The 144,179-nt window shown below is 52.3% G+C and overlaps 1 protein-coding gene across 2 annotated transcripts; it reads left to right on the top strand.

The window, feature by feature from the left end:
* The first annotated feature begins 39,699 nt into the window (after positions 1–39,699).
* LOC144935044 (heparan sulfate glucosamine 3-O-sulfotransferase 1-like) lies at positions 39,700–114,462 on the top strand. 2 transcript variants are annotated; one of them, XM_078861357.1, is made up of 6 exons: positions 39,700–40,088; positions 108,183–108,951; positions 109,876–110,066; positions 110,563–110,676; positions 111,146–111,266; positions 111,875–114,462. In XM_078861357.1, the coding sequence occupies exons 2-6, from the start codon at positions 108,468–108,470 to the stop codon at positions 112,204–112,206; spliced, it is 1,242 nt and encodes a 413-aa protein (XP_078717483.1). In that variant the 5' UTR covers positions 39,700–40,088; positions 108,183–108,467; the 3' UTR covers positions 112,207–114,462. The 2 variants fall into 2 exon arrangements, with proteins under 2 accessions (XP_078717483.1, XP_078717484.1); XM_078861358.1 differs by lacking the exon at positions 39,700–40,088 and adding an exon at positions 93,348–93,370.
* Positions 114,463–144,179: the final 29,717 nt, after the last annotated feature.

The following is a 144,179-nucleotide window of genomic DNA, read 5'->3' as shown; positions in this document are numbered from 1 at the left end:
TAGGGCTGAGCTGACTGAGCTAGCTGGGCCAGGTCATATGGGCTGGCTGGCTGAAGTGGCTCGCTCGCCATCTTGTCGACTTGGCTGACTGTAACATCGGTAGCTATTCTCGGTGCCTATACTGGCTTCCCTGGCTGTACTGGCGATGCTGGCAATACTGGATAGTGGGCTGTAGTGACTAGTGGGCTGTGTGTCTGGGCTGGGCTGTGTGTCTGGGCTGGGCTGTAGGGGCTGGCTGTGTGTCTGGGCTGTGTGTCTGGGCTGTAGTGATTGGCTGTGTGTCTGGGCTGGGCTGTGTGTCTGGGCTGGGCTGTAGTGACTGGGCTGGGCTGTAGTGACTGGGCTGTGTCTCTGGGCTGGCTGTGTCTCTGGGCTGGCTGTGTGTCTGGGCTGTAGTGACTGGCTATGTGTCCTGGGCTGGCTGTGCGTGAGTGACTGTGGGAGTTTGAAGAGGGCTGGCTTCTTGTTGCGGCTGCTCCCGCTCCTGTAATCAATGGGCACGCAAGGAGCGGCACCACCGCGTGTAGATCGCTTGGCACCGTGACCTCAGGAGTGGGTGGGGAGTGAGGGCGGTGAGGGGGGGGGGGGTGGTTGGTGGAACGTGGGAAGAGGAGATCAACGCGGTGGTCAGACCGAGTTTGTGAAAGTTGGGCGCATAGAAGTACAGTACAGCAGTGCTGTATGTTGTGCTGCACTGCCCTCTCTGTTGCTCAAAATGCAGCGTGCGCCGAGAGCCACTCGGTCTATCAGACAGACTGCGTCGTAGCATCCACGCCACCACGACCGCCACACCGCAAGTCACAAACCACGCACTCACCCACCCACTCACTCACCCACGCACTCACCCACCCACTCACTCACTCACCCACCCGCCCACCCACTCACCCACCCACTCACCCACTCACCCACTCACTCACCCACTCACCCATCCACTCACTCACCCACTTACTCACCCACTCACTCACCCACTCACCCACTCACTCACCCACTCACCCACCCACTCACTCACCCACTCACTCACCCACTCACCCATCCACTCACTCACCCACTCACTCACCCACTCACCCATCCACTCACTCACCCACTCACCCACCCACTCACTCACCCACTCACTCACCTACTCACCCACCCACCCACTCACCCACTCACTCACCCACTCACGCACTCACACCCACCCACTCACCTACCCACTCACTCACCCACTCACTCACCCACTCATCCACTCACTCACCCACTCACTCACCCACCCACCCACTCAACCACTCACTTTGTCTCCCTATAATGGCGATGTTTACACATCGTACCCGGTACTCATTTGAGGTTGAATCGACATGGGGAAAGCCAAGGGACCGGTTCAGATAATCGTCACTGGTGTTGGCCGTGAGCGGGAATAGAACTCGTGTTGCGAGCACCTTCCTTTTCAGAATAATACCAATACCGGCCATTCATCACCAAGTGACACAGACATCACCACGGTATCTGTGCCAGGCCAGGTGCACTTTGAGGCCACGTGAAGTGTCACGGGGCAAACCCAGGTACCATGGGTTGACTGACTGAGATGAGTGGCAGACGCAGCAGCTGTGCCAACTTGCTTCATTTTAGCGACTAGACGCTCCGCTCGTTGTTGTGAGCGTCGCTCATCTTGCCATCTGTTGTTGTTGGAGGGCGACTGCCTCCAACTGCCCAGTAGCAGCGCCCTTCACGAGCCTCCTCCACAGAGGCCGATCTTGACACACACACATAGACACTCGCCCACTCTACATACGTGACCTTTATAATCACGTGAGAGGCTAATTAGACAAAGGTCTTCTATTCCGAGGGGTGACGAACAAATGAACGCGTGGCGCCGGGAATATTTCGGTGCAAAAAAATCATAATAAAACGCAATCGTTGACATCAACAGAAACAAAAACGAAAAACTTGTCAGCAAAAACTACAAATCTCGTTTTGCAAGACCGAACAAGACGCCAAATTCAGTTCACGTAAATATTTCATACGTATCCTTTGCGAAAATCACTTCAAAAGTTCAGTCAAATCAAGTATTGAATGCGTGTGCGCGCACACACACACACGCGCGCACATCGCACGCATGCAAGTTATGCCACAGTTTCACATCACACATTCACGCATGCATAACATCACACATTCACACGTTCACGAAAAAAAGAAATCACTTTGTCGGCACCACCTGATGTGGCATCATTTCAGTGGCTCCAATTTCTTTTCGCAGCCAACAACAGTGAATGAAGAGACACCGGTGTGAACAGAGTGGTGCTGTGTGTTCAACTTCTTTCGCATCGTACGTAGCCAACCGTGCTAATAGGAGGTGCGGGAGAAGGACGGGAGAAGGACGAGATTTATTTATTTTTACCAGGTAATGCCCCCTGAGTTTTATCGCTCTTTATCAGAAGCGACCTGGCCACAAATTATATCTTAACAAAGTGGCTCATCATCGGGTCGAAATGTATAGCAGCCAAACAGTCTGAACGCGTGATTCTGAATGTGAATGGAAAAGCCGGAGGACCAGGAGAAAAATCCACGCGACCGCGGGGAGAGAGGCTTGCAAACTCCAAATATACAGCAGGCGTCAGGGTCGGGATCGAACCCACGACCTCCTGTATACACCGTGGCGCCACTCGTATTGGCCGTGTAAATAAATCATTACGCCGAGGGTTTTGCTACCTTGGATGGTACCGAGTGTTGCTTTGACCATTATACACAGTCGTAAGCGCGCTGCACAAAAAAAAACTCCCGAGCTCGACTCCAGGACACGACCAACACCGGTGTCTGGACGTCCTCACACTTCGATGTGCAACCAATCACAGCCACGCACTCCCACACACCCACGTGACCAGAAACCCACAGCCCCCGTCGCCTCTCTCACATCGATCTCTCAGAGTATGGGGAAACGATGCGCTCTTGACCTCTGCTCCAGTCTTGACCTTTAGGTCGTGGAGGAATCGGCGGATATTCAGCTGCTATAAAGAGTCACTCTACCCCCGCTCTTTCTCTCTCTCTCTCTTGACACTCTCCCAACTCTCCGTGCTCGCTACTCTGCTCGAATCTTCTCGCCCCTCCGCTCCCCTTCACACTCCCATTACCTTTCCCCCCAATCTCCTCCACTCTCATTGACACTCTCATTTACCCCCCCCACACCCACTCTCCTCCACTCGCCGTCGCACTCTCCTTACCTCTCCTCCACGCTCCTTCACACTCCCCTTACTCTCCCCTCCACTCCCCTTTCGCGAGAGATCTATAATCGGTCGATTATAACGATAACAGATTGCTTAGAGCGCTCTCGCTCTCTGGCGCGCGCGCGCGTGGGTGGGTGTGCGCGTGGGTGTGCGCGTGTGTGTGCGCGTGTGTGTGCGCGTGGGTGTGCGCGTGGGTGGGTGTGCGCGTGGGTGTGCGCGTGCGTGTGCGCATGGGGAGCGGCAAGTGCAGCGCTTTACGAACCCGGCGAGCCGAGTTCAATTCCCGGCCACGTCCAACGCCGGCGAATTTATGATGTTGTCCACGCGACTAGTGGTCGTAGCTACAGGGGTACTGCTACGACCACTGTCGCTACCGCTACCACTGCTGTTGTGATTGTAGCTCGTCCTGCTACAACTGTTGCTACTGCTGCTGCATCTACTGATTCTACCACAGCTGCTACCACTGTTGCCAGTACTGATATTGCTCCTGCTACTCCCGTTGCGATTGCTGCTGCTGAGTACCACTGTTGCTGCAACTGCCACCACTATTGCAATTGTTGCGACCAATGCTACTGCTGCAAGTTGGTCGTCTCGTATCCATCACGTGAGCGGCTGCGAATCACGTGGGGACCCCCCCCCCCCCAAATCACGCCTGGACCCCCCCCCGTGCCCCCCCCCGTGCCCCCCCTCCTCGTGCCCCCCCCCCCGTGCCCCCCCCCGCAAACTCCGCCCATGGTTGTTTGTATGTTGAACTTCTTTCGCACCCTACGTAGCCAACAATGCTAACCGGAGGTGCGGAGAGTGGTTAAACAACCCCAATGACCAACTGGAAGTGGGGCCGTCATCCAGCAATTGATTGGCAAAGAGTCGCAAATGATGATTATTATTATTCTTAGAAATATTTCGAGGAAAGCGTCACGGAGTCTGAAAACTCGTTCTCAAGAGGAGGAATCCGGAGGACCCGGAGAGAACCCACAGTGTGAGTGACCAACAAAAACAACAACAAGCGCCAAAGATCTGTTAAGGAGATTTCACTGGCCTACTTGCTGGCCAGCTCGCAGCACAGCGTCTTTGCGAGTTCCCCAACCTTGTCCCAACGTGGGCCCAACGTTACATGTTCATTGGGTAGTCACCATGCCCGAAGATTACACGAATGTCAGAATCAGAAGTTGATCTCCCGAGTAAAGCCCATTGAGCTCAGAAACATTTTTTTTCCAAGGGCGACTCGGCCGGCAGACGACATGAAAATATATATTTTAAAGATTATTCCCAACGAGCCGTGGCATTTATAATAATCATCAGCAGCAGCATCAGCTGCAGCGTCAGCTGCTGATGATGATTATTATAGCTGATGCTTGGTGGCGATGACCATGTTGTCGATGATGATGATGATGATGGAGAATAATTGACAGGTAAACACAATTATCCCGCAGAGACGGGATCGTGCGCGGTGGTATTGGAATCGTCTGTCCATCCAGGGTGCTGAGTCGGCACTGATTTCTGCTGTAAGGGGAGTTTTTTGTGCCATGGTCTTGGCCAATTAAGCTAATTAATCTGTAGAGACGCCACAGACATAGACACGCACACACGCACGAAACTCACACACACAAGGAAACAAACACACGCACAACCACATCCGCACACACATAACAAAACACCGGCGCAAAAATAACTACGAATGGCAATTCGCTACTAAAGCGACGGAGACGTCATCACAATGGATTGTGCCAGGCTAGGTGCACGTTGAGACCACGTGACGTGTGGGAGGCTCGCTGCTAACAAGAGGTGACGCGGCAGAGATCTAAACACACGTACAGACACATACAAATATCCCCCGTATAGCCTTTACATACTCTTGGGGCAAGTGCTGTTAGCGAGCACCTATGAAGTCCGACACAGCATACGATTGGGTGGGTGGCCAGCACCACGCCCGGCCGTCTTCGTCTCCCCAGTGGCAATGTTTACACCCCGCACCAGGTACTCATTTGAGACTGAGCCGACCTAGAGGAGGCCCACGATACACACGCACCCACTTCCATTCCGGCTTCCCGTCACGACTTAAGCTGTAACGGACCCGCACGGGCTCCCATTAACTCGTCTCTCCGTCTCTTCAGAAACACCTTTAAACCGTTCTCGGCAATTCGCTCGGAGTTGTGTGACTCCCACGTAGAATAGAATTGCTGAAAAGTCACGTGTTTACGTGCGGTATAAGTAACAGGTTTGTATTTGGCCTGAGAGTGACAGCGTGAGCGAGTTTATGCGGGGCGACTTACCGCGCACGTGTCTGTGTGTCTGTCTGTGTGCATGTGTGTCAGCTTATATTTTTGTTTGCCCGAACAGCTGCGCCGGTTAGAAACATTCAGGCGGGCATGCCTACGATCCATCCTGGGTTTAACCAGGCTGGATTGTGAGAGGAGCTCACAAATCTTTGAAAGAGCTGGACACATTCCCATCAGTGACCTCCTCCGGTAGGCAAGGCTACGTTGGCTGGGTCATGCTGCCCGCATGCCCAGCCACCACATGCCCAAGCAGCTTCTCTGTTTGGTCGCATAAAGGGGGCTAAACGGGCACGACATGGGCTGGAGAAGAGATGGACTGATGCGGTACGGGAGAATGTGGAGCTGAGTAGACTTGCCGACGACTGGAGCCAGTTGTGCTAAGATCGGCCTCTATGGAGGAGGCTCGTGAAGCTGCTACTGGGCAGTTGGAGGCAGTCGCCCTCCAGCCACAACGGAGGGCGGAGGAGCGACGCTCACAACAATGAGCGGAGCAGCAGGCGGATAAAATACAGCAAGTTGGCACAGTAGGGGGCACAGGTGGTGCCTCGACCAGCCATCTCAGTCAGTCGACCCATGGCACCTGGGTCTGTCCCGTGACCTCCTGTCAGCGAGCCTTCGACACTTCACGTGGCCTCAAAATGCACCTGGCCTGGCACATGTGCCGCGGCGACGTCACCGTCACTTAGTGACGAATGGCGGGTATTGGTACGTGTGTTTGTATGTGTCTGTGAGCATGTGCTGCGCTACGAAACCGACTGCGCGAGTTATATTGCCGCTCACGGCCAACACCAGTGATAACGATTATCTGAACCGGTCCTGGGCCTCGCTTAGGTCGACTCAGCTTCAAATGAGTACCCGGTGCGGTGTGTAAACATCGCCACTGGGGAGACAAAGGTGGCCGGTCGCGGTGCTAGCCTACCCACCCCATTGTGTGGCGTGTCGGCCTACATAGGTGCTCGCTCACGGCACTTGCTTCCACAGTCTGTAAAGGCTATACGGGGGATCTTTGTCTTTGTTTTCATGTTTTTTTGTATGCGTATCGAAAACACTCAGCTTTAAATGAGCACCTGGTGAGTGTGTGTGTGTATAGCTCAGAAATTAGGAGGCAGAGGTGGCCGAGCGTGGTGCTTAGCCCACCCCGACTTGCTCGTGCTCCGAGCTGGTCTCATTAATAGGTGCTCCTTAACAACAAGAACAACAACAACAAGAACAACAACAACAACAACAACACGTTTCTTTTTAACGGACTTTCCGGCCAAAGAGATGTATTTGCGCGTACCATTCCGTCATGTGAATGAAATGACAAATGTGCTTGTAGGCAGAATATTGGACCTTTGCGATACGCGTGTAAACAACAACAACAACAACGTCGCGCGCTAATACAATTCGGTGATTGTGCGAATTGTAATTGGCTCCCAGCGTGCATCATTAGGTTTAAAGTTTTCTGTGGGCGCGCAGATAAGCAGAGAGGGCCAAGCATTATTCCATCTCTGCCCGCGCGCCTCTCGCCGCCGAATATTTTACTCTGTTTTGCATAATCCTCGCCTCTTGGCTTCCAAGTCTCCGACCCGGGCATCGACACGTACGTGCGCAATGATTGCGGGGGCCACGCGAAACATTTTGTCCTTAAAATAATAATGTGAATAAATCACAAAAACACACACACACACACAGACGCAAACCTAAACACGCGGAAAAAATAATAACAAGAACGGCAAAACTATTTGGAGAGCGCGGAAAATTGGAGCGTGGAGAGAGAGAGAGAGATGCGTCCGCCGAATTGACACACAACAGAGATAAAGAGATAAACGGAAATCCGAAACGTCGTATTGAACGGAAAGGAAACTCCGTGGGATTGGGCAAGTCACGTCAACTCCACTCAGCGATGACGGTGGCCCGCGCTGACAATCTGGGTGACTGACTTTCAGCCAAATCGAAGACGGCTTCCGAGAACCACGACCGCGTCGGAGATGGAGCGATGAGAAAGATCAGCCGCATGTCTGGAATCTCTCGTTCCGGGGACAGAGTTAGATCAAGGGCTTTGCCTCCCACTCTCTCCAAGCACCTCTCCCTCTATGGCCTCTGGCAAGCCGGTGCTATGTGGTTTCTGCCAAGGCCATTCTGCTCACACTGACTTCCTGTGCGTGGTGAATGGCCTCCTTCTCTCTGCGATCAGTGGGTACTTCTCAATTTTATATTTCCTTGATATCCCTTCTGCTAAGGGCGCCATGGTGGCAAGATGTTAACTACCTCGCCTGGTATGCTGGAGGTTGTGGGTTCGATCCCGAACCTGACGTCTGTATATTTGAAGTTTGCATGCTTTCCCCGTGATTACGTAGACTTTTGTCCGGGCACTCTCCATATTTAGAATCAACGGCCTTTAGAGTAGTTGGCTGCTGTACATTTCCACGTGATAAGCCATTAGGTTGAGCTATCGTCTGTGATAGCCAGGTCGCGACTGTAAAAGAGCTGCATCGCTCAGTGAGCCTTAGCTGGTAACATAAACATCGTTTTTAAATAGTTTCATTTTTATTTGACGCCACAGACAACTCCACCAGAGACAACTCCAACTACACGACTGCCTCTTTATTCATATATATAATAGGCGAAACATCGCCTATTACAAATATGCTTCACGTTAAGGCAACAGTGTTGCTATTAACGAACGCAATGAGTTTCATGAGTGTCCGTAACGCGTCTTGGGACGCTTTGACGTTTATTCCTCTATACCGGTTGATAATAAAACAATAACTACGATTCGTATTGCATCGTATGGGCAGCAGTGAGATGAATTGGGACATCGGAGTCTAGCGACGATGCGGGGGACGCTTTCATCTAACAGGAGACAGACAAACCGTGACCGCTGACGACGATAACGACGATGATCTGCAGACCGGCATCTGAAATGTGCTGGGATCTTCGCGTCTCGATTGGAAATCGAGATGTGCACAAAACCCAACAAAACACCTCGGTTTCCCCTTCCCCCACCGCTGCGCTCGATTCAGAATCGGAATATTGTATTTAAACTCGAGGAATCCGATGAGCTATGAAGCTCTTTTTCGCAGCAGTCCAGTAGGGGCGGGTCAGAACGTTACAACAACAAATAATACAAAAACACGACAGGCGTGCAAAGCCATCGCGACGGTGGGGGAGGGATACATTTTAGACCGACGACGCTGCGGTGTGAACACCTCCAACGGCATCAACTTGTCCAGTAAAACCCAACCCACCATCAAGACAAGAGGAGATCGTGGGGTAGGTGGGTGGGTGGGGGGGGGATTCCTGCGATGTAAAGAACCAAGAACCTCATCGCCGAGCCAACAGCAGAGGTTCCGGGCTGCTGCTACGACGTCACTCCGACAACACTCGACCGACTCCACACAACGGGACACGGTGGTGTGGGGGGGGGGGGTGACGACACAGTGGCCACCTGCGTCACGGCTGTACGATGATCGACGCGCGGCTGTGGGCCATGGGGACACCACCACGGAGGGCATCGCATCGACCTGCACTGAGATGTGGGTGCGAGAGGCGCCTCATTTCTCCTCCGCTTAGCATCTCGGGAAAGCCACCGTGGTGAGCGGATTGCACGAAACGTAGACGTCCCGATGATGTCGGCGTTCTTCCCTCGTCAAACGACAGAAGATGAATAAATACGCGAAAGCGGCCTGGCGTGCACCGGCCGACTCGTGAGTGCGGAGGTACAAATTCTGCGAGGTCGCGTTTAAGAGAAAAAACCTTGTTCGTGTTTTGCTTTCATTATCACAGAACACGTTTCTCCCATCACCCCCACCACTCCCCGACCCTCCACTGGGTGTCTAAACAACGCAATTTGTGGCCCGAAACAATTTGCCCGCTTGTTTATGGAAAGCAGACTCCGGGTGCCTCTCGATGCGCGGGATTTGTCTGAGCACCCGGATTTTCTTGTTCATGTTGTTGTTGTTGTTGTTGATGTTGTTGTTGTTGTTGCCGCACGACGAACGAACGCAATCATCGGCTGCGCGCCAGGACGCGGGGGGGGGGGGGATGGTGGCGGAGCCGTTTCATCTCGGACGCTGCCCGCAAATAGAGAAGGCGCGAGATAAATATATACTATGCTGTATAGTATATATTTATGTTTTTATTCCGAGAGCAACGTCTCGCCTTGCATGACCGAGAATAAATTGGTTCCGCTGAACCAAACCGCGTCTCTGAATTAAACGCGCGCTCGCTCAGCGCACGTTGACAAACTCTTCGGCGTGAAGACAAAACCGCTCCCTTGGCTACTTTTTTTTTGCGATCCCAGATAACAAATAAATACGTGCACGCACGCGGAACGGACACGCGGTTCCCTGTTGCGTAACCAAATAAGCAACAGAAAGATAAAGACCCTCCCCCCACCGCTCCCCTTGCATTGCCTTAACAGGCTGTTGGGGCAAATGCCGTTAGCGAATAAGCAGCACTCATTGAAGCCGGTACGACAGTGTGGGTGGCCAGCACCACGCCCGATCGATGTTGTCTCCCCAGTGCTGATGTCTGCTACGCAGCGCGCCAGCTACTCATTTGCGGCTGTGTCGACCGAGGGGAGGTCCATGACCGATTCAGATATTTCGATGGTGGCCACAAGCGGCAATCGAACTCGGGTCGCCGGGTTCGTAGCGCAGCGCGCTAACCGCTACACGACCGCCCCACACCCGGTCCCATCTCCACCGCCACCACGTGCGCCGGGTTTTTAATGTCTTCTAATCCCGTTGGCCGCTGGCCTCTTGGCTACCCCTGCCATGCCCGTCTGGGTGACCTCATCACTCACACATTTCGTGTGCACGGAGGCGATGGCGTGGCTTGGCAATAATATTTGTTTGTCTTTCTAAAAAAACAACGTACGACCCCGAACGGAATATCACATTCCTTGCCCGGAGTAACGCTCGCGTAATATAAAAATTACAGATAGCCCCACAGTATCAGCTGCTGCGAAGTGCATTTGCAACGATAAACACGCAGCCTCGCGTGTTATAATTCAGTTTGGTGTCCTCCTCCTGTCTATCATCATCGTCGTAGCCTCCTTGTCAGTCTCTCTCCACTGCTGGATGGGTGCCTCCCCACGCCGCAACGATCCACGACAGCCGCATCTTGTTGACGCGAAACGCGAGCTCGTGCAGAGAGGGTGACGATGCTCCGTCAATTACAAGCCGAGGCAATTAGGCCAGTGGGCAATTTCACACTTGATGATGTCACTTCCAAACCACTCGTGTCTTCCAGGTAAACGCCACTCTCGCCTCCCACTCGTCCATTCACTCCCTCGGTCGTGACCGAGGTTGCTTACGTACAGAGCCAGGTCGAGTGCTGCTAGCGAGCACCTATTATCAAGGACGCAACAACGCACGCTCGCAGCTGCCTTTGTTTCTCTCGGTGCTGACGTTCGCACACCGCCACAGGTAACCGCAGCTATCCCTACCCTGGCACGGGTCCAGGCCAAGTTGATAACCACGTGTCACTGATGTTATCCGTGGCTAGAAATCCAACCCGGGTCGCCCGGTTCACAGCGTCGTGTGTGAAATACCACGCAACGACACGACTGAGATCTTATCTATAGCCTGCACATAGACTGTTGGAATTGATGGTGGGGTTGTTTTTGTGTTTATTTTGTTGTCCTTCCCCCCGCACCCACGATTATCACGGTCGGCTGCGTACGGTGCGAAGGAAGTTCAACATACGTACATTGTTTTGCGGATACGACGCACGATGAGGTTTGTGTCCTAGCGCCACGCCGATCCACTTTTGTCTCCCCCACGCTGATGTTTACATACCGCATCAATGACCGTGATCGTCTAAGGCCCAGTCGACCTAGAGCTCGAGAGGCGGAGAGGCCGGTGCGGATATCACTCAGTTTCAGTTCACTTTTCAGTTTCATTTATTTGGTATAGCCCTGTGAGCCATTCGGTTTCTTGAATCGGGTGCAACCGCAATAAACAAAAAACATGAACAAGAAAACATCTTCAAGTGACTATGCGCAAACAGAAAAATGCAGGAAAAAACTGCAAAGTCTTCCAGAAAAAAGCACCGTACACCAACTCGGCTCTGATGTCAGCCGTGGCCAGGATTCTGATTCTTCGTAGGCACACAGACACTGCACAAAGGCAAAGATGTCGCCGCCTCCCCGTATAGCCTGTGACATACTCCCAGGGCAAGTGCTGTTAGCCAGAAGTACGGCACACGAGTGGATGGGTAGCCACCACCACGCCCGGCCGCCATTGTCTTCCGAGTGGCGATGTTTATGCATGGCACACGGTGCTCACTTGAGGCTGAGTCAACCTAGGGGAAGCCCAGGATCCGAGTCAAATATTCACCACCGCTGTTGGTCGTGAGCGGGAATCGAACTCGGGTGGTCGGGTTCGTAGCGCAGCGCCCCTGTCCGTCGCGCCGCCGTCTACCCCGTGAGACGCGCAGACGAATCAAAGACAAACACCTCGCGCGCGCACTCGCCCATTATTATCTCGCGCGCGCAGATTCTCCTCCTCGCTACCCTCCCTCCCCCCCTCCCCCTCTCTCTCACATCGCCCGCGCGGCGGGGCCAGTGCCGCCTCCTCCTCCTCCTCTTCCCGTTATCAGCGGACTAGTTTACGACCGCCGCCGATGATGGCCATTGTTTCCCCTCATTGTTGTTCGCGTTGTTGTGTTGGTTTGTTCGTTTATTTATTCGTCCATTAATAACACGCCCATGTTTTGTGTCCGTGTTTCTGTCCGAGTCCGGAGTTTGTAAGAAACAAAAATATGAAGGCGCAGCCAGTGAAAATCCCTCAACACGCCGCTTGCACCCGTTCGAGCTCTGCAGAGGCACACACACACACGCACTCACTGCCGCAAAGTCAAAGTGAGCTCGTACGTGATAACGCACGCGTATCCGTACGCGCCGTGCGATTCACCTGTAAGAAGAGAGAGTACCCACACACCTCTACCCAGCCATACGTGAGCTGCCGATCGACTGCACTGCCCGTGTAGCAATTCGTGCTGCTGCTGTGGACAGAGGCGGGAGGGTGGGGTGGGGGGATCGACGAGAGGGGCTGACGGGGACGGAGGGGGTGGCAGCTTTAAGAAACTCTCCCGCAGTTTCAGATGCCGCACCGGGAGATCGAACCGGTGACCTCTGGATTGCAAGTCCAGGCTGCTAACCCGTGACGCCACAGTATGGGGTTGTTGTCCTTCCCCCCCCCCCACACACACACACTCCGATCAGCACGGTTGGCTGCGTACGGTGCGAAAAAGGTTCAACATACATACGTACAAACCTCACAACACCACTGCTAGGATCGAGTCAATCATCCACATGCCCGTGTTGTCGGCGAATGTTGCTGCTGTGTCCCGTTAGGGTTGGAAGCGTGCCCCACGTCTCCATCGCCAACATTACGGGGACCCTGATGGACAGTCGCCTCTCTGTTTCACTGCTGCCCGATTGGACGGAACGAAATTTCCACTTGTGATGAAACAAGAAGAAGAAGAAGAGGCTTTAAGATGTTTCAAACGCTAAATGGGCACATTGCAAGGGGATCACGTCTGTATGAACCACAAATGCTCGTGGTCAAACATGAAAACAACACGTGCTTTGATAATAATGCATCCGTCGGCTTTGAAACTGATTTGCCTCCACCAGGGACAGCCTCCGTTGTGGCCTTGTCTCATCACCGGTGTTAGACCGGAGAACAACAACAAGAACAACAACGACGCCAAAAGGCGAACAGCACAAAGGCGATGCAAATATCACTTCATTAATTAGCTCGGGTTGAGCAGCAATATCTGTATTATTTCAGGAATGGCTAAAGCCTGTTGGTTTTTCATCCCTTTCATACCGGGGTCCCATAGAGATATTTACAATTGTCCTTTGAGATGGCGGTGAGAAAACATTTTCTAATTTTAATTCTCTCAAGAGCCTTGTGACCTCTCAATTCGTATGTGACGAAGAAGGACCATGACCCGAAATGTCGCTTATATTGGTTTGTTTTTCTTTTAAAGGCAGTGTTATTGCCACAATACGTAGCGTTTTTTGTATTTTAAGATGGTGGCCGAGACCAGTGGTTATTCTCAACCATTTTCTTGCTACTGTTACCCCCCCCCCCACCCCCTTGTTAAATTTAATTTAAACCGAGTACCTCGCTTGCCTGACCCAATATAATTCTAACAATTACATGTATGAATAATGAACATCAACATTTTGTCTTCTTGGTTCTTTCGGTAAAGTTACGTAGAAGGGAAATAATAAAATAATAAAAGACAGGACGCTGACTTTCCGACAGACCTGTTCTTCACCTGAGGACGGCTGCTTGCGTTGTGGCCGAAACGTCGTGAGAATTGTATTATGTTTTATTTGTATTCTTTTATTATTTCCCTTCTACGTAACTTTACCGAAAGAACTAAAAGAGAAAAATATTGATTGATAATGATTTGCTTAACTTTCCTATACGTTGCACTCCTATCGTTGTTTTTGTTGCATTGTTTGTTGTTGTAACTTTCTGACCCGGCCCTACTGGACATGTGTGGCAAAAGCGCTTCATAGCTCATCGGATTTCTCCAGGATAAATACAGATTCTGATTCGCGATGCATCAATGCTTCATATGACTCACTGCAGCCACTACATTTACCGCAATGTTATACGAAGGGAAGGAAGGAACAAAACAATCAATCAACCAATTCCTGAATAGAGGCGCGAGTCTGAAACCGCGACAATTCGTGGAATTGCAGCGTGGGTTGTGCATTGTTCCACGTGTACGTTTCCATCACAGCGCCCCCCCCCTCCCCCCTCACCCTCGTCCCCCGCCCCACCAACCCCACTCGCCTCCATGCCCCTGACGTCCCTCACAAAGTCACCGCAGTCAATGCGATCCGTTATTATTTCAGCATGAATATGGCCCCGGTGGTCGTGGAGATGCCCCGTGCCGATGGCGGTTTCGAGGCGAGCTGAAAGGTTGGCCGCGTGGGAGATGCGCGCGCGGCTCCGCTCAATAACGACCTCAAGGCAACAACTTAAACGAGTAAACAAGCAAACAAGAACGAACATATCAGTGATTCATCTTCTTGGTTCTTTCGGTAAAGTCACGTAGAAGGGAAAAAATAAAATAATAATAAAACATAATAAAATCCAATTCTCACGACGTTTCGGCCACAACGCAAGCAGCTGAAACGTCGTGAGAATTGTATTTTATAATGTTTAAATTTTATTATTTTATTATTTCCCTTCTACGTGACTTTACCGAAAGAACCAAGAAGATGAATCCCTGCAGTCACGAAAGCTTTAAATCGAAATTTATATCAGTGATTGTGCAAAAAAGACAAACATCTCCCCCCCCCACAGCGTTATCAGACAGCTGGGGCAAGTGTAGTTAGCGAGCACCTATTAAGGGCGGAACGGCACACCAGGGGGTGGGTGGTCAGCACCACGCACGGCCGCCTTTGTCTCCTCAGTGGCGATGTTTACAAACCGTACCAGGTATTCATTTGAGGATGAGTCGCCGCTGATGTTGACCGTGGCCGGGAAATTAACTCAGGTCTCGAGCCACTGCTCCGAATGAATGATCTAACCCATGTGTGTCGTGGCTTCGACTGGAATCAATGTCTCGTGATTCTCTGCGGGAGATTGACAACGACATCTGCGTATGTATGTTGAAACTTCTTTCGCACCGTACGTAGCCAACCGTGCTAATCGGAAGTGCGGGGCAAGGACAACAAACTAAACACAAATAGCGATTCTCAAGACACGAGCTTTCAATCCGGATTCAAAAGTGCATAGCTCCTGTGGCTTCCTAATATCGGACGGAAGAGCGTTCCAGACGGCCGCAGAGAGTGTTTGGTTGAGGTTAGAGGCTGATTACCAGGTGTTATAGGCTGCGGGGCTATAGGTGGCGGGAAGCAGGGGTCAGTGCAGCACCTTCAACGACCCGCACTGGTGAAGTATGGTCAAATAACACCCCCCCACCACCATCCCCATTCCCTCGCCATCTCCCCTACACACAACCCGCACTGCGTGTAGATGAGTTCCAATGCCTCACCACGTGGGTCAGCGTGAGTGGGCGCAGGGGGAGGAAATCCCTAAACGTTTTTATCAATAAAACATTTTATCTGCGCGTGTAAAAAAAGACTAATGATGTTACCCGTGGCTGGGAATCGAACTGAGGTCGCCGGGTTCATAGCGCGGTGCCCGAGCCACTAGGCCACCGTTCCATCATCCCATTACGTGGACGTTAATGTCGATGTACGAGCGGGAGGTGGGGGGGGGAGAGGCAGTTGTGGGAGATGGGGGGGGGCCTTGGGGGAGATGGAGGGGGAGGGTAGGGGCGCGAATCGCCAGCTGTTGCCGATTACGCGAATGAGACCGCTTAGCCCACGCTTACACAAACATTATCCACACAGAATGTGTAATACAGCTCGCGTGCGTGCGTGCGATGTATAATGTGGGGAGCGGTAGGGTAGCGGTTAGCGCTACGCTGGCCCACGAACCCGCCGCCCCGAGTTCGAACCCCGCTTACGCCCAACGCCAGTGACGATTATCTAAACCGGCCCTGGGCCTCCCCTAGATCGACTCAGCCTCAAATGAGTAACCTGGTGCGGTGTGTAGAAACATCGGCACCGGGGAGACAAAGGCGTCCAGGCGTGGTGCTGGCCACCCACCCCCTCGTGAGCCGTGCCGGCCTCTATATAGGTGCTCGCTAACAGCACTTGCACCAGCAGTTTTCTAAGGCTACACGGGGGAAGTTTGTCTTTGTTCGTGTGTGAGGTCGCTCGTTCTTCTCCGCTCCTCTCCCTGCCAATAGCTTGGAGCTACTCGTCCTCCCGTTATCCGTGCTGTCGGCTCCCTGTGCACCACCAGACTCAAGACCTTAAATGAGTTGTGTTCCTCCTCTGCCTATGGCTGACTGCCTAAATCTCTCTCTCGCTAAATAAACAAAATAAACAGGTCACTGTTATCCGCATGTTTTCCTTGAGATAGATCGCATGTAAACGCGATGTAAACTCTATGTCCCATATGATGTTGTGCATTTACACACAGAGACCCATTAGACCCACACACAGACCAAAATACTCACGTAGTGACCCACTCACACGAGACCCATAGACTCACACAGAGACCCACATACTCACATAAAACTCATAGACTCAGACAACGACTCACAGACTCGTACAGAGACCCATAGACTCACACGAGACCCACAGACTCACATAGAGACCCATAGACTCACACGAGACCCACAGACTCACACGAGACCCACAGACTCACATAGAGACCCATAGACTCACACAGAGACCCATAGACTCACACGAGACCCATAGACTCACACGAGACCCACAGACTCACATAGAGACCCATAGACTCACACAGAGACCCATAGACTCACACGAGACCCATAGACTCACACGAGACCCATAAACTCACACGAGACCCATAGACTCACACAGAGACCCATAGACTCACACGAGACCCATAGACTCACACAGAGACCCATAGACTCACACATAGACCCAGAGACTCACACAGAGACTCAGAGTCTCACGCAGAGACTCAAAGACTCATACAGAGACCCATAGACTCACACAGAGACCCATAGACTCACACGAGACCCATAGACTCACACAGAGACCCACATACTCACATAAAACTCATAGACTCAGACAACGACTCACAGACTCGTACAGAGACCCAGATACTCACACAGAGACCCACAGACTCACACATAGACCCAGAGACTCACACAGAGACTCAGAGTCTCACGCAGAGACTCAAAGACTCACACAGAGACCCATAGACTCACACAGAGACCCATAGACTCACACGAGACCCATAGACTCACACAGAGGCCCACATACTCACATAAAACTCATAGACTCAGACAACGACTCACAGACTCGTACAGAGACCCAGATACTCACACAGAGACCCACAGACTCACACGAGACCCATAGACTCACACAGAGACCCAGAGACTCACACGAGACCCATAGACTCACACAGAGACCCAGAGACTCACACAGAGACCCATAGACTCACACGAGACCCACAGACTCACACGAGACCCATAGACTCACACAGAGACCCAGAGACTCACACGAGACCCATAGACTCATACAGAGACCCACAGACTCACACGAGACCCATAGACTCACACAGAGACCCATAGACTCACACGAGACCCACAGACTCACACGAGACCCATAGACTCACACAGAGACCCAGAGACTCACACGAGACCCATAGACTCACACAGAGACCCATAGACTCACACAGAGACCCAGAGACTCACACAGAGACCCACAGACTTCTTGCCCCCGTCCAAATCCAGGCTTCAGACCGTTATCCCCTCTCTTCCTTTGCCTCACTTCGCCCCCCCTCCCCTCTCTCTCTGTGTATAAAATAAATATTCCCACTTGTATCTATGCAGCAAAGTGAGATGCGGTCACATTTATACGCGATATAAATCCACGTTGCGTTGTGTAACACACGTGACCACACAAGTGTGGAGAAGCGTGACGGCGATACTTTTATCAGTTATTCCTCTCCGTTCGTGGCCTCGCTTGGTACACATAGCCACATATTTAGGCACATATATATATCCACACATAGCCACATTAACCACAAAAATAGCCACACCTAGCCACATATTTAGGCACATATATATATCCACACATAGCCACATTAACCACAGAAATAGCCACACCTAGCCACAGATTTAGGCACATATATATATCCACACATAGCACATTAACCACAGAAATAGCCACATCTAGCCACAGATTTAGGCACATATATATCCACACATAGCCACATTAACCACAGAAATAGCCACACCTAGCCACAGATTTAGGCACATATATATATCCACACATAGCCACATTAACCACAAAAATAGCCACATCTAGCCACAGATTTAGGCACATATATAGTCACGTATAGCCACATTAACCACAAAAATAGCCACACCTACCCACAGATTTAGGCACATATATAGTCACGTATAGCCAGGACCCGCAGTTTGACGCGCACAGGGGCAGGGGAAGGGGTAATTATTGGGGGTGCGGCGGGGGGGGGGTCCCTTCACCTTTGTCCACTGACCTTTATCCGCCCACTTTGTCTTCACGTGCACAAGGTCCTGGGCGTGCGAACGCTGCGGAATGTACTCCTCATACTCGCGCATCAGCACTCACCCACCCTCCCTCTCTCATACAGGTCCCACCACCACCTTGAACACCACTACCACCACCATGGCTACTCGAATTCTACCGTTCTACAACGCCACTATCACCAGTACCACTACCAACAAAATACAAAGATCCCCCGTATAGCCTGTAACATACTGTTCGGGCAAGTGCTGTTAGCGAGCAACTATGAAGGCCGTCACGGCACACGGGTGGGAGACCAGCACCACGCCCTGCCGCCTTTGTCTCCCTTGTGGCGAAGTTTACACACCGCACGAGGTGCTCATTTGATGCTGAGTCGACCTAGGGAAGGCCCACGACCGGTTCAGATAATCGTCACTGGTGCTGGCCGTGAGCGGGTATCGAACTCGGGTCGCCAGGTTCGTAGCGCAGCGCGCTAACCGCTACACCACCGCTCCCCACCTACAACACCACCATCGACAGTGCCGCAATACCACTACAAAAACCAACCCCACCATCACTACTACCACCACCTTCAACACCACCACCACCACCACCATCTGTACGATCAACACCGAAATTGTTATCACCACCACTGAAGCAGCAACATGAAAAAAAACATGCAGCGTCCGTCTCACCTCGAATCTCTCTAAATCAGCCCAAGCCTCCCGTAAACCACGTGACTTCGAGTGGCCACCACCACCACTCTGAATCTCTCCCCTCACCCGCCGATTTTCCCCATTCTTCCTCCGTCTCCCTTCCCTCCCTCGTGTTCTACTTCCCAGACATTGCATCCTTGACTCGATGCCCCTTCCCGCGGTGGCGCCACGGGTTCTAATATATTCTCCGAAACGGCGACGTGGTTCCCCGAGCACGATGCCAATGTCGAGGTCTTGCTGCTACTGCTGGCAACGACGAGAGGGCTTCAGCAGACACAGAGAGAGAGAGTTCGTGAAGTTTTGATATCGCTCTTCCTCCGCCGTCGGAGGAGCGCAGACGACAGAGGTTTCACTCTGTCCGTCCATAGTTGTGTTTGCATATACACAATCGCACTACTGTACTGTGGCTTGCCTTTAATGTATCTTATTAAATTTTATTTCTATTATTACTTTATTAATTTTAATTTTCTTTTTTACCTACGTGACTTTACCGAAAAAACCTAAGAGTATAGTTTAATGTATCTCTATGTATTCATATGAGTCTGTACGTATCTCTGTGCATGGGCCTCTACGTATCGCCGATGTATCTCTATCTGTCTCTATGGGTTTACGATCCGTAGTTTGGGTTGCATGGCTACTAATCGCACCGCTGTGGCTGGTGGCTGTAATTTTCCATTCGTGAAGGAGGGGATGTGGTCCAGCGTTGTTGTGCTGCTGTTGATGTTCTGATGATGCGGTCGTTGCCCGGTTCCACTGGTGTCTTCGATGAGGAGGGGGAGGAGGAAGGGGGGAGGAGGAGAGGGGGAGGGGGTGGAGTAGAAGGGGGGGGGATGTCAGCGCCAGGACGTGTGCGATATTTAGGTCTCGAATGAGGCGTTTATCCTGCACATCCCATTGGCACAACTGGCTCTCACGTACGGTTGCGAAATATGTTCAACCATATACACGTACACACATACATACACACACACACAGACACACATAAACACATACACACGCACGCACGTACACACATACACACGTACACACATGCACACATACACACGTGCACACATACACACAGACACACGTACACACATACACACAGACACACGTACACACAGACACACGTACACACATACACACAGACACACGTACACACGTACACACAGACACACGTACACACATACACACAGACACACGTACACACGTACACACGTACACACAGACACACGTACACACATACACACAGACACACGTACACACGTACACACGCACGCACTAGCCTGTGCGTGCCCCCCCCTCCCCCCCGGCTGCAAAGAGTCGCTGGTGGCCATCGGGATGGAAGTCTCCGTCGTCCCGTGCTGCCCCTTGTCGCAGATGCTGCTGCGGTTTGAGCGGCGCGCCACCATTGACTTGACGCTCCCTCGGGTCCGCACCATCACCACCACCGCCGCGTTTAAAATAATCTCGGCGCTTCTGGGTGGGTGTGAGTGGGGGGGCGGTGTGAAAGGAAATTAAACAACAGCAAAAAAAACCACCTCTCCTATAATCTCCCCAATACAAATTGTACCTCTCTCGATTCAAAGCTCATCGCGGGCCCACGCAACGCGTGGGGTGGTGGGGAGGAGTGACAGTGGGGGGCTGGGGGAGTAAAGGGGGGGGGGCAGGGGGGGGGGTAAGGGAGGTGTGGGTTGTTCGCTTTTAACTCGCGGCGATTAAACCCGTCGAAGCTTATTAATTACATCGCGATCCTTAACGAGCTGATAAACGCGAGCCCCGCTTTAGCGGAGCTCGTTACATTTCACGCGCGACGTCTGCGCCGCGTGGCCGAACGACGCGCGCGTGCGCGCTAAGGATAATGTGTGTGCGCGTGTGTGTCCACCTAGATCGATTCAAATGAGTAGTTGGTGCCGCGTGTAAAAAAACATCGCCGCGGGAGAGACAAAGGCGTCCGGGCGTGGTGCTGGCCACCCACCCCCTCGTGTGACGTGCCGAGCTTCATAGGTGCTGCTTAACGGGACTTGCCCCAACAGTATTTTGAGGCTATACGGGGGATCTTTGTTTGTGTGTGTGTGTATATATCTGGTGCGGTGTGTAGTAAATATTGCCACTGGGGAGGCAAAGGCGGCCGGGCGTGGTGCTGGCCACCCACCCCTCGTGTGCCGTGCCGGCCTTCGTAGGTCATCATTTGCCCCAAGATGTCGCTAATGGCGACACAGGAGATCCTCAGCCAAGATCAGTGACGAATGTTTGCAACGGTCCTGAGCCTTCCCGAGGTCGACTCACCCTTAAACGATCACCTTTGGAAACATCAACATTGGGGATACAAAGACGACCTGGCGTGGAGTTGGCCATCCATCCCCCTCGTGCCGACCTTAATAGGTGCTAACAACACTTGCCCCAAGAGCCTATTAAGGCTCTATGGGTGATCGTTGTGTTTGTGTATGCGTGTGCAACTTCTTGCACGCATGTGTGAGGGCGTGTATGTCTGTGCGTGCGTTCGCCAGCAGGCTTTTGAGATAGCGTGAGGGGGGCTGTTCGTAGATAAGGCAGACGCGCTGCGTGGCGGATGATAAATCACCTCCAGGTAGGAATAAAACTATAAATGAACACACACAAGAAATAGACAAAAATCTCCCGGATAGCCTTCAGAGACTTTTAAGGACAAGTGCTTTTAGCGAGCATTTATGAAGTCCGGAGCGGTACACGAGGGGCTGATGTGGCCACCACTGCGCCCGGCCGCCTTTGTCTCCCTAGTGGAGATGTCTATACACCGCACCAGACACTCATTTGAGGCTGAGTCTACCTAGGGGATGCCTATTGCCGGTTCAGATAATCGTCAGTGGTGTTGGCCGTGAATCGGGATCGAATCCCGGTCACCGAGTTCGAAGCGCAACTCGCAAACCACTACATTACCGCTCCCCACACGTTTACACACACACACACACGTATGCACACACACGTGTACACACATACACACACGTGTACACACAACAACAACAACAACAACCGCCATTCGCCACTAAGTGGCGATGACGTCACCACGACGCTTGTGCCAGGCCAAGTGCACCTTGAGGCCACGTGAAGTGTCGAACGCCCGCTGGCAGGAGGTCACGGGGCAGACCCAGCAGGTGCCACGGGTCGACTGACCGAAATGACCGAGATGACTGGCTGATGCACCACCTTTGCCCCCTACTGTACCAACTTGCTGTGCTTTAGCCACCCGGAGCTCCACTCGTTGTTGTGAGCGTCGCTCCTCCGCCCTCCGTTGTTGTTGGAGGGCGACTGCCTCCAACTGCCCAGTAGCGTCCTTCACGAGCCTCCTCCAATGAGGCCGATCTTGACACCGCTGGTACCAGTCATCGGCAAGTCCACTCAGCTCCACGTCCTCCTGTACCACATCACTCCATCTCTTCTCTAGCTCGTGCCGCGCCCGTTTAGCCCCCTCGATCCGGCCGAACAAAAGCTGTTTAGGCATGCGGTGGCTGGGCATGCGGGCTACATGACCTAGCCAACACAGCCTTGCCTGCCGGAGGAGCTCACCGATGGGACTTTGCCCAGATCTTTCAAGAATTTGTGAGCTCCTCACACAATCCAGCTTGGTTAAACCCAGGATGGATCGTAGCCAGGCCAGCCTAAATGTTTCCAACCGGCGAAGATGCTCCATTAGGGGGGTCCACGTACACACACACACGTGTACACACACACGTGTACACACACACACACACGTGTACACACACACGTGTACACACACACACGCACGTGTACACACACACTTGTACACACACACACACGTATACACACACACACGTGTACACACATACACACACGTGTACACACACACACGTGTACACACACACACGTGTACACACACACGTTGACACACACACACGTGTACACACACACACACACGTGTACACACACACGTGTACACACACACACGTGTACACACACACGTGTACACACACACACGTTTACACACACACACGTATACACACACGTGTACACACACACACGTGTACACACACACGTGTACACACACACACGTTTACACACACACTCGTTTACACACACACACGTGTACACACACAAACTCACACAACAACAGACACGGCCTGACCGAATTAGCAGACGAGCAAGCGAAAGAGAACATTGGTCAACGCAAATATAACAACAACAACAAACATCCCCCATCAGCATTCGGCAAAAGGCTCTCAAGATGATGATGGTGGTGGTGGTGGTGTGTTCTCACCAAATGGAATTTCTCCCTCAGCCCCCCCCCTGCCCCCCATTAACTGCCAAGGAGAAGCCACGCGGAGCGCGTGTTGGAGTTTGTTCCATGCCGGTAGACAACAGACCAGACAGAAGAGCGTTGTCACTTACGATCGTCCCAATCGTGTTCTAGAGAGATATTTGGGAACAAAAATTAGCGGATTCTTACGCTTGCAAATGTAAAAAAAATGCTTTGGTTTCTCACTCTTTTTGGGAACTCAACAGCTGCTTTTGCACTATGACCTCGCAGTCACTGCTTTGACGCCCGCCATATCAACGTGGAATTCCCATCACCGAGAATGATGAGGATGGTGGTGATGGTGGTGATGGTGGTGATGGTGGTGATGGTGATCTCAGTCGGCCAACGAGTTTGGGCGCGTGTGAGGGGCACGGTCTGCACGCAGCGGTGTCAAAGTGCCCAAAGCCTCGCAAAAACCGCTTACGCTATCGCGTCGCGGCATATGTAGCAACGCTCCCCCAAATAAGGGGACCCTATTCAACGTCCCTAATCTGGCGGCGAGGAGCAAATTATTTATCCGCCCAAAAAAATAAGAAAGCGAGATCTCGTGGTCCGGCTGCCGCTGGCTCGCCGTGGCGACGATAACGCGCGCGCCGCGTTCTTCCATCCCGCGTCTGAATGATGAATGCGCGTGCGCGTGTCTGTGTATCCATCTCCCGTGCGCGTGCGTGCGCGTGCGCGTGTGTATGTATGTGTGTATGTGTGCGAACGTGGTGCATAGTGTAGCGGTTAGCGCGCTGCGCTATGAACCCGGCGACACGGGTTCGATTCCCGCTCACGGCCAACACTAGTAACGATTATTTAAACCGGTCCCGGGCCTCCCCTAGGTCGACTCAGCCTCAAATGAGTACCTGGTGCGGTGTGTAAACATTGCCACTAGGGAGACAAAGGCGGTCGGGCGTGGTGCTGGCCACCCACCCCCTCGTGTACCGTTCCGGCCTTCATAGGTGCTCGCTAACAGCACTTGCCCCTACAGTCTGTTAAGGCTATACGGGGGATCTTTGTCTTTGAACGTGGTGCTGGTGGGGGAGCGGTAGTGTAGTTACGAACCCGGGGAATCGAGTTCGATTCGCGCTCATGGTCAACATCAGTGCCATTTATCTGAACCGATCCTGGGCCTCCCCTAGCCTGGTGAGATGTGTAAACTGGAGAGACAAAGGCGGGTTGACGTGGTACTGGCCACCCACATATGTGCTCGCGAACAGGACTTTCCCCAACAGGCTGTTAAGGCGATACGGGGGATCTCTGTCTGTTGAGAGCGGTGGAGCAGTGGTGTTGGTCGTCAGCAGGAATGGAACTCGAGTCGCCGGGTTCGTAGCGCAGCGCCATAACTTACGCCACCGCTCTGCACACAAAGACAAAGATCCCCCAGTAGAGCCTTCACAGACTGATCGGGTAATTGTTGTTTGCGAGCACCCACGAAGGCCGACACGGCGCACAAAGGGGTAGGTGGCCAGCACCACGCCCGGCCGCCTTTGTCTCCCTCGTGGCAATGTTTTTACACATCGCATTAGGTACTCAGTTGAGGCTGAGTCGACCTAGGAGAAGCCCACTACCGGTTCAGATAATTTACCGTCACTGCTGTTGGCCGTGAGCGCACACATACATACACACACTCACACAGACGCGAGTACACACACACACACGCGCGCATGCGTACTCACATACAAGTACACGACGTGCATACCCACGCACACCAACGCACTCATGTACACACTCGTAATTAGCATAAGCCGCAAGGCGGCTCTTCTATCCTGATTAAACGAAGCGACTTCCCTTTATTAAATCTCGCTATGAATGCATTGATATAGTTAATAATCATTTGAGGATAATTAAAAGCGTGCGGGTTTTGAACCAAAATGAAATGCCGATGATTACCATCACCACCATCAGCAGCAGCATTATCATCATCATCATCAAGAATAGAAGCAGCAACATCATCTGCATCATCGTGCGCGCCGTGTCGTCAGTGTGAACGAGTCAGTGGGCTTGAGCAGGAGACGTTGCCAGACGGGACCATGGCCGATGCGTTGAGCCTGGTGATGGAAGAGCAGCCCACGGAGTCAACGCGCCCCCCAAAAGAGGACGCTCACACCGCGGAGACGGAGCGATGTGTGCAAGATCTCGATGGATCATCTACCCAGCAGTGGGCAGACATCGACTGACGATGACGGCGTGGTTGGCTTTCATCAACAGATGGGCACACAATGGATGATGATGATGACGATGCCGGCGTGGGGAGGCCTTCATTCACCAGTAGATAGAAAATGACGACTGATGATAATATTAATTTCTCCGACGTCGATACCATTATCAAAATAGACTCAACGCTCGTACATTTTTCGAGCCCTCCTCTTAAAAAAAGGACATTAAGCAATGAATGGGACGGCCGTCGGATAGGGCGCATCAAACGAAGGAGATGGAGCGATGAGATCGATTCACGTGCAGGCGCTCGGTGGATTGTTATTGCGTCGCAAGACCGTGGAGATGTTGGGGCGGCTGCTTGGGGAACGCCTTCATTCAGCAGTGGACTAACCATGGCTCATGGTGACAATGAAAGGACGCCAGCATAACAATTTCTGAAACCCACGCGAGATTCTCACAATGCTGCTGTCCCACCCACCCCCCCCATTCCTCTCCCTTCCCGTCTCCCCCCGCTTCCCCTCCGTGCCCCGCCCCCTGACCCCGCTCTCCCATTGTGTACAGCACATCTCTCGCCGCCGCTTTACAAAGGGGGCTTTGTACGGCCTCGATCGGCGGCGCGTGTCGGCGCCAAGATGAATTCGGAGCAAAAAATTATTTGGTTCGATCAGTGTTTCCACTTTGCCTCCCTTCCATTTCACACGGCAGGGAGCAAACACTCAACAACCCCCACACCCCTCACCCACCCCCAGTCTCAGCCTCCATTCGCCTCTCAGCTACAAGCCAACAATACCTCCCTCACCTCCGCTACGACACTTCAACAACCCATCACCACCACCACCATTCCCTCCCACCGACGATATAAATATTCCACCACCACCACAACAACCTCGCTCCCGAGCTACAGCCCAACAAATGCAACCCTCCATCACCATCCCCACCATCAACACCACGAACACCACCCATCACACTCCTTCCTCAACTCTACCTACAACATCCTCCCGTTGTCCCATCACCGCCATTCCCAATACGATCACCATCAGCAGTAAAATGTCCCCTCCCACACGCAACCTCCAATGTCCCCGAACACCACCAACACCAACCTCCACCACCTCTACCACCTCCATCATCCACCACTTCCATCTCCTTCTTCATCCACCACCTCCTCCACCACCTCCACCTCCACCTCATTCTTCATCTGTCACCTGCTTCTTCATAAACCATCTCCACCACCACCTGCTTCTTTAACCACCACCACCAACACCAACCTCCACCACCTCTACCACCTGCATCATCCACCACTTCCATCTCCTTCTTCATTCACCACCTCTACCTGCTTCTTCATAAGCCATCTCCACCACCACGTCCACTACCACCTCCACCTCATTCTTCATCTGTTACCTCCTTCTTCATAAACCATCTCCACCACCGTCACCACCTCCTTCATCCACTACTACCTTCACCACCACCTCCACCTGCTTCTTCATAAGCCATCTCCACCACCACCTGCTTCTTTAACCACCACCAACACCAACCTCCACCACCTCTACCACATCCTCCTTCATCCACCATCACTTCATTTATCCACTGCACGGGCTTTGTCACCAAATGGAGGCGACAATGGAGATTCACCCGTGGTATAAATAATTAAGAATATTATAACGGGGTTGTTATTACTGCTAGCGCTATAGGGTGAACAATATTAGGGCTTCGGTTGAGGTCGTAAGCATGGCTTGGTGTTAGAATTAGAGTTGAGCTTGGAGCTAAAGGTTTACAGCCAGGGCTAGGGATTGGGGCTCGGGTTAGAATCCAGGACAGTGTTCCGGAGCTCGGCTTATGATCAAGGGTTATGAGTTCGCGGTTGGATTATGATTTGGGTTTCATCGGCAAAAGTTGTGGCTACGATTAAGGACAGTGGCAAGACCAGTGTTAGGGCCAGAGCTCGATTTTTTTTTTTGGGGGGGGGGGGCAGCCTGCGGGTTAAGGTTGGGGCACTGACCAGGGTCTATTATTTAATAGCTCCATTTCTACTGTCACCTTCCCTCCGCGTCGACTCATTTATTTTCTCCGTCAAGGCGAGCCCTGGGGCCGATTTGCGGATAATGACTCCCGACTCTCCCCTCCACTCACCTCGCTCTCCGCTCTCTCTCCACTCTCCCTGCTCTCCTCTCTTCACCACCCCCTCGAGTCGCTCGACTGTTCCCTCTCGCAGCTCTCCGCACTCTAATTGCTCTCCATTGCCCACTCTGCCCACTCTCCCCGCACTCTCACTATACTCTCCTCACTCACCAGGCACCGCGCGTTCTCTCCCACTTTTCCCTGCACTGCACAAGTGTGCGCGTATGCCGATGTTGTTTGCGAATGTTTGCGTGCGTACGTGGCCTCAAAGTGCACCTAGCATGGCACAAGCGCCGTGGTGATGTGACCGCCACTCAGTGGTGAACGGCGGATGTTGATGTTGTACGTGGGAGAGCGGTGGCGCGGCGGTTAGCACGCCGCGCTACCAAACCGGCGACCCGAGTTCGATTCCCGCTCGCGGCCAACACGAGTGACAATTATCCGAGTCGGCCTTGGACCTCCCCTAAGTCGACTCAGCCTCAAATGCGTACCTAGCTGTTTGGGGAGACAAATGCGGCCGGGCGTGGTGCTGAACACCCAACCCCTCGTGTGCCGTTACGGCCTTCATAGGTGCTCTCTAAAAACACTTGCCTCGACAGTCGCTTTGGACTACACGGGGGATCTTTGTCTGTGTGTGTGTGTAGGCCAGGCCGTGTGTATGAAGTGAGATGTTGACTCCCTGTCCTGTCACCGTGACGCCTTCCCTGTGACTGCCAACATGGCTTGTCACCGGGGCACGAATTCCTGTCACCTTGTCACCTGTCCGGCCACTAAGCCGGCCTTCATAGACGATCGACTAAGAAGAGCAACTTGCCCGCGACTATCTCGATGTCTATAAGAGGGGATGGTCTTTGCGTTATTTGTATTTGTGTGCGTGTGCTGTTGTGTATCTGCGTGTGGAACAAAGCACGTTCGTCTGTAGGTATGCGTGTTTGTTTGTCTGTTGGTGTTTGTTTGTCTGTTGTGTGGGTGTGTTTTCCGTTTGTGTATGCGTTTGTATGCCTGCGTGTGTGTGATTTTACACACAGGACGTGGAGCCGAGTGGACTTGCCGATGACTGGCCTCTGTGGAGGAGGCCAGTGAAGGACGCTGCTACTGGGCAGTTGGAGGCAGTCGCCCTCCAGCAACAACGGGGGGCAGAGGAGCGACGCTCACAACAACGAGCGGAACGCCGAGTGGATAAAACTCAGCAAGTTGGCACAGTAGGGGGCACAGGTGGTGCATTAGCCAGTCATCTCAGCCAGTCGACCCGTGGCACCTGGGTCTGCCCCGTGACCTCCTGCCAGCGGGCGTTCGACACTTCACGTGGCCTCAACGTGCACATAGCCTGGCACAAGGCACGTGGTGATGTCACCGCCACTTAGGGGCAAATGGCGGTTATTGCTGTTGTGTGATTTTACACTAAAGTGCTCGAATGGTTTGATGACGAAAATTATTTATCTCCACTGCCGAGTCAAGCAACGGGAACCAGTGGTCGTGATTGGGGGGGCGGGGTTAGGAGGGCAGCACAGCAACGAAGTTGAGAAGCCCTGCGATCGAGGCAATAATTCGCCTGTCCATCCACCCCCTGCCCCCCTCCACTGCCTTCCCTCCCCCGCTGCCGATGCAGGCAAGTTGTTTAATAATGCATCGCGCGCGCGGCGCTTATCTTGCTTAAGAATCTGAATAATTAGATCGCGTTCTTGAGAGGGAACAAAAACACATATTCCCGTTATCTCTGTAAAGCGGGGCGAGGCGGTGTTGACATTTCCCAATTAACCCGCGATTCATTTCAGCTCAAAGGTCGACAAGGACCCCCCGCGATGTCGGGGAAGTGGGTGGGGGTGATGGAGGTGGGGGGTTGGAGCAGTGCTGGTGAAGAGTTGACTCGTGGAGTTGTGTTGGAGTTCAGTCAGTCAGTGCGTGTATTGTTTTAAAAATCAACAATCACGTTAGAGCCCTCTTGCGGGGGAGCTCCGTGTTAAACAGACGCACGGTGGGGAAAGAGATCACGAAATGTTGGGGGTTGGTCATCGCTTCCCTCTCTGTCGTCCATCTCTCGCCCCCTCTCTCTCCCCACAACATCTCAAACTCTTCCTGACGCCTCCATCTGCACATCGTCTCCCGCATCCGCGAGTTCATTACCCCCAGCCTCCCCCCCAGCCACGGCAGCTACTGCTGATGAGATCCTAGTGGGTGCATTCCCCCAAACATCCCTGAACTTGAACTTCTTTCGCACCGTACGTAGCCAACCGCGCGAATCCCCAGACTTTGGCTATCGCGGCGACTTGCGGGACGCGTGTCAGTCGGGTTGCGTTCGCGTGTCGATGTGGTTTTGTGTGGTACAGTGTGCCTTGTCCATGTGCTTTGGTTGTTGTTGCGGGACTGTGCGGTGAGGTGTGTGTTGTGATGCTGTTGTATGTGTAGAGGTATTGCGTAACGGGGTGTAGCAAGCCGTTACGTTGGGGTGTCTACATCAACGTCCGTTACGTGGGGTGTCTACATAAACGTCCGCATACAGCCCCGCCCCTCGGGGGGGCAGTTGGGTATATAAGGCGGTGCGCGAGAGAGCTCGATGCAGTCGTTGGAGCAGAAGAGCCAGTGAAGACTGAAGACCAGCTAGCTAGCCCTGGGACTACCCTGACTCGCTGCTCTTATAAGAGCCGAGCAGGGCAAGCCAGGGGCGACCTCAGAGCAGCGAGGTCTGTGTCCTTGTGAGGGCCAGGCTCGTGTGGCTGAGGGTCGATCTGAGCTGAGGCGCTCTTCCCCTCCAAGCCAGCTTAAATAGACGCTCCAAGCCTGGAGTGTTTCATTCAGACTCTGTCTTCTCGACAGACCTGTTCTTCACCTGAGGACGGCTGCTTGCGTTGTGGCCGGAACGTCGTGAGAATTATTTTATTATGCTTTATTATTTTATTATTTCCATTCTACGTGACTTTACCGAAAGAACCAAGAAGATGAATCCCTGCAGTCACGAAAGCTTTAAACGGAAATTTAACCGCCGCTACGGGGTGGGATTCCACAAAACTTCAAGATCCTTCAACAAACTCCGGGATAAGAAGGCTCAGCTAATCGAGTCTCTCACCTTTCTGAAGAGATGCCGCGACTCTAAGGTAATTCCAATCGCATTTACACTAACCTCTGCTGCTGTAACTTCTTCTAATGCTAAACGAATTCTGTCTAGAACTAGCTTAGCGCTTATCTCAGAGAAGATCAGACTTACGCGTAGTATACTGATGATACTATGTAGTTTATACTTTAGTTGTTTACGTGGTGGTTTAGTTACTGCAGCTACATACTATTAACATTCCTTCCCTTTATTAATGCTACCCCTATCCCCTCCCTTTGATGCTGCTAATCCTGCATAATGCACGGGCATAATATGACTTTGAAACCCCCCGCCCACCTCCTACGCATTTCACAAGTAGTTCTAATCCCATATCTGCATTTCCCATAAATATGCTAAATTCCTCTTGATATGCTAATTTTTTTGTCAAGGCGCTCTTCCCCCTCCAACCCAGCTTAAATAGACGCTCCAAGCCTGGAGTGTTTCATTCAGACTCTGTCTACTCGACAGACCTGTTCTTCACCTGAAGACGGCTGCTTGCGTTGTGGCCAAAACGTCGTGAGAATTATTTTATTATGTTTTATTATTTCCATTCTACGTGACTTTACCGAAAGAACCAAGAACATGAATCCCTGCAGTCACGAAAACTTTTAATCGAAATTTTATTTGGGTTTTTCGGTAAAGCCACGTGGATAGGAAAAAATAATCAAAATAAGAACAATATCATATTGTTATTGTTTTCATTAATTTGAATATCATATTGTTATTATTTTGATTGTTTTTCTATCTACGTGGCTTTACCGAAAGTCCCGAAGAATATGAATTCCTGCAGTCACGAAAGCTTCAAGTCAAGATTTAAACAACTTTTGTTTATTTCACCAGGTAAGGCCCACTGTGCAATACAGCTCTTTTTTCAGAAGCTAACTGGCCACAGACGATAGCTCAACGACGTGACTTGTCACGCGGAAATGTACGGCAGCCAAACACTCTGAACGCGTGATGCTGATTCGAAATGTCGGTGGGGAAAACCCGGAGGACCCGGAGAAAAGTCCACGCGAACACGGGCAGAGAGACACGCAAACTCGAAATATGCAGCAGGTGTCAGGGTTGGGGTCGAACTCACGACTTCCTGTATACCAGGGGAGTTAGTTAACATATCGCCACCATGCCGCCCCTATGTATGTATGTAGAACTTCTTTCGCACCGTACGTAGACAACCGCGCTTAATCGGCGGTGAGTCACGGTGTGCTCCGGTGCAACCGGTTGGTGTTCCGTGGTTGCCAAACTGTTGTTGTTGTTGTGGTTGAGCTGACGTTGACCATAGTTGCTGTGGATGATTGTGCGTGCGTGATGCACCACCACCCACCACCTACCTACCCTTCGTGTGCCATGCCGGCACCTTCATAGGTTGCTGCTACCCGTTCAACGGCACTTGCCCCAAAAAGCCTGTCGAGCTACGCTCGGAGAGGGGGGCGGGGGGTGGAATCTTTGCATTGCTTCGCTGGCGGTGGATGACGCCCAGGTGATATTTGAGAGTAATTAGCAACTCAATTACGCGAAGAACCCCTCCCCGGGTCTCGCCCACCGCCTTGCGCGAGCCGAGCTTGCGCCAGCTCAGCTTGCCGCAGCGCGGGCTAAACGCTCAAGTCCCGAGCGATTACTTTTCGCTGCTCATTGCGGTGAATTCGTAACGACCATGACGTCATTGGGGTCTGCGGGGGGTGGGAGAGGGGAGGAGGAAGTGGGGGTGGGGGGAAGGGTTCCACGCTGCGAACTTGCTCGTTAATATGACCAATTAACTCGGTGCGCGCGCGCCCGCGAAATTAGGCGAATTGATGAGGGCGCCGTGGGTTCGGCGCTTCTCGCGACCCTTGAGTTGATCGTGGAAGCAGTGCAGATGTGGAATTAGCGAGAAGGGAGGGAGAGAAGGAGGGAGAGAGAGATACGTGCGGAGATGAGATGAGACGGAGGTGGAAGAACTACGAGTGGAGGGAGGTGGGGAGCCGTCGCGTACTTATCGAGAGTGCAGGCGGTGAAACTGCGCCGGAGTTCCATCAGATGGAGGGGGCTCAGGCGCCGGGCTACGAGGTGGGGAATGTGGGGGGCGAGTGGGGACATCGGGCAAGCCCCCCCCCCTTTTAATTCATCCCTTGCATCAGGGTTACGTGCCCAGCCCGAGACGCCACTGTAGGGAATACGGTGGAGAAAAATCTCGCCATAAATTCGAGATAATAAAGATAGCAGAGGGCTCGAAATACATAGATATGGATATGGAGGGAAAGATGTCTAGACATTTTCAGAGAGAAGAATCGTAGGCTATAAGAATCCGATGAGCTATGAAACTTGTTTTTTACACACATGTCCAGCAGAAGGGGGAGGGAGAGAGGAAAATATTCGGACGTGAAGGGAGGTCGGATTCTAAGCTGGCCAAACATATCTCTCGCCTCCACGAGGTGGACATTTTGAGGTCAAAATCGATTCTGCTCCCTGGCCAAGCGCGAGGCTTGATGACGCGAGATTGTTATTTGTAAACAAAGATTGTTATTTTTATTAGTATATATTTTGCATTCATGTTATTATCGCCCCGGGTTGTCATTAGCGGCACGTGCCCCTTTGTAAAGGTCCCCGTTAATTAAAGGCCCCGCGGCGTCATCATCGGCTCCAACGCCGCGCGGCCGCGGCCACGTGAAAAGTTCCACGTGACGAAACTACCAACAGCTCCAATAGTGCCAGCCACGACCACCACCAACGTAACTACACACTCACACTACCACCACCGCCATGACTACACACTGCCACCACCATCATCATTACACCCACAACAACAACAACCGCCATTCGCCACTGAATGGCGGTGATGTCACAACGGCGCTTGTGCCAGGCTATATGCACGTTAAGGCCACGTGAAGTGTCGAACGCCCACTGGCAGGAGGTCACGGGACAGACCCAGGTGCCATAGGTCGACTGACTGAGATGGCTGGCCGAGACGACTGGCTGATGCACCACCTGTGCCCCCTACTGTTGCAACTTGTTGGGCTTTAGCCACCCGGTGCTCCACTCGTTGTTGTGAGTGTCGCTCCTCTGCCCTCCGTTGTTGCTGGAGGGAGACTGCCTCCAACTGCCCAGTAGTGACCTTCACGAGCCTCCTCCACAGAGGCCGATCTTGACACCGCTGCTACCACATCCTCTTGTACCGCATCACTCCATCTCTTCTATAGCCCGTGCCACGCCCGTTTAGCCTCTATCCGGCCGAACAAAAGCTGTTTAGGCATGCGGTGGCTGGGCATACGGGCGACATGGCCCAGCCAACGCAGCCTTGCCTGCCAGAGGAGCTCACCGATGGGACTTTGTCCAGATCTTTCAATGATTTGTGAACTCCTCACACAATCCAGCCTGGTTAAACCCAGGATGGATCGTAGACATGCCGGCGAAGATGTTCCATTAGGGGGGGTCCACGTTTCGCAAGCATAGAGAAGGGAGGGCATGCCCGTGGCCGAGAAGACCCGAAGGTAACTTTCAAACAGTGTAACGCAGCCGATGAAAAAATAATGCCGCTTGACTGATTCGGAGTCAGACTTCTGCTGTTTAAGCGTAGCTGGTCATGAGCACACTGCCCAGGTATGAAAAACTCTCCACTCTCTCCACAACTGCCCCATCACCAATTGGGATTTGGGGTGGAGTTTTCTGATGGTACAAAATACCCAGTCAGATGCTTAGTTTCGGTGGGACTGATGGTCAGGCTCCAGATTCAGCAGCAGCTCCTCCAACTCCTCTGAGTGAGCAGCAATCACCAGATCATCAGCATACGTAACATGATTGACCAATACGGAGCCATCCCTTGACCGCACCTAGGAATCGATCAGCCTCCCATTGTATCTGTACCAGATGGAAATTCCTTCGGTACAGTCATCGAAGGCTTCACAAACTTCTTGGTCGACATAGATGTTAAATAATATAGGAGCCAGAGAACAACCCTGCCGCACCCCAAGGTGAACAGGGAATGGCTCAGACTCCCAGCCACATAGTTTTACCCGGGCCTGCTCACCATCATAAAAGTGCTTAATGATTGTGAGCAAAGAGTCAGGGACTCCGAAAGCACGAAGAACAACCCAGAACCCAGGCGTACTGATGGTATCATAGGCCTTGACCAGGTCAATAAAGCAGAGATGTAGGTCCTGTTGAAATTATATACACATCTGTTGTAGCAGATGAACAGAAAACATGGCTTCTGTGCAGGACCGCCCTTTCCTAAAACCACATTGTGGTTCCGCAAGCCTCTCCTCAGCGTGTCTAGTGTGGCGATGTTGAATAATCCTTGCCAGAACATTTCCCAGCACACTGAGGAGGGAGCTTCCCCAGTAGTTGTTACAGTCTGTGTGGTCCCCATTCTTAAAGAGGGGGACCACCAGGACATCCTTCCAATCCTGCGGAACCCATTCGGTGATTTAGACTTATTATGATGTTATTTTGGGCATCACAAACGCCACCCTCCCTCAGCATTTCGCTTGGGAAATCATCTCTGCTCGATGCTTTTCCTGGTATCAGACTCTGGATCGACTTCTCAACAGATAGTACTGCAGCCAGCCACTCACAGGGGGTGACTACTTCTGCCAATATTTGAGGCACAACAGCCTCAGCAGAGTCATCCCCACTTTGCCCCATGATGTTTTACAGGCTGAGGGAATTCCCCTCCCCCAAGACCTCACAGAAATGATCAGCAAATCTGCAAACCTGTTCCTGGGGGTCGGAGATTAGATCATCTTTCTTTCGCATAATGATGGTGATAGGTGTGGCGCTGCAAGTTACTGTTTTGATGGAGTTAAAGAGTGATTTGTGATCGCGGGCTACTGAGGCAGACTCAATCTACTCAGCAACCCGCGACCATCACCCATCCTTGCAGTGCTACACGGCTCTCCAAACCTCCAAGAGAAGGCTGCTGTAGACGGTGAGAGTGGGCCTGTCGCTTTTTTTCAGCCAGCCGGAACACCTCCTCTGTTAACCAGGATCTCTGGCGAGGTTTCCAACATGCACCCCAAGCTGGCCTTGTAGCTGCATGAGCCACAGTCCTAAAACTTGCACATTTCCCCTCGGCATAAGGAGAAGTGGGGGATGATGCCAACCCCAGCTGCAAGTGATGATGCAATTCTCGCTTGCAATTTTCATCAGCTAGCTGAGACCAGGCCACCGTGGGTTTGAATGGGGTCCTGGATGTACATCCACCACTGGAGTGCAAGAATGGCAGGCGCATCTTACAGATGACAAGGCGATGATCAGTGGGAACATCAGCTCCGCGATAGGACCTGGTGTCTAGGACATGGGCCCACAACCACTGTTCCGTCACTATATAGTCCAGAAGATGTTCTTGCTTGGACCAGGTGTGCATCCATGGTGTTGTGTAAATGTGCCGATGCTGAAACAGCATATTGGTAATTACAAGCCCATGGAATGCACAAAAGTTTAGCAGCCTCCTAGCTTTATTGAGCTGATCTGGCCCATGCCTTCCAATCAATCCAGACAGGTGCCAGCATCATGGCCTACTCGGGCATTGAAGTCACCCAACAGGATGACTCTGTCCCGAGTGGCCACTTTAGCCAGCACCTGTGACAGGAGGTCATAGAAGGCATCTGGCTCATCGGCCTTGCCTGCATCCCTCCACTGATGTTCATCTTCGGTGGGGACATAAGTAACCACGACCACCTCTCCTCGCCTTTGGTTGATGGTAAGGCGAGCCCATAGTAGCCTGGGGCTTACAGGTTCCCACACCTCACTGCCATGCTCCCATACGCACTTCATTATTTTGTTCAGAAGAAGAGCCACTCCCTGTTGTTTGGCAGTCTCCTTTCCAGAGTAATAGACTGTCCACCCCTCATGGTGGCAGGAGCCAGAGGTGGTCCACAGACCCCTGAATACTGCAGTGATCCAGGCGGTAATGCTCCAGCTCCCGACAGAGGAGTAGCAGTCTTTCCTCCTCAGTGAGCGTTCAGACATTCCACGTGGCCACTCATAATGACGTTTTGCTGTTTCTGGAGGAACCCTGAGGGTAAGGATTCAGTCTCCTAGCTCCACCAAATGGGGTTTGGCCAGGAGACATCATAGACGCCTGTCCCCCCGGGGCCTCCGGTACAAGCTTAGTTAGATTTTTAACACGTGTTTTAGTGGTGGCTATGAGCACCATGAGGGGAAAAGCCGAATGGAATTGGCCGTTCCCTTCATGGAATTGCTCGCATCCACCACAGCGCTACCATCCGGCACCACCAAGGAGGTAGGGGGTTGTTTTTGCCGGACCCACAAACCAAGGCCGCAATTATAATATAAATTGGCGGGGGACACATCCCCCCCCAATATTCAAATATGCTCAAAATGTCCCCCCACATATATTTCTACAAAATAGATTTCTGTTCATATGATTGTGGTTATGGTTGTACTTTATTAATCCCTAATCTCTGCCATTACATACAATGAAACAAGAAAAGATAAAAAACAGAGCAATGTAATACAATACACTATTAGACATTATTGTAAAAAAAAAATCATCCATCCTATGTGTTAGTTTAATATTTTTGTTTAATATTTTAGTCAGGAAATTCGTTTTCAAATTTAGATTTTTTTTATGGGGGGGGGGGGACCCCCAGACGCCCTGGAAAATTTGGTCCCCCCCAATGTTGACTCCATGGCTACGGCCTTGCCACAAACACCCACCCACTCACACACACTACCACCAGCAACATAACTACACACACCCATTCACACATACTACCACCATCAACATAACTACACACACACCCCCACACCCCCACACCCCCACACCCACTCACACACACTACCAAAGACAAAGATCCGCCTATAGCCTGAACAGGGGCTAGTTTGTTAAGGCCACCACGTTTGATAGCGAGCACGGTACACGAGGGGGTGGGTGGCCAGCACCACGCCCGACTGCCTTTGTCTCCCCAGAGGGGATGTTTACACCCCACACCAGGTACTCATTTGAGGATCAATCGTCCGATGGGAGGCCCAGGACCGGTTCAGATAATCGTCACCGGTGTTGGCCTTGAGCGGGATTTGAACTCGGTCGCCGGGCTCGTAGCGCAGTGCGCTAATCACTACGGCACTAATGAAGGCCAGAACGGCACACGAGGGGGGGTGGGTGGCCAGCACCACGCCCAGCCGCATTTGTCTCCCCGGTGGCGATGTTTACACACCGTACCAGGTACTCATTTGAGGCCGAGTCGACCTAGGGGAGGCCCAGAAGCGGTCACAGATATTAATCACCGGTGTTAACCGTACTCATTTGAGGCCGAGTGAGCGGGAATCGAACTCGGGTCGCAGGGTTCGCAGCGCAGTGCGCTAACCGCAACACTACCGCTCCCCACCACCACCACTACCACAACAACTCCGCCTCTCCCGTCCCTATGTCTTGGGGCAGAATTGCTAACGTCTCACGCGAAAGGCTGGATCAAAGCGAACATTGTGTTGTGCGTGTAAACATTGCCACGAGCGTGCGCGTAACAACGGGTTAACGGCGTTTTCTTTCAAATCACCGGTGAGCAGCAACGCCGGCGCGCGCGCGCACACACACACACAGACACACACACACGCACTTGAGTGTCTTCGTGTCCTTGTGTGTGTGCGCGGGTCTTTGTCTGTTTGTGTGTCTTTGTGTCTTTGTATAACGGCTAGTGCGCTGCAATATGAACCCGGCGACATAAGTTCTATTCCAGCCAACGCCTGTGACTATTATCTGCACCGGTCCTGGGCCTCCCCTAGGTTGACTCAGTCTCAAATGAGTACCTGGTGCGGCGTTTAAACATCGCCACTGGGGAGACAAAGGCGGCCGGGTGTGGTGCTGGCCACCAGCACCTGCCCCAACAGTCTGTTAAGGCTATACAGAGGATCGTTGTCTTTGTGCGCGTCTGTACTGTTGCATTTGTGTACGGTGCCTGCGTGCGCGCGTATGTGTCCCTCTCTCTCTCTGTCTCTTCGTGTGTATTTCAATGCAGTGCTTGTGGCGAGGTAGGTGGGTCGTGGTGATGAATTTGGCGATGCCGAATGCGTTCGTGGTGGTGCTGCTGCCGGTGATAGTGATGCCAGTGTCTGTGGTGGCAGTGGTGAATGCGCTGCTGCTGCTTGTGGTGGTGATCGATATGGTTATATTGATTGATGTTCTGTTTCATGCGGTTGACATCGTGAGGATGGTGCTGGTGAGTGGGTGAGAGTGGTGGTGGTGTTGCTGGTGATGATAGAGAGTGAATGCCGAGTGGTGGTGAGTGTGCATTGGTGTTGATCATTGTCGGAGTGAGTGGCTGACATAGGTGCTGATAGTAGTGTGTGAGCGTGTGATATATTTGGGTGGAGGTGATGATGATATGGTGAAATCACGAGTGTGTGGTGGTGGACAGTGCGCATGAGTGATAGGAGTGGGTACGTGTGGTGGTGGTGATGGTGAGACAAAGGCGGCCGGGCACGTGTTCCCGGCCACCCACCCCCACGTGTGCATTGGTGTTCATCAGTGCTCGCTAACAGCACTTCCCCCCAACAGTCTGTTAAATCCGCATGTAGAGGACCTTCGTCTCTGAGTTTGTGGGAGGTGACGGCTGCCGACGGTGGCAGGAGAGGAAGAAGTGGAGGTGGAAGGGGAGGAGAAGTAAGAAGAGCCATTCTACCTCGCGCGGAGCTCGCATCGGGGCGCGGCTGTTCTCATCCTCCCATCCCCCACAAAGACACGCGCATCGCGGACCCCACGCGTGCGCTCCTCACAATCATCCCCTCTTGCTCCCCCTCCCCGTCTCCCCCCCGCCACCCCCTCCACCAGCACAACGTCCCCCTGCTCCCCCTCCATCAGACTCCTCCTGCACGAGCGCCATTGGTCGCTAGGTCCTTGGCGCTTCCACGCGTTCGGCGGAGCGGCGTGGGGCGCGCGCGCGAGTCGAGACCGCGCCTGTCACGCGCGTCCCTCTCCGCGCTCTCCTCTCTCTCTCTCCGCGCTCTCCCGCAGCCTCTCTCACTGACACTCACATACACACAGAGCTCTCTCGCGCTCGCTCTCTCGCTCTTACACATGCGCGCGCGCGCGCACATCTCTCTCGTTGAGACTCACACGCGCACATGCACAGAGCTCTATCTTTCTCGCACACACACACATGCACACGACTCGCTCTCTGTCTCTCTCTTGGTGCACGAGGCGTGAAGATTTATTAATCGCGAGTCTGCGACTGAACGAGAAGCAAAGCGACTCTGGGAACCAGGCGCATTGGTCGCCCCAGGTAGGTGGCGAGCGCTCGTGCCGTTGTCTGTCTCCATGACGATCTGTCTGCGTGTCTGTCTACTTGTTCGTCTACCCGTCTGTCTGTCCGTCTATGACAGCACGTTACTCACAGGTTTGTTACACGTGACCCATGCACACAGAGACACACACACGGACCATGCACACAAAGACACACACACGGACCATGCACACAGAGACGCGCACACGGACCATGCACACAGAGACACACACACGGACCATGCACACAGAGACGCGCACACGGACCATGCACACAGAGACACGCACACGGACCATGTACACAGAGACACGCACACGGACCATGTACACAGAGACACGCACACGGACCATGTACACAGAGACACACACGGACCATGCACACAGAGACACGGACCGGCTCACGGGGGACAGTCTCCGTCTTAGGATAACGACGACGACGGTGATTAGGTGGATGGTGGTGGTGATGGTGGTGGTAGTGATGGTGGTGGTGATGGTAGTGATGGTGATGTTGGTGATGGTGGTTGTGGTGGTGGTGATGATGGTGGTGGTGATGGTGGTGGTGATGGTGATGGTGGTAATGGTGGTGGTGATGTTGGTGGTGATGATGGTGGTGATGGTGGTGGTGGTGGAGATGGTAATGTGTTCTCCGCGCCGTCTCGCGATGATAATTCAGACAAATTAACTGACTGCGCTGGTGCGGTGCACATTCAACAATCTCATCACCTTCAGCGACAGCACTGTCGCCTTCTACCAGACGAGCACTAATTATAGAGGCTAGCAAGCCAACGTTTCGGTCATTGGCTCTTCTACAGAAAAGAAACGTTACCCTGATCATATATTTGTTTGTACTGCACCGGTGCGATCAAGCAGAACCATTGCCCGCAACGTAGCCGATTATTATTTTTTTATTTTCAAGTAGTAGAGGCGAACGTGTTGAGTTTGTTTTTGTTGTGTGTGCGTGTGCACCACTGCTCACGGGTATCACACAAAGCAACGTAATATATACACACACAGTATACACACAGTATATATAGAGAGATATAGTCTTCTGTTCCCGGGCAGAGTTGTTGATGGATGTGGTGGCGAGTTGTGTTGTTTCTAAAAATCCGGGTCGAATGGATCGTTTCGCAAACTGAAGACGAAAACATCGCCACGTGGGGGAGGCGGTCGTGGTCGGATCGCATCTCCCTGGACCGCGATGCGAACCTTGAAGTCGGGAGATCAGGAGAGGGGTGGGTGGGTGGGGGGTCACTGCGATGATGAGATACGCGTTGAAAGGACCAACAACAACAACAAAAAGTTTTAACTTTTTAGCGGACGAAGGCAACTTGCCGTGAGCACGCACAGTGGGGATGTGGGATGATCTCCAGCCTGAGAGTTGGAATTGTGAAGGTTCGATTTCGGATGCGGGGGCGGCGGGGGGGCACCGTTCAGTGTGATGCCGCTTGGCCGCTTTTGCTGAGCGGACACGATAATAGTGATTAATTAATTATGTATTTCCACCGCCATATACGTATTAAAATATTGTCACATCTACAGATAGGCACGTAACATTAATAACGAAAAAATATATCGCTAAAATAATGGGCGATAAAAATGCGGAATATATTTCGTGAAAACGTATCGGTCGGCATTCGTTGATTGAACAAGAGCCTCCAGCCGCCGTGGATTCGACTCCATTGGGCTTGATCAGCAGGGATTGTGCCAGCCTCCAACCAGCGCGCCACCGACTCAGCCGATGTCACGGACGGCAATGTGCCGTGCCCGTCCCTTCCCACCCGCAGCTGCACGCAGGGCTCGCCCCCTCTCTTCTGCTGCCCCTGCCTGGGTGTCTGCATCGCTCTGCGCCCGCTTGTTCGCACCGTTCGGCGGACAAACGCACCCCGACTGCCATCTCGTCTGATCGCGCAAGCTCAGCAGTTTTTGTTTTGAGCCTGGGAGACTTCTCTGGCTAATGACAGATGGCGAAGGCTTTGCCTGCGAGGTGGCCATGAGATGGCAGTACATCAATATGCATTCGTGAGCCTAGCCGTGTGGAGCTTTGAGCGTTATTCACCTGTACGTGTGGCGTTTCTCCGGGGACCGCCGGTTTCCTCCCACACGCATGGCTGGGTCATCGCTTTAAGCCCTGCAGGCTTGAGACAAGGGGTGGTGGGGGGGGTTGCTGTGTTAATTCTGCCCGAGCGATGTTGTTGTAAACGTAGCGGCCTCTAGTGGCTGGAGGAGCCATGATGAACCCATTGCGCCGTACCACGGGCACGTGTCGCGAGCTTCAGACTCAATCGAGTAGATGGGTGAAAGGCGCGGCCATGGAATTTCTCGCTCAAAGCACTGCTGGAGGAAGGGCCTCTACGGAAGGGAGCTCGAGAGAGAGAGAGAGGGATAGTGCCTCGAGAGGGTCTTTGGCCCTACGCGTCCACGCTAGCCAGACGACTGGGAAGACGTGGGAGTAGCCACACTTTACCCCCACCGCACGCCACGGCATTAGATAAGTCGAAGCATTGGACGACACATTCACCGAAGACATTGCCTCCTTCGTCTGCCTTTCACCAGTGACGTCTCCAATCACATCACACCCTCGCATCTCCTGCAGCCATACACATCGCCCATTCCCCTAACATAACGATGTTACTACTTTTACTCCCAATAATCATGCATTTGTATCATTCGTCATATTTAGCCGGCACCAAAACATAAAATTGACGTAGGCTTGGGTAAGAGACGCCGTCGCTGAGAAGAATTGTCGGCCGGCGGTCAAAGACGAAGGTCCGAGTGGCAGCTCCAGGAGAGTGACGCGCCCCAGGGAACGGCCAACGCGGAGATGGAAGGGCCGCGATCAGCTGGCGTGCAGGCACCAGAGCAGCGCTCTTCACTGATTTTCAGAGGGGGGCACTTCGCCGATGAGACATCAGCAGCGTGTGAGGGTCGCCACACATTTGAAACCGTTGGAGTTTGACAGCAGCACGATGATGACGATGATGATGATGGGTGGGGAGTCTTTTCACCATTTGCGTTATTGTCGAGGGGGCCGCACTAAAAGGCCACCGGGGGCCGTCAATGGCCCGCGGGCCTTGCAACGCAGAGCCACTGCGCTCGAGGGACTTTGGCGTCGTGTGGTCGCGAGAGATGGCGACGTCCCGATGGGGGAGGGGAGGCCTTCGTCCAGCAGTGGTTGATCACGATCGAATCAAAAAAAAACCTTCGCTGAGTCTCAAGGTCCGGGGTTTTAGGAGGGGTCGCTGCTACATTCGGGACGTTTGGCGAACGAACGCGTAGTTTGCCTCCGCGTGCCTCCCCCAATGTACAACAGCGTCCAGGCGCGTGCGAGAGAGTGCACGAAGACGTGGACAGAAGCGTGCGCGTGCAGCCCATTGTCAATGCACTTCGGGTTTAGGGGATTATTTGACCATACTTCACCACGCAGGTCTGTGCGGGTTCATAGCGGCGTGCTGAGACGAGGGAGCAGAGCGCTGACGCGCGGCGGAGATTTTGCGGCCACTGCCGTTCCGCTGCCCGCAGTGGAACTCGCGCGAATCTCGCGCTTGTGGCGCACCTCCGATTAGCGTGGTTGGCTGCAGACGCTGCGAAAGAAGTTCAACATACATTACATTGTGTGATGTCACCCCACACTGCGTTCAACCACCACCACGAGCACACTTGCGTGTCACAACATCTCACTCACCACACTGCAGGTCACAACAAGCTGCTCACTCACCCACTATGTCACCCACTCACTCACCTGCCAGTCACCCACTCACCCACGCACTCACTCACCTACCACTCACCCACCCACTTACCCACTCACCACACTGCAGGTCACAGCAAGCTGCTCACTCACCCACTCGGTCACCTGTCAGTCACCCACGCACTCACTCACCTACCACTCACCCACCCACCCACTCACCACACTGCAGGTCACAGCAAGTTGCACACTCACCCACTCTGTCACCCACGTACTCACCTACCACTCACCCTTCCACCCACTCACCTACCACTCCCCCACCCACTCACCACACTGCAGGTCACAGCAAGCTGCTCACTCACCCACTCGGTCACCCACTCACCCACCAACGCACTCACTCATCGACCACTCACCCTTCCACCCACTCACCTACCACTCACCGACCCACGCACTCAACACACTGTAGGTCACAACACTTCTCTGTATGCTTCCTCCCTGGCACTGCTCCTCTCCCATCATCATCACCACCACCGTGTCTTCTTCATTCGTTCGTATAAAACATAACCTTGCTCAACTCAACAATCGTGGCAACTCTTCATCTATTACAACTTTAATAGTGCTGTTCGTTGCTGGCCGCTTGACGTTTATGGTGGTTGAAGGTGGGGGCGAGGGGGGAGGAATCTTTTGCTTCTGTGCTCAGCAACCGTGATGATAAAACAAAACCAAGACGCACGCTGCTTATGGGTCCTGGTTGTGACCACGCGGTCCCGTGACCCACAATGTGTTGAGATGAAGCTCAGACACAATGGGGGTCGCGAACCCCCTCCGATCCGGGGCCCCCGAACTCCTCCGATCTCGGCCGCGCGCGTGCGTCTCTCGAAGCGAGCGAGCGACCAGGCGGACGATGCCAGTGGCGTCTTCTGCCCCCGCGCTAGACGAAGCGAGGCGCAGCTTCTTGGCTTTGCCTGTCAGGAGCCGTCACGAAGCGAGGAGCCATGGGGAATCTGACGGCTGCGATTTTTATATTTAAAAAAAAAACCCGGGAGAGAAAGACCTCCGCCTTTTTCTCCTTCCCCGAGGCGAGGCTGCCGTGCGTGCTTCTGTCGGCTCCGCGTGTTCCTGTTTGTCACGTTGCCTGTAGTTGTCAATGTCTCCGCTCTTCCTCCTCCCTCTCTCCTCTCTCTCTCTCTTCCCTCACTTGAGCGCACACCCTCGTGAAGAATTGAACTTGTCCGCGGCTGCCTCGTGGCTCTCCCTCAATCTCCCCTCTCTCTTCATCTTCCTCCCCCATCTCATCTCTCTCCTCTCTCTCATCTCCCTCCTCTCTCTCATCTCCACGATTCAACCTCTCTGTCCTCTCTGCCCCCCCCCCCTCCCCCCCTCTCTCTCTCTTTACCTCTCTCCCCTGCTCTCTCTCTCCATCATCTTCACACCGTGAGAGCTACCGTCATCATCATCATTCATTGCATTTACAATTAGAAGCAGGATATATGACTCCACTTATTCAAATACGAAATCACATCGTATCGTTGCTTTCGCCGCATGTTAAATGCATTCATTACAACAAAGTAATAATAATGAATTGGAACAATTAAATCAACTGATGTACAGGTACTAGGTGGATTCTTATAACACAGAATCGCGAGAGGAGGCCTTTATCCAGCAGGCGATTGACCATGGCTGATTGATGATGATGATGATGGTGAATGTGATGATGGAACGCTTTAGAGGCAAAGGGTTGGTGGGTCACGTAGAGATGTGTGAAATTCCAGAATCCCACTGGACCGCGAAATGGCCAATAGATGGTGCTCTAAAGCGGGGGTTTGTAAACCTGTGTGTGTGGACCCTTGAGTGTTATTATTCATAGTGTGTTCAAATGTTTACGTGTAAGCATGTATGCATGTACGTGCGTGCATAAGTATTTATATGTTTGTATGTATAGCGGGAGTGCAGTGGTTTGCGCACTGTGATACAAACCCGGCGACTCGAATTCGATTCCCGCTCACAACGATATATAACAGTGGTGATTATTTGAACCCGTTCTGGGCATCCCCTAGGTCGACTCAGCCTTACATAAATACCTGGCGTGGTGTGTAATTAACGCCAGCAACGGGGAAGACGAAGACGGCTGGACGTGGTGCTGGCCACCCATCCCCGTCGTGTGCCGTGCCCGGCCTCCACAGGTGCTCTGCGAACAGCACTTGCCCCAACGGTCCGTTGAAGGCTACACGGGGGATCTTTGTCTATGTAAGTCCTTACTGCAAGGTCGCCCGCCGTAGCCCGTGATTAAAGCACCGCGAGCCACAATCGCACCCTATTGTTTTGATTAAGTGAAATTGCCTGATCGCTTTCGCTAAGTGGGACATCGCCGCCTGCCAAATATCCACGGTTATCAGCTGCAGTGTAATTGCCCGTTCAAAAACAAACACGCCCGCGAACAGTGGAAACCCGAGTAACGTTACAACGACGTCCACACGACTTGTCGGCGATGTTGTCGATCCACCGCTAGATCAGGGCCTCCCTCCCTCCCTCCGCATGCCGTGTCGGTCATGGGGGGGGGGGGGGTCGGGAGGTTGGTTGACCATAATCCAGCACGTTGGTGAGTGCAGGTTTGTTGTTGTAAAATTAAGGATGGGGGTTGGGGCGGGGGAGAGGGGGCGAATGCATAACCGGTGCAGATATCGCAGCAGAAGGCCGTGGGTAATATCATAATTTAAAATACACACATTAACACAACATCAATTGAATGTAGATTCAACAGCACAATGGGTGCTTCGGGACCAATATATACACATTTTTTTTCCATCAGCATTATGTTTTTTAACTGGCCCCAAACTCACCCTGTTGATGAGCCTCGGAAAGTTGAACCCGACCCAGGGCTCGTACAATTCTCAGACCGATTGTCGCCGGTAAACATTTCTCCGGAAGCTCCATTGTACCGAAAGACCCGAACGTAATCGTATTCACGCGGGAGGCCCTTGCGCCGGGCTCTTTATTACTTAGCCCGCGAGAACTGTGGTCCCGTCCATGTGAGAGTACATCGGAGTCACGCTCAGTAGCCTCATCACACGGAGGACGCCGCCACACAACGCCGATGTGGGGGGGGGGGGTCGGCAAAACCCTGCGGCTCGCTGAGTCCGCGCGCGGCTCTTGAAGGATGCTAAGTGACGTTCTTTATTGAAGGGACGCCGTCTCGTATCCACATGCATTGCGGCTCTTGAGATATTGCGTTTGTTGTTGTTGCTGTTACCCAATTCGTTACTTACGACCTCCGGCCCACACCAACCTGCTTACACGGCTCACCGCATAGCTCACCAACCCCAAGAGCTAAACTCACCACACACGCAGTTTACCAGCACTAACGCTCATACAACCAACCACGCCGTTCAGCCACTCCAGACCTCAACTTACCACGCAGCTCAACAGCTCCGATGCCCGACTCGGTGTTAATGAGAATTCGTTCATGAAGCTGTTGATATGTTTTAATGAACGTAGCAGCGGCTGCCGAAACGGACTAGTTTGCCAGCTTGTATTTTATTTTCTCCTCTCGAGCCTTCAATTTCAGTGCGACTGTTGCGTTTTACATTATTAGGATCACTTTGCCTGTTTGCTCAGGAAAGCCTCGCAAGAGTCTCACGACTCTTTTTCTGCCAAGTGTTTTCTTTTTCTCAGTAGGGAGGGAGGGGGTTGGGCGATGTTGCTGCTACGTGTACAGTATATCATCCCCATTGAGCAATTACGGAAAACTTTCCGGCATTCCCATTGCAAGTTTGTTTGTTTCGTCGCTTATGGGAGGAAATCGGTGAACGTGGAGGGAACGCACGCAGGCGCAGGTGGAGAACGTGCACACACACACACACAGCGCGCAGAGTCGAGGAGGCGAACCCAGAGGATAACTGCTGTTAGGTCACAATCGTTACCACTCGCTGCTCCACGCTGCTGCCCGACTTGCACATTGTAGTCTAAGACTGTCGCCACAGCTACAGAGCAGCTGTAGTCCCGATTTCATGCACCCCAGCGAGTCGAGGAATGTCCGCTATTCGAAACTAATCGATTTTGTTTGTCCCAGATGCCAATGTATAAGCTGGTATGAAAAATTATAATTGATTTTACCCTTCCTGGCAATAACACAGGAAGCGTTAAGATGTTCAAACACCAAATGGATACCTTTAGTAAGGAACCAAGTCTGAATTAACCACACGTGGTACTTTGTGGTGAACATGAGAACCAACATGCTCTGATCATATTTGATGTATTGTCTTTGACACTGATTGGCCTACACCAGAGACATCCTTCTTCATGGCCTAGTCTCACCAGGGTCAGGCCAGACAACAGTACAAAGACAATGTACGTATTAGAGCATTTATAGCGCGGGGTGAGCAAATATGTCATGGGACCTTTTGCCAGTAGCAAGTATGAAAAGTAAGAAGAGGTTTTACCCTTTCCGACAAGAAGCTGGTGTCATCAGGCAACATTAATAATAAAACAAATTCTCATTACGTCCTATTGTGGCGGTAGGTACAATCTCCAACCCCTACTACCCACTCTGTCGCTCTAGCCTCGCTATTTATGCGCAATGAAGAAGAGTCATTGCCCGAAACGTCGCCTCTCTATTTAGTTTTTATTTTGTTTTATTTAAGGCGAGGAAGTTATGGACGAACGTGTTAAGTTTTTATTGTTTCTCGTATCGCTCTTCCGTCCCCGTTTTGTCCTGCAGTTCAACTCGCCCTGTCAGTTGAAGCGAAACAGCGAGCAGTGTCGTTTTTCCATGAATCGACGACTACGACGACGATTACAACAACAACAACAAAAACAAACCCGCCAACGAACATCGATATATTGTCGCGCGATGCTCGCTGCCCATATCGCGAGCCACGTGAATGCACGGGCGATCGATCACCGACTCGGTTGTTGGCGGAGAGTTATGGGGTGAAGGCAAACACAATCACGATTCCATTCTGTGTCTCCCACATGGAGATATAATGATGCTTTAATCCATGGGCCTATTGGCTTTCCACACCAATATTATCCAGCGGCGAGTACCAACTCTGGACCTGGTTTCGACCTTTTGGGCAATCACCAGCAGGGTCAGCCTTGTAAGGCAAATGCTACCGCCGAGACTCATAATGTCAAAGTCGGCATGCGGGGTTTATTTGCTCGAACGCGAGCTCCTTAATAATAATAATATCGGTGTGCGACGACCACGGGCCAACGGACGCACACGCTATTTTATTTTCAGCGGAGTTTCTGCTTATTCCGTGCGAATCGATACACGAGGGGGCGTTGGCTGATGCCGCGATGACCGCGCTGCGCAAGCGCACGTACCAACACCCAACACAACACATCAGTCAATAGCATTGTGGCCTTGGACAAAAAGAAAAACTCTGAAAATTATATATAATGGGCGACAATTTAGAATAATGGTCCTTCTTCACAGCGCACGTTGGAGAGCCATTGGCCGGCACGTCGCATATTGCATGTTAATGGGGGATTCGTAATGCCCCCTAAACTGTGGAGTTATGCCGTAGAAGCATATGGGGGTCGCGCGCTATGCGAGTCGGGGTAATGGATGGATGCGCGTCCCCACCACCCCCCCGCCCCCCCAGATTCGCGGCGCCCGCGGTGTTGTTGCGTACGCGTGGTGGCAGATGCTGGGAGAGACAAGCAGCCGAGGTGGCTCAGAGGTCAGAGGCACCGAGCCAGCACCGACGACAAACCTGGGTTCGAATCCGGCCGTTCGAACACCTGTACTCGTACACTCGTGGGACGACCCCGGACTCCAATATCAAATTGCCCACGGAGCACGTGAGCGTGGGTTCTGTAGGCGTGAGTGGGGAGATGAGTGCTCGCCAAGTCGTATGCAGTGCGAGCGAGTTTGTTAGCCGAGGCCGTTTCCATTGTCGGCGTGAGTGGCTTTGGTCAGTGCAAGTCGAGTCTGTGGAGGTGTGCAGGTGAATCAGTGAGTGTAAGTTCATCACAGTCATCTCAGTTAGTCGACCTGTGGCACCTGGGTCTGCCCCGTGACCTCCTGCCAGCGGGCGTTCGACATTTCACGTGGCCTTAACGTGTACATAGCCTGGCACAAGCGTCGTGGTGACGTCACCGCCACTTAGTGGCGAATGGCGGTTGTTGTTGTTGTAAGTTCCATGGAGCGGTAGTGTAGCAGTAAGAGCGCTGCGCTACGAACCTGGCGACCCGAGTTCGATTCCCGCTCACGGCCAACACCGGTGACGATTATTTGAACCGGTCCTGGGCCTCTGTGTAAACATCGCCACTGGGGAGACAAATGCGGCCAGGCGTGGTGCTGGCCACCCACCCCCTCGCGTGCCATGCCGGCCTTCATAGGTGCTCACTAACAGCACTTGCCCCAATAGTCTGTTAAGGCTATACGGGGGTTCTTTGTATTTGTAAGTTCCATGCAGGTGAGCTTAGTAGCATAAGTGTTTGCAATTCCAATGGAGGTGAGTTGATACGTGAATTGTAAGTTCTACAGTGTAGAGGAGAAGTGGTTTGGTGAGTGTAATTGTATCCTGTAATATCCAACCAGATATGTAGAAATCAATGGATGTGTGAGTTTTAGCTCTATTGAGGTAATTATAACGCGGCCATTACAGAGCTCAGTACGGCACTTTATATCAAGTGGAACAGTTCCTAACTATCTTGTCCCTGCGCATCCATCTCGCTTTATTTTGTCTATCTAATTGGATTTTAGGAACATCGGGTACATCAATATATGGTCATTATGGATAGGCGTGCCTTGAACTCTCGTGGTAGTTATTTACAATGATAATTCCCACTCCCAAACCAGCCTAACAGTGTTCCGGAAAATATCGAGTGATAAATTAAGCGCAGAGCACAGGCGGAAGTGCAGGTGAGCACAGGTGAGTTCAGGTGAGTATAGGTGGAAGTGCAGGTGAGTGCGGTGCTGCAGGTAGATTTACGCTTTAATCCATCAGGTCTATTCCCTTTCCACGCCATTTTTACCCAGCAGCGAGTCAAAACTGTTGGGCCCGATGAAGGAGGCTCGTGCTCCTCCTGCGGTTTTGGGGTTGGGTTGAGACCACACAGACGCCCCCACTCCCGCCCCCGGGACGCAGAGGGAAGCGGGGTCGTGACCTCGCGGCCTCTCAACTCAAGCGGGGACTCTGGGGAGCTCGGATTTATCGCTGTGCGGATAGAGGGGTTTTTTTTTAACACCAGGCGTCTATAAAAGCGTTTATACAAAGAGAGACTGTGCGTATGTGTGCGTGTGTGGGGAGTGGAGGCGCGGCAGTTGGCGCGCTGCGCCACGCACCCAAGCACCTGAGTTTGATTCCTGATCACTTCCAACACCGGGCACGGCATGGGTTACAGAAGAGATTAACTGATGCCGTACAAGAAGGAAGGAGCTGATTGGACTTGCACATGACTGGTACGAGCGGTGTCAAGATCGGCCACTATGGAGGAGTCTCTAGAAGGACGCTCCTGGGCATTTAGGAGGCAGGCACCTTCCCACAACAGCGGAGGATGGGCGGCTAAAAGGTAGCAAGTTGACACACTGGGGAACACAGGTGGTACATCTGCCAGTCATCTCAGTCAATCAACCAATAACACTTAGGTCTGTTCCATGACCTGCTGCCAAAAGCGGGCCTTCCAGACTTCACGTGGCCTCAAGGTGCACCTAGTCTGGCACAAGCGCATTAGTGATGCCACCGCCACTTCGTGACAAATGGCGGCTGTTTTATGAAGATTGCGGCTGGGGCGGTGGCAGAGCGGTTTGCGAAATGTGCTACGGACCTTCGTGCTCACCACCTCGGTGTGTGTGTGTGGGTATCTATCCGTGGGGAGCGGTGGCGCAGTGGTCAGCGTGCTGCGCTACGCACCTGGCGACTCAAGTTCGAATTCCACTCATGGCCAACACCAGTGACGATTATTTAAATCTGTCCTGGGCAACCCCTAGGTCAACTCAGCCTCAAACGAGTACCTGGTGTGGCGTGTAAACATCGCCACCAAGGAGACAAAGGCGGCCGGGCGTGGTACTGGCCACCCACCCCCTCATGCGCCGTGCCGGCCTTCAGAGGTGATCGGTCACAGCACTTGCCCTAAAAGTCCATTAAGGCTATACGGGGGCTCTTTGCCTTGTATTTGTCCGTGTATCTGGTATAATTACCCCCGCGGGCAACCACACGGCAACACTGTAGTGTGGTCTTGTGAGCAATGCCATAGGGGGGAAAGGCTGACGTCAGTCAGTTGGCGTGCTCACGGCCACCAACAGTGGCAGACAGAGGTAATGGAATACAGGAGGCCCGGTGGATAGGTTTTGGCTCCTGTCACCATGAGGGGTGGACAGTCTTCTACACGGGGGGGAACGATTAACATCACCGGAACAGGGAGTGGCTATTCCTCTCAATAAAAGAACGAAGGGCGCGTGGGAGCGTGGCAGTGAGATGCGGGAAGTTGTGAGTCCCTCGGTTGTTGTGGGCTCGCATCCCCATCAACAACAGGCAAAGGGGTGGTGGTGGCTGTGGTGGTGGCTGCCCTCACCAAAGACGAACATCAGCGGAGGGACGCTGGCTAGGCTGATGAGTCAGATGCCTTCAATGACCTCCTCGTCCAGGTGTTGGCTAAAGTGGGCCCTCGGGATGTAGTCACCTTTATCGGGTGACTTTAATGCCCGAGTGCGAAAAGCTGCCACGTACACACACACTCACTTGAATCAGCGCCCTCGACGGTCACGGCGGATGCGTTTAGCAATCGTCAGTCGCGTAGCTTCTACTCTCACTGGTGATGCCACGGGGTCTTTAACGTCGTGCCTGGGGGAGGTTCCATGCGAAGCGCTGCGACTGCTTGCTCACGGTCCTGCTGTTCAAGGCGCTTCATGTAGCATGGTACGGGAAAGGTTGATATGGCAGGTGCGCGTAAGAGCTGAGGAGTGGGGTGACCGCGATAGAGGGGTGCGTCGGTGGTTACGAGAGGGTAGGAGAGGGGCCGGAATCAGTGGGAGATAAGAGGTGGGAGTACTCACACTTGACCCCACCACACGAGACCTACATTGCTCACTGTTCGGCAAGGCTGTAATTATAATATATATTGGGGGGACACATCCCCCCCCCAATATTCAAACATGCTCAAAATGTCCCCCCCCAATATATTGCTATAAAAATATTTTAAAATAATTGCTATGCTATGTAAATAAAAACAACAATTCGCTAAACCTTGGCCACAATATCTGGACTTATCTTCATATAACAATGCATAGATTTGTGTTTGTATGATTGTGGTTATGGTTGTACTTTATTCATCCCTAATCTCTGCCATTACATACAATGAAACAAGAAAAGGGAAACAAATAAAAAAATAAACACAGAGCAATGTAATACAAAACACTATTAGACATTATTATTGTAAAAAATAAATAAAAAAGTCCATCCCATGTGTTAATGAATTTTAAAATATTTTAGGCAGGAAATTCGTTTTCAAATGTAGATTTTTTTTCTGGGGGGAGGGGACCCCCAGACACCCGCTGGAAAATGTGGTCCCCCCCCAATGTTGACTCCATGGCTACGGCCTTGCTGTTCGGTGACGACAGAGGCGGGGAGGAATTCAGAACTCGATACTCGATAGCACGACACCGGGGGGATGCGGTCGCCTGTCCTCTCGAATGACGCCACAGGGTCCCCAACATCCTGCCGAGATGAAACAAACTTACTGGCGCTGCCCTGCGATTGCTCTGTCGCGCACCTGCCGTGCCCTTGTTTCAGCTGCCCCGTCGGGACATGGAGTCAAACCGACGAACTCCGGATTGCAGGTCCACTTGTTGCTGACCATTGCACCGCTGTGGCAGCGTCCGCCAGATATCGTGTTTCCCCCACGCGTCCTTCACCCCCGCATCATCAATCGCCGCGATGCAAAAGCGAAGTTCACAATCCCAGTCGCCCATCATTGACCGCCGCGCCTGTTTACCAGCGAGCGAGCTGCGTGTGCGGTATAGATCGGCCTAATGAGCCCCAGGATCCACTCTCTCAGGTCGTACAACATGCGTCGGAGTTTGGTTTGCGTCTCCGTAGACGGTGTCCATGGATCTCCGGTGGGGTTGTCGGCTTGTGCCGCGTGCTGTTTTGGTCGGCGGATCGCTCCCAAACGGCGAGAAACTCCCCCGCCCGTGGACGTCGAAAGATGAGCCCCGTCCCCTCCCCGCTTTGCTCGGGAGAAGTCGCTGCAGCAATAAGTGGGGAACTCCGCCTATTCTATCTGTATGGGAGAGAATGTTAGTCGCCGCGCACACGCGTGGTTTCGTTATTTTTTATCCAGGTGCTCCGGTTTCCTCCCACGTGATACATAGAGGACCGTAGAGCGTGGGCGATTGTTGGTAGCGCCGCGCTCACTGCGTGACTGCTGCCTTCCCGCTCGTCCGTGGTTAGTGCTCGGGCCTCTGAGTCGATCTCTGCTTCTCTCTCTCTCGTCGAGACTGATTATCATGTCAGACGATTCTCGGCACTTGCATGGAGATTCTTCTTCTACTTCGGTTCGTGAAGAAGCTCCCTGCACGTGGAGCTACAGAGCACCACCAGCCGAACTCGTGTTCAGTAAAACGAGATGTCAAATCTCGGCGGGTGGCGATGTATCACGACTCACCACGCGAACGCCAAAGGAGAAACTCCCCCCCCTCCTCCTCCTCCACCAAAAAAGTGAATACGCGAACTGTGGAGTAAAAAAAATGGCCTGGCGATTTGCTGTAAGTGTGTGGTTAGGGTTATGGCTGGGGTTGGCTTCGTGTGGGAGGAGGCCAGATGACACGGATCAACTTTACCACGCGTACGAGCAGATACCAACGGTCCGCACACGAGGGTTTGCGAATCCGCTCGCTGAACTTGCATCTCTCTTAGTCACCTCGCAGCCCAGCGAAGTTTTGGAGTTCCATGATTATTTTTAAATCTCTGCGTGATCCACCAACCCTGGACCGGCTGGCGTAACGTCGCCACGCACGCGCGTGCCGCTTTATTCCACGTCGTCTTGTCCTCGTGCCAGGCTAGGTGCGCCGCCGCGGCGCGACTTGCTCGGCGGAGCGCGCGTGCAGCTGATTCAGAGCGAAGGCGCCTGGGTCACGACCTCAGCTGTCTCGGCTGGTTTCAGAAGGAACCGTGAAGGTCAAGGGCTAGTGAGAGAGTCGAGGCGGCGTCAGGGAGTCGCGGGGGAGGGAGTTGTGGCGGTGGGTGGGTGGGTGGGGGGGACGAGGGGAGGGTAATCGGAGGGAGGCGAGAGTAGGGGTCGGCACTTATCTGGGCTTTCCGACGGGAGAAAGATTTATTGTATATTGTGGGTTTTGTTTGTGCTCATCTTCACCCAATTTATAATCCAATTGTGCTGCTATCACGTGCACGATATGATGTCACTCGAAGGCCCGTACGGGGCCAGGGTTCGCGAACCCACTTGCTGTACTGCCGTCTTTCTGACCACCATCACAACCCAGCGCGTTCAGGGGGTTTGCCAAAAATCGCGATGCGATCCACCACCCCTCCAATCGTTGTCGCGTTGTTGAGGACGAAATCTTCATTCATTAATTGGGTTACCTTGTGTGTCGGGGAGCGACCTCTGTAAGAAGGCCTCGCGGAATGTTACTTCGATTGCCTCTCGCGGCGAAGACGTGAATTCTCACGGCTGAAATGTAACCCAATTGATTGAAAGCACAAATGTGAAGCGACGGTCGGGTTCGTTATTCGGCCATTGACCATCATCAACTCGCGGAGTGATCGAGATGAGTGGATGTTGATTTGCCCGGCGAGAACTCACAAGCCTGGTGTGCCTGACACGGTGACATCAGCAGCAACTATACAAAATTATATTTTACCGGATAAGGCCTCACTGAGCTATATAGGTCTTTTTCAGAAGGTACCTCGCCGAAGTGGAGTATAATGTGGACATTTATAGCAGTGGCTAAATACTCTGAACGCGTGATGTTGATTCCAAATGTGGAGGGAAAACACCAGAGGACCCGGAGTAAAATCCACGCGACCACGGAGAGAGAGAGAGAGGCGCACACTCCAAATACACAGCAGCAAGCGTCAAGGTTGGAATCGAACCCACGAACTCCTTCATACCAGGGGAAGGAGTTAACATCTCCTAGCCACGGTGGCACCCAACACAGCCATTACGGACCTGCCCATCTCTGAGCCACGATGCAGAGCCACCCCGGGGCCGCCTTTCTCGCGAGAGAGAACTTTAGACGCTCCTACCCCGCCCCCCGCGGTGCAAATCTCTCAAACGAAGCGTTGCGCGAATCCACATTAAATCTACTACCGTGTGTGAGCAAAAATAATGAGCTCGCGGACTTTCGGCGAGCAATCCAGCGGCCCGGGCGGCGCTGGCGGTGCTGGTTGCGGCGGTCGGAGGCGGTGGCGGAGGCGGTGGGGGTGGTGGGGGTGGTGGAGGCGGTGGGGGTGGACGCGGTGGGGGCGGTGGGGGTGGTGGCGGTGGTGGTGATCGTTGCGTGAAATGGAACCATTTCCACGCAGCGTTCCCCACTGACACAGGCTCCGTGCGTGCGCCGCTCGTGTTAAATTTTCGGGCGTCTCTTGATTTATGGAACTCGTCTGTAATTGAATCCGATTCCCCGTGACGGCACCGAATTGGGACAGTGTCTGCGCGTTTGGGGGGGGGGGTGGCAGGGGGCGGCGGGGGTGGGGGTGAATGTCTGGGGGGAGGAGTACAGATCTGAGAGGTCCCTAAACCCCGCCCCCCACGAGAGGAGGGCAGATCACCACCCGCCCCCAACCCTCCAGACAAACAAAGACAAAGAACCCCCGTATAGCCTTAACAGACTGCTGGGGCGAGTGCAGTTATCTAGCACCTATGAAGGCCGGCACTGTGGCACACGAGGGGGTGGGTGGCCAGAACCACGCCAGGCCTTTTTTGTCTCCCAAATGCTGACGGTTCCATACTGTACCAAGTACTCATTTGAGGCTGAGTCGACCTAGGTGAGGCCCAGTTCATCTTCAGATAATCGTCACTGGTGTTGGCCATGAGCGGGAATCGATCTCGGGTTCCCCGGGTTTGTAGCGCAGCGCGCTAACAGCGACATTACCCCCAAACACACACATGAATGCGCACACACACATACTTACACAAGCCTGTGTGACCAGATCTCCCGGAATGAGCCCCATCTCGTCAGGTCTCGCAAGCTAAAGCCGGGCTGAGTTTGGAAAGTGCGAAGATGGGCCACCACTCGCAACGCGTAATCAAAGTCTCCGTTGTCAGCACAAACCTTCGTTGTTCTGCACTAAGCTCGAACGTAAACCAACCCCCCCCCGCTCTCTCTTCAACAGAGCAAGAGAACGTTCCTTCGTATAACCGTCAACAGACTGCTGGGGCAAGTGCTGTGAGCGAACACCTATGAAGGTCGGCACGAGGGGATGGGAAGCCAGGCCGCCTTCGTCTCCCAAATGCTGATGTTTCCACACCGCACCAACTACTGATTTAAGGCTGAGCCGACCTAGGGGAGGAGGCCCAGGACCGATTCAGATAATCGTCACTGGCGGAGGCCGTGAGCGAGAATCGAACTCGCGTCGCCGGGTTCGTAGCGCAGCGCACTAACTACTGCACTACAGCTCCCGACTCTCCACACACTCATTATAACAAACACACTCTAACACACACTTTACACTCTGACAAACACACTTACACTAACACACTTACACTCGCCGACTTTAATGGCGCATTAGTGGGCCCCTGTTGCATTAAATATCCATGAGCTGCGATGTTGGATGAGGGAGGCTGCGTGCATCCTGTCCGGAAAGATGGGACGGGAGGTGGGGCAGAGGTGGGGAGGGTGCAAGGTGGAGGGCGGAGGAGGGGGGGGGCGAGGTTTGTGGGCGAGGGGGACGGGGGGATGGATTCATCCAGCAGTGGATCGTTACATCTCAGTCTTGCTAAGCGTCCATCCAATCTCCTGTTCCCGCGAGCAAATTTCGCCGCTCCATCTCCGCGACGGCGGTGGTTACATTCTCTCCTTCGACCGTCACTCCGTCGCGCGCACGAGGTAGACACGCACGCGCACGCGGCTCCGACACGCACACGCGGTGCACGGCGCGCACACAACGGGCACGCGCGCGTGGCCGCGACAACGACGTCGCTCAGTTGGCCAGCGATGAGAGCCAGCCCGCCTGCCTCTGAGAGCCGCGCCACGCTTCGAGGTGCGCCGCTCCAACGGATGACGACGCGAATGGGGAGCGGGGAGTGGGGGGGGGGATAGGAGGGGAGGATGTGTGGTCAGGGTAGAGATGTGTGGGGGAGTTAGGAGGGAGGAGTGGGGGGTGAGAAGGGAGGGGTAGAGTGTGAGAAGGGAGGGGTCTGGGGTTATGGTGGAGCGGTTGGGGTTATGGTGGAGGGGTGGGGGGTTGTGGTGGAGGGGTTGGGGTTATGGTGGAGGGGTGGGGGGTTATGGTGGAGGGGTGGGGGGTTATGGTGGAGGGGTGGGGGGTTTTGGTCGAGGGGTGGGGGGTTATGGTGGAGGGGTGAGTGTTCAGGAGGGCGGGATGGGGGCTTCGAAGAGAGGGGCGCTTTTGGGGTTAGAGGGGAGGGGCTATCGCCCCAAGCATCATTCGCGCTCCGCTCGCTGCTCTGACCTTGGCAGCCACTCACCGTGAATGTAGCGCACGTGGGAGACTGAAGGAACAAATTAATTAATAAAAGAGATTGAATGAATCAATGAGCGACCGAAGAAAGGAAGGAATGCGACGATTAATTAACAGACCAATGCACATGCGAGTGAAAGGTCGCGCAAATCAGTTATTAATATATTAATTAATTAAAGGGATTTTATGGAATTACCGAATGAATGAAGACATTAATTAATTGACCAATCGACCACTGAACAAACGAATGCCGAACCGAATGAATAAATGCCCGAATTAATTAACGAATTACAAATAAAAGTTGCGAATTAAAGTGAGCTGAAATTAATGACCCAATAACCGAGCTAATGAACAAATAAATGAACGAGTGGATAATGAAACGCACGACCAATCCAATGAGGCCTTGGCGAGTAAATTAACGCATTCACGAACTCACCGTGAGTCCGTTAATGCGTTAATGCATTTACGGACTCCGAACCGAGTGAATACGATGTCTATCAGTCAATCCGTCCACCCATAACCCATGATACATTAACAACAATGTATATTTCCCTCTGCGCTGAAGCAGGGCCATTGCCCGAAACGTTGTCATCGACAGTAGGCAGTGCGGCCTGCGATGACACCGACACACAACATCAGCGCTACTCCGTGTGCTTTTTCTGGTGCGGTATTGGGGGTTCGTGTGTGGGTTGGTGGCGTCGTTCTTGGGTAGCGGTAGTGTAGCGGTTAGCGCGCAGCAATACGAACCCAGCCACCCGTGTTCGATTCCCGCTCACGGCCGACACCAGTGGCGATTATTTGAACCGGTCCTGGGCCTCCACTAGGTCGAGTCAGCTTCAAATGAGTACCTAGTGCGATGTGTAATTATCGCCACTGGGGAGACAAAGGCGGCCGGGCGTGGCACTTGCCACTCACTCCCATCGTGTGCCGTGCCGGCCTTCATCGGTGCTACTCGCTAACGCAATGGGGGGGGGCGGGGAGGGGTGTCATTGCGTCTTACTCTAACGCCGCCGTATTGTTGTTGTGCTTGTTTTTGGGGGCCGGTGGAAAGTGGGGGGGGGGGGCTGTGGCGGGGGGAGGGGGGGGGCGATGTGTCAGTGGAGCGACGCTGACTGGGCCAGCTCCCGACATCTGTCACGCGGTGGAGTTCTAATGAGACACTCACAGCCCCCCAAGGCCGCCTTGCGACCCGAGTGGCAGCATTATTTTTTCATTGCCAATGTGTTGTCCAAAGCTGTTGTCGTTGGTGTGGAGAGAGTGGGTGGTAGTGGGGGACAGAGTGGTATGGGGGGGGGGCGACAATGTGAGCAGTGGGGGGGGGGGGGTCCTACCATCGTTCTACCAGAACAGCAGAGGTTATTTCTCCGCCAGCCTTGGCAGATGCATTGAGTCATCTGTGAGTGTGTGTGTGTGCACGCGCATGCCCAAGCAGCTTTTGTTCAGCTGGATAGAAGGGATGGAGCGATGTGGTACATGGAGGGCGTGGAGCTGAGTGGACTTGCCAATGACAGGTGCCAGCGGTGTCAAGATCGGCCTCTATGGAGGAGGTTCGTGAAGGACGCTACTGGACAGTTGGAGGCAGTCGTCTTCCAGCAACAACCGAGGGCAGAGTGACGACGCTCACAACAACGAGCGGAGCGCCGGGCGGCTAAAACGTAGAGAGTTGGCAGGGTGGGGAGCACAGGTGGTGAATCTGCCAGCCATCTCAGTCAGTCAACCCATGGCACCTGCTGGGTCTGTTCCGAGACCTCCTGCCAGCGGGCCCTCGACACTCCACGTGGCCATTGCACCAAGCATTGCACAAGTGCTGTGGTGACGTCACCGTCACTGAGTGGTGAACGGTTGTTGTTGTTGTTGTCTCAGGGGAACGATATTGGCGTGGTGAGCGCACAGTGCCGAGTTCCATTAACAATTACTATCACAGATACAAGTGGCAATTTTTTTTTAAAAAAGTCCTGGGCCTCCCCTACGTCGACTCAGCCTTAGAAATGAGTATCTGGTGCGGTGTGCAAACGTGGCTACTCGGGAGAAAATGTATGTATTACGTTTAACTTCTTTCGCACCGTACAAAGCCAACCGTGCGAACTGGAGGTGTGGAAAGGTGGGCGGCCGTGGTGCTGGCCACCCACCCCCTCGTGTGCCATGCCGGCCTTCATAGGTGCTCGCAAACAGCACTTGCCCCACCATTCGATTTAGGCTATAGGGGGGATCTTAGTTTGTGTCTTTGTGTTCGGGTGTGTGTGGGTGGGGGGAAGTCTTAAACGTTAAACCCGATCCAGTAGCACAACGACCAGCGAATTGACTGCGGACTCACGCTGTCACAAGCTCGACAATGCACCCACTTCTAAAAGGAGTTTTCATTCCGCCCTCGCTTAGAAGTGGATCACTGACGCGGCCTCTGCATTGTGCGCCTTGCGAGGCGTTCCCAGACCTCGTAACGTGGGGTTCCCCTTACATAATGTGAATTGGAACCGTGCCACAAAGCATAAACACAAGCATCTGTGTCGGTTGTTGTCGTGGCGAAAAGGTGTGGAGAGGGGTCACGTGACGTACACGGTAGGTTTTTTTTTGTGTGTTGGGAGATTTTGTGACCGGGAGTTGAGTGATCAGGGGGGGCCACGATCATCGTGGGCGGCAGGGGTGGGGGGGTTTGACCACCGGGAGTGAAACGATAGGGGCATCCAAGCGTCGCTCGATATTTTTCCAGAACGCTGATAGGCTGGGATCATCAGCGTAAGGCACTACCACTAGAGTGCAATGTACCTCTATCCATCATAATAACAATCCTGTATTATTGTACCTTCTTCATCGGACATCAATATTATTGGACCACATATTCCTATTGTTAGGCTTATTTTACGCAGAAAAGCCTCACCGAGTCTCACGACTCGTTTTCAGGAGGGTCCTGCCAAGTGTTCACATTAGGGGGCGATGTTGCTGATGTTGTGTGTGTGTAACCACACACAACTAAAAACGGGCGCGGCACGGGCTAGAGAAGAGATGAAGTGATGTGGTACAGGAGGATGTGGAGCTGAGTGGACTTGCCGATGACTGGTACCAGCGGTGTCAAGATCGGCCTCTGTGGAGGAGGCTCGTGAAGGACCCGACTGGGCAGTTGGAGGCAGTCGCCCTCCAACAACAACGGAGGGCGGAGGGGCGACGCTCACAACAACGAGCGGAGCGCCGGGTGGCTAAAGCACAGCGAGTTGGCAGAGTAGGGGACACAGGTGGTGCATCAGCCAGTTATCACGTGGCCTCAAGGTGCACATAGCCTGGCAAAAGCGTCGTGGTGACGTCACCACCAATTATTGGCGAATGGTGGTTATTGTGTAACCACTCATTGAGTCATTTGCGGGAACAGGGACTCCTCTACTTACGAACACTCGACTCACGAACTTTCAGAGATACGAACAAACCTGTCCATATGTCCAGTTCCCTGTTCGGACCGATAGTCGTAATTTCGATTGCCGGAAATAGATGACGGTGGTGGCATCTGCATCTACAGAATATGAAGAACCAGTAGCATCTGCATCTACAGAATATGAAGAACCAGTAGCATCTGCATCTACAGAATATGAAGAACCAGTAGCATCTGCATCTACAGAATATGAAGAACCAGTAGCATCTGCATCTACAGAATATGAAGAACCAGTAGCATCTGCATCTACAGAATATGAAGAACCAGTAGCATCTGCATCTACAGAATATGAAGAACCAGTAGCATCTGCATCTACAGAATATGAAGAACCAGTAGCATCTGCATCTACAGAATATGAAGAACCAGTAGCATCTGCATCTACAGAATATGAAGAACCAGTAGCATCTGCATCTACAGAATATGAAGAACCAGTAGCATCTGCATCTACAGAATATGAAGAACCAGTAGCATCTACATCGACAGAATATGAAGAACCAGTAGCATCTATATCGACAGAATATGAAGAACCAGTAGCATCTACATCGACAGAATATGAAGAACCAGTAGCATCTACATCGACAGAATATGAAGAACCAGTAGCATCTACATCGACAGAATATGAAGAACCAGTAGCATCTACATCGACAGAATATGAAGAACCAGTAGCATCTGCATCTACAGAATATGAAGAACCAGTAGCATCTGCATCTACAGAATATGAAGAACCAGTAGCATCTGCATCTACAGAATATGAAGAACCAGTAGCATCTACATCTACAGAATATGAAGAACCAGTAGCATCTGCATCTACAGAATATGAAGAACCAGTAGCATCTGCATCTACAGAATATGAAGAACCAGTAGCATCTGCATCTACAGAATATGAAGAACCAGTAGCATCTGCATCTACAGAATATGAAGAACCAGTAGCATCTGCATCGACAGAATATGAAGAACCAGTAGCATCTGCATCGACAGAATATGAAGAACCAGTAGCATCTGCATCTACAGAAAATGAAGAACCAGTAGCATCTACATCGACAGAATATGAAGAACCAGTAGCATCTGCATCTACAGAATATGAAGAACCAGTAGCATCTACATCGACAGAATATGAAGAACCAGTAGCATCTGCATCGACAGAATATGAAGAACCAGTAGCATCTGCATCTACAGAAAATGAAGAACCAGTAGCATCTACATCGACAGAATATGAAGAACCAGTAGCATCTGCATCGACAGAATATGAAGAACCAGTAGCATCTGCATCTACAGAATATGAAGAACCAGTAGCATCTGCATCTACAGAAAATGAAAAACCAGTAGCATCTGCATCTACAGAATATGAAGAACCAGTAGCATCTGCATCTACAGAAAATGAAGAACCAGTAGCATCTGCATCGACAGAATATGAAGAACCAGTAGCATCTGCATCTACAGAAAATGAAGAACCAGTAGCATCTACATCGACAGAATATGAAGAACCAGTAGCATCTGCATCGACAGAATATGAAGAACCAGTAGCATCTGCATCTACAGGATATGAAGAACCAGTAGCATCTGCATCTACAGAATATGAAGAACCAGTAGCATCTGCATCTACAGAATATGAAGAACCAGTAGCATCTGCATCTACAGGATATGAAGAACCAGTAGCATCTGCATCTACAGAATATGAAGAACCAGTAGCATCTGCATCGACAGAATATGAAGAACCAGTAGCATCTGCATCTACAGAATATGAAGAACCAGTAGCATCTGCATCTACAGAATATGAAGAACCAGTAGCATCTGCATCTACAGAATATGAAGAACCAGTAGCATCTGCATCTACAGAATATGAAGAACCAGTAGCATCTGCATCTACAGAATATGAAGAACCAGTAGCATCTACATCTACAGAATATGAAGAACCAGTAGCATCTACATCTACAGAATATGAAGAACCAGTAGCATCTGCATCTACAGAATATGAAGAACCAGTAGCATCTGCATCTACAGAATATGAAGAACCAGTAGCATCTGCATCTACAGAATATGAAGAACCAGTAGCATCTGCATCTACAGAATATGAAGAACCAGTAGCATCTGCATCTACAGAATATGAAGAACCAGTAGCATCTGCATCTACAGAATATGAAGAACCAGTAGCATCTGCATCTACAGAATATGAAGAACCAGTAGCATCTGCATCTACAGAATATGAAGAACCAGTAGCATCTACATCTACAGAATATGAAGAACCAGTAGCATCTGCATCTACAGAATATGAAGAACCAGTAGCATCTGCATCGACAGAATATGAAGAACCAGTAGCATCTGCATCTACAGAATATGAAGAACCAGTAGCATCTACATCTACAGAATATGAAGAACCAGTAGCATCTGCATCTACAGAATATGAAGAACCAGTAGCATCTGCATCTACAGAATATGAAGAACCAGTAGCATCTACATCTACAGAATATGAAGAACCAGTAGCATCTGCATCTACAGAATATGAAGAACCAGTAGCATCTACATCTACAGAATATGAAGAACCAGTAGCATCTGCATCTACAGAATATGAAGAACCAGTAGCATCTGCATCTACAGAATATGAAGAACCAGTAGCATCTGCATCTACAGAATATGAAGAACCAGTAGCATCTGCATCTACAGAATATGAAGAACCAGTAGCATCTACATCTACAGAATATGAAGAACCAGTAGCATCTACATCTACAGAATATGAAGAACCAGTAGCATCTGCATCTACAGAATATGAAGAACCAGTAGCATCTACATCTACAGAATATGAAGAACCAGTAGCATCTGCATCTACAGAATATGAAGAACCAGTAGCATCTGCATCTACAGAATATGAAGAACCAGTAGCATCTGCATCTACAGAATATGAAGAACCAGTAGCATCTGCATCTACAGAATATGAAGAACCAGTAGCATCTGCATCTACAGGATATGAAGAACCAGTAGCATCTGCATCTACAGAATATGAAGAACCAGTAGCATCTGCATCGACAGAATATGAAGAACCAGTAACATCTGCATCTACAGAATATGAAGAACCAGTAGCATCTGCATCTACAGAATATGAAGAACCAGTAGCATCTGCATCTACAGAATATGAAGAACCAGTAGCATCTGCATCTACAGAATATGAAGAACCAGTAGCATCTGCATCTACAGAATATGAAGAACCAGTAGCATCTGCATCTACAGAATATGAAGAACCAGTAGCATCTGCATCTACAGAATATGAAGAACCAGTAGCATCTGCATCTACAGAATATGAAGAACCAGTAGCATCTGCATCTACAGAATATGAAGAACCAGTAGCATCTACATCTACAGAATATGAAGAACCAGTAGCATCTACATCTACAGAATATGAAGAACCAGTAGCATCTGCATCTACAGAATATGAAGAACCAGTAGCATCTACATCTACAGAATATGAAGAACCAGTAGCATCTGCATCTACAGAATATGAAGAACCAGTAGCATCTACATCTACAGAATATGAAGAACCAGTAGCATCTGCATCTACAGGAGATTATACAACTTTTGAAGCCAATCCCCGTGTTTAGTCGACATGCCGTACGACACGTTTGGAATCGACAGGAGTAAAGTTGGACTTACGAACAAATCGACTTACGAGCATACCTCTGGAACCTAACTCGTTCATAAACACAGAGAAGTCCCCATAATTGTTTTTTCCCATCTTTGGTACGTTTTGGCCAATGCCAATTACACTCTGAGTTGTTGTTGTTGTTGTTGTTGTTGTTTACTCTGGGAGGGAACCGGAGAACCTGGCTGCTGTTGTTAAGACCTCCCGTGTCCAGTAGCGTAACGAGCGTGGGGCCAGAGGGTGCCTTGGCCGCCCACCTGATGGCCAAAGCTGCGAGTCGGGGTCCCCTTTGACAGCCGCTATGAAAACAGTAAAAAACAAACGTCTTCAAAGCGGAGCGCCCTTACACGTTAGATGGTGTCCCTTTCAATCTGACATCGGGAAAAGCAACCCATTTGTTTACAGGTCTGAGCCGGTGGTGGGAACTCCACGTTCCTATACATGTGTTGAGGAACCCTTTAGCACAGGTGTGTGTAACACTTTCCTTGCTTTACAGCTGACTATGAATTATGAATTATGGCGGGCAGCCACTCGTTAGTTTGACGCTAAACTCTTCGAGACCGTGATCGTAATGATGTGATTAGGCCCCTTCCCTTACTTCCCCTCGCCCCTCCACTCCTTTCCGTCCCTCCCTACCCTTTCGTGACCCCTAAGCAACTCTCTATCGCTGTGACTCATTCCTCAGCCCTTGTAGCACGCCCATATCAACTACATCATTCCATTCTGTCATCGTTGTGTAAGCTACGTCGAGCGCCCTTGAGTCAAGGCGCCCTATATATATGTGTATTCGATTAGATTGTGCTTTTTGTGTGTGTCCCTCCAGCAGTGATATTCTCTCGGCGACCTTGTTGTATGCAGAACAGCTGCACCGGAATCAATGGCGGAGCCAGGATTTTCAGGCAAGGGGGGGCAACCCCTCCAGCTATGAAAACTGATAGAGGAGTTGTTAGTAAGTAAGGGCTTGTCCCTTGCTTTTTATTCGACGCGTGTGCGGCGATGGCGCAGCCATCGATCGAGGGTCGATTTCCAACCATGTGTGATCGGCATCGCGCTCGCTGAAGATATACCTTCAGGGAAGTTGTGTAAGCTGTAGACGCAACTGCGCACAATTCTGAGTCACTTAAAACTGCTTTGCCGTTACTTATTGCCAATAATGGACTCAGACTATTGTCTTATCATCTCATAGAGTTCCTGGTACATAATAATATGCTACACAGTGGCAGTGGGGGTCGCAAAATTCCGATTTATTACGAATAAACCCCAATGATCCGATCCAAATTAGGGATTTCGATCGGATCATTGGGGCGGCACGTGCCACCCCACCCCGCCTCCCTCCACTGGCTCCGCCAGTGACGGGAATGACACCGAGAAAGAAATAAAGGAACGAAACTACAAATCGAGAGAGGAGATCCACTCCCTCCAATGCGATTCACAAATTATGTGATGACGTTGCTGCGATGGCAATGGTGCACAAGCATTCGTCAATAAGAGTTCCCCCAAAAATATATATCATGGGCGACGTTTCGGGCAAAGGACCTTCTTCATAGCAGAGATGTGAAGAAGGCCCATTGGCCAAAACGTCTTCCTATAGAGTATATACGGTACAGTAATATCCCGGTTTAGGTCGGGGATGTATGTATGTTGAACTTCTTTCGCACCGTACATAGTCAACCACGCTAATCTGATGTGCGAGGAAGGACAACAAACTTAACACAAAAAAGTAGTTCAAAAGAAATGAGTTTTCAATCGAGATGATTTAAAAGTGCATAGCTCCAGTGGCTTCCTAACAACGGAAGGCAGAGCGTTCCAGGTGGACGCAGAAGCGCATCTGAAAGCGCCGCGCGATTCGGTGACTGGTTGTGTTCGATGGCCAGTAACCGCTGCTGCGAGAATGGCCGGAGTTGGCGTGACGGTTCATGTTCCTTGACGAGACGCGTTCCTCAAAGGTGCGACGACGAATATCGAAACGACGTCAGTCGAAGCGATTCAAGGGGGTTAGCAGCAGGTGGCGGCGATGGCTGAGACGCGACGGAGAACGAGAAATGTCCGGACGATGCCGTCAGCGACGCGAGTGCGTGAGGTTGAGGCGACGCAAAACGGGTCGTGGTGTTAGAAATAAAGTGACGACGCAATGTGCGTCGATGGGGCTCTTTCTGTACTGCTATTCACAGTGACACGGGGGGAGGGGGTGGGGGAACATCTTATGATAACGCCACTGAAAATTTAGTAAAAAAAATTCACCCTCAGATTCGCTGACATCACAGTCATTTTGCGCAATACAATTGGTAATGAATTTACAGCAAATTATTAAATAACTTCACAAAGAAATCTGCAAAGTGGGGCTCTAGATAACAAATAAATTAATCACGAACAAAGCTCTGCCTACATGGCAACATAACATGTTAATCAACGTCATTCGCTTCGCAGCCCTGGGTGTAGCTGCTTATATTATTTAGAATATAATTGTATTGGTTAGCTATTGTACCATCCCCTGAACAAAGATCGCCGCGCCCAACAGGACACATGTTTCACACGTGGAACGAAGGGTACGGATTCGAGATTTGGCATTGAGTTCAGGGTTCTGGAGTTCGCACACCACGTGTGCTGTATTAACCGATACGCTCATACAAAGTGACTCAAGTCCCGCCGTAGGAATGTGGAATTTCCACCTCCGGCTCAGGGACAATCACGAGGTGTGCACATAAACAGGCGATGTATTTGTACAAGCACACAACAGCACTCGTCCCCAACAGTTCTGCCGAGGCGAGGGCGTGTAATGTCCGTCTGTCTCTCCGTAGGTGACACGCGTGGCTTGTCTGGCGGTCACGCGCGCGTTTGATCCCTGATGTGAGCGCGCGCTGTTAAGCGTGACCCCGGTTAATCCGCTTTGCGCCTCGCGACCCCCACCACCCCCCCCCCAAATTGCTGGTGGCCACGCGGGGGAGGGGTCGATTTCCTAAAGCCAGGAGGTCGCATTCCTTCCTCCCCGTTCGCGCATTCCTCCTCACCCCTTTGAGCGCGACGCAGGTGCAAAAGTAATATCGCCACCGTCTGTGCAAACAGCGAGCAACTCGACACACTGGCCAATCACACTGCGGCCTTCGAGATAAAAGAATAGGTGACGTTTCGGGCATTGGCCCCTTCTGAACAACGCACGTCAAAGAGGCCACTGTGTGATACACCCCGCTCACTGACCCACGCACCCAGCCACCCTTTATTTGTGGGGGCTATGCGACGATGTGGCACGTGGGTTAAGAGATCATGGCCGCAGTCGCACAGAGTGCCTTTGATTTTCCAAAATGTATCGCTGTAAGAATCCTAGCCGCACTAATCGGGTCCTAGAGGGGAATGTTTTTTTTCTTTCCACCTTGGAAACACTGCAATTTGTTATTTTCCACGCGGCTCAAGCTGACGTCTCTTAAGTAGTTCCAAGCAACACGGTCAGTGCACACACATACTTCACGTGATCAGAGTTTAGCGTCAAACTAACGGGTGGCTGCCTGCCATAATTCATATTCATAATTCATATTCATAATTCATAGTCAGCTGTAAAGCAGGGAAAGTGTTACACAGCCCTGTGCTAAAGGGTTCATCAACACATGTATAGGAACGTGGAGTTCCCACCACCGGCCCAGACCTGTAAACAGATGGGTTGCTCTTCCCGATGTCAGATTGAAAGGGACACCACTAAGTGGTTGATAATTGTAAGTGACTTTCAAGTGCCATCTATAATTTCACCTTCTGGCAGCTCGTCGACACGGTTTACACGTAAGCAGTGGGCGTGATTGAATTTGTTTTTATATTTACCAGCATTGTGGTTAAACGCTGAGTCAGGCAGCTCAGTGGGTGGGGGGTGACGTAGCCCCTATCATTCCTGTGGGGTCAATAGATAAGTTCCACTCGATAGGGAAGAGCACAGTGGTTGCCCCATGGTTAGATCCGCGCCTACCTGTCATAGGAATGTGGAATTTCCACCGCTCGCTTTGCAGGGATGTAAGCAGGTGATGAGCACCAATGCCTCAAAGCTCATTGGGCAGGACATTAGTTTGACTCTATTGTGGGTAAAAAGGCTCTGTTATGGATATTAAACGAAACGAAAATGACAATTCAACGATTTTTATTCTACCAGGTAGAGCCCACTGAGCTAAATATATATTTTTCACAAGCGCCCTGGCCACAAACGATAGCAGAACTTCGTGCCTTATCTTGTGGACATGTATAGCAGCCACACACTCGAAACGCATGTTTCTAAATGTGGAGGGGAAAACCGGAGGTTCCGGAGAAAAATACATTTGACCACGAGGAGAACGCGCAAACTCCGAATATACAGGTCTCAGGTCGGGATCGAACCCACAGCCTTCTTTATACTACTTGTAAATATTAATTTAACCACGCATATACACTGGAAAATAAAATATACAATTCTGCTTTGATCAATACATGCACCCGTGTACAGGTGCGTTCATGAGCATTGAGTGAGAGGGTTCGTGACACCGCAAGGCTGTGAACGATGACGGGAGGCGTGGGGAGACCTTCATCCAGTAGTCGACAGATCACAGCTCAAGACGATGGTGTCTGCTTGTTTCATTTGGTGGCAATGCTAAATAGCTAATGGAGACTGTCATTGAGGCAATTCACTTATAATAACAATAATCAGAGTCTTAATGTAATGTATCCTGGAAAAGCCTTGCCAAGTGTAACAGACTCTTTCAAAAGTGTCCAGTTCTTTTGAAGTAGTGGCTTGTGTGTGTGTGTAAGGGGGGAGGGAGGTACATAACCCAACGTGCGCATTCGCTTACAACCCTAAAGGTCCGCACAGATGTGAATGTCATTCCTCCCGTCTCTTGACCACCTTGCAGTTCCGGCAGATTCGCAGATTTGTGAGCTCCCAGATCTCCGTGTGACCTTTCAACCCCTTGCCTCCTAAGAGCCACGGAAGGGCGAGCGTGCGGCACCCGTCGGATCAACTTCTCCGCGCGTGCCGCCGCGGATGAATCAGAGTCAGAATATGTATACTGGAGGAATCCGATGAGCTATGAAGCTCTTTTTCACACATTTCCCCCCCCCCCCCCCACATCCCGCATCTCCCCGCTCCCCGTGCCGGGCACAAACATTGAGACGCCCCGTGATTTGCACGCTTCCCGGGTCTCACTCGTATAACTTTTTAATAAAACCTGCCATCTCTCCCACTCTCCTCTTCACTCTTCCTCGCTCTCGGAGAGAATGAGGTCAGGGCGTATAGCACCTGAGCCGCCCAACAAAAGGGCTGTCGTTGGAAAACATCAATTTCCGAGCGCGCATAGCCTCTCGGGAAACGCTGTCGCCGTAATCCTGTCCCGGAGCGTCAGAACAAATGTCTCGGCAGGCGCGGGTGTTTATTATATATATGGAGAGGTTTCTCAAACTTTTTTTCCTGACGACCCAGCAACGTGCGGTTTCCCAAACTCACCGATGCTGTGGATTGTCGTCCTTCCGTAAAAATTGGCTTTTTTTTGGGCAGGAGGGGGAAGAGGAGGGGGTGGTGGAGTGGTGGCACAGCCGTTAGGGCGCTTCTTGCGCGTCGAGCCCGGCGATCCGAGATCGATTTCCCGCCCACCGTTAACCATCGCTCGACGGAGCGATATATCTGACACTACTCCCAAGGCCCCCTTTTCACTGACCCGTATTGACCAGCGCGGTGAAGTATGGTCAAACAGCCCCAATGACTGAGACGGTTGTGGCGGATTTGCTCATTCATTCAGCGGTGGATTATATCATCACCATCATGGGCCGTGGTTAATCCACTGCTAGATGAAGGCATCACCCCCCCCCCCAGCCCCACAAGCCGCCGCAAGCTTCCACGCTCAATGCGACGTACATGTTTAAATTGAGGGCAGCTGTCATTAAAGCTGCTACCGCCGCGGCAATTAAACTGCGCGCAGTGCTGAACGGGGCCCTGCAGAACGATCGTGGAGGGTTTCTTGTCTCGAGCAATCAGGCGACGCGGGCAGCAGTTGGTGAAGAAGCCACAGTTGGGGCTCATGAGACCCAGAAAGTTCAAACCGCTCCAGGGTGTTTTGGTGCTTAAACAACAAATGCTGCTGCTCAAACAAATTCGCTCCAGACGATCTCCCTCGGCCGATGGAACTGCAGTTTTATTTCGTGGGGTTTTCGCTCAATCTCCACGGCGGACGGTTCCTGTCGGACGCAATCCAAAAAAATCCATCACTTTTGTCGTCCAATCTGCCCTATAACTCAAACCCCACGGGAAAAATCAAAAATGAAATCGACTCGATCCTCCCCCCCCTCCCCAGATCGGTCAGAGACGTCGATTTGTCTTCAAGTTCAAGGCGAGCGATTTAAACTAAACAAAACTATTTTTTTTTATTTTATCAGGTAAGACCCACTGAGCTGTATAGCTCTTTTTGAGAAGCGACCTATCACAAATGATAGCTCAACGAAGTGGCTTATCATGTGGAGATTTATAGCAGCCAAATACTTTGAACGCATGTTTCTAAATGTAGAGGGGGAAACCGGAGGACCCGGAGAAAAATCCACGTGGCCGCGGGGAGAGAGACACGCAAACTCCAAATGTACAGCAGGCGTCAGGGTCGGGATCGAACCCACTCTCTCCTCCATACCAGACGAGGTAGTTAACATCCCCTAGTCATCGACGCAAGTCACATTTTGACATCGCGATAAGAGTGCACAGCGATGATTACGAGCAGGGACGAGCAGTGGTGAACACCAAGCCACAATAATCGTGTGGCTTGTCTTTTTTGCGTCTCCATGGGTCACAATATGTCTCTATGTATCTCTGTGAGTCTATTGATTTCTATCGCTTTCTATGTATCTCGATGAGTAGTTTGATCTCTATGGGTATCTATGTATCTCTATGAGTCTATTTATCTCTAAGAGTCTCTATGTATGTCTTTGAGTCTATAGATTTCTATGAGTCTCTATGTATCTCTATGAGTCTATTGATCTCTATTGCTTTCTATGTATTTCGATTAGTCTATTGATCTCTATGGGTTACTATGTATCTCTATGAGTCTATGTATCTCTATGGGTCTCTGTGTATCTCTGTGTGTCTATGGATCTCTATGAGTTTCTATGTATCTCTATGAGTCTATGGATCTCTATGAGTCTCTATGTATCTCTATGAGTCTGTGGATCTCTATGAGTCTCTATGTATCTCTATGAGTCTATTGATCTCTATGAGTCTCTATGTATCTCTATGAGTTTATTGATCTCTATGAGTCTCTATGTATCTCTATGAGTCTATGTATCTCTATGGGTCTCTGTGTATCTCTGTGTGTCTATGGATCGCGATGGGTCACTTTTTGCGTCCGCACAAAGTACGCTGAAGATCGGGCTTCGTGGTTAAACCGTCACCCACGACCCACTCCCGAAATACCTTGGCGTGGTGCTCGATCTAAGTCTCACTTTCAGGCACACACATTGAGCAGTTGAGCAACAAGATGAAAACCCGCACGAACATTATTCACAAACTGTCGGGAACTAGTTGGGGCTGTGATGCGCAAACACTCCGGGACTGCCACACTCGCCCTCGTGTATCCGACGGGAGAGCGTTGCTCACCTGTGTGTGGAGGGGACGCAGCGTTCACACTCGCGAGTTATCGACTCACAACTGAACATCGCGATGCGTGGCCATCTCAGGCACGCTGAAGTCGACGCCGACCGCGTGGCTCGCTGTTCTCACCCCACATTGGCTCCGCCGCAAATCCCGTCGTGAAACAGCGGCCGTCCGGGAGTTCCAAAACATTCTCGTTCACTCCCCGCACCTTCCGACACATCGGGACATGAACCCAGCGCCGCCTGTTCGCCTAACATCACGCCAGCCTTTCTGGATCACAGCAGCCTCACTCCACGCCACGAATACAAATGAAATCGAGAGATGGAAGCAAGTGTGGACTGCGGTCAACGTCAAAAATAAACATCTCGTACAGCGGACCCGACCGTCGACCCTCCCGGTTTCAACCTTCTACATCGCCAATGGTCGACCGTCAACTAAATCAGGACCGGACAATGCCGGATTATCGTAGTAGCTACATATGCTACGGGCCCCGCACTTTCAAGGGCCCCGCGATAAATGCTTTCAAGCTATCAATTCCGGTTCAGTGATTCTGCACTTGCTCTATTACTATAGTACTATACCGCCTTCAACTTTTGTGAACGACTGGGTGATTAAGGTTAGCGATTTGTCGTATTATCTGGCTGTATAGCAAATGAAAAAATACGATTACTTTACTATGCAAGTAAAAAAATTGTGTTTTAAAATTTACGTGTTTTTTTTCAATTTAGGGCCCCTTTATAACAACATATGCTACAGGCCCGCACGAGCTTAATCCGTAAGTGGGACCGGGTATGGCCGATGCGGCCACCTGATGCACAAATGGCGTATCAAAGATTTGGCGGCCTGGGATTGCGGCCACCAAACCCAAACGATCGACCGCGCATCGTAAACAGCTGCTGCTGCCTTCAGCAGCTGTTTACGATGCCGAGATCCACTCTGAGCAGACAATTGAGTGGATAACAAATCTAAAATTGCATCTTTAATCTGCTGCTGTGAATCCATACGAAAAAAAGAAGAAGTATGGGTCACTATTGGCTTACTCTGTGGTTCATAGTTCGGGCCGTATGGCCCACAGTCACACTACTGTGGCTTGTGTCTTTTAAATTTACATTCATGAAGGAGATATGTGGATCGTCCTGTTGGTGGATGTTCTGATGATGCAGTTGGCGGTTCCACCAGCGTCTTCGATGAGGAGGAGCAATGTCAAAGCAAGGAGGTGCGATGTCTGAGTTTGTACATATGCTGAACTTCTTTCGCACCATACGTAGCCAACCATGCTAATCGGAGGTTGGACCAGATGACGCCTTTTGGCGTTATCTGGTCCAACCCATATGAGACTAGGCTCTAAGGAAAGCTGTCTCGGGTGTGGATCAATCAACTTTAAGGACAGTGCACATTATCAGAGTTATGTTCTTTTGTTTGCATTATGACTGCAGGTATTGCGGTCTATGCAAACATGACTCCTTGTAAAAAGGTGTCAGTTTTGTTGCCAGATAGAAGGGTAAAGAACCAATTATCAAGGACAACAAACTCAAGAGAAAAAATATTTCTAAAGAAATTCGTTTTTTCTGTCTAGATTTAAAAGTGCATGGCTCCAGAGGCTTCCTAATATTGGCAGGAAGAACGTTCCAGACGGCCGCAGAAAGCGCATCTGAAAGCGCGCGATGCGGTGACCGTCGAGCGCTTTCAGATGCGCTTCCTGCTGCCGTCTGGAACCTGCACAGATTTAAATAGCTCATTCAAACTGAGAAGGAAATTAAGTGGTGCTTTGGTGGCAACGCGCGGCTGGAAGGTATGACGATGCGAGACTAACGACGGCCTGGGCAAGGCTAAGCGACGGAGTCCGCTGGCGAGCGGGTGGCGCGGTGGATTGCAGCGTCGCAGGATCGTGAGAGATGTCGACGACTTGGGGGGAAGGTTTTGACATCGGGCGGTGGATTGACCGCGGCTGGCGATGACGCCGAGTCGCCCCGCACGCTGCTCGCGTTCCGTTGGACGCTCCCGGCTCGTTGCTGCCTCGTGCAGGCGGACGAGCGGGCGGACGGGCGGGTGCCTTGAGCTATGATAAATATTTGCGTTTTTCACAGATGGTGAGTATCCTGAGTGCGGAGGGCGGGGGGCGCGCATGGTGGATGGGTGAGGGGGGGGGGCAGGAGTGCGTCTCTTGTGACTGCCCTCCTTCCCCCCGCAACCACCACAACTACAACCCCATCAACACCCGCCCACCGTGCCCCCTCCCTCACCCCCTACCCCCCGCCTCAAGCCTGAGCAGGGCTCCTGCCAAGCACGTGACCGTCATTAAAGTGCTCCCTTAATTAGGGCATAGGGCTCACACGAACGCAGACAAAGATCACCTTGGGGGCCTCCACGGGCTGTTGGGGCAAGTGCCGTTAGCGAGCATCTTTGAAGGCCAACGTAGCGCAGGATGGAGTGGTGCGGCTCGTACCGTGCCCGGCCGCCTTTGTATCCCCAGGGGTGATGTTTACTCATCGCTGCAGGTGCTCGTTTGAGGCCGAGTCGACAGAGAGCAGGCCCTGGACCGGTTCAGATTTTTCGTCTTTCATATCGCATTGTGAAAATCAACAGTTTTTTTTCTCTTAATGATCGTCGTAAATTCATGCAAAGGTTCCTCATCCAGTCCAATGTTGTGGTTGACGCAGCGTGGATTTCAGCGATACCGCCAGGATGTGCATGGATGGAGCATTCATCGGTGATGCGCTTGACGGTTTGGACTTCTCCACAGTCGCAGTCGGGCGATTCCTTTGATCTTCCATTCATGGAACGTGCACGGCGCATCTGCCGTGTCGTGTTCGAGCGCTGTTCAGCGTGGTCCACAGCCGTCGCCAAAGAGAGAATCTCGGTACTTCCACCGTCGGATCGCGAACGATGCTGTTGTTTGCCACGTCCATCGCCGCTCACAATTGAGACCACCGAGTGGCGGTGTTTTTAATTTCGGCTGCTAGAGCGGAGGCGATTATCCAGAACGGTTTCCTGGATGTTAGCCTTGGGCGTTGGGGGTTCCTTTAGATCTCGATGAGTGAAGTTCTTCATTATCTTGTTGTTGTAATCCCGTGTCGTCGCATCATCCCGTCGGATGTTGGCCGGAACGATATTCGCCACCACAGGAAGCCACGGGAGTGGAGTAGAACGTAGGGAACCGCTGATGATACGAAGCGCCTTGTTAATTTCGACGTCGACAAGATTCGTGTGAGAGCTTGCACCCCACACCAGGGCACAGTGTACTCCGCAGTGGAGTTCAGATAATGGTCACTGATGGTGGTGGCCGTGAATGGGAATGGAACTCGGGTTATCGGGTTCGTAGCATAGGGCGCTAACCACCACACTGCCGCTCCCCACACGCAATTACAGCGATGCTTCCGTATAGCCTCAACAGCCTGGTGGGACAGGCGGTGTCAGCGAGCGCCTATTAAGGCCGGCAACGTCTTTCGGAAAACACATTCCCCACTTTTGTTTAACCTTTGTGATGGAAGCGATGGATGGCGCAAGGACACCTCGACCCAGCGATAGCGTGATGATCAAAGTGTGGTGGATGGAAGGGGTGGGTTGTCCCCCCACCCCCACTCACCACAACTCCCCAATTCCCCCGACAAACAAAGGGCGCTTTGTCCACACGGCAGCCGCATCAGCCGGACGGCCACTGAGAATTTACTCATCGCCACTCGCTCCTTTCGTGATGGGAATATGGGCTCGTGACGTGGAGGGACGAGACTGCGCGCGTCTCTGCGTGTGGTCCTGGGCCTCCCCGAGGTCTAATCGGCATCGAATAAGTACCTGGTGCAGCGTGTTCACATCGCCGATTCGGAGTCTAAAGTGGCCGGGCGTGGTGCTGCCCGCTCGCCCTCTTCGTGCGCCTCACCGGACTTCAGAAGGCCGCTGCTCGCTAACACCACTTGCCCCAATAGTCTGTTGAGGATGTACGGGGCTTCTTTGTCTTTTGGAGTGGCGGCGAGACGTGAGCGAGGTTCCCCAAAGGCACAGGGACGGGAGGGAGAGAGGCGGTGTTGTTGTTGTCGTGGTGGTGATGATAGAGAAGAGCGGTGGCGCAGTGATTAGCGGACTGCGCTACGAACCCGGCGGCTCGAGTTTAATTCCCGCTCAAGCCAGTGTCGCTGATGGATATCTGAACCGGTCCTGGGCCTCCCCTAGGTTGACTCAGCCTTAAATGAATACCTTGTGCGTTGTGCAAAGTGTAAATAACGGCACTGGGAAGACATTTTCGACGTTTCATTCCACGTGCTGGAATTGTCTTGTAGAGATGTTGGTGTTGGGGTCGGGGGGGGGAATACCGCCCTCTCCCCGCCTCCCCCTCTTTACCTGAGAACATGGTGCCATCCTTTCCACACCTGCTCACCCCTGCTCGTGTCCCTGGGTGGTTTCACCCGGGGTCCCTGAGTCCCTGAGTGACGGGAGCCTCTGCCTATCGGGGGGCCCTGGGGGTGGGGTGAGGGGCGGTGTGGGGGGGGGGTAGTGGCGACGCAACGGATGTGCGCGTCTAATTGGTCACTTGCGCCACTGTGACGTCATCGCGCGATGGTCCGAGGCATCATTTAACGAAATAACTCGGACGGGTAATTACGATTTAGAAAGAATAATAATAATGATGATGATGTCGCCTAGCAGTGGAGTGGCAGCACATCCTGCGAGACGAAATGAGACCAGCCACATGAGTTCGATTCCCGGCCGCTACTAACAACGACGGCGAGTCATGATGTCTTTGGTTGCCGTTCCATCACGAGTCTCATCCATCAGCCGTCGTGATGCGACCTGACCCCCCCCTTCCCTCCTCCCCCCTCCACCTTGATTATCTTAACGGTCAACATGTAATATTCAATGGATTACCGTCACTACTGTTATTATGTCATAATTATTCAGAATTCAAACGACATTCATGAGCATTTTTTTTTACTCGTGGTGTTAAATGAATTCCATAGCACATGCATCGTGACTGTGCACCACTGCAGCAGCAAGAGTAGCTCCAGATTTACTATGTTGGTGAAACGGCTGCAAGAACGCTGGGCGCGCGGTGTGAGTGAGACCAGGACCTCTGAGTCACTTTTCCTCCTATTTTTTTTTTGCTATAAAACCGCATCGATGTCTCGATCACCGTGAAATCGCGTTGTTGGTGGTAGCCCAGCGATGAATCCGTTTCGCCGGCTCGCGACTGTGGACAACACTATCAAATGTTTTTTTTTATTTTACCAGGTAAGGCCCACTGAGCATTGCAGCTCTATTTCGGAAGCGAACCTGACGATCACAAATGAAATCTCAACGAAGTGGCTTGTCACGTGGACATTCATAGCAGCAGCCAAATACTTTAAACCAGCGGTTCTTCACGTGGGGCAAACGCACCCCGCCCTGGGGGTACCAGATTCCATTTCTGAGAACCAAAGCGGTGCAGGCTGCAGTCAATGTTAAGAACCACTGCTCTAAACGTGTGGCGTTGATTCTAAATGTGGAGGGGAAAATCGGAGAACCCGGAAAAAATCCACGCGACCACGGGGAGAGAGACACGCAAACTCAAAATATACAGCAGCAGGCGTCAGGGTCGGTATCGAAGCCACGACCTCCTTCGGCTCCCTACAGCGGACGTCGCTCTTGAAAGAAGATCGTTTATTTATTTTTTGGCACAAGATTTTATTTTTGTTTTGCTACAACTCAACGCGAGCTCGGTGCAAGGCGCCCATCACAAATCGGAGGGGAGGGAATATTTTCCCTTTCAAAAAAAAATCTATATTTTGGTTTGTTTATTGGCACGTGGGATTCGTTTTCATAGCTTGTTTTCTCGCTCTATTAAAACAACATTTGTATTAAATACACCGAGGCTGCTTGCGGGATTTGCGGACCATCTTAAATAAATAAGTAATTTGCGATCGTCTGTTTGCCAATTATTTTGATTTATATAATTAAAAAAATGTTCGGCCAAGGTCAACCAGCCTCGAAGTCTTCTGCCGCAATTGTTTCCTCGCCACCATTTGTTGAACCAGCAGCAAAAAAACTCTGGACGGGTTTCAACTTTCTCGGTCTGCATCAGCAAAATGTGACACATTGAACACGCGTTGTTCGGGAAGGCTCGTTAACTAATAGACCAACCATGTCGCGCCTCTCATTAGCACGGTTGGCCACGTACGGTGCGAAGGAAGTTCAACATACATGCATGCCATTTCAATTCATTGTTGTTTGAGCCAGGCCCCATTGGTTAAAGGACACAGGTCAATTTGACCTTTAGTTTGATTCCTATGGCACGGCTAACATCAGTGATGAGTGACATCTGAAACCGCTGCTGCCCCCCTCGCCCCTCCACCACCATTTCACCGGCGTGGTGAAGTTTGGGCAATGACCCCCACGACTCGCACCGATTGGGGAGGCCCTCATCCAGCAGTGGATTGACAAAGGACTGCACGTGTGGACATGTGCACTGCTATTGCTGGTGATGCTGGTGCTGATGGTGATGATGCTGCCTCTGTTGGTGGTGATGATGCTGATGGTGCTCATGATAACGATGGTGCTGCTGTTGCTGCTGATGATGATGCTGGTGATGATGCTGATGCTGCTCATGATGGTACTGCCACTGTTGCTGCCACTGCCCGTGACGATGCTGGTGCTGATGCTACTGATGATGATGGTGGTGCACTCGCTGCTGGTGTTGCTGCCGCTGCTGATGATGCTGATGCTCGCACGCTCCAACACGCCGCCTCCAGGGCCATGGGGAAAAGCGTGACGCGTCCATTCTCCAGAAAGAAAAAAAATATATAATAATAATAAAATAATTGCAATTACATATTTAATTAAATAAAATCCGGGACGTCTGGAGCGGCTCGGCCCTTTGATTGGTCTCCCTGGGAGCCCCGGTGACGCAAAACGTGTGAGGGAGGGGTGCGGGGAGGTTGGATGATGGTGGTGAGGATGGTGATGCAGGTGAGGTTACTCTCTGCCTAGGGTAGGGGTGATGCCAGATATGGGGTTTGAGGGCTGTGTGTCACCTGTACCTGACCCAGTGGACAGCGTTCAGAGCCTGTGTCCCCCCCCCCCTTCACCCTCTCCACCTGATGAGCTCTCCCTTCACCCTCTCCTCCTCGTCATCTTCTCCCCACATTCCCCCTCTCCCACCTGCTCCCACTTCTTTATCCCCCCTCTCGCCCGCTCTCCTCCCCCCACTCGCCCTTCTGGCGACGCGTCGTTAACGGTTTCCAGTCCATTAGAGTTGTGACTGCGAACAGCAAATAGAATTATTATTATTATTACACGTGCGCGCCGAATTATCGCGCGTGTAGCAGCGATGTGCATTCGCTCCCTCCGTATCTCAAAACCTCTCTTACTCTCCTCTCTACTCTCCCTCTCCTCCCTTCTCCATTCCTCTCCCCTCTCTCTCTTTTTTTACGATCAGCGGAAACAAAAAGCTGCTCGGTGTAGTCGGCACTTTGCTTCGTTCATAATTTCGTTATTTATTTTTTTTAAATAACTTTGCTTTATGTAAACCCCCACCTCTCGCTCACTCTCTCGCTCACTCTCTCGTTCTGCACGCTGCCCTTCTCGCAGTCCAACGACCTGCGACGGGTAGCTCGTACCTGCATGTTCTCTCTTCCTGACCCCCTGTCTCTCGATTCTTCCGTCGTACTCTCCCCACATCTTCTTGGTTCTTTCGGTAAAGTCACGGAAATAATTATATTAGCTTATTTTTCTTATTTCATTATTTCCCTTCTACGTGACTTTACCGAAAGAACCAAGAAGATGAATCCCTGCAGTCACGAAAGCTTTAAATAAAAAAATATTATTATTTTATTATTTCCCTTCTACGTGACTTTACCGAAAGAACCAAGAAGATGAATCCCTGCAGTCACGAAAGCTTTAAATAAAAAAATATTATTATTGTATTATTTCCCTTCTACGCGACTTTACCGAAAGAACCAAGAAGATGAATCCGTGCAGTCACGAACGCTTTAAATAAAAACATATTATTATTTTATTATTTCCCTTCTACGTGACTTTACCGAAAGAACCAAGAAGATGAATCCCTGCAGTCACGAAAGCTTTAAATACAAAAATATTATTATTGTATTATTTCCCTTCTACGTGACTTTACCGAAAGAACCAAGAAGATGAATCCCTGCAGTCACGAAAGCTTTAAATAAAAAAATATTATTATTTTATTATTTCCCTTCTACGTGACTTTACCGAAAGAACCAAGAAGATGAATCCCTGCAGTCACGAAAGCTTTAAATAAAAAACTATTATTATTGTATTATTTCCCTTCTACGCGACTTTACCGAAAGAACCAAGAAGATGAATCCGTGCAGTCACGAAAGCTTTAAATAAAAAAATATTATTATTTTATTATTTCCCTTCTACGTGACTTTACCGAAAGAACCAAGAAGATGAATCCGTGCAGTCACGAAAGCTTTAAATAAAAAAATATTATTATTTTATTATTTCCCTTCTACGTGACTTTACCGAAAGAACCAAGAAGATGAATCCCTGCAGTCACGAAAGCTTTAAATAAAAAAATATTATTATTTTATTATTTCCCTTCTACGTGACTTTACCGAAAGAACCAAGAAGATGAATCCCTGCAGTCACGAACGCTTTAAATCGAAATCTCCCCACATCCTTCTCTCTACTGCTTCATCTCGCCCTCTCGCCGTGCGCTCTCTCACTCTCTCTCTCATCTCGCTTCGTTAAGCTCTCTTTTGTCTCTCCTCACTCATTCCCGATCTCCCATTGTCTGTCCCTCACCTCCCTACCTCCCTCTCTCTCCCCTCTACCTCCCGCACTGCAAACCAATTAACGTCGCCACCGCTTCGTCGGCGCCCGTCTCTGCCGTGGCTGGAAAACGCCATCCCTGAGCAACGATCGGGCTTCCGCGATAAAAAAAAAAACCCCCGCAAGCGGCTTAGCAGCGGATAGAGAATTCCCGCTGCGTACGCACAGCAGCGATGACTGCGTTCGCTGCGTGCCACGCTCCGATGGCCTTCCACACGTAGAGTTGTCGCGAGCGTTTGGTCTGGCAGGGGGTGGGGAAGCCCACGAGGCCGGGCGTGGAGCAGCCGCTCCGCCGTCGATACCGACTCCCGTGGAACAAGCCCAGCACACACGCTCCTGCTCGGTTTGGGAGACCAGCCTCGGTCTTGCTTAGCTTGCGAGACAAGCCTGGGTCTTGCTTAGCTTGCGAGACCAGCCTGGGTCTTGCTTAGCTTGCGAGACCAGCCTGGACCTTGCTTAGCTTGCGAGACCAAACCTTGGGTCTTGCTTAGCTTGCGAGACCAGCCTGGGTCTTGCTTAGCTTGCGAGACCAGCCTGGGTCTTGCTTAGCTTGCGAGACCAGCCTGGACCTTGCTTAGCTTGCGAGACAAGCCTGGGTCTTGCTTAGCTTGCGAGACCAGCCTGGACCTTGCTTAGCTTGCGAGACCAAACCTTGGGTCTTGCTTAGCTTGCGAGACCAGCCTGGGTCTTGCTTAGCTTGCGAGACAAGCCTGGGTCTTGCTTAGCTTGCGAGACCAAACCTTGGGTCTTGCTTAGCTTGCGAGACCAGCCTGGGTCTTGCTTAGCTTGCGAGACCAAACCTTGGGTCTTGCTTAGCTTGCGAGACCAGCCTGGGTCTTGCTTAGCTTGCGAGACAAGCCTGGGTCTTGCTTAGCTTGCGAGACCAAACCTTGGGTCTTGCTTAGCTTGCGAGACCAGCCTGGGTCTTGCTTAGCTTGCGAGACCAAACCTTGGGTCTTGCTTAGCTTGCGAGACCAGCCTGGGTCTTGCTTAGCTTGCGAGACAAGCCTGGGTCTTGCTTAGCTTGCGAGACCAAACCTTGGGTCTTGCTTAGCTTGCGAGACCAGCCTGGGTCTTGCTTAGCTTGCGAGACAAGCCTGGGTCTTGCTTAGCTTGCGAGACCAAACCTTGGGTCTTGCTTAGCTTGCGAGACCAGCCTGGGTCTTGCTTAGCTTGCGAGACCAGCCTGGGTCTTGCTTAGCTTGCGAGACCAGCCTGGGTCTTGCTTAGCTTGCGAGACCAGCCTGGGTCTTGCTTAGCTTGCGAGACCAGCCTGGGTCTTGCTTAGCTTGCGAGACCAGCCTGGGTCTTGCTTAGCTTGCGAGACCAGCCTGGGTCTTGCTTAGCTTGCGAGACCAGCCTGGGTCTTGCTTAGCTTGCGAGACCAGCCTGGGTCTTGCTTAGCTTGCGAGACCAGCCTGGGTCTTGCTTAGCTTGCGAGACCAGAGGAGATCGGCGGCTGAAGGGCGTACGGGCTCATCTGTCTTTACGACCCTAAATGTGCCCTCGATCCGGTCGAGTCTCGCAAGCTCAGCAAGGACCGAGGCTCGTGACGAGCGCTTGCTTCGCTCGCAGCGGAGACTGCCTCCGAGTGCCAGGTGCCGTCTGCTTGAGCCGGTGGGTGGCCAGGAGATGGCGGTGTTGAGCGTTAACCCCTCGTGTGCGTGAGAGGAAGAGTTCAGAGAATGGCGTGACGACGCCCTTAGGGATCGGTGCCAGAGAGAGGCACGACGAGTCAGAGCCGGATGACCCCAGTAGCACAAGTAGCTACAAATGCTACGGGCCCCGCACTTTCAAGGGCCCCGCGCTAAATGCTTTCAAGCTATCAATTCCATGGTTCTTTCGGTAAAGTCACGTAGATAGAAGAAGAAAAATAATAATAATGAAGTGAATACAAATAAAAATACTACAAATTCGGGTTCAGTGATACTTCACTTGCTTTATTACTATAGTACTATACTGCCTTCAACTTTTATGAACGACTGAGTGTTTAAGGTTAGCGATTTGTCATAGTATCTGGCTGTATGGAAAATAAAAAAATATAATTACTTTACTTTGCAAGTTAAAAATGTGTGTTGTAATATTTACGTGTTTATTTATTTATTTAGGGCCCCTTCATAACATGCTCCAGGCCCCGCACTAGCTTCATCAGGCACTGCACTGAGTGTGTTGGGCACGAGACGGAGGAAAGTGAAAACTAACGACGAATAGTGCAGCGGACACTTACGGGGCTATCCTCCCACATGGATCGTGATGATGATGATGGCTGGTGGTGGTGGGGGGGTTCCGTCTTCTCTCGATGCCACCGTATCCCGCACTCGTGGAACGCAGGGGTCAAACCAAGCCGACGCAAGACTCGGCGACTCTCCTGCCCCATGCCTAGTTTGCATTATTAAATAATGACCAATCTCCTCCGCTCAGTGTATTGTAAACAAAGAAGAAGGAAAAAACGAAGACGAAAATAAAGCTATGAATTCTTGCAACACATCCCTACGGGTGGATTCAAGAATCCATGGCTTCACTGCCATCTCCTGACCACCTGTCAGCCTTGGTAATTATCACGGCGATGTCCTCAGTGCATTGCGCGCGGCTTCTCGTACGTCAATTAACGATGATTTGCAAATCTGACTTCCGAGTGACGGATTTAAGCGGCGCCTTTTAAATTAAGAGCCCAAGCAATTACGGGCGGGTCTTTTCTTCCCCCCCCCACCTTCTCCCTGTTGTCAGAGTGACTGCCTCTCGGCATTATGAGAGGTGGCAGTCTCAGAGCCCTCGTAACGACGCCTCCCCCAGCAAGCCGCCGGGGCCACGCGGAGCGGTTGGGGGGGGCAGTGCGATGGGACGGGCGGTTTGGCGGCGGCGGCGGCAATGGGGGTGGTGGTGGTTGTGGTGGTAGCGGCGGCGGTAGCGGTGGTGGTGGGGGTGGTGGCGGTGGGGGTGGTGGTGGGGGGGGGTGGTGGTGGTGGTTGTGGTGGTGGTGGTGGGGGTAGGAGGGAGGGAAAAAAACGGTGGCTTTTTTAATGTCACGGAGGATAATTTGCGCGTAAATGGGGGCTATAAAAATGCAGATGACTTCGCGAGCTCGCGCCTTGGAAACGCGCAGAGCCCCGCGCTGCACGAATGGCGCTGCGCGCGTGCCGACGGCTCCCGTCGGTGAACTTTTCATCGTCGCGACTTCGGCTGCTGCGGCCGCTGCCGCCGCTGGTGGTGGTGGCGGTGGTGGTGGTCGCGGCGGCGAGCGAGTGCCAAATTGTGTGTGTGCGCACGCGCGCGTGTCGTGGGGGGAGGGAGCGGTGGAGCAGTGGTGAGCGCGCTGCTCTGCGAATCCGGTGACCCGAGATCGATTGTCGCTCGCATCCAACACCAGCGACGATTATTTGAACCGGACCTGGGACGCCCCTAGGTCGACTCAGCCTCAAATGAGTACCTGGTGCGGTGCGTGAACATCGCCACTCGCGGGACGAAAGCGGCCGGGCGTGGTGCTGGCTAACCACCCCCTCGTGTGCCGTGCCGGCCTTCATAGGTACTCGCTCACAGAATTTGCCCCAACAGTCTGTTAGGGCTGCACAGGTGATCCTCGTCTTTGTGTGTGGTTGGTGGTCCAAACGGCTGAGTGAGTGAGTGAGTTTATTGCTGAGCACAGACCCAAAGGCCCCATAATGCCAGACAATCTATGCGTTGAAATTGAGCGTGGTCATAAGAACTTGGGGGGGGGGGGAAATACGATCATATGAGGATGAAATTTGCATCTGACCTGCAGTTTGATGAGTGATGGATGAGTGGGTGAGTAGATATTTGAGTTAATGGGTGAGTGAGTGGATGGTTGAGCGAATGAGTGGATGAGTGAGTGGATTGTTGAGTTTGTAAGGCGAGAGAGTGAGCTCTTGTCCCCTGCGGTGCGGTGGTTGAACACCGTGTGGATGAGACGAGGCAGTCTGGTAAATCGAGAATGAATGAATGAGGTTGGTGGGAACAGTAACCACAGTGATAGGGATGCTTGCGCGTGTGTGTGTATCTGTAAATGTGTCTTTTTATTCGCCCAGTGGGGAGGTCAGGTGGCCCATCTCTCTCCCGGACACCGCAATCAGTTAGCCCATAACACCTGAGTCTGTCCCTTGTCACTTCTGCCAGCAGCGAGTCTTCCAACACTTTGCGCGGCCTCAGAGGTCACCCAACCTGGCACATGCGCCGTGGGTGAAACGCCACCACTTAGTGGCAACTTGCGTCTGTTTGTGCCGTTTGTGTGTGCGCGTGTGCATTTGTGTGTGTGCGTTCTTATTGTTGACGTGCGTGTCTGTGTCATGATGACGAACACATCGTTCTGAAGAAGAGACGACAAGCAGGTGGTCGAGACTAATCATGGAGTGCCAGCCAAAGGATGGGGACACGGCAGCCGAGAGCTGCGTCCATCGCGTACAGGATTTAGATGAATTGTTCCGTTGTGAAAACTGTGACATGCGGTGTTGACGTTGGGAGACATTCATTCAGCAGTGGATAGCCCGTGGCTCACGATGACGACGACGATGATTGATGACGGGGAAGCCTTCGTCAAGCAGTGGATAAACCATGGCTTATGATGATGATGATGGGGATGCCTTAATATCAGCAGTGAATAGTCCATGCCTCGATGATGATGATGATGTGGAATCCTTAATCCAGCAGTGCATAGGCCATGGCTGATAATGATAACGGTAACGATGTCGCCATCGTAGTAGTAGGTTTTTACCCTTTAAACTGGTACAAAACTGACACCTTTATACAAGGCATCATGTTTGCAATAGCCGCAACACAAGCAGTCAAAATGCAAGCAAAAAGAAACAACTCTGATAATGGTAATGATGATGTCGCCATCTATGTGAATACGGGCAGCCTGGGTCCTTCAAAGTTCCAGTGCATTGAGTGCGCTTCCGGAGGTGAGCGATTTTAATTAGAACGCGGGGGAACTCTCACAGCAGTCGGCGCAGCGCGACGCGATCGTCATTTGGCACGGCCACTCGTGAACACGCAATGTAAGAATTGTCACATAATAATTATGATAATTAATATTAAATTATAGATACATTTATAGAAATGTAAAATCGAAGAGCAGTGAGTAACGGGCGGCGCCGCTGCGAGAGGGAGATTTGCGGGTTTTAGTTTTTTTTTCTTTCTCCCACGGTTTCCAATGAAGCCACTGCGATGACATCACAGCCACTGCAATGACATCACAGCCACAGCGATGACATCACAGCCACAGCGATGACATCACAGCCACTGCGATGACATCACAGCCACAGTGATGACATCACAACCACTGCGATGACATCACAGCCACTGCGATGACATCACAGCCACAGTGATGACATCACAACCACTGCCATGACATCACAGCCACTGCGATGACATCACAGCCACTGCGATGACATCACAGCCACAGCGATGACATCACAGCCACTGCGATGACATCATGACCACTGCGATGACAACACAGCCACTGCGATGACATCACAGCCACTCCGATGACATCACAGCCACTGCGATGACATCACAGCCACTGCGATTACATCACGACCACTTGGATGACATCACAGCCACTGCGATGACATCACAGCCACTGCGATGACATCACAACCACTGCGATGACATCACCCTAAGATTGTTGAAAGTCACTCTGAAGTTGACTTTACTCCTGGCCTGTCGCACAGCCCCATCGGAGCCAAACAAGGGACGGTTAAGATCACTGGGTACCGATTGAGATTCCAGAAACTCAGTGAGCCAAACGAAGGCCGGTGGCGGCGGCAGTGGGGGGGGGGGCAGCTGGTAGTTACTACCTCCTACCAGGGAGCCATCCACACGTCACATGGTCTCGAGGTGCACCCAGCCTGGCACAAAGCGCTCTGGTGACGTCACTGCGCGTCTCAGTTGCGTGCGCGTGCTGCTCGTCTGTAGCGGAGCGATCGTGTAGCCGCGCTGTGCTATGAACCCCGTGACCCGAGTTCGATTCCAGCTCATGGCCAATATCGTTGATGAATTTCTCTGCACCAGGAGGGAGGGAAGAATGGAGGAGGGGGAGGGGTAACTCTGGGAGGTGCTAACGGGAGGAACGGACAGCAGATGCCAAGCGAGCAAAGAACGGAGTGAAGAAATGGTCAAGGGAGGGAGAATAGAAAGGGAGGGATGGAGAGGGGGGGGGGTAGTCGCCGGGACGGGGGCGGTTGCCGCCAGGCGTCTCTCTAATCGCCGGGGTCACCGCGGAGGGGCAGAGGTCACGGTCGCTCTGAATGCGGCGACGGTGACTGCGGCGTTCGCTCGTGAGAGAGAGGCGGGGGGGGGGGGCGCTGGGAGATATTCCCCTCCCTCCCTCCTCTCTCCTCTTCTCCCCTCTTTAATTCGTCGAGGTTCTTTGCTTCTATAGTTCGTGTTGTTTGAAAGCTCCATTGTATTACAATCCTGGAGCGGTTTTGTGGAATGCGCGCGTGTGTGGGTTGCATCGTGTAGTTGTATGTGTGTGGTGCGTGCGTGTGTGTCAAATAGGAGTGGTGGCGGATGGGTTAGCGCACTGCGGTAAGAACCTCGCGAACCGAGTTCAATTCCTGCTCATAGCCAATCCCAGTGACAATTATCTGAACCGGTGATGGGGGCCTCCCCTAGGTGTGTAAACATCACCACCAGCACCACGGCGGGCGTGGTGCTGGCCTTCATAGATGCTCGCTAACAACACTTGCCCCAAAAGTCTGTAAGGGATATACAGGGGATCTTTGTCTTACGTCACCACCGCTTCGTGGCGAACGGCGGTTGTTGTTATATGTGGTGAGCGTTGACCCGAGTTCGATTCCCGCTTATGGCCAACACCAGTGCCGATTTTCTGAACTGGTCTTAAATGAGTACCTGGTGCGGTGTGTAAAACACTAGCACTGGGGAGACAAAGGTGGCCGTGTATAATGGGACCACACCACTCCTTCGTGTGCCGTGTCGGCCTTCGAGTGTGCTCGCTAACAGCACTTGCCCAACATAGGCTACACGTGGATCTTTGTCCGTGTGTGTGTGTGTGCTTGCGTGTTCGCTGCGTTCGTAGCCCCGTGTCGAGGAGGCTAATTGAGGTGGCCTAGGTTAAGGGAGGGAGCCTTACGGGCTCTCCGGGTCCCCTTGAACCCTCACCTCGGATCCCCTTCCTCCCCACGTCCTACTCAGCACAGGGTCTCCCTAGCTCGGAACATTAGGTTGCACGCCACCCTCGTTTGCAGCACACAGTGTGTTGACGTCTGCTCCGCGGCAGTGCTGCAAAACCAGCGAGATTCTCGTGGTAGAAAACTCAGACTAAACTACTGGACATCTGTGAAAAAAATTTGAGCTTTATAGCTCATCGGATTCATCCAGCATGAATAAAGATTCAGATTTTAATAATATAAACACGATAACAAAACAAAAATAGGCATTTCCCAGCATTCACAAAATAAACCTTTCCCACAGCTATATTGATGATCATGTAGGAAACGCTGCAGTTCATCCTTTAAGTTAAATATTTATCTTTGATTCTCCGTCTCACCGTCTCTTGAAGTTGCAACACAGAGGGAGAGAGACCTGTTATAAGCGATTGAAACACGAGTCTCAATCTCTCTGTTTTGCAATTAAAATGGCCTATTTGCTAAGAAATTGCAACAAAGACCGCTCGCTGTGTTGCCTTACACTGTAAGCTGCACAGGAGGTCTTCATTTTACCAAATTCGAGTAAGTATGCAAATTTAAACCTGTTCAAACCGCGTATCACAAACGGTTGACCGGAACGTAATCTTCAAACCCAACTTTTTTTCCTCTAAAAACGAACCATCAATCAGTTCAAAAGGCTTCGGTGCACTCTAGCCGCACCCGAAAACAAATCTGTTCGATCCCCTGCGTCTCTAAATCCTCTCTCAGTCCCCCTCTTTGCTTCCCCCCTCTCCAACCGTCACATCGCCCCCCCCCCCAACGCTCCCAATTTCTACCCCGGCCCCCCAGACCCCCCCCCCTCCCGCTTCCCACCCCCTCGTCCACGCGCATCGCCCGAATAAATGAAACCATTTTGCGCGCGGCGCACAGAGCCGAGCTTTGTGCGACCGCCGCGACCGGCGGCGACTCGAGCCGGACGCCAGCAGAGGCCGGCTCCCGGCCCGTCGGAGAGGCACCCGGCCCGGCACCCGGCCCGGCACCCGGCCCGGCACCCGGCCCGGCGGAGCGGCATCCGGCGCTCGATCGGACACGGAGTCGGCGCTTTGAAAGCCGCTCTCGCAAATCCGCCCCCCCCGCCCCCCGCGAACTTCCCCCACGAGCGATCTTGGCAGCCGCTCCCCGCGGAAAACACCCCGAGCACTTAGCAATTAACCTCGTCCTCCTCCGTATATACATCGTGTACGGGCGTGCAAGTGCGTGCGCGCGCTGCATTGGATTCCCGGCGAGGGTCACGCGCGGGGTCGTGGGCCGCAGCTGTTTGCGCGAGGGACGCGGCGATGCAGCGTGTGGCGCCGCGAGACCGCGAGGGCGATCTGAGGAGCGGAGGGTTGAGTAGAAGCTCACCTCGGCTAATAAACCTAATCACTACACGGCCACGCGCGCGCGTGTGTGTGTGGCAGTCTGTGCGTGCGTGCGCGCGACTGTGGGGAGCGTTAGTGTAGTGGTCTGCGCGCTGCGCTACGCACCTGGAGACCTGCGTTCGATTGCCGCTCACGGCCAACATTCAGTGACGAGTGTATGAACCATTCCTGGGCCTCCCTTAGGTCGACTCAACCTCGAATGAGTACCTGGTGCGGTCTGGAATCATCAGCACTGAAGATACAAAGGCGGCCAGGTAGGCGTGGTGTTGGTCACCCACCCCCTCATGTGTCCTGCCGGCCTTTACGGGTGCTCGCGAACAGCACTTGCCCCAAATGGTCTGTTAAGGTTATTCGATGGATCGTCTTAATTGCAGGCGTGGACATAATCTATATTGTGTGCGGCAGAGTCGATATGGGTGTGCGTGCTCTGCGCGGAAGCAGATATCACAGAACTGCTGCTGGGATCCCTTCATCATGTGACCTCTCATCCACACTCGGGGCGAGAACAGTCCCCTCATACCTTTGACCCGAGAGCGATGTTCGTCACATGGTAATCAAATGAATTTTTTTTTTCATTCATCAAAGTTTACATGTTGCCCAATTTAGTAAACAAAAAAACCCCACCACGTTATGGAGATTGCTTTTGTAAAAGTTCATGATGAAAACATATATATCAATGCACAAGGTGGGGCCTTTGTAGAAAAGTAACCAGCCTGGTGATGACTCAGTGGCAGAGCGGCTCCTCGCAATGGGAAGTTCGCGGGTTTAACCCTGGCGGTGGAGGGTTGGCTCAGTCCATCATCCCTCCCTCTGAGGTCGATAAAATAGGTAGTCAACAGCAGTTGTCCGATGGATGAACCCACCCCCGCCAGAGCGATGTGGATTTTTTTTACTCACCGACTCAGGGCTGCAAACATGCGCTGGGCACCACCCCTCAATGCTCATTTGAGCAGCGACTCACTTTCACTTTGTTGTTGTTGTTGTTGCAAAACACACAAAATACACAGCAACATGAAAGCCCGTGCACAGACCCGGCATCTCACTCCTTCTGTCACGTGCCAGGGGCCGGCGTCACGCGGCCTCAACGGGAAGCGAGGGGATTGGGGTGGGGGGGGCTTTCACTCCCCGTGTCGTGACCCCCCTCCGGCGGGGGAGGGGGGGCAGAGGTGGGGTCGTATGGCGAGTGGGGTGGTTGGTGGGGGGGGCCCTCGCTCTTGGCCTTGGCGACGCAGCGCGTCGCTGAGAAAGGGCCGCGTGTTCGCGCGTCGCCCCGATCTCGCGGCTGGGCGCTCCCCCTCACCCCCCGCCCCCCCCACCCCCCAGGATTCTTGGGTAACTTCCTGCGCGCGTACCGAGAAATCGGCGCTTCTGTCGCAAGGTTTTCCGAAAAATTTGATTCCACGTGTTTTTTTCCCCTCCCCTATTCATTTCTTTATTTTTAGACCTTCGCCTCCTCCATATTGTGATTTCTGCCCCATCACTCTTTCCAAATTCCATTTCTCTCTCCCTTCTCTCTACCTTCTCTCTCCCTTCTCTCTCCCTTCTCTCTCCTTTTGTTCTCTTTCGCTGCTCCTGAGACCACAACCAGGGGCCTCGATTGTCACATGCACACGAGTCGAACTGGGCCCGCTCTCCGTCGACAGTGGTATTTGTGGCAGCAACGTCGCCATCGTCTTTCGCGAGAATCATCAGCAGTAGCATCGTCTGTCATCTGCCCATCATCGTCGTTGTCTTCCTCATCAGCATAATCATCAGTAGTAGGAGTAGCAGCAGCAATGTCGGCACCATCAGTTTCATCATTATCAGCAGCAGGTGTTTATTGTCATCATCAGCAGCAGCATCAACATCGTCATCCACAGCACAGTCATCATCAAAGTTTCCGTCGACAGTTCCTCGTGCTGGCAGGTGGAGAACTTGTCAATAGGTTACCCCCCCCCCCCCACACTTTGCAGTGTAAAAGTGCCCACGTGTGCACGACAACTCCTAGTTCTGGAATCATGTCAGAAAAGACACGGGTCAGGTTAAGAGTCAAAACCTCCCCCTGCGCAAAAACGAGCGTGACACCCTGCCGAACTCCGTTCACAGCCCCAAGTCAGTTGGGCGGAAATTCTACATTCCTATGGCAGGATGTACTTATTCCGATGGGAGAACCGCTGTGTGACTTGAGATTCACAAAGTGGTTCTCCTTTTACCCGCCCTCCCTCCAACACCCCCCCACCCCAGAGAAATGCAGGGCTAAGTGGGCTCGAGTATTTTCAAAATAAAATATGAATTAACCATCGCAACAGCTCAACTCTTTCCATCTTCGCGGCTCGAATTGCCTGCCGGCGGAAAACGGATTTCCGGGAGCAGAGGGGAGAGGGGAGCCGAAGAGGAGAGCGGTGGAGAGAGGGTGGGGGAAAATGTGGCGACGAGAGAGAGATGGAGAGGAAAGAGAGATATTAGAGAGAGAGAGGGGAAGGTGGAGAGAGATTGAGAGGTGAAAAGGAGAGGAAATTGTGAGAGCTGCAGTCGAGAGAGAGAGAGAGAAGGGAGGGGGGGAGATGAGGAAGAGGTGGACAGAGGGAGATGGAGCGAGAGAGGTGGAAATCAGAGGTGAGTTGGAGAGGTGACTCGCAAAGAGAGAGGGGGAGGTTGAGAGTAGAGAGAGATGGAGATGAGAGGGGTGAGGAACAGAGGGAGAGGCGAAGAGGGGAGAGGAAAATAGAGGAGGTGGAAAGGAGGCGGATGTGGACAGCAGAGAAAGAGCGAGCGTGCGAGATAGGGAGATGAAGAGCAGACGGGCAGGAGAGAGAGTGGGGAAGAGATGGAAAGAGAGAGAGATTGTAGAGGGAAAGAGAGAGCGGTGGGAGGAGAGAGCGTGGCACGCACGCGCGCGCGCGCGAGGGGCAGGGCGAGCGAGGCGGTGCAGAGATCGAGTGCGGAATATGCCCTGGGCAGCTCCTACCCGCCACGATTGGGGCAGATGGAGTGAGGAGGTGCTGGGAGAGAGCGGCAATTGTGAGCGACGTCGCGGGCGGTCAGAGATGAATCCGCGACATGTGGTGAGTTTGTCGCTGCTGTCGTCGTTGTCGTCGTCGTTGTTGTTGTTGTTGTTTTGTCACTAGAACCAACACAAGTCAAAGAGTCGGAGGAACCAATTGGCACCTTGCTGGCGAGGTTGTTCATTTCTTTCCTTCTGATTTTTGTTGTTTATAAATCCGCGTCTTTTACTTCAGCGATGGGGGAAATCACCCAGAGCGTCTAACGCGTGTCGGGCATTCCATCATGATGGATGATGTGTGTGTGTGTAGGTAGACACACACACACATGTGTGTAGATAAACACACACACACACATCTTGATGTGTGAGGAGCGGTAGTGTAGCGGTTAGAGCTCTGCGCTACAAACCCGGCGACCCGAGTTCGATTCTCGCTAACGGCCAACACCAGTGACGATTATCTGAACCGGTCCTGGGCCTCCCCTATGTCGACTCAGCCTTCATAAGTGCTCGCTAACAGCATCTATGAAGGCTGTTACAAACTCTAGATTTGAAGCTTTCGTGACTGCAAGGATTCATATTCTTAGGTTTTTTCGGTAAAGTCACGTAGGTAAAAAATGTAAAGTAAAATAAAATATTTTACTTTTAGTAATTTTAATTTTTTACCTACGTGACTTTACCGAAAAAAACCTAAGAATAATGTTACAAACTATACGGGGTATATTTGTCTTTGTAGACAATCTTTGTCTTTGTGGACACACAAGCTTTGTTTGCGATCTTGTGAAAGCCATTGGGGCTGGTGGAAGCGGTTCGATTCCCCGCCGCGGCTACTCGTCGACGAGGGCGACCGAACATCAAGAAGGGGCCCCGTGTACCGGTGCGTCTGACCAGCACGGTGAAGTGTGGTCAGACAACCCCGCATGACCGACCAGACACGGTCTGGGGAGGGGAGAGAGTGGGGGTGGGGGTGGGGTCATCATCCAGCAGTGGATCAGCAAAAGGGCCGCAAAAAATATGTAAGTATCATTTAGATAATCCCTGCGCCATAAATATTTGTCATCGTATTTTTTATCCCGTAGAATAATAATAATAATGATGATATTGATTTCGTGAGATTGATTCGAGGGGCGCTGCGGTGCCATGATCACGAATGAGGTCCGAGCCGATCGCTTCAGCAGCCGCGGCAGCAACCACGACGCAACCAAGCGTGCGATTCCATAACTTTACTCAATTCCTCACGACCACCGCGTTACATAACGTCGACTAAAAGAGCCACCCTAAGCATCTGCTCATTCTCGAGGCAATTCCCTCGCATCGTACTTTTTACACTTTTGTTGTGCTCGTGGAAATGAGCAACATTCTTTCCGCCCCTCCCCACTGGATGTGTTTTCCATATTGTTTTTTACTTACACGTTTCGTTAAAGCAAACCCGTATCACGGCCCCGCTCGCGACGTGTCGCGGCCCCGTTGCTCCGCGCGTTGCGTTGAACGGCATTTTAGGAAGTGTCGTCACGAACTGAATGTGCGGTGAAGAGGGGAGCGGTCGCTCGGAGCGATTAGTCCACGCGCGACGCCTGCCGTGTCCCCATCTCGCGCCGGGGATGGAGACCCCCGCGGGCCGATGCGCTCCTCCAATTGTCATTAGAAGCGCCGCTTGTCCCGTTAGACAGCGAGCTCAGGGCCGCGGCGGTCGCTGTTTTGCGAGCTCCTTCCAAGGTCCCCTCCTGTGCGCTGTACCCGGAGAGGCTGCTGGCGTGGTCAGCGCCCACGACCGCTTTCTCCGGTGACAACTTCGCGTAGGGAGTCTTCTCCGGGTCCTCCAGTTTTTTTCCCTGCCACGTCTAGAATCAACATGGATTTTTTCTTAAAGAGTATTTGGCTGCAGTCAATTTGAACGTGATGAGACACTTCGTGGAGCTGTCATCTGCGGCGAGGTCGCTTCTGAAACAAGGGCTACATAGTTCAGTGGGTCTTACCTGGTAAAATAAAAGAAAAAAAGTTTCGTTTAGGTTTTAATCCACGTCGCGCCGGGCGCTCATTTTAGGCTGAGTCAACCCAGGAGAGGGGTAGGCCAAGTTCCAAATGCAATTGCCGCGGATGTTGTGTATCAGTGGCAGGGATCGAGCCCAGGTGCAAAGTGCATCTCTACTTAAAGGAGCTGCTGCTCATCTTCGTTGACTGAACTCATCCAGCGGTTGAAATGCCACATTGTCATGGGTCAATTCAGTCCGCTCGCAATCAGAAAGTTGCGACTTCGAATCCTTGTCTCTGGAATTGACTCAACTCATCATCCCTGCGGGGTAGATCAAGTTTGTACCACGTTGTGGGGTAGTCAACGGCGGTTGTCCTATGGATAGACTCTGCCATATAAATGTGTAATTTCCACCACTGGCTCTGTAGGGCTGTAAAATGGAGATGCGCACCATTGCCTCGGTGCTAATGTGAGCAGCAAGAAACTGTCTCTTCTTTGACAGAGCTTTGGCAGTGCACTTGACAACATTCTTCTTGATCCTGTTATTTGTCATCAAAGTAATGAATGAAGCTTCAAACCGGTGCGTGCTACAGCCCCGTGATGCCCAGCCCGGCCCGAGGCGCGTAGCGACAAGCGAATGAGCTGTCCGCTTCATAGGGGCCGCGTGTCCACCCCCTCCACCCCCTGCCGCGGACACCGTGGGGGCGCCACGGTGTTCGAGATGTGAACGTCTTCTTTCTTTTTCGATTTAAAGCTTTCGTGACTGCAGGGATTCATCTTCTTGGTTCCCAGCATAAATAGTCGCTCCAAGTCTGGAGCGTGCCATTCAGACTCTGTCTACTTGACGGACCTGTTCTCCACCTGAGGACGGCTGCTTGCGTTGTAGCCGAAACGTCGTGAGAATTATTTTAATATGTTTTATTTTTATTATTTTATTACTTCCATTCTACGTGACTTTACCGAAAGAACCAAGAAGAGGGGTCTTCTTTCTTCTTTCGTACGGCTGCTGATGTCGTTGCCAAAGCAACGACGACAATCTCACATGCTGGGTGGGCAAGCCAGACGACCGCGTCAGGAGTCGCGGAGTGCATCGCTGCGATGTCCCCTTCGTATTTGTGGATCGGGCACTGCATCGTTTTATGGTGAATGTTAACTACCTCGCCTGGTATGCAGGAGGTTGTGGGTTCGATCCCAACCCTCCACATTCAGAATCAACATGCGTTTAGGATATTTGGCTGCTATACATTTCCACATGCGCCAATTCGTTAAGCTATCATCTGTGGCCAGTTCGCTTCTGAAACAAATACAAAGTTGGTTCGTTTGTTACTTTTAATCGTGGCCCTCCATTGCCTCCGAGGGTTTGTGGTCAAATCTGTGTGAATGAACGAAAGCTGTGCTGGTTTTAAGGTACAAAACGTCCTTTATATTACCCCCCCCCCTCAAATCAACAACCCAGACGTTGTGTCAGCTCGGAGAATGATACTTCCTCCAGGGGAAATGTCATAACGGATATCGCATCGCTGCCGTGCCAGACCGCATTTGTTTTCCTTTTTGGCAAAGAGGAGAGGGAGGGAGGGGGGGAGGTATGGAGGGAGGGGAGGGGGGGGAAAGTGCGAACGGAGAACATTCACCCGAGCTGCGCGCGGAGCGGAACCCACGTCTCTCACCAGCGGTGGAGCGGTTACAGCCCTTGGTGCGTGTGTGCGTGGGTGACTGAGTGACCGAGAGTGTGTGTGGGTGGGTGACTGAGTGACCGAGTATGTGTGTGGGTGGGTGGGTGACTGAGTGACCGAGTGTGTAGGTGGGCGATTGAGTGAGTGTATGTGTGTCTGTGTATGTGTGGGTATGTGACTGAAATAGTGTGTGGGTCGGTGACCGAGTGAGTGTGTGGGTGGGTGGGTGACTGAGTGACCGAGAGTGTAGGTGGGCGATTGAGTGAGTGTATGTGTGGGTATGTGACTGAAATAGTGTGTGGGTCGGTGACCGAGTGAGTGTGTGGGTGGATGACCGAGTGACCGAGTGAGTGTGTGGTTGGGTGACCGAGTGACTGAATCAGTGTGTGTGTGGGTGGGTGATTGAGTAACTGAGTGAGTGTGTGTGTGGGTGATTGAGTTAGTAAGTGCATGTGTGGGTAGGTGACTGAACGAGTGTGTGGGTTGTTGACTGTGTGAGAGTGTGGATGAATGACTGAGTGAGTGTGTGAATGCGTGGCTTTGTGAGTGGATGACTGAGTTTGAGTGGGTGTGTGAATGAGGTAGTGAATGAGGTAGGGAACAGTGGCGCAGTGGTGAGCGCACTGCGCAACGAACCTAGAGACCCGAGTTCAATTTCCGCTCACGGTCAACACCGGTGACAGTTATCTGAACTGGTCTTGGGACGACTCAGCCTGAAATGAGTACCTGGTGTGGTGTGTAGAAAACAATTAACACTGGGAAGACAAAGGCGCCCGTGCGTGGTGTTGGCCACCCACCACCTTGCGTGCCGTGTCGGCCTTCATCGGTGCTCGATCACAGCACTTGGCCTAAAAGTCTGGTAAGGCTATATTGGGAGGGGGATCTTTGTCTTTGTGTTGGTGTGGGTGTAGGTGTGGGTGGCTTACGTGCGTCTGGGAGTATGTGTGATGAACCATATTCTGAAAAGGAGTTGGAGACTGTGTTGCCGAACCTGTGCCACGAAGAGGTGGCGGGGGTGTGGGTGGGGGGGGTTTACGTTAAGCCGCACCATAACTATGCACCTGCCTGGGTACACTGAGTCATCAAACACTCCACCCCTCACCTTCCCATTAATCATGATGAGGGTGGTTGTAGAGAGGGTGGAGGAGTTCCCACACCTGGGCAGTGTACTCATCAGCACTCTCCGCTCTGACAGCAGAAGCTCTCACTCCGATTCAGTCCAGCGGCATTATCTTTTCATAGGCTGCGTAACGACGTGCGGAAACTGCCTGGCCTGTCGCTCCGCATGAAGCCCCGGGTCTTCTTGGCCACGGTTATTCCGTCAGATCCAGATCCTTGCAAAATCTGGACGCACGCTCCCCCTTAGTGAGCTCCTCCGGCGGGCGGGTGAGGATATCTCTCTCTCTGTCTTTCTCTCGCTTTCTCTCTCTGAACAACTCTGTTAAATTGACGTCGCTCATTCTCGCTGCCCGAGTGGGGGGGGGGCGAAAGCTGTTGCGGTTTCCGCTGAATTCGGCGTTTGAGTCGCGGAGTATTTAAACGGATTACGCGCTAAGGGGGACGGGATTGTGCTGATGGTGGCGCGCTGCAGAATGCAGCTGTGGGATTTTAGTTGCGGCTGTGCGGCTGGAGGGCGGTAGGGCGGGTGGTGGGGGGAAGAGGGAGGGGTGGTGGGGGAAGAGGGAGAGGTGGTGGGGGGAAGAGGGAGGGGTGGTGGGGGGAAGAGGGAGGGGTGATGGGGGGAAGAGAGAAGGGTGGTGGGGGGAAGAGGGAGGGGTGGTGGGGGGAAGAGGGAGGGGTGGGGTGGGTGGGAAGATGAAGGGGTGGGGGTGCTGTTCGGTGGTGGAGGTGGGCGGGGGTGGGGGAGAAATGTGGGCAGGTGGTGGGAGTAAAACAACGGGATAACGACGCTGCAAGCTGGCAAGCCGACACACTCCTTGGCGAGCCTCGATTGTGGTTAAGGGGCAGCGATGGGCCAAGTCGCACTTTCACGAACCGTTGGCGGGCAAAACGACGCAGGCGAGCGCGCTCCACTTTTCGCGTTGGCCGAGGAGCACGGCAAACGAGCGCGAGGCCTCTTCTCACTCTCGTTGACGTTGGGGTCGCGGGTTCCGTGGCATTGCGCGAGGCCACGGTGGCCGACTCCGTGCCGTTTGCGCAGCGAGGCGGCGGGGCCGCGTGAGATGAGGTCGCGGGTCGCCGGTTTCTCGCCTCCGCTTATAGAGGGCAGCGACAGCCCGCGATTGGTGCTGTAGCTGGAGAAAATAGCTGTTTGATTGTGTGTTTATATACATATATATAATACTTGCTCTTTGGTTCTTTCGGTAAAGTCACGTAGATAGAAAATACAATTAAAATAATTAAAAAAAACATTTAAAATATTAAAAAATATAAAACTCACTATTTTTGATTTTTATTATTTTTTTCTACGTGACTTTACCGAAATAACCAAATAATATTAACTCCTGCAGTCACGAAAGTTTTAAGTAACAATACATACTACTTATTGTTCTCCCCTCGTGTTCGCGCAGCATGCGCCACGCGCTATTGCGACATCACCACCCTTCACCGCCTCCCACGCAGCGACACCGCCACCGCCGCCGTCGTCATCATCATCATCAGCACCCTCCAACCCCCACGTATCCACCCCTTCCTCTCATCCTGCTCCTCCACCTCCCCGCAGTCTCTTCCCAGGACTGCGCGACCCGCAGCCCTCCGTGAGCTGTTGTAAGAAGGCGGCCCGAATTGATGCGAGAGCGATCCGATTGAGAATGTTCGTCACCGGTATGAACCGTGAGCGCAAAGTCAGCTCGGTTCGCCGGGTTTGTTACGCGGTGCGCTGACAACGACACTGCCGCTCACCGCCGATGTGGACAGCGCGCGCAGAGCCCCCCACAGCGCGTGCAAAGCCCCCCACAGCAAGCGCGAGCCCCCCACAGCGTGCGCCTGATGAGGCAGCGCGGCTGCTGCTGCTGCTGCAGAAGCTCGCGCTGTGTTTATTTTTGGGGCCGAAGCCCCAGAGACGCGGGCAGGCGACTCTAATGAGGGGGCCGCGAGGCGGCGGTGGGCGGGGGCCGGGGGGACTGCCCCAGCCTGTGTGGTTGAGGGGCGGGGGGATGAGCGGGGTGTTGGATAACGGGGGGGGGGGGAGTTTAAATTAAGACGTCGGCTCCCCGGGCAAAGCGCCTTGTTTGTCATCCCTGAGATATAACGAGGACTCCGACCGCTAAATTTAGACCGATTCCACGGCGCCGATCCCCGAGGTATCGGCGCGCGCACCGCGGTGGGGCGAGTTCGCGTGGCTCCAGGTGAGCGGCCCGAGGCGCTAAGGGCCGTGTATTTATACCCTGGGTTTAAATAAAGACCTCGAGTATTCTTGTCCCCCCCCTCCCACCGAGGGTTTGTTGAGTTTTGATGAAATGATTGACGGCTTCAATGATTGTATGTATAAGCAAGATGTGCACCATCACGCCATCGAACAGAGACGATCACCGCCTTTGCGCGCTGTCAGACGCGCGAAACGGCCGTCTGGAACGCTCCTCCTTCCGATATTTGGAAGCCACTGGAGCTATGCACTTTTAAATCATCGACATTGAAAACTAATTTCATAAGAACTGCTTCATAATCAACGTTTTTGGGTTAGATCGCGTTACTTATAAATGTGTCGTAACCCTCCACCAAAAAAATGTAAATGTTGTGGTTTCACGCTTCAACACACCGGTGGGCTAAAGCAGTGAACTATTTGTCTTTTGTCAACGTGACACTTTTTTGCTGCTTAGCCGTGTCGGGTGGTGGAGGGTTACGACACATTTATAAGTAACGCGATCTAACCCAAACATGTTGATTATGAATAATATTGGTCGCGAAAGCCTACGCGTTAAATAAGAACTGCTGTTGGTGTTTAGTCCGTTGTCCTTCCCCCGCACCTCCGATGAGCATGGTTGGCTACGGAGGCACATACATCAATGTCCATCTGTATTGCCCTCTCCAGCACGCTTCAGTCGTTTCGCGCTCAATCGAACATTGAGAGCATCCGTGCTCGTCCGCTCTTTACAACCCTCGAGCCGGTGGTGGAAATTCCACATTCCTATGGTAGGGGCGAGGCTAACCATTGGACGAAACCACTGATGACGCCGCCACAAAGCGCTACCGATGTTACTGACCCCCGTTGGAGTTGAATGATGGGTTGGAATCAAGCCCCTGCCAGGATATTGGTCTACATAGTTACTCGCTAACAGCACTGACTTGCCGTCACAGTCCGTTAAGGCTATGGGGAGGATCGTTGTCTGAAGAATACTTTAGTGTGAATGCGTGTGCGTATATTACTGTGTAGGCATTTAACTATTTACACCTCTCTGTGCGTGTGTGTGTGAGCGTAGCGGTTAGCGCGCTGCACTACGAATCCGGCGAAGCGAGTTCGATTCCCGCTCACGGCCAACGCGAGTGACGATTATCTGTACCAGTCCTCGGCTTCGCCTAGGTCGACTCAGCCTCCAATGAGTGTCTGGTGCGGTGTGTAAACTTCGTCACTGGGGAGACAAAGGCGGCCATGTGGCGGGCTGCCCCCCCCCACTCGCTCGTGTGCCGTGCCAGCCTTCCTAGGCGCTCGCTAACAGCACTTGCCCCTACATTCGTTTAAGGCTATACGGGTGGAACCTTTGTCTTTTTTGTTTGTTTGTGCGTCTGTGCCGTTCACATAATTACGCCTTAACTTTTTAAAAGCGCATTATTGCGTATTTCATTCTCATTCTCACTGCCGTTTCACGGGGGTCACGCACACGCTGCCTCTATCGCGGGCGGGCAGGCGCTCCGCGTCTGTTCCGCTTCGAGCCACGCCGCTTGCGTCTTGGCCTTGGGGGGGGGAGTGGGGGGGGAGTGGGGGGGGAGTGGAGTAGGGGGGGGAGTGGGGGGGGGGGAAGGGGAGTGGGGGGGGATTGGGGGGGGAGTGGGGGGTGGAGTGGAGTGGGGGGGGGGAGTGGGGGGGAGTGGAGTGGGGGGGAGTGGAGTGGGGGGGGAGTGGGGGGGGGGGAAGGGGAGTGAGGGGGGAGTGGGGGGTGGAGTGGGGGGTGGAGTGGGGGGGGGAGTGGGGGGGTGGAGTGGGGGGGGGGAGTGGGGGGGGGGTGGAGTGGGGGGGGGGCCGTTAAAACTCAATTCGCGGGGCGCGCGCACGGAGCGGTAAAGACGCTGGTGGCTTTTAATGAAGTCGCGTTCAGCCGAGGACGACAGAGGCGCTCGCGAGAGAAACAAACATCTGTCCGGCCCGCTCCGCCGCGAAGCCCACCGAGAGTGGCCGCGTTAATCGTCGGTCGTGATCTATCCACTGCTGTATCAAGGTCTCCCCCGAGCCTCCGTGTGTGTGTGTGGGTTTATTTTTCTCTCTCCGGGGTTATCCTGGTTTCTTGCCGAGACTTTCTGGTCAGCGTGGAGAAGCTCCGCTCGAGTGTCTCTTCCGAGCTCCCTCTGGTGGACGACTTCCTGCCAGTGGTGGCCTGAGCGAGCACTTTCAGGGCTGCACCTTTATATCTGTATGTTGAACTTCTATCGCACTCGCACGTAGCCAACCGTGCCTTCTACTCTGGTGTCGTCCCACACGCAACTGACCCGCAGGACCCTCGTGAATCAGCGCCTTGAGACGTCATAATCATCAGCATAATCATCAGCATAATCATCAGCATAATCATCAGCATAATCATAATCAGCATCATAATCATCATAATCAGCATCATAATCATCATCATAATCATCATCATAATAATCATCATAATCATCATAATCATCATCATCATCATAATAATCATAATCAGCATCATAATTATCATCATAATCATCATCATAATAATCATCATAATCATCATAATCATCATCATCATAATAATCATAATCATCATCATAATCATCATCATAATCATCATCAAAAGCAGCAGTCGCGATCCACCCACTGCTGGATGAAGGCCTCCCCAATGCGTCGTCATCTCTCGCAAGTCCTGCGATGGAATGATCCGTCTAGCACGTGCAGACCAGCTGATATCGATCGCTCCATCTGCACAATGGGACGTTCTCTCGGACGCGTTCCCATCTTTTGGCTGCCGCTCCGTCGCTAGTCTCCACCCACTGGACCTCGTCCCGTCTGGCCGTGACGACGCGTCGTGCCCAGGACCCACTTGCTTTTCTTAACGGTCCTCGGCACGATGTCCCCCACGAGCTCATGTTCTCAAATACGTGCGTTTCTGCTTCCGAGCACAATCCCAAGCGTCCACTTCTCTTCCTACTACCGGACATTTAGAAACACGCCTTCAGATTATTTAGCTGCTGTGCATTCCCACATGATAAGCCACTTTGTTGAGCTATCGCTTCTGAAAAATAAGTTAATAGTTCAGTGGGCTTTACCTGGTCAAATAGAACTCATTTCTTTCACATTTCATCTGTATATATATTTTAAGTGGTTTGTTTACCTTTACTATACTCTGCAACGATGCCATGTTTTTGTATTGTTTGTTGTTGCAACGTTCTAACCCACCCTTACGGGACATCTGTGACAAATATCTTAATAGCTCATCGGATTCCTCCAGTATAAATATTCCAATTATTCCGGATGATATTTTTTTTTGCTATTATAAGGAGGAAATATCCAAAAGTACCCAAAAATATAGCTTTATAAAATAGACACGTATATACCAAGTTCACGTTTCGAACAAAGGCACTTCTTCAGAGCAGAAAGGCTGTCTGGCTTGTAGTCGAGGGTCACACTTTACACAGCACAGTTTTTTTATTAAACCTCGTCGAGTTTTTAAAATAGACACGTTTTAAATATTTTTGTCAAACTTTTCATTATATTGAAACATCAAATATAAAGCGCACATTAAACATCAAATGCGCCGAGTCATACTCTGTACGAGTAGGCAACTATTATAATTCACCATAGCTGAAGACAGTTTAAAAGCTTTGGTATTTTAATGCGTTTGATAAATGAGCGCCTCTGTATGTGACGCGTTTACAGATTTCTGCTCTCAGACGATGAGTAGCAATTTGTCAGCAAGTTTACCCATCCGTTTAAAGCTTTTATTCGACGAGACAAACATTGCTCACTAATTGTAAAATCGTCCTTGTCAAAATATCCTAAAACTGCATCCAGCATTCATTTGGCAGCCTCTCGAGAACGGTGGATAAAACACGGATTCGAACCAAGGAGTTCACGGGTGCCTTATCAGCGTTTCTCCCTCTCTCTCTGCGTGTCTCTGATCTGGTCACGATGAGCCCACTGCGACCGATAAGAATGGTGCGTGGGCTCTGGGCAGGACGCGTCGTCGCGAGACGGGATTATTTGGCTGTCCTTCCCCCGCACCTCCGATTAGCACGGTTTGTTCAAGTTCAAGTCCATTCAAGTTCATTTATTAGGTATAGCCCTGTGAGCCATTCGGCTCTTGAATCGGGTGCAACCGCAACAAACAAAAAACAAAAACATGAACAAAAAAACATCTTAAAGTGAATATGTGACTGAGCGCAAACAGAAAATCCAAGAAAAGACAGCAAAATATTACAGAATTTCTTTCTGTGAAAGAAGTTCAGCATACATACACACCAACGTCGAGGGTGGCAGCCAAGGAGTTCCAACGCGTAACGGGGGCACGTCCACGGCGGAGATGGAGCGATGAGATCAGCTCATTCGCAGGCAGACATCAGATGAGTTGCTACATCGCAGAACCATGAGAGGTGGCGGGTGGCTTCGCTCGCCATTCAGCCAGCTGTGGATAGAGCATGGCTGGTTATGGCGATGATGATGATGATGAGCTATCCCAACATTGTCTTTTTTGAGCAGCACACTGGGATACACTACCCCGTGAATTATTTTATTTTACTGGTGAAATGATTTTTTTTTAGTTTAGAATGTTAAATGAGGGAGGGGTGGTCAGAGGACGATGTGGGGGAGGCGGAGGAGGAGGGGGGGGGAGGTGAAACTGCATCACCCGTGGGAAGCGATGAAACAGGACCTTTGGGTTCCACGGGGACCTCTGATCAATGACAATGCGATGTGGAGCCTGGCTCCCCGCGGGTTTGCCCGCGCGCGGTGTGACCTCGCGACTGTCGCGTGCGACCTGGGCAGCAGCTGTGATGTCGCGATTAACACGAGTCGTACAGCAGCCTCCAGCAACCGGGAGGTTTAATCGAGAAATAACGAGCCGGCAAGCCAACCTGGTAAGGGAACCTGACGTTTTGTTGTTGTTGTTGTTGTTATGGGGACTCGTTAGTTCTGTCTTGGTGCGCGCTCCATTGCCCATGCGCTGGCGTTCTAGCGTATGAGTGTGCGCTTGAACACGTGTGCGTACACGTGTGTGTGTGTTCGTTTGAGCGGTAGTGCAGTGGTTAGGGCACTGCGCTGCGAACCTGGCGACCTGAGTTCGATTCCAGCTTACGGCCAACGCCAGTGATGATTTTCTGAACTGGTCCTAGGCCTCCCCTAGGTCGACACAGCCTCAAATGAGTATCTGGTGCGGTGTGTAAACATCGCCACGAGGGAGAAAGACGCCCTAGCGTGATGCTGGTCATCCAGCTCTTCGTGTGCAGTGCCGGCCTTCTTAAGTGCTCGCTAACAACGCTTGTCCCAATCGGTTGTTCAATCTCTAAGGGGGATCGTTGTCTTTTTATAATTGTGTGTATCTGGATGCACGGTGTGTGTGTAGTTGGGGGCACGCCTCGTTCCTGTGAATGTATCCCCCCCCCCTCCTCCACCGTGAGGAACGTTCGGCAAACGTTCCCCCCATCCGAATCAAACGCCTCGTGGCAGGAGCCCAACATGCGAGAGGGAGTCAATGTCGAGGCAGGCCACGCACACATGGCCCGTCGGGGATCGTGTGATCCAAAGGGTCCGTCACACGCAGTGTCAGCACGGGGCCACGTGGGCACTGGAAAAGTTCGGATTCATCCGCATTGGCCCTGCTCTGCTGCTGATGATGATGCTGCTGATGATGATGCTGCTGATGATGATGCTGCTTATGATCATGATGATGCTGCTGATGATCATGATGATGCTGCCGCTGATGATGCGTCTGTTGATGATGATGATGATGCTGCTGATGCTGCTCCTGCGGCTGATGATGATGATGCTGCTGCTGATTATGATGATGATGCTGCTGATGATGCTGCTGCTGATGATGATCGCTCACCGGGAGTTAAACGGCGTGATCGCCCGCGGGAGTAAAATGCGAGATCACCCCCTGAACGTCTCACACCGAGTCTCAGCGCTGGGATATTCGCCCCCCAATCCTTCTTCGCGATTAGTTCCGCTTGTAGTTGGGAGTCAGGGAAGCGGGGAACCCGGAGATAACCCGCCGCACGCGTGAGGAACTAACACGCGGGAGCTCCACGCTGATGCGATCGTGAGCACCGCGCGCCGTGCCGCCTTCTCCTGGCCACCTCGCAGCTGCATCGCGCTTGGGAATAGCGGAGGGAGCGGCTTGGAATCGGTGGGTGGCGAGTTCGCATCCTCGTTGGCGGTTAACTGAGCCCATCTTCCCTCGGGGGTCGATAAAGTGAATACCACTTTGTAGAACGGTCAAAAGTGGTTATTGTTTGGTTGTTTTTTGTTCACCCGGCGTTTGGCCCATTGAGCTGCAAAGGTCTCTTTCTCAAGGTTCACCCGAGGGTGGAGGGTGGGGGTGGGGGGTTTAGGAGGCTAACAGCGGTATAATACAAAACAATTGAAACGTTGAAAACATAACAGCGAAACAATTTGAAGAGGACAATCCACCTCAACAGCAGCAACAATCGGCAGCTTCAACCTTTCAGGCAGCCGTTCAGACGGTATTGAACAGCGAATCACAAAAGATGATGGGCAACATCGTCATCATCATCCTCATCACGATCCACGGGAAAGATTGCCCCGGACGTGTCCGCTGCACGTTCCGTCGTCTGTTTCCGCTTTCCTCTGTCTTGCGCCAATCTGCTCCAGTGGTGGCCACATCTTTCCGGCACCGATCGTCAACTTCAAGCCTGCACTAAAAGCTGGAGCACCATACACGCATCAATGTAGAGGTGGGGGGGGGGGTTGTTTACACCACTGGCTATGGCGCCTTCGACAGGAGAAGAAGACCGATGCTTTCGACGCTGGTGTGATCAAGAGGATTGGTTTTGTCAGACACCGTCCAGTTGCCTTCCCCCCAAACCCGCACCTCCCCACCTCCCCATCTATATATATTTTTTCCCATCTGCACCGCTTCCACTTTCACAGCCAAAAGGCTCCCTGGGGTCGCCAGGAACCTTTCGGAGTGCGGAGCTCCGGCGAGTCCGGGCGGAGGGGCCGAGCGATGGGAGCGAACAGGCGGCTCCCATCGCCGCCAACGGGGGGAGGAGGACGGGATGAGGAAGAGGAGCGAGAGGAGGGGATGATGAAGAGGAGCAGGAGGAGGAGGAAGGGGCAGGTTTAGTTATTGACGGGCTCCCGTTGGTTTGTTTACATTGTGAAAGTGAGCGAGCTTGTTAAGAAAAACCGACAGCCGTCCGTTGGGACGATGAAACGAGCATCAAAAACACACGACGTAAATAACAATCATAATAACAACAACAACAGCCGCCCGAACCAGGAAACGTGACCCACATCGTGAGCGCTGCGAGCGTGGGTGTGTGTGTGGGGGGGTCGTTCTTCGGGTGACTCCGGTTACCTCGCCACGCGCAGCCAAACCCCCCGTGCCCCCCCCCGCTCCCCCCCCCGTTCCTCCCCGCCCCCGTTAATGGGATTTGGCCAAAACGTCCCAGTGTGGCAGCACTTATTGGATGAATGAACGGCATCGTCGTCGTTGTCGATTTAAAATGTCACGTTTGGTTTTAGATTATTCGGAAAAAAATGTCTCGTTGTGGATGGCCAGTGTCACAGGTGGAGTCCCGCGTGATGGTTTTTTTTCTGCAGGTAATGAGTTCACCTGCAGCGCCGCCGGTTGACGCATTTGTCACAATCCAGGATCGCAACTTGTTACAAGATCCAATTCGAATTTGTCTCGTGTGCACCATCTCATTTGTGTTGTTTCATTCGTTTCAATCTCGTTCGTAGTAATTTTTTCGCTCCATTAGCTTACACGCAACGTCATTCGCATTTCGTTTGCATCAACAATAAATAATGCATCATTGCGCGCGCAGGATGCGATGATGCGTGTACCTTGAGTTTAAGAATCGATGTCAATCGGCCTCAATCGACGAACCTATTCATTGCCCCGCGCTGTCCGTCTGTGCGACGCGTGCAGGCTTGCGTCACGGAGCAGGAAGAGATGAGGTGACCGCATCTTTGCCTCCTTCAGGCTCATCAGCACCGCGAGGCCGTGGGCCGCTAGCGACGGGGAGCAGCCTCCATCATGCGCCCGGAGACATCGATCTCAGACTCCGTCGACCACTGGAGCCTTCAGGACAAATGCGTCTCAGCCGCGTTCGCTTGAGCAAGGAAATCCCTGCGCCGGCATCGACTTCGCCGAGCCTCATCAGCAGGGCGCGGCCCGCGAGACAAATCGCTCGCGCGTGACGGCGATTCCGAGATGACGCCTCCGCCATCCCCGCTGCTGCTGCTGCTGCCCGTGCTGCTGCCCTTCCTGTCACTGTGGCTGCCCGCGTCCGCGCCCGCCTGCCCCCCCGACTGCCCCGGCGGCTCTGCCCCAACGCTGTCGGCGCAGCGGCCCTCGTTATCGTCCACATCGTCGTCGTCGACGGCATCATCGTCGTCGCCGGCGGCACAAGTAGCAGTCGGCTCGACAGGAGAGCAGCAGCATCAGCTCCTCGACGATCTCCAATATTTCCAGCACCACCACCACCACCACGACGACGACCGCTACCGCCAGCGCGATGAGACCTCGGCGGACACGGGGATGGCTCAGCAGCAGCAGCAACAGCAACAGGATTCGGCTGCGATCAAGCCGCGTCGCGGCCACGGCAAGGGCTTGCGCAGAAGGAGGAAGCGTCTGGAAGACGACCCGAGCCTCAGCCGCCGCCTGCCGCAAACCATCATCATCGGCGTCCGCAAGGGTACACGCGCTAAGCACGCGGACACGCGCTACACACTCATCGCACGTCGATCCACTGCTGGACGACGGCCTAGCGGGTCGCGGAGGTCATTTCCCCGGGTGCTCCGCGTTTTCCTTCGGGCGCTCCGGTTCCCTCTCGCACGTATTAACACTCTCCTTCATTTGCTGAGAACATCTTAGTGTATGGAGGGCCGCAGAGCTTGGGCAGTTGTTGGTACTTTAGCGTCGGATCCTCAACGCCGGGCTGCTGCTCTACGGCTTTGTCTGTGGGTCCTCGGCGATCGTGGGAGATGCCGATCGCGTTATCGACCACGACGACGCGATCTACAAACTGAACAGATTAGTTGGTGGTGCTGCTACTGCTTCTTCTGCAGTCCCATTGGTGCACACGCACAAGTAACAGACACTCAGCACATTCGTCAATAAGACCGTGGCCTTAAGATTTAAAAAAATGGCCATTATTCATAACTCGTGTGCTAAGGGCACAGTGTTATTGACGAATGCGTTGGGGTTTTTTATATAAACGTAACGTTTACACCGCTCTTGAGCATCAGAGACTGCCTCTCTGCGGCCACATTGCGTGGGCGGGCGGACGCCTCAGTCGACCGCACCAAAGCCCTCGGCCGCAGAAGACAAAGATCTCCCGTATAGCCTCAACAGACTGTTGGGGCAAGTGCTGTTAGCGAGTAGCAGGCCGGCACGGCAGACGAGGGGGTGGGTGGCCAACACCACAGTCGCACACTGGAGAGTTGTACATTTTCCATTAGTGCGTCAGGTATCCGCATCTGCCATAGATTGGACGGATACGTGTTATGGTGGACCACGACACGATTGCAGCCTGTTACGGCTATCTCCGCTGGCGATGTTAGTTTGTTTATTATCATTACCGTGTCATCATCATGATCATCTGTATTTGACGCTGCAGGCGGGACGCGCGCGCTGCTCGAGATGCTGAGCCTCAACCCGGCGGTCGTGACGGCGGAGACGGAGCTCCACTTCTTCAACCGCGACGAGAACTTCGCCCGCGGCCTCGAGTGGTACCGCCAGCAGATGCCGCCCTCGCGGCCCGACCAGGTCACCGTGGAGAAGACGCCCGCCTACTTCACCGCGCCGCAGGTGCTGCCCCCCCCCCCCCCCCTTCGACGGGCATCGGGATGAGATCGATTCCCTGGCCTGGTGGACCGAGTTTGACTCTATTAGTGGGAGGCGTTAGTGGGGGGGCGGGGGGGGGGTTAGGCGCAGAGAGGTCTCTCGTGTGTGCTGTTGGAAGCAGGGACCCTCCTGAAGCAGAGACATGGAGCCTCAAATGCCAGTCGTATGGTCCGAGTGCAATTGTCTGTGTGTCCATCTGTGTATCTCTCAGTCTCGATCTGTATGTGTCTCTCTGTCCATCTCTGTCTTTCTCTGACCATCGCTGTCTCTCTGCGCAACTCTGTCTCTCTGTCCATCTCTCTGTTGATCTGTCTCCATCTGTATGTGTGTCTCTCTCTCCATATCTGTGTCTGACTCATCTCCGTCCGTCTCTCTGTGTCCAACTCCCATCTCTGTCCATCTGTCTCGCTGTCCAACTCTGTCTCTCTTCCCCGTCCTCCGTCTCCCACCGCGCTGGAAGGTGGCGGCGCGCATGGCGGGCTACCACGCGCCGTCCGGGGGGAACGTCTCCGCGCTGCGCCTCCTGCTTATCCTGCGCGACCCCGTCGAGCGAATCCTCTCCGACTACACGCAGGTCGGCTGCTCGCTCCCTCGCACCCTCGCTCCCTCGCTCGCTCGCTCCCTCGCTCCCTCGCTCGCTCGCTCGCACGGTGCCGGCAGCCACTCACCCGGCACACCACGCCCAGTATACTCGCTCCTCGCATCGCCTCCGACTACGGAGTTCTAAAACGCGTTCGCGCTTACCTCTTACACCTTCAACGGTGCTGGCCACTTGCCACTTTGGGCCTTCGCGTCTCAACAATCGTTGATATATTTATTATTTTGGAACATACTTCTTCACCCCACACACTGCATGCAGCATAGCCTTGGGTACGAGTCGCATGCCACCTATATCCGATGTGTGTGTATACCTGCGACGTTCAGTGCGACAGAAGTTCAACATACGGGACATACTGAGCGAGAGAACTCAAGCCCCATGGTGTGCGTTGTGCCGGGTGACCAGGGTGCGTGCATGCGTTGTGCCGGGTGCGTGCGTTGCGCAGGTTTTCTACAATCGCGCCGAGCGGGGGCGCGAGTGCCCCCCACTCCGGGACTTCCTGCTGAGCCGCAGCACGGGGCGGCTGCGACCCGACTACAAGGCGGTGAACCGCAGCCTCTACGCAGGTGAGAGGCCGTCACAGCCGCAGCGCCTCCACCACCACCACCACCATCGTGACGACAACCATGACGACGCTGATGGTCGTCACAATGATGAGACATGGATATTGGTGGTGGTAGTGGTGGTGGTGACTATGCCAGTGATAATACATGTATGTTGAACTTCTTTCGCACCATACGTAGCCAACCGTGCTAATCAGGTGCTGGACGATGACACGTTTAATACACTGCATTGGTCGGTCGAAACAAATGATGACGATGATGATGAGCAAAGACGACACTAAATTTCGATTTAAAGCTTTCGTGACTGCAGGGATTCATCTTCTTGGTTCTTTCGGTAAAGTCACGTAGAATGGGAATAATAAAATAATAAAAATAAAACATAATAAAATAATTCTCACGACGTTTCGGCTGCTTGCGTTGTGGCCGAAACGTGACTTTACCGAAAGAACCAAGAAGAAAAAGACGACACTGTTGATGATGACGCTGTTGATGATGACACTGATGATGACGAAGACGACGATGATGATGACGACAACCACATCCGTTACCCTGCGACCCCCGTCCCCTCCCCTCCAACCCCCATGGCATCCACCGGCCCCGCCACCGCTCAGACCACATGGAGAACTGGCTGCGCCACTTCCCGCGCGAGCGCCTGCACGTGGTGGACGGCGACCGGCTGATCCGCGAGCCGCTCGCCGAGCTGGGCCGCGTCGAGCGCTTCCTGGGCCTCGAGCCGCGCATCTCGGCCGGCAACTTCTACTTCAACGCGACGCGTGGCTTCTTCTGCCTGCGCGACGCGCGCCGCCGCCGCTGCCTCGACGACTCCAAGGGGCGGCCGCACCCCCGCGTCGACGGCGCCCTCCTCGAGCGTCTGCGCCGATTCTTCCGCGAGCCAAACCGCCGCCTCTTCCGTCTGCTCGGGCGCACATTCGACTGGCCCTGAGCTGCCACCCCCCCCGCACTCCCCTACCCCGGCCGCCGCCCCCGTCCCTGTCCCACAGCGCCCCCCCAAGAAGGATCGGTGGCGACCGCTCGCCCGACCGCTCGCTCGCCCACCCCCTCCCGTCCGCACGGGAACGGGACGACGATCGGCGTGGGAGAGGGAACCGCCGAGCGGTGTGGATGTTTTGCCCACGGGTGAAACTGGTTGGGCGGGAAGCGAGGACAACGTCGGGTTGGTTATCCCGAATGGAACTTTTGTTGGCGGAAGGGAAACCATCGTTGCTCAGTTAAAAAGCCAGCCCGGCCCCCCCACCAGCCCCCTTACCCCCATTGCCGAATCCTGGATCGGTGCCGGAAACCAGCGGAACGTTCGCTCACCGCCGCTGAGCATGCGGCCGTGATGGTCGTGATGACCGTGACGGCGGCCGGAGTTAATTTCAGCGGCCGCCCCGGAGCGGCGTTCTATCCCCCAGAGCGGCACTCTCTCGGCACCAGCTTATTTCTTTTTCTTTACACGAACAGAACAACATTTTCATCGGTAGAGTTTTAGTGGAGGCCACTGCCTTGTTAATCGTCCACGTCTCTTACCACCCGGCACCGCGATGAAGACAGGAGCCGGAGAGAAGCGAAACAAAAAAAGATCTTCTCCGCGTGGACTCTGAGTGGTGGGCGTACGGTGTTGTTGTCTTTATATATATAAGTGACAAACGCGATCGATCGACGGGCCGCGCCTCTCCCGGCTTCTCCTGGAGTCTGTGGGCCACGGCGCCTGAGGTCACGCCCAGCGCTCCAGCTCGATCGCTCGCTTCTTGTGAGCGTCACAGAACAGCAATAAACTAAGCGAGCCCATTCAAACGGAGGGAGTGAAAAACAAACAACATATGAATAACGGGATACGTTTAATAAAGAAGATAATTCATTCGTCGATAGAGGGACGGGGCCCCCCTGATGCGGCCCAGGTAGTACAATGGGTTGCGGAAGAGAGATGAAAAGCCAGTGAAATGCGGCGCGCGATGGAAGCGCCGTGGCCTTATTGAGTGAGAGCAATAAGAGCGTGCGGTGCGGGACAATTCTCAAAGTGTCACCACAGCGCCCAACGTCGCCAACCTTAACCCCCCCCCCCAGCCCACCCCACAAGCAACTCTCACGTGAAATGATAAAATTGGTTTTGCCTTACGCGCCCGCGCTACCGGCGGCGCAGGAAGGCTAAGCCGGTGAGATAATGAATGGAGTGATGATTTCGCCTGCGAGATGTTCTCTGGCGGCAGATCGGAGAGGGGACAGGGGAACTTGTGGCGATGGGAAGAGCCGCTATCTCCCCCCCTCCCCCTTTCCACGGGAGTGCGAGGGGGGGGGCGTCTCTCTTCTGCTGTGAGAGGACGGGTTCGCCCGATGAACTCAGGGGGACACTTTTGAGCAATATTCCTCCTCCTCTCCTCCTCCTCCCTTGTCTTCTTTGCGCAGCATTTCTTTATTGTTCGGGAAAAGGGGGAGAGGTCGTACGTGTGGGTGTGTTGGCAGTGTGGATATTCTGAGGGGGCAGCCTGACTTGCCAGGCTGAGTGACGGATGGGTGGTTAACTTGCTGGCCGGTGGGTGCCTGGCAGAGAGGGCGGCTGGCTGGCTGAGTGCCTGTCTGGCTGGGTCGCTGGGTATCTGGTTGGATGTTTGGCTGGTTGACTATCTGGCTAGGCTGCTGGCTTTATGTCTGACTGGTAGTATGACTAGCTGCCTGCCTGCCTGCCTGGATAGTTGGCTGGGCTGCACAGTTCCAGTCCGTAGCAGTGGCGATGTTCGTTCCACACCGTCTCCAGCTCCTCCGTGCGAATTCAACTTTCCTAGGAGCAGATTCTCCCGCAATCCCCCTCCACCCCCGTCTACCCACCCACCATGGTGAATAATGCATCACCGTCCATGCAGCGAGACCCTCATTAGATGGGAGCCTTGTTGGAGGTGGGGGGAGGGGAGCTGCGAGAAGGAGCCACACTCCCCTCCTCGCCTCCGAGATTTTTGGTTAAGTAGCTGGCGGGCGCATTAAAAAATTATGCAAGCAAACAAATTACACTGACTCCACAATTGACTCGAGCAGGCTAATAGATCTCGGAGGTTAGCCGGCCGAATGTACGGTGGGGTTTTTTTTCTTTCTCTCTCTCTCTCCCCTCCCCATGAAATACGTGACATTTCGTTCTAATGAAATTTTTAAGTCAAATGCGCGCTATTTTTTTAATGCTTAGCTCGAAATTGATGTAGCGGGTATTCTTAAATTCCGACATGCCTGGAAGAAAAAAACCTCTGCGTAAATTGCCACAAAGGAGAGGGGGGGCGGAGGGTGTGGGGGTTGATGTGGGGGGGTGGGGCATGGTGGTGGGGGCCCGGCCGGACGGCGGGCGGGGGGGGGAGATTCTGCCAAGGAGAGAGAAGCGCCCGTTAATCATTCCAGCAAACCGCGGACAGGCGTCTCGTGAGCGAGCGAGCGCCTTTGTCGCGCGTGTGGTTTTCTTGAGAACGAGGAGGAGGAGCAGGAGGAGCGCTTTAGCGCTCGTGACGGTGCCAGGTTGGCTGTTTGCCGACCTCCCAGCGCCCGAGTCACGCCGAGATGGCAGCTGAATTTCTAGGGGCGTCGGCGGCGGGCGCGTTGAATCGGAAAACAAAAATCGACGGTTTGGCGATTTTTGTTTTCCCCCTTCGGGCTACTTTAGCGGAAAACGCCGCGGCACCGACATCCGAGTTAGGCTCCCCGGTCCGGCTCGAACGCCGCGCGCCCCACGATCCACCACGTGGCTCGTCGTGAAGAGAGCGCCAAGAGACACATCGCAGTGCAGCGCAGTGCATCGTTCACAATGCAGTAATCATAATGATTCAGCGAGTAATAACGAGTCATTCTGTACCATTGTGTGCGCGCGTGTAAACATGTACGTGTGCATCTTTCTCAGTCTCTCTTTCACAGGTGCTCGCTAACAGCACTTGTCCCAAAAGCCTGTTAAGGCTATAAGGGGGATCTTTGTCTTTGTGTGTCTCTGTGGGGAGGAGTGGCGGAGTGGTTAGCGCAACTTTCGCGATCTGCGCTTGGCCCCCTGAGTGTAAATTCCGGGCCATGGCTAACGTCAGGGGCAATTGATATCGAAACCGGTCCACTCTAAGGTCGACTCGACATTAAATGAGTGGCGCGCCGTGACATCGTTGTTATTTTGTACTCGGTGAACCTCCCTCGCTAACCCTCGCTCCTTAACGCCTTGCATCGATGACACTGACACTGCCAAGTCTCATGAGAGACTCCACAACTTGCGATGGACATTACAGATGTCACCGAAATTCCGCTTCTCAGCTCGTCTTCTTCTTCTTGAAAAAATTAAAAACTTCAATAAATATGGGTCCAATTCATCGCGAGGCATTTGAACAAAGTGAAATGCCACGCTGGACGATGCTTCACGCGCACGTTTCCCCTCGCTTCATGCATATGCGGCTGGCCGATCTCTACCCAAAATTCGTGACATTGCGCGGTTTGAATTCACTCCACATGAGGCTATGCGGTTCGGACGTGGGACAACGTTGTGCGCTGTGGGACAACGTTTTGTAGAACGCGGGTAGGCAGCTGGTCCCTCGTGCGGTTTCACCTGACACTGACACTGCCGAGTCCCATGAGGTTTCACCTTTTGCGCCCCCTTTTTTGGAACAAATCTACTACTACCACCACTACTAGTACTACTACCAGTACTAGTACTACCACCACTACTAGTACTACCACCAGTACTAGTACTACTACCAGTACTAGTACTACCACCACTACTAGTACTACCACCAGTACTAGTACTACCACCACTACTAGTACTACCACCAGTACTAGTACTACCACCACTACTAGTACTACCACCAGTACTAGTACTACCACCACTACTAGTACTACCACCACTACTAGTACTACCACCACTACTAGTACTACCACCAGTACTAGTACTACCACCACTACTAGTACTACCACCACTACTAGTACTACCACCAGTACTAGTACTACCACCAGTACTAGTACTACCACCACTACTAGTACTACCACCACTACTAGTACTACCACCAGTACTAGTACTACTACCAGTACTAGTACTACTACCAGTACTAGTACTACCACCACTACTAGTACTACCACCAGTACTAGTACTACCACCACTACTAGTACTACTACCAGTACTAGTACTACCACCACTACTAGTACTACTACCAGTACTAGTACTACCACCAGTACTAGTACTACCACCAGTACTAGTACTACTACCAGTACTAGTACTACCACCAGTACTAGTACTACCACCACTACTAGTACTACCACCAGTACTAGTACTACCACCACTACTAGTACTACCACCAGTACTAGTACTACTACAAGTACTAGGATCGCGTAAACTAACGAGGGAATCCAGTCATCTCCAGTGAATCGTCGGTTATAAAAGTGTAAAAACGTCGCCCGCGTTTCAACATTCCTCCGCGATAAACCCAATCAATTGGCATATTTGCTCTCGTGAAAATATTCTCAGTCGGTTGGTGGAAGGTATGTATGTTGAACTTCTTTCGCACCGTAAGTAGCCAACCATGCTAATCGGAGGTGCGGGGGAAGGATAATAAATTGAACACAAAAAGCAGTTCGAAAGAAGTGTGTTTTTAACGTAGATTTAAAAGTGCATAGCTCCAGCAGATTCCTAATATCGGAAGAGCATTCCAGACGGCAGCAGAAGCAGCGCGTCTCAAAGCGCCGTGCGATGTGGTGACCGACATCTTTGTTCGATCGCTGAGCCAGAAGCTGCCGCTGCTGCCGCCGCTGCTGCCGCTGCTGCTGCCGCCGCCGCCGCCGCCGCCGCCGCCGCCGCTACTGCTGCCGCTGCTGCTGCCGCTGCTGCGAAGCAAACCCCTATTAATTTTTTTGGGAGTTTAAAGTTAATTTATGATTCAAAGGGATCCCCCCCCCCCGCCCCTCCCACCAGAGATGTGTTGAAAATCATTAACTTGTAGCGCGCCGCGCAGGGCTCACTCACTCTCGAATGCAGTCAACGATTTGGAAGGCGCGTGGAGCAACCGCGGACACGCGGTGAGCCGGCGCCAACAATCCGCCCAAGCTCTGCGGTCCCTGATGCGTAAAGATGATTTCAAGCCTATTGTAATGCGCGTGTACACGTGGGGGAGGAACCCGAAGCATCCGCAGAAAACAAACCCCACCACACGTGCGACTGGGACAGGTGGGGTCCTTGTATTTGCTGCGCGGCCTTCAACTGGCGAGACGCGATCTGGCATCTCAATTGCAAAGCGGTCACATAAATCAAAGCCGGTCCACCACAGTGGACGTGGTGCATGAGAGGGTCAAGTATATAGAGATATACGGAGATATACAAAAAATTTGAAGCAGTTTAAAAAATGCCCCAAAAATGGCACTTTCCGTAAATATCGTCTCGGGTGTGTGTAGCTTTTTATTTCGTTGTTCTAACTCTTGTCGCCGAGGATGTGTTGTTATACGGACACGTTCTTTTTTGTATTAGAATATTTCACCTGGATATTCCCTTGCAGATGGATCGTCTTGATTGCAAGGCTTCCCAGGACACGCATAGCAAACGCGTAATGCGCACGCAACACGCTCACACAAGACAAAGAACCCCCGTATAGCTTGAACGGAATGTTGGCGCAAGTGCTGTTAGCGAGCACCTATGAAGGCCGGCAGGGCAAATGAGTGGGTTGGTGGCCAGCACCACACCCGGCTGCCTTTGTCTCCCTCGTGGCGATGTTAACTACACACCGCACCACTCGGTGTTCGTTTTGAGGCTGAATCGACCTACGGGAGGCTCAGGACCGGCTTCGGTAATCGTCACTGGTGTTGTCCGTGAGCGGGAGTCAAACTCAGGTCGCCTGAGCGCAGTGCGCCGACTGCTACACATACATCGCAAGACACGTGTTGTTGTTCATATCTCAATGAGAAGTTGATTGTCGTAAAATGTAATTGTACAGCGAACGCCAGGATATGACCCTGATCGATTAATTCCTTTTTCCTATATTATTGGCATTTGCTTTTTATACATGACGCGTGTATATAGTAGTGTACGATGTGTACATAGCCGTACATACACGTGTACAGTTTAAAATAATAATTGCTCTAGTTTGTTTTTCGGGGATCCGTGCCACGTATCCGCATCTTCTGTGCTGCTCATGATTTGTTTTTATATGCAAAGAAGTTATTTTTGATGTTCACACTTATATTTTGCTCGTAATAATATTGTTGTTATTTGAATGTCCACCCCTATGCATGCATTTCTCTGCGAAGTAAACTGCCCTCGTCGACAGCTCCGGTCCACAAACCCTTGGCGTGACCCACAGACACTCGGTGGCCAAACATCCCAATGTAGCAGAACTCTCCCGAAAGTGTTGAGTCCAAGTGAGGCTTTCCTGGGCAATGATCGGCATTGTTTGTTATCGAAGGCTTCCTCCTCTCTTGTTGTCCACACGGATCCCATCTCCCTCTTCAAAAGTCCAGGCTCTTACGCCCCCCCCTGCCCACCATCCAGTTCCGGATTCCCCTCTTCACCCAAAACTCCCCTCTGCGCACCTCCTGTGAAAACACACGCCGCTCCGTGTCGCTCAATTCTCCTCGCTCCCTCCGTCTCGCTTCTCTCTCTCTCTGTCCTTCCCTCTCATCATCGCCATCATCACCTTCTTCATCCGTGACATCGCGTCCACCCGGTCACTCCTTCCCCTCCTCCCCTTCCTGCACCGCCGCTCCTATTCTCTCTCTCCCTGCTGCTCCTCGTCAAGAGCCGTGGCCTCCTCTTTGTCCGTCTTGGAGACTTTCGCCCGCGGCATCTTCCATTCTTCCCACCCTCTTGTCTCGCCTCGCCAGGCAATGCTACATCCTCGACTCTACCACCCCCCCCCCTGCCTGCGGTGGTGCCGTTCACGGCTTACAACTTACAACGTTTGAGATCCGACGGATGTTCATTGATGACTCGATGCATCGCTACGATCGGCGCGCGTGTTGCGAACGTAACGGCCGCTGCATGTTTGGACGCGAGGTTGGGTGATGCGTCGAAGGCTCGGACCCAACGACGCGCACGGCTCTTGCCTCGTGGCTACCCACCCGGGGTGGCTCCCGCGAGGTCGGTGCTTCGTTCATGATTTAGTTTTTTTTTTAAAGCAGAGACTTTCAAGTGACTTTCACGAGTAAATATACATGTTTAATGACGTCACTGCAGTGTGACGCTCATGCTGTAAACTATCTTAATGTTACCAGGTAAGGCCCACTGAGCTGTGTAGCGCTTTTTCAGAAACGACCTGGCCACAAATTATAGCTCAACAAAGTGGCTTACCACGTGGGAATTTATAGCAGCCAAATTACTCTAAACAAACATTTCATAAATGTTGAGCGAAATGAAATGGGATGACCAGGGAGAAAAAATGCACGCGACCACGGGGAGTAAGACACCGCAAACTCCAAATACAGCAGCAGGCGTCAGGGTCGGGATCGAACCCACGCGCTCCTGTATACCAGGCGAGGTAGTTAACATCTCCTAGCCACCGCGGCGTCCCTCGAGAGTGCAGTGTCGTCACGAGATGTCGTCAGCGGCGTGCCCGCAGTGAATTGGCTTAAGCAGGTGGCAATAGAAACGTGTATTCTTGAATCCATCTGTGCGGAACTTACGTGGTGGATTTTCTCCTGGTTTTCCAATTCCTTCGCACGTGAAGTCAACACATGACAAACACAAATTAAAGAATTGGTGAAACATGCTAAGGTAGCAGGACCCCCTTGGACAACAGCCTTGAGACTCGGCGAGACTCGCCTGAATTAACGAAGGACATTGTTATGAATACGATTGTCGATAGCATTAAACAATAATCTGCAAACTTTTCCCAATCCACTGCTGGATGAAGGCCTCCCCATGCTGTGTAGCTAATGTGGGTTGTTTTGACCGTACTTTACCATACTGATGGTGAGCGCAGGTGTGAGAGGGAGAGGCCCAGGACCGTTCGCAACTGACATTGATCCGTGGCAATGCATTGGACTCATAGGCCTTAGGTCGCCGGTCGGTTTCAAACTTCATAGCTAAGTGCGCTAACCGCTGCCCTCCGCCCCCTCGCCGTCCCCCGCCGCCACCTCCTCCAACCTCTCGGCGTGAGCGAAGTTTCAGCGACAGCTCGCGACGCGGCGCCTCTCCGTGCGTCGCGAGCCGTGAACTTGGAGCTGCCACGCGCGTGCGGTGTCTGTCGCTCGTGGGTGTCGCGCGGATGAGTCTTCGCGTTGCGCGATCTCGCATCACGCACGCGATCGGACGATGGGGGCTACGCTACGCCAGCCTGGGGTGTTTTTATTTTATTTCTCTCTCTCTCTCTCTTTGTAAAGCTTAGTGAACTCCTGTCTCATTAAAGTAGTAGATCTTATGAAAGCCGTCTTTTGATCTTTGTGTTTTGCACTGAGCAGCAGCAGCGTGATGCAGAATTCATATTGCTCTGTGTGTGTGTAGCAGTTCGCGCGCCGAGCTATGAACCCGGCGACCCGAGTTCTGGGCCTCCCCTCGGTCGACTCAGCCTCAAATGAGTACCTGGTGTAGCAGTGTGTAGTAAACATCTCCACTGGGGAGACACAGGCTGCCGGGCGCGGTGGCTGGCCACTCACCCCCTCCATATTCCGTGCCGGCCTTCGTAGGTGCTCGCTAACAGCACTTGCCCCAGCAGTCTGTTAAAGCTCCACGGGGGATATCTGTGTGTTTGTGTGGGGAGCGGCGGCGTCTTGCTTCTTAGGGCACACCGCGCTCACAACCCCTGGCCACCCGAGTTCGATGCTCGCAGCCACGGCTTGCGCGAGTGATTCCTGAACCGATGATTGGCCCTTGACTCGGCTCACTCAGCCTTGAATGAGCACCTGGTGCGTCGTTTAAAAAAACACGACAGCATTGGGTATAGAGAGGTGACAGGGCGCGGGCTCTGACCACAGCACCCCACGTGCACATTTCCGGCCTTAATAGGTGCTCGCTAACAGCACGTGTCGGGGATATTTGTCTTTGTCCGGATTCGTGTGCACACATGGGAACTTAGAAGACGGACATTATGATGCCCGGTGTGAGTCACTTGGCTCAACAGCCATAGTTGTCCTCCCGCAGAAAATGTTGAGACATGGTGAGGCAAGTTGAGACTCGGTGAGACGCGGTGAGACGTGGTGAGACACTGTGATACGTGGTGAGACACGATGAGACGTGGTGAGACGTGGTGAGACACGATGAGACACGATGAGACGTGGTGAGACGTGGTGAGACACGATGAGACACGATGAGACACGATGAGACACGATGAGACGTGGTGAGACACGGTGAGACGAGGTGAGACACGATGAGACACGATGAGACACGATGAGACGTGGTGAGACACGGTGAGACGTGGTGAGACACGATGAGACACGATGAGACACGATGAGACGTGGTGAGACACGGTGAGACGTGGTGAGACACGATGAGACACGATGAGACACGATGAGACGTGGTGAGACACGGTGAGACGTGGTGAGACACGGTGAGACGAGGTGAGACACGATGAGACGTGGTGAGACACGATGAGACACGATGAGACGTGGTGAGACGTGGTGAGACACGATGAGACGTGGTGAGACACGATGAGACACGATGAGACACGATGAGACACGATGAGACGTGGTGAGACACGATGAGACGTGGTGAGACACGATGAGACACGATGAGACACGATGAGACGAGGTGAGACACGATGAGACACGATGAGACACGATGAGACGTGGTGAGACACGGTGAGACGTGGTGAGACACGATGAGACACGATGAGACACGATGAGACGAGGTGAGACACGATGAGACACGATGAGACACGATGAGACACGATGAGACGTGGTGAGACACGGTGAGACGTGGTGAGACACGATGAGACACGATGAGACGTGGTGAGACACGGTGAGACGTGGTGAGACACGATGAGACACGATGAGACACGATGAGACGTGGTGAGACACGGTGAGACACGATGAGACACGATGAGACGTGGTGAGACACGATGAGACACGATGAGACACGATGAGACGTGGTGAGACACGATGAGACGTGGTGAGACACGATGAGACACGATGAGACGTGGTGAGACACGATGAGACACGATGAGACACGATGAGACGAGGTGAGACACGATGAGACACGATGAGACACGATGAGACGTGGTGAGACACGATGAGACGTGGTGAGACACGATGAGACACGATGAGACACGATGAGACGTGGTGAGACGTGGTGAGACACGATGAGACACGGTGAGACGTGGTGAGACACGATGAGACACGATGAGACGTGGTGAGACGTGGTGAGACACGATGAGACACGGTGAGACGAGGTGAGACACGATGAGAGACGATGAGACACGATGAGACGTGGTGAGACGTGGTGAGACACGATGAGACACGGTGAGACGTGGTGAGACGTGGTGAGACACGATGAGACACGATGAGACACGATGAGACGTGGTGAGACGTGGTGAGACACGATGAGACACGGTGAGACGTGGTGAGACGTGGTGAGACACGATGAGACACGATGAGACACGATGAGACGTGGTGAGACGTGGTGAGACACGATGAGACACGGTGAGACGTGGTGAGACACGGTGAGACGAGGTGAGACGCGATGAGACGCGATGAGACGCGTGCCTCCATTCCTCGGGACCCTCTTCGCCTTTATTGGTCCCAAAGAGACGGGCGGCTCGTGCTGGAGCCGTGATGGATCGACTTGTGAGGATCCCGCGCGTCTAATGGATATAAATAGGATGCGGGCGGCCGGGTTAGTGGGTGAGTGAGTGAAATGTCGCGGTGATCGAGCGACCGAGTGGGTGATGTAGCGGATGGGTCAATGAGCGAGTGAGCGGGAGAGCGAGTGAGCGAGTGGATCATCCGGCGAGTGGTATGCGTTGGTGGATGAGTGGGTGGCAGATCGGCTGATATGGCGAACGGCGCGGCAATGACGATGATGAAGACTCCACGATGGTAAGGATGATGATGATGATGATGTTAATGACGATATTATTGCAAATGATGATGATGATGATCAAGATGCTGATCGTGATGATAGGGGTGGCGCTGATGACGATTGCTAAGTTGATGACGATGCTGATTACGATATCGCCGTGAGTGCGATGATCACGACCATGAAATGGTAATGTGGTGTTCATGATGATGATTATGACGCAATGATGAGTATTACGTCCGTAGAGGAGATGGAGCGGTGACATCCGCTCGTGTGAAGGTGCTGGGTGGACCATTACATCTCAAGATTCGGCGAAGTGGCGGCATGGGTAGCCCTTCATCCAGCAGTGGATTAACCACGGTTACTTGTGATGAAGATGTATGCACTGCATGTTGAACTTCTTTCGCGCCGTACTTAAGCCAGCCGTGCCAATCGGAGGTGGGCATGATGTCGCTACGATGATTGCGATGAAGGCACCTTCATCGTGATGGTCATGATGGGTAAAAATTGATGATGATAATTGATGACGGAGACGATAACCGGTATAGGTAAATCGCGATCGCATTGGTAACGCGTTGCGCTAATTGTGACGGTGTAAGTGGTCATGGCGACGCTGACGGTAATGGCCGTGGCGATGTTCACGCGATGATGAGTAATCGGCGCCGGGCGCGTGCGCTCTCCGCTCGGCGGACGCGAGCACAGATCGGAGAACAGATGGCGACGATTGCGCTGTCCGTGGTCTCAACCCGGCACCGCTACAGCAAAGATGGGGGGGGGCAGGTGTGTGGAACAAACCATTAGTCAAGTATGGGGGGGGGGGCAGGTGTGGGGAACAAACCATTAGTCAAGTATGGGGGGGGGCAGGTGTGTGGAACAAACCATTAGTCAAGTATGGGGGGGGGCAGGTGTGTGGAACAAACCATTAGTCAAAGATGGGGGGGGGCAGGTGTGTGGAACAAACCATTAGTCAAGTATGGGGGGGGGCAGGTGCGTGGAACAAACCATTAGTCAAAGATGGGGGGGGGCAGGTGTGTGGAACAAACCATTAGTCAAGTATGGGGGGGGGCAGGTGTGTGGAACAAACCATTAGTCAAAGATAGGGGGGGGGGGGCAGGTGCGTGGAACAAACCATTAGTCAAAGATAGGGGGGGGCAGGTGTGGGGAACAAACCATTAGTCAAAGATGGGGGGGGGCAGGTGTGGGGAACAAACCATTAGTCAAAGATAGGGGGGGGCAGGTGCGTGGAACAAACCATTAGTCAAAGATGGGGGGGGGCAGGTGCGTGGAACAAACCTTTAGTCAAAGATGGGGGGGGGCAGGTGTGGGGAACAAACCTTTAGTCAAAGATGGGGGGGGGCAGGTGTGTGGAACAAACCATTAGTCAAAGATGGGGGGGGGCAGGTGTGTGGAACAAACCTTTAGTCAAAGATGGGGGGGGGCAGGTGTGGGGAACAAACCTTTAGTCAAAGATGGGGGGGGGCAGGTGTGGGGAACAAACCTTTAGTCAAAGATGGGGGGGGGCAGGTGTGTGGAACAAACCTTTAGTCAAAGATGGGGGGGGGCAGGTGTGGGGAACAAACCATTAGTCAAAGATGGGGGGGGGGCAGGTGTGTGGAACAAACCATTAGTCAAAGATGGGGGGGGGGCAGGTGTGGGGAACAAACCATTAGTCAAAGATGGGGGGGGGCAGGTGTGTGGAACAAACCATTAGTCAAAGATGGGGGGGGGGGCAGGTGTGTGGAACAAACCATTAGTCAAAGATGGGGGGGGGGGCAGGTGTGTGGAACAAACCATTAGTCAAAGATGGGGGGGGGGGCAGGTGTGTGGAACAAACCATTAGTCAAAGATGGGGGGGGGGGCAGGTGTGGGGAACAAACCATTAGTCAAGTATGGGGGGGGGCAGGTGTGTGGAACAAACCATTAGTCAAAGATAGTGGGGGGCAGGTGTGTGGAACAAACCATTAGTCAAAGATGGGGGGGGGGGCAGGTGTGTGGAACAAACCATTAGTCAAGTATGGGGGGGGGGGGGGCAGGTGTGTGGAACAAACCATTAGTCAAAGATGGGGGGGGGGGCAGGTGTGGGGAACAAACCATTAGTCAAAGATGGGGGGGGGCAGGTGTGTGGAACAAACCATTAGTCAAAGCTAGTGGGGGGCAGGTGTGTGGAACAAACCATTAGTCAAAGATGGGGGGGGGCAGGTGTGTGGAACAAACCATTAGTCAAGTATGGGGGGGGGGGGCAGGTGTGTGGAACAAACCATTAGTCAAAGATGGGGGGGGGGGCAGGTGTGTGGAACAAACCATTAGTCAAAGATGGGGGGGGGGTGCAGGTGTGTGGAACAAACCATTAGTCAAAGATAGTGGGGGGCAGGTGTGTGGAACAAACCATTAGTCAAAGATGGGGGGGGGGGCAGGTGTGTGGAACAAACCATTAGTCAAAGATGGGGGGAGGGGGCAGGTGTGTGGAACAAACCATTAGTCAAAGATAGTGGGGGGCAGGTGTGTGGAACAAACCATTAGTCAAAGATGGGGGGGGGGGCAGGTGTGTGGAACAAACCTTTAGTCAAAGATGGGGGGGGGGGCAGGTGTGTGGAACAAACCATTAGTCAAAGATGGGGGGGGGGGGCAGGTGTGTGGAACAAACCATTAGTCAAAGATGGGGGGGGGGGGCAGGTGTGTGGAACAAACCATTAGTCAAAGATAGTGGGGGGCAGGTGTGTGGAACAAACCATTAGTCAAAGATGGGGGGGGGGCAGGTGTGTGGAACAAACCATTAGTCAAAGATGTGGGGGGAGGGCAGGTGTGTGGAACAAACCATTAGTCAAAGATGTGGGGGGGGGCAAGTGTGTGAAACAAACCATTAGTCAAAGATGTGGGGGGGGGGGGGGCAGGTGTGTGGAACAAACCATTAGTCAAAGATGTGGGGGGGGGGCAAGTGTGTGAAACAAACCATTAGTCAAAGATGTGGGGGGGGGCAGGTGTGTGGAACAAACCATTAGTCAAAGATGTGGGGGGGGGGCAGGTGTGTGGAACAAACCATTAGTCAAAGATGTGGGGGGGGGGCAGGTGTGTGGAACAAACCATTAGTCAGAGATGGGGGGGGGTGGCACGACTCCTGGGTTCAGTCGTTCATGTTTATTAATCGTGTACCTTGTGGTTAGTGTTGAGTGAATCGAATTCAGCCGTTCAGTGTGTCGAGTCATTCAGTGTTTTGCGTCATTCAGTGCGTTGCGTCATTCAGCGTGTTGCGTCATTCAGCGCGTTGCGTCATTCAGCGTGTTGGTGATGGTAGAGGCTCTGCGCAAAGCCTCCAGCAATCCTCCTGACGGTACCGCGTGCCTGGGGGCCTCGCCAGAGCCACCTCGAACGTCACCCCCAGCGTGACACCGTAGCTGGCCTGCAGCCTCCTCCCTCTTGCAACCCAGTCGCATCGCGTCACTGGTGTATCGACCCTCCGACAATCCCAGACTATCGTTACGTGCCACCAGCGTGCAGCCTCTTGCTTGTGCCAAGTTTGTGCTTCTTCCCCGGCACCTCCGAGGTGCGAGTGTAGGAGACTTGAAGGCGCCCTTGCCTGTTTAGTCATCAGCTGGAGGCAAAAGCTCTGGGCAATAGTTTGACAGGCAAAAGAGGGCAGGCCGAGGGGAGACCTCTGATTAGCACGGTTGGCTACGTACGGTGCGAAAGAAGTTCAACACGTGCACATACTTACAATCCCAACGCTGTTATCAGTCAAACAAGGCATGCGTCTCTTCTACAATCCAGCCGCATCACATCCAACCCGATGTGCAATCTCTCCACACTCAACAACTCTCTTACGCATTCCGCAGCCACTCCCCTAATTTCCCCCACACCTCCATCCCACCTCCCTCTTCCCCCATCCCCCCCACACCGCCCCCCGCACCCCAAACTCCCTAAAACTCCCAAACTCTCTTGGCTGCGAGGTGGGCAGGCGATGGCGGTACGGCAAGAAGGTTGTCAACTCATCCGCGCGGACCTCTGAGCGGCGCTCATCCTCTTAGCAAGAGTGCCGATGATTTTAGGGTTTTTTTTGTTGTTATCCGCGTCGCATGCATAATGGAGCCATTGGCCAAACCGCTTCGCCAAATGTGGCAGCAACCTCCTTGAGAAGGAGCCACTGGACTCTGCGAGGCGACGCCGAGTGATTACTCCTCTGTCGCACCAAGCCCCCTCCGCAAACTACACACCTCGTGTTCCATATCCCCCCCCCCGCATCTCCACCCTCCAATCACCCCCCCTCCCCCAGCGCAGTGAAGTGCAGTGATATTTGACAAACTCCGAAATGAGATCTCTGGGGGCCGAGGGGTACAGCGGATGGGGGGGGGAGAGGGAGGAGGTAATGGTAAGGGAGGGGGGAAGGGGGGAGTGGGAGGGGGAGGGAGCACCCAGTGGGGCGCAAAAGTTGTGGCTTAAGTAGCAGGAATCGGTGACCTCGGAGATGCAATGAGCCTCGGGGTGAGTTGTGCGCGGCTGTGGAGGGGCGCGAGAGCGGATGATGCCAGCCGTGGTCGGCAAGCAGCGGGAGGGGCCACGTGGGGGAGGAGGAGGGAGCGAGGGAGGTGGGGCGAGGAGGGAGGGCGGTTTGGGCAGGGGAGGGCAAGGGGAAACAAGAATTAGTTACATATAAATATCACATTGACACATTCAACACATTATTCATTTTTTTCACGCTGTGAATTTCAAATGCGGCGCATTAATTACTTACGGGAAGACGCGGCCTCTCCTCGAGCTACAAACAGAGAGGCTGCGCTGTTATTGAAGCTTGCGCTCGTGGCCCGGGGAACAAGAGACTTTCAATTGACTGTCAGGAGCGACGTCGTGACGTTACTGAAGTGACGTTCATATATTCGCCCCCCCACCCCCCGCCGCAGCACCGTTGATTAGCACGGGTGGCTACGTACGGTGCGAAAGAAGTTCAACGTACATACATAAATGACCTCAACACATTCGTCAATAACAGTGTGTGTGAAATGCCTTCAAAAGAAAAGTATTTCATAGGCGACGTTTCGGGCAATGGGCCTTCTTCACAGGACAGAGAGGCTCTACCTGTCTGTTCCTTGCACGAAACGTCGCCCACTGGTTTCTCCTGAAGGTCACAGTTTTACAGAAGAATGTGTTGGGTGTTTATTATATTTATTATTTGTTCTTGAGTACCACTTCCAACGCAGCAGCAACATTATTTGTTTGTATTCAAAGTTTGGGAATGGACGCTGCAGTGACGTCAATAAGGTGGCCCACGTGATTGAGGCACGGCGCTCGCCTCCTTCGCACGTCTATGCATTGGATTGCGGTGGAAATTCCACATTCCCGTGGCGGGGACAAGTCCATCAATTGCCCAACCACTGGCGACCTCTTCCAAAGTGGTACTCATTTTCAACCGATCTTTGGGGGGGGGGGAGGTGAAGGATGATGGGCTGAGTTGACCTCTGACCCAGGTATTTGTGCCAGCGACATTGAGGATGGTGATGCCTTCACCCGACCCGTTATTCCTCAAGCACATTTTCAGAGGGGTGCCACTTTCGCCGATAAGACATCATCAGTGTGAGGGCCACCACACATTTGAAGCCACTGGCATTTGGCAGCAGCACGATGAGGTGTGGGGGGGGGCTGCACGTCAGGGGCCGCACTGAAGGCCGTCAGGGGTCGCCAGTGCTCCACGGGCCTTGCAATGAAGGACGCCGCTCTGACCCGAGCGCCACCCAGGATGTCCGTGACCTCTACCACCACCACCACGGACCCGCTCAGGTTTCAAACGAAATAAACTACAGCCAGGAACCAAGGAATGGTGATAACGGTTCGTCATGCGTTTAGAGTATATGGCTACTATAAATGTCCACATGATAAGCCACTTCGTTGAGTTTATTATTTGTGATAAGCTTCAAGGCAGAACCACAAGAGCACGATCGGGCGGTTCATTAGCAAGAGGGGAGGAAGCAGTCACAAGAGACGGTGGCCACGTGGCTTCGATGCCAAGAGCTGAGCCGGCACCGATGAGGACCTAGGTTCGAACCCGGGCTCCACAGCCGATTAAAACTTGGCTCTCGCTCACGCCTGCACGAACACGAGAACGATCGTGCTCATTAGCTTTGGGTTCGCGATTAATTTGTTTAAACTCCAGATCGGGATACGAAGAGCAAAAGGGCTGACTGTCATGCCCCACACCACTTGGAGCGGAACAGAGGTCAGTCGCTTCAGATTTCCGAAGTAGTTCTATGATATTCGCTTCCGCGTGCCATGCTCTGACACGGAGTGGACGCCCTGGTCTGAGGAAGAGTTCGAAATGCGTCCGCCATCTCATGACACCCACGGCACCGTTGGGATAGAACTGGACGACTAATTGAAACATGATAACTCGCGTGTTGGTGTTATTGTCATTAGAATTGCGACAAAACGCACGTGATATAATACACTCAACGAGGCCGAGATCTACTCTGCAGCCAGATGCTGGGACGAGGGTGAAGTGAGTGGAGTGGTCAGGAATCACGCCGGGCCGCCTTTGCCTCCCCAGCGCTGATGTTCACACACGCACACCCCACAAGCTAGTCATATTAAGCCTGAGTTGATCTAGAGGAGGGTCCTGCACCGCTTCAGGAATCACTCCCCACTAATGTTATCCGTGGCCGGAAATCGTACTCTGTTCGCCGGGACTCATAGCAGAGCGCGATAATCACTGCCCCACCGCTCCCCCCAACACAAAAACACAAAGGCAATGATCGCCCGTATAGCCTGAAACAGACGGATGGGGCAAGTGCTGTTAGCCAACACCTATTAAGGCCAGCACGGCACACAAGGGGGTGGGTGACCAGTACCACGCCCGGCCGCCTGTCTTCCCAATGCTGATGCTTACATACAACACCAGGTACTCATTTAAGGCTGAGTCGATCTTGGGGTGGCCCAGCACGGGGTTAAGATATTCGTCACTTGTGTCGGTGGCCGTTTGCAGAAATTTGACTCTCGGGGTCGCCAAGTTTGTAGCGCAGCGCGCCAACTGAGACACTATCGCTCCCCACTCTCAGCACACACAGACAAACACGCACCCACAGACACGCAAACGCACACAGACACGTACACACACAGTAATGTGCTCTAATGCCGAATTCTGGACTAGCGAGAGCAAACTCAGCCGGCGTGAAGTCATCACGACCGCTGTTGATCATATCCCTTTCCTCTCGTGATGAGGGTCATTTTTCCTCGGGGGAGAGGGCGGGGGAGGGAGGCGGTCGGGTGCGGGGGGAAGAGGGAGGGAGGAGGGCAGGGATAGCAATAGAGAAGTTGGGGGGGGAGGTGGTGTGGGGGTGGGAGTATGAGAAGGCAATATCTGAAAGTCATTTAAGGAGTTGACAACACGGATTATGGAAAATAAATCAAGACAGATCGGGGCCGCGACGCGGGAAGCCCCGTGGCGCGGCCGAGGGCACCGCGAATCTGCGTCCAGCTAAGCCGGGGAGAGTGGCTCTCTCTCTCTCTTTGAGTGATACCACAGCGAGAGATCGTTGTCATCCATCTCACGATAGCCATCAACCTGTTTGTTCATTCAAAGATTGTAGGCAGTAACAAAGGGTGTACAGATTAATAGAGGAGTGTTGTGGATAAGCGTAGTGGTAGTGCCTTACCCCGATAATCCCCACACTAAGCCAGCCGAGAGCAGCGCTCTGGGCGATATCGAGATTGAAGTCGAGCCCTTGCTTGTTCCACGTTCAAACTGTCGAAACAATCATGGTTCACGGATGTATGCGTGTGTTTTGAACTTCTTTTGCACTGCACATAGCCAACCGTTCTAATCGGAGGTGGGGAGAGAAGGAAGACCGGGCAATGCACAGTTCCACCGCAAGTTACTCGACTGGGCATCACACAGCAGCAGTAGCAGCAGTAGCAGCAGCAGTAGCAGCAGTAGCAGCAGCAGTAGCAGCAGTAGCAGCAGCAGCAGTAGCAGTAGCAGCAGCAGTAGCAGCAGTAGCAGCAGTAGCAGCAGCAGTAGCAGCAGTAGCAGCAGCAGCAGCAGTAGCAGCAGTAGCAGCAGCAGTAGCAGCAGTAGCAGCAGCAGTAGCAGCAGTAGCAGCAGTAGCAGCAGCAGCAGTAGCAGCAGTAGCAGCAGCAGCAGCAGTAGCAGCAGTAGCAGCAGTAGCAGCAGCAGTAGCAGCAGTAGCAGCAGTAGCAGCAGCAGTAGCAGCAGTAGCAGCAGCAGTAGCAGCAGTAGCAGCAGTAGCAGCAGTAGCAGCAGCAGTAGCAGCAGTAGCAGCAGCAGCAGTAGCAGCAGTAGCAGCAGTAGCAGCAGCAGTAGCAGCAGTAGCAGCAGTAGCAGCAGCAGCAGCAGCAGTAGCAGCAGTAGCAGCAGTAGCAGCAGCAGTAGCAGCAGTAGCAGCAGCAGTAGCAGCAGTAGCAGCAGTAGCAGCAGCAGTAGCAGCAGTAGCAGCAGCAGGAGCAGCAGTAGCAGCAGTAGCAGCAGCAGTAGCAGCAGTAGCAGCAGTAGCAGCAGTGGCATCACCGCGCGCCATCACTTCGACAAACACTTGGCAGGACCCTCCTGAAAAATGAAAGAGTATTGAGACTCCGTGAGGCTTTCCTGGACAAAGAAGCAGAACGATAACAAGAACAATAATAATCTCTGTTTTATAAACACGCCTTCATATTGAAGTATCGCAGAGCGCTGTACACACAAGTACAACTATACTCACAAGTATAGATACAATCTAAGCGAAATTGAATGCTGATTTATAAAAACATATCAATGACTACTCTTCGAAATTCCAATAAAATGAAGATCTGCGATACAAGCGAATAATAATAACAATTACAGAGTAACCAAATCAGACAGTAACACTGCTTTAAATTTTAAGTTACGGCGGAATCCTGCTGTATAAATAGGCGGAGTTGTAAGGCAGTGATTTAAAAAGTGACGTAGACTCAGAATCCCTCATGGACCGAGGAAAAGGATTGCACAATAGCCATCATGCTACAGTGCTGGCGCTTGAATTAGAAAAAATATAGTTTTTCATAATTAATCAACTAAGCACGGACTGATGGATCATTGTCATTGTGCTTATAACCCGAGTTATTTTGACCCATTAATTAACGAATATCATTGGACAATCGCGCCCCCCACCCAACGGCACCCGCCACCCAACTTAAATAACAATATTCCCACGCTCCTGGAATTTAAAAGGAAATCATTGTGACGACAAAACAGTGGAACGGTGGTTGAGGGTGCAAACGCTCGTGACATTTTTCACGATGTCAAAGTCGCGTGAAGAGGAAGATGATTCCCACCACGTCGAGAGACAACATCGGTCGGGTTGGCGGGGCGCAGTGTGCGGTGGTGGTGTGGTGTGAGCGGTGGTGTGGTGTGTGCGGTGGTGTGGAGTGGGCGGTGGTGTGGAGTGGGCGGTGTTGTGGTGTGGGCGGTGGTGTGGTGTGTGCGGTGGTGTGGAGTGGGCGGTGTTGTGGTGTGGGCGGTGGTGTGGTGTGTGCGGTGGTGTGGTGTGAGCGGTGGTGTGGTGTGTGCGGTGGTGTGGAGTGGGCGGTGTTGTGGTGTGGGCGGTGGTGTGGAGTGGGCGGTGGTGTGGTGTGTGCGGTGGTGTGGTGTGGGCGGTGGTGTGGTGTGTGCGGTGGTGTGGTGTGGGCGGTGGTGTGGTGTGAGCGGTGGTGTGGTGTGTGCGGTGATGTGGAGTGGGCGGTGGTGTGGTGTGTGCGGTGGTGTGGTGTGGTGTGTGCGGTGGTGTGGTGTGGGCGGTGGTGTGGAGTGGGCGGTGGTGTGGTGTGTGCGGTGGTGTGGTGTGGGCGGTGGTGTGGTGTTGGCGGTGGTGTGGGTGGTGGTGTGTGCGGTGGTGTAGTGTGTGCGGTGGTGTGGTGTGGGCGGTGGTGTGGGCGGTGGTGTGTGCGGTGGTATGGGTGGTGGTGTGTGCGGTGGTGTGGTGTGGGCGGTGGTGTGGTGTGTGCGGTGGTGTGGTGCGGGCGGTGGTGTGGGTGGTGGTGTGGGTGGTGGTGTGGTGCGGGCGGTGGTGTGGGTGGTGGTGTGGTGTGTGCGGTGGTGTGGGTGGTGGTGTGGTGTGGGTGGTGGTGTGGTGTGAGCGGTGGTGTGTGCGGTGGTGTGGGTGGTGGTGTGGTGTGGGCGGTGGTGTGGTGTGAGCGGTGGTGTGGTGTGGGTGGTGGTGTGGTGTGGGTGGTGGTGTGGTGTGGGTGGTGGTGTGGGCGGTGGTGTGGGTGGTGGTCTGGGTGGTGGTGTGGTGTGGGCGGTGGTGTGGGTGGTGGTGTGGGCGGTGGTGTGGTGTGTGCGGTGGTGTGGTGTGGGCGGTGGTGTGTCCGGTGGTGTGGGTGGTGGTGTGGTGTGGGCGGTGGTGTGGTGTGAGCAGTGGTGTGGTGTGGGCGGTGGTGTGGTGTGGGTGGTGGTGTGGTGTGAGCGGTGGTGTGGTGTGTGCGGTGGTGTGATGTGGGCGGTGGTGTGGTGTGGGTGGTGGTGTGGTGTGAGCGGTGGTGTGGTGTGTGCGGTGGTGTGATGTGGGCGGTGGTGTGGTGTGGGTGGTGGTGTGGTGTGGGCGGTGGTGTGGTGTGGGCGGTGGTGTGGGTGGTGGTGTGATGTGGGCGGTGGTGTGGTGTGGGTGGTGGTGTGGTGTGAGCGGTGGTGTGGTGTGTGCGGTGGTGTGATGTGGGCGGTGGTGTGGTGTGGGTGGTGGTGTGGTGTGAGCGGTGGTGTGAGTGGTCGTGTTGGTTTAGTGGTGATTGATGGTGATGGCGTGGTGGTGTAGCGCTTAGCGCGCTGCGCTACGAACCCGGCGTCCCGAGTTCGATTCCCGCTCACGGCCAACACCACTGGTGACAATTATCTGAACCGGTTTCGGGCCTCCTCTAGGTCGACTCAGCCTCGAATGAGTACCTAGTGCTGTGTGTAAACATCGTCACTGGGGAGACAAAGGCACCCACCCCCTCGTGTGCTGTGCCGGTCGTCGTAGGTGCTCGCTAACAGCCCTTGCCCCAACAGTCTGCTGAGGCTATACGGTGGTGTTGGTGGTGTAAATTATTGCGTGATTGACAGCGTTGGTGCGAGCGGGGGTGAGTTGTGGCGTGAGTCGTGATGTGGCGTGTGAGTGGTGGTGCAGCGGTGTGAATAATGTGCAGGGTGGTATAAGCGATGGTGTTGTTGATATGGACAGTGTCGGCAGTGGTGTGGTATAAGCGTCACTACTGCTCCCACCACCCCGCTCACCCCCACCACCGCCCACTCCATCACCTCCCACCCACCACCATCAATTGTCCTTTCTTGCTAATGAGTTTATCTTGGTCTCTTGAGTCCTCACCTGGTTAAACAAAACAAGATAAAGCCACTAACCACCACCCGCCACCTCCCACCACCTTCCACCACACCACCATCTACTATCTTTCACGTCCCCACGCCTCACCACACCATCACCTCCCACACAACCACCTCCACCCACCACCACCCCACCACCATTCACCCCACAACTCACCAACCACCACCGCCTCCCACCTCCACCCCACCACCACCCACCCCAGCATCCACCCCACAACTCACCAACCGCCTCCCACCACCACCCACCCCACCATCCACCCCACAACTCACCAACCGCCACCGCCTCCCACCACCACCCACCCCACCATCCACCCCACAACTCACCAACCGCCTCCCACCACCATCCACCCCACAACTCACCAACCGCCACCGCCTCCCACCACCACCCACCCCACCATCCACCCCACAACTCACCAACCGCCACCGCCTCCCACCACCACCCACCCCACCATCCACCCCACAACTCACCAACCGCCTCCCACCTCACCCCACCACCACCCACCCCACCACCACCCACCCCACCACCATTCACCCCACACCACCCCACCAACTTCCACTCCTACCACCGCACGCAGCACAGCAATGACACTCGCCGCTTTGATCTAGCATGTTTTTGAAGTCTCGTTGCCCCAGATATGAGCTGTCAGCGCTCCCATAAATAATTAACTCACGCTACCTGTTATTATTATTTTATTTTATTTACCTATCGGCGGTATTTTATTTCAGGCGCCTAATTGCCCGCAGACAGCGAGGACAGTCCCGAGACGACACTGCCCCTGCGCCACGTGGCCCGGGCTATGTGTGTTCCAGGTTTATTGTTCAATGCACTTCTGGCCAAATCGTTCTTAATTGCAGAGGGAGTAAACATCTCATTAAAAGCGCCGAACAACACGAGTAGATGTATGTATGTAGCCAGTAAAGTTTATGGCTGAAAATTCCCTTCTCCTTCATCTTCTGCTTCTGCTTCTTCAGAGCAGAGAGCCCGCGGCAGGACTGGCGTCCACTGATTGATTTTGAGCAGTTTGATGGCACCCAACCAGCGGTACTGGTCTAATGAGTCTCAATCAACTGATCAAGCCCAGAAAGGTACACATCTATTGCATGATATTTGTTGCTGTGTTTCATCCTTAACGTTTATAGAAATCGGTTGAGACTCTGCGTTGTGTAAACACGTGCTGCTGGAATGCGTAAGTCGATGTGGAGCGGTGGCACAGTGGTTAGCGCACTGAACCCCGGAATTCTTAAGTTAGATTCCTTTCCACGGCTAACATCGGTAATGGATGATATTTGAACCGGTCCTGGGCTCCCTTCTTCACCAACAAGCACTAACCAGGGTGGTGAAGTATGGCCAACACCCCCGGTTCCCCCCTCCCACCCCCCCTCATTGCTAACACTGCGTGGGAAGGCGTTCATCCAGGAGTGGATTGACAAAGTGTTGCGAACACAGGTCTGCAAATCTAATAGACAAATGAACCAACAATGCATCTGCTTAAAGCGGTGTAATTATGTATTGCATGAAACTCATATTTTGGTGACGTTGCTTCGGCAGTTTGTGCACAAGCATGTGCTATGAATGAGGGTCATTGCCCGAAACATTGTACATTGTGTTTTTCTTTTTGAAGGCCACACAGTGTTATTGATGGATGCCTTTTTCTCTCTTGATGAAACGCTTGACTCATTAAAAAAGGAATGTCGGTCTTGAGCTTTAGTCTCTGTCGGTGGGCGGGTTAACTCAATCCATCATCGCGTCTCTGTGCGGCGATAAAATCGGTATCCAAATAACTAGGTCGCGCGTGAACACATGAGTAATGGATAAACGCAGTAGCCGTGAATCAGAGTGACTGAATAAATGATCGGCCGGTGGTTTGATTCACTACGACACATGCAATTAAATAAATGCGCGGTCCATCAGCCTACGAAACTTCCAAACTGATGATTTTCTGCGGAATGTGTTCAAACAGAAAATCCCTGCAGCGGTTTCGTCTTCATTGAGTGTCATCAGCGCGGTGCGACCCATTTCGACTGATATAACCTCCATGATATTCAATTTGCGTGGCAAAGGACCCCAGATAATTCAACATTGTATAATCTACAGTCCACTAACCCCCCAACACTGTATCATGCATCGGCGTTTTGATAATGCCCGCAAATGTCGGGAAGGTTTTGTTTGACCTTCATGGTCTCAATAGGCTCTAAGCTGTTCATAATCAATACTAATTAATAACTTACCGGCTTGCAGCAGCCCACAGCAGTGTGAAGAACTTCCCCAATAAGGGCATTGGCACTGTAGGTTTGTTTGACCATACTTCACCGCGCTGGTCAATATCAGTCGTGGAGGCTGATGACAACGAGGGGCCCAGGAAAAATCGCTCGGATATCACTCGCCACGGATGTGAGCCGTGGCCGGCCATTGAACTCAGGTGGGTCATTGTTCTCGTATTCTGAACACTTTAGCGGATTGCGCTCACCGCTGCCCCACAACTCCCCCCCCCCTCCGCCCTTCCCCTCCCACACTCTCACGATGCCAATGCAGCCTAATTCGAGTGTCTTTGCCTAATGTTGTGAAAATACGGCGCTGCGTTCCAACGTAATAATACGCTTCATTGACTCGGCGGAACCAAGGTGCCGGATCTGTGCAGCGTGGTAAATCTGCGTGGAAGCCGCTCGCTGCTGTTGCTGCTGCAGCGGCGGGCGGCGGCGGCGGCGTGGGTAATGACCGAGTGCCGGGACGGGCATAAATCCGCGCTATTTACGCGTCGCGTTAACACGAGGTGCTGAGATCTTGCGATTTGTGAGGATGTTGGAGGTGGTAGAAAGTGGATGGAGGGTGGATGGGTGGGTGAGTGAGTGGGCGAGTGGGTGGGTGCGTGTGTGGATTTGGCTGGAGGGGGCATGTGTGGGTTATGAAGAAATACCTGCCATTGCCTCTACTTATGCCCTCCCTCCCCACCACTTCCATCTCCAATGCCAACCACCATCACTTTCCTCCCCCTCCCCCCCAATGTATTCCTCCCCCCGCCGGCCCTCCTCGTCTTTAATAGGTTGTGATGAATTGAAGGATTTTATGATCGTGGCGGATAAAGCCCATCAATTCTACTTTGCGCCAGAGTCACACGTGCGGACACCTGTTTTTAAGTGGCCAGTGTTTTACACTCACACTTATACACAAAGACCCCCCCCGCAGTGTGCCTTTATGAGCTTGTTGGGGCCAGTGCCGTGAGCGGGTACCTATTAGACGCAGCGACTGCGCTCCTGGTGCGTAGCGTGGTAAGCACCACACCCAGCCGCCTGTACTTATGTTTACATATTGCAACAGATACTCATATTTAAGGCTGAGTCGACCTAGAGTTAGCGTAGTGGCCCCAGGAACGGTTCTGACATCACTCGCCACGGATGTTAGCCGTGACCTGGTTCGTAGTGGACTTCGGTACCCACAACGCCACCGCTTCCCACACACTTACCAAGAACCTCAACTGCTATTTGTGCCAGGCTAGGTGCACTTTAGGGCCACGTTAAGTGTTGAACGCCCCCTGGCAGGAGGTCACGGGACAGACCCACGTGCCATGGGCTGACTGCAGATGCACCACATGTGCTCCCCACTGCGCCAACTTGCTGTTTTAATCGCCCAGCACTCCGTTCGTTGTTGTGAGCGTCGCTCCTCCACCTTCCGCTGTTGCTGGAGGGCGACTGCCTCCAGCTGCCCAGTAGCAGCGTCCTTCACGAGACTCGTCCACAGAGGCCGATCTTGACACCGCTGGTACCGGTCATCGGCAAAGTCCACTCAGCTCCACATCCTCTCGTACCGCATCATTCCATCTCTTCTCTATCCCGTGCACGTGTATGTGTGTACGCACGTACACGCGCTTGAAACTGCAAACGTGCACGTGGCCTATGCTGGTCTAGTTGCCCGTGCTGTTTGTACCTGACCGTCGGCACGTGCTCGCGTTGTGTCGGTTTTCAGTTTGGCTCCTAAACCAAACTATAAAACCTTCCCCGGCACCTCCGATGAACACGGTTGGCTACATATAGCAGTAATGGACCATCACGGCTGATGATGATGGCTGTTGCTGCTGATGATGATGGATGCTGATGATGATAGACAAGGCAGCACTTTGGAGTTTGACCACGCGCGTTCTCTATACCACAGCGAGGCATTAATTAATTTTAAATCATCACTTGTGGTTTTTTTAAAATATTTTATTTAAAAAAATAACAGTTGTGTGGTGGCTCGGCGCAGATTTGGAGCGAGACGAGCGAGGCGCACAGTGAGATATCAAAGGCAATTAGATTCCCGTGAATTAATCCGCATGAGTCTAATTAAATATAAAACCATTTTAATAAATTCCCAAATTCTAATCGTCCACGGGCAATTATTCTGAAAGATTTCCTCCGCCCCATTGTATGGTCTCTCTTACTGTGAGTGCTGCTCACACATAGTCTCATTGTTCGCTCTTACATCTATATGGGGGGGGGGGGAGTTAAAGGGGTGGCTATGATCCTCGCGATCGGCACAAGTTAAGATGTTCCGTGCACGGTGAGCATCAGTGGCACGCGAATTACCTGGACCCCTTCGTTTTTACCAAACCAGCTTCGTCTAAAGCTTCGTCTTCTTCTCCTCCGCATGAATGATGAGCGCCGCGGTGGCGAGATGTTAACTACCTCGCCTGGTATACAGGAGGTCGTGGGTTCGATCATCATCCCTGACGCCTGCTGTATATGGAGTTTGCGGTGCTTCTCTCCCCATGGACCTGCGGATTTTTCTCACGGTTCTCCAAGTTTTCCCTCCACATTTAGAATCAACATCACGCGTTTAGACTATTGGGCTGCTATACATTTCCACGTGATAAACCACTTCACTGGACTACCATTTGTGGCCAGGTCGCTTCTGAAAAAGAACTGTATACCGCCACCTGGTTAAATAAAAACACAATGCGTTTAGTTTGGTTTGATGAAGAGGGCAACAGCTGTGATGTTACATCCACGTGGTCAGCCAGATGGCTGCGCCAGGAGCAACGGAGTGGCGCGTCGCTGTGGTGATGCCTCCTCCTCCTCCTTCTTATTTGTCACTCAGGGCACTGAGTCGTCCTACGGTCCACGGTCTATTTTGGGTGACCACAATTACCGCACACTGCCGGAGCGTTTTTAATGTCCCATTTGTGCAGCATCATCATCATCATCATCAAGTTTAACCGCATCTGCTACTGCTATTGTTCGTGTGCGTATGCGGTTTAGTTAGGGGTTTGTGACCCCAAATGTTCCGCGGAAGATCGATGGCGTGTCCGTCACCCAGCGTTTCTTGGTGGTCTAGGTCGACTCAGCATCAAATTGGTACCTGGTACGGTGTGTAAACATCGCCACTGGGGAGACAAAAGGATCTTTGTCCTGGTGACTTCTTACTCTTTGGTTCTCTCGCTAAAGTCACGTAGGTATAAAATAAAATAAATGTTATCACGACGTTTCGGGCGCAACACAAGCGTCCGTCATCAGGTGGGACAATCACGCAATCATCAGATGATGGACGCTTGCTTGTGTTGCGCCCGAAAAATCGTGTTTAAATTTATTTTATTTTATACCTACGTGACTTTACGAAAACTTCAAATCTAGATTGGCGACTTCTTGTTTGCGTATGTACAATCGCGCTAATCGGAGGTGTTCTTGTGAACCCCATTCGGCTTTCCAAGCGTCATCATCGTCATCATCAGGGTTGAAGTGTGGGTCAAACAATCTCCACACAACCGAACGGTATAGAGCAGGGGTGGTGAACCTGTAACAGACCAAGAGCCCAAAAAGTACCCATGAGTTCTACAAAGAGCCAAATCTCCACATTACTACTATCATGAGCCAAGAATGTCTGCTTGTGTGTAACGCGTATGACGTCACTCCACATGCCGCACCCCCTCATTAATATTCATGAGCGCGTGACGTCACTCCACATGCCGCACCCCCCCTCATTAATATTCATGAGCGGGTGGATTTTTACACTCACGCAGAAGAATGTCGAGCGGGAAAAAAAATATTTTTCGCTAATTCGCTTTAAGTTTGACGTTTCTTTATTGAAAGTGGAATCAAATAAATAATTATATGCAGCAACAAAGTGGATTTGGTATCTTTTTTTATTACTTCAGCACTTGAGACAAAAGGTAAGTCTAATGTATGCCTCTACATTATGGTAAAATAGACATTTCTCGGTGATTTTCCAGATATTGTATCGATTTCCAATTGATTTCAACCCCAGAGACCGAAAGCAGAAGAGAATAAAGTATCAGAGCAGTGAATTTGAACAAATTGAAGGTCAGTTATATATAGTGCTACAGTGACATGAAGTGAGGTGTTTAATGACATAGTTTGTGCCAGATTCACTGCCATGAATACAGTGCTACAGTGAAATGCAGTGAAGTGTCTCATGGCATTCTTTCGTGCAAGATTCACTGGCATTAAAGTTACACAAGATAGAATTATACTCTGGTAAATGTTTTCATAAATATTACAGCTTCCGTCCTAGGACGGGCAAGAAGCAAGTATATATATAAAAGTATATACATTGACAGTTTGGGGAAGTCTGCACGGGAGATATGCATTACACTAGTCAACAACAAAAAATTCTGGCCTGGACTTTTGCAGCTGTTTTAGACTAATTTCAGGGTGCTGATTCCAAATCTGATCTCAGATTTGCTCTATCACATCTCATTTTTAAATCCTTTATATTAAGTTCGCTTGCTTGCTTGCTTGCGTGCTTGCGTGCGTGCTTGCTTACGACCGTGCAAATCTTTCGGTCGTTTTTAACCCACTTCCCGTGATCCAATCGAGCTGACATTTGCACACAGACTCGTTGTGCGTGACAATACATTTTCGTGAAATTTTTTTTCCAAAATTTTACACTGTTTAGGGAAATTTTTAAAAATAATTAATTACCAATTGCTTAATGCTGGCAGACAATCATCTGACCCATAGGTGGCAGCCATCTCAAGCCAGAGGACGAGAGGACTCTAGCCGCCACGCATATAAAGGATTTATAGTGAAAAACTTTGTTTTAACGGGTTAATTTTTTATGCTATCGGCATACCCCATTTTCATTGATTTTACCCAAAATTAACTCTGTCACTTATGATTGCAAGTTGTTGCGAGTCAGTGACTGCTTTAGTGTTAAAATATGGTGCTGTATTTTTAGGATAGTGTGTTTATAATATAATTTTATGTAGATATCCACATTTATTTAATATTTTTCTTCAGCAGTTTTTATTGAAAATGCAATATATGATATCTCAAAACCCTGATGTGATAGACAAAAACTAATGCCAGATTTGGAATCAGCACCCCAAAATTACCTTAAAACCGTTGGAATACCTTATGCCAGATAAAGTGTGTTGGCCAGTGTTATTCTTTGCTACCGTCAATGCACGTTCTACGTTATGCCCCTTCGATTTGAGCCGCGTGTGGTCGATTAAAGAGCCGCATGCGGCTCAGGAGACGCCAGTTGGGCCACCGCTGGTACCGAGAGGGCATTAGTCCAGCCAGTAGCTTTACAAGTAGTTACAAACGATTGTTCATTAAAATTATTATTGTGATGTCGCCTCCATTGGTTTTCTGTAAGTAGGGGGTTTTTTTTCTCCCCGCGCACGAAACGAGAGTTTTATTTTGCTTCTTTATTTGCACAGCGCGGTCAATAATTCAGGTACCATGATTTATTCACCGATATTTACGAGGGGGGGGGCGGGGTGGAGGCAGCGGTTCTCAAATCCCACGTGGAGGGAGGTCAGCAAGAGAGGTTACAGATGGGGGTTGCGATCACCTGCCGCATAGATTTACAATTCTGGAAGTGCTTTTTTTTATACTCGATTGGAACATCGAACTGGTTGCTCGTGATTTTTTTGCTTGGGGGAAACACCCACTGACAAGTGTGTACTTTTGTCTGCATGTACTTTTGTTCGTGTTGTTGTTGTGGGGGTGGTGGCAAAGATTTTTTCGGGCTTGATCGGCAGTTCGCGCCAGCATCGATTCAAGCGAGCCTAACTCTGCCGATGATACGCTGAGTGTCGAAACCGGTCCGGAGTTGTTGCTTGTCTTGAAACAATGCTGCTAATGTTATGCGATTCCAGAAAGGCAAGGGCGGCTGATGGGTGGTGGAATAGATTAATTTTATTTTGTTTTGTTTTCATGAGAATCGGAATATTTATTTGTACTGGAGGAAATCCGATGAGCTATGGAGCTCTTTTTAAATCCTTTATATTAAGTTCGCGTGCTTGCTTGCTTGCTTGCGTGCTTGCTTGCTTGCTTAGGACCGTGCAAATCTTTCGGTTGTTTTTTAACCCACTTCCCGTGATCCAATCGAGCTGACATTTTCCACACAGACTCGTTGTGCCAGACAATTCCCAAGATTTTACACTTTTTAGGCAAAAAAAAATATTTTACATATATTCAAATAGAACGCATTCATGGCTTTGGCTGAACGTCAGAGTGTAAGAGCCGAGGGCGTAACCCCTCCACAGGCGGTGGCGGAGTAGTGCAGTTGGTAGCGCCCTCGCTTCCCATGCCAAAGGTCGCGGGATCGATCCCCGCGTCCTCCACAGGCGAATATATTTTTGAATCCTTTATATTAAGTTCGCTGCCACGCATATAAAGGATTTATAGTGTAAAACTTTGTTTTTACGGGTTATACTTATTAAATCCTTTATATTAAGTTCACTTGCTTGCTTGCTTGCGCGCTTACGACCATGCAAATCTTTCGGTCGTTTTTTAACCCACTTCCCGTGATCCAATCGAGCTGACATTTTGCACACAGACTCGTTGTGCATGACAATTTATTTTCGTGAAAAAAATTCCTAAATTTTCCACTTTTTAAAGATTTTTTTTTTCATTTAAAATTTTAAATACCAATGTGATAAAAATGAAACTATTACTCAAGAAAAACAGAAATGAATAATAAAATAAAACCGATGCCACGCATATAAAGGATTTATAGTGAAAAACTTTGTTTTTACGGGTTAATTCTTCACAGATATTCAGTCAGGGAGGGTAAGAACGTTACAGCAACAAACAATACAAACACACGATTGTAGTGCAACACATATGACAGGTAAGCAAATCACTAAAAAATATACAAATACAACTAAACTATTTTTATGTTACCTGGTGAGATGTTAATTACCTTGCCTAGTATGCAGGAGGGCGTGGGTTCGATCGCGACCCTGACGCCTGCTGCTGTATATTTGGAGTGTCAACATTCTCCCCGTGGTCGCGTGGATGTTTCTCCGTCTCCTCCGGTTTTTCCCTCCACATTTAGAAACGTGCGTTTAGACTAGTATTCGGCCGCTATAAATGTGCATATGATAAGCCACTGCATTGGGATATCATTTGTGGCCAGGTCGCTTCTGAAAAAAATCTTAGCTGATAAAAACAAAAATAGTTTCTAGTTTAGTTTATGTGTGTTGAACTTATTTCGCACCGTTCTTAGCCAACCGTGATCATCAGAGGCGCGGGGTGGAGGACAACAAACTAAACACAAAAAGCAGTTCGAAAGCAATCAGTTTACAATCTAGACGATTTCAAAGTGCATCGATCTCGAGTGGCTTCCAGACGGCCGCAGAAACGCACCTGAAAGCGCGGGACGCAGTGACCGTTTTATGTTCGATGGCCAGCCAAACGCGGGCGCTATTAA

This window comes from Lampetra fluviatilis, chromosome 12 (assembly GCF_964198595.1).
Source record: "Lampetra fluviatilis chromosome 12, kcLamFluv1.1, whole genome shotgun sequence".
Lineage (NCBI taxonomy): Eukaryota > Metazoa > Chordata > Hyperoartia > Petromyzontiformes > Petromyzontidae > Lampetra > Lampetra fluviatilis.
The sequence above is the reverse complement of the archived record's forward strand: the minus strand, read 5'-3'. Positions and strand labels throughout refer to the sequence as shown.

Coding starts and splice junctions, on each gene's coding strand:
- LOC144935044 (XM_078861357.1), top strand. CDS start 108,468: ATGACGCCTCCGCCATCCCCGCTGCTGCTGCTGCTGCCCGTGCTGCTG. Junction 110,677..111,145: donor TCCTCTCCGACTACACGCAG/GTCGGCTGCTCG, acceptor TGCGTTGCGCAG/GTTTTCTACAATCGCGCCGA. Junction 111,267..111,874: donor GAACCGCAGCCTCTACGCAG/GTGAGAGGCCGT, acceptor GCCACCGCTCAG/ACCACATGGAGAACTGGCTG.